This window comes from Siphateles boraxobius, unplaced genomic scaffold (assembly GCF_051911475.1).
Source record: "Siphateles boraxobius isolate OS27281-9 unplaced genomic scaffold, OSU_SipBor_1 1, whole genome shotgun sequence".
Taxonomy (NCBI): Eukaryota; Metazoa; Chordata; class Actinopteri; order Cypriniformes; family Leuciscidae; genus Siphateles; species Siphateles boraxobius.
The window spans coordinates 29,385,239-29,507,134 of NW_027508699.1; the positions used below are offsets into that span (position 1 = coordinate 29,385,239).

Here is a 121,896-nt window from a genome sequence, read left to right on the forward strand (position 1 = left end):
GTGAGGATGAGGGAACGGATGCTGACATGGTAGAGACCCCATGTACTTCAAAAAGTCTTGTGGCACTTGAGGTGGAGAATGAGATGCTGAGGGAAGAGAATGAAAAATTGAAAAAACAATTGGAGAAACAGAAGCAAATTTTTTCCTTCAGTCAAATTTCTAATAGTCCTGACAGAGTTCAATATTTTACTGGATTGCCTGATGTTGCCACTGTCCTGTTTTTGGAAGCGCTTCTTTCTAAATTTGAGCTAAAATATCATTCTGATTGGACTGTCCAAATTATGCCCTTAGTTGATCAATTGCTCCTGACCTTAACCTTAATGAAGCTTAGACTAAATTGCGGCCACATAGACCTTGCAACAAGGTTTAATTGTAGCACAGCCACAGTAACCAACATCTTCACCACCATCATTAGTGCCCTGTATGAGATTTTGTATGTCGGTTTGCTTGAGAACAACATCCCCTCCACAGGCAAGAATCAAACATCGCTGCCAGACTGCTTCCAGCCTTTCCCTAACTGTAGGATCGTGCTCGACTGCACAGAGGTTGCCGTCTCTAACACAGAGAGGCTTGATGCACAGTGCCATTTGTACAGCCAGTACAAAGGACGAACCACACTTAAGGCTTTAATAGGTGTTGCGCCTAATGGAGTTATTACCTTTGCCAGTGACCTGTACGGTGGGAGTGCCTCAGACAAGGCAATAACAGCTGACTGTGGACTTCTCCAACATTTACATCCTGGCGATATGGTTATGGCAGACAAGGGCTTCACAATTAGGGACATTTTGCCAGAAGGAGTTTCCCTGAACATCCCGTCTTTCCTCGTCAATGGACTATTTACGCAGGAGGAAGTGAACAACAACAGATTCATTTCAAAAGCTAGGATACATGTGGAGCGTTCAATTCAGCAACTGAAATTGTTTCACATTTTGGACCACATTCCATACCAGTTCAAACAAAATATAAACAAGATACTTAAAGTGTGTGTGTGTCTTACAAATTTACAAACACCCATTCTCCGTGAAATTGGATGAGTTAACTATTGTATATACATGAAATTCTGGGTGTAATTCATGTCTGTATATAAATAACTGTATTCATAGTTTTATTTTAATTATACATTTTTTTTTATTTTAAGGTGTCATTGTAAAAGTGTAATTATATATTGAAGTACTGAGTAATATTAATTAACTACATGTACTTACTATAGGGTTAGGGTAGGATTAGGGTTTGGTTGAGGGTTAGTTGCATATAATTATGCATCATTTACTGTTATTACTATGTAACTATGTAAGTACATGCAACAAATGTAACACACTGTAAAATAAAGTGTTACCTTTATAAGTTCTGTAGCATGAAGGGCCTACCAAACTATAATAATAAATATGTAAAAATGTGTGACATAATATAGATGTTAAATAATAATTAAAAATAAATATGTATAATAAATAAATTACCTGGTTTGTGTGAAATGTCACATTTTCATTTATTTGCAAATTTTACAGCACTTACAACTGTGAGAGAATGTATGGTAGGAAACAAAATGTTCACAGCCCATGTAGGGTCTTTGAGCACTGGTAAAAGGACAAGGTCAAGAGGAGTCCACACAAGCAGGTGACAGCTGTTAGCTCCGGTCAGGTGCAGATTTCCCTGGATCTGATGCCAGTAGTTGTGAGTTTGTTTTAGCGTCAGGGAACCAACCACTTCATCGAACTCCACGAAAAAGTCCCTACTCTCCGCTGCCTGCAGGATAGTCTTGGTTCTGGCTGACCACGGACACTTGACTTCAATCATGCAGTTTACAAACACGGTCCCATCCGGAGATCCACCAAGCAGGCCGCTATCAGACAGGAACAGTCCCCTCTCTTGTATAACAACACCAGTGCGCTCAGTGTATTCCTGCTTTGCCCTTGCCTCATGCAGGATTCCCCAATCACATGCCTTGGCGGGAGGGGTCAAATACCACTTAGTCTTAATAAGTGTATTCTTAGACACAGATGCCTTCATTTTAAATATTCACTTATTAACTACAACTTACTTTAGAATCCTTCTTTGAGGTTGTACTGGCCAAGCAGGGTTTTGAATAAGGAAGGAAGGTAAGACTTCCGCTTGATTGCTGCCAAGACCAAACCAAAGTTACTTGCTGTTATCCTTTTCTTGCGATATGCAAACCTGTTAAAAGAAACCAACCATGAGAAATATCAATTTTGCTCAACAATTGGCATTACAGTTTCATGTAAAATCAATCTGACATTCTGCAGCGCACTTTCTAAATTCTGAGCAAATTTACAGCCTTTAGCAGACACTTTTATCCATATCAGCTTACAATAAGTACATTTATCGAAAGCAACTAACATTCTCTTAGAGCAGGGGTGTATTTATTAATAAGCTTTCTTACCATAATGCATTCTTTGCCTGGCCAACTGTTGCTTCCTCAATCTGCTGCTTCTCCTGATCATTAAGAGCAAGCATTGACAGCACATATAGAGCCTTGTCCTCAGCTTGGACAAAACCTGGGCTGGTCACCAGCCCATCAAACATCTTGATTGGGAGAGTCTAGATTTAAAGTTAGGCAAAAGTTGTTTAGTCAGTGAGGTATCCACATACTTGTACATACACATACCACATACATACACATAGTGTATACAAAATACATTTGAAATGAAAGCAATGGTTTACATACATACATACGTGTAGTTTACCACATTTTTGTATAACATTGTACAAAATTATTGTGTTGAATGACAAAACCCTAACCAACTTGACATCAATTTAATGTAGTGTAGTTGTGATGTTTCTGCTAATTTTAAGGGAACATGAAAGTACTAAAGCAAAAAATCTTACCTGAGGCGTCTCTGGACTCAAAATCCACCCCATCCCTGTAAAACGCCCAAGTTGCAACAGGGATGCCTGAACCCATTCTTTGTCCTCCTGGGTGACAGGTCTTTTGATGCCAGCTGAAATAATGGTATAAAACTGGTTATAATGATGAAATGAATAAAATGAGTAATGATATTTCTCTCAATATAATAGCCTTTTATTATGATCATCATTTATTTATAGCACACAATCTAAGCATTAGAAATATCACAGTGTACATCTCAGCCTCACATGTCTTGCAATTTGTCAATTTCAATATGGTGATAAAGCTTATGATCATGATTTTTTAGCTGCACTACAACACACCGTGAGTGTATGTTAGAAGAGTTTCATAAATACGATTAATATTATTAGCAATAGCTTTAAACCACATTACGTAGTTAAGAAAATAATTAAAACCCCGCAACATCAACAAACTTATGACAAACCTCGTGTTGTGGATGGTGTCATCTCAGACACTCTCTTGGCTGCAATTTCGTCCCCCTTCGGAGTGTTAGCCTTCTTCCACACACATTCCACGTCGGTGCGGCACACATTTTTTTCTGCCCAAATCAACAAAGCTGCCATATGATGGCACTTGTCTCTGCCGATTGGGCACTCGCATGTGCTGTACCTGACTGCCTGACCCTCAACGTGCACCTGTATTGAAAACACTTTAACCCTCACCCTAAACACTTCTAAAACACATTGCTGCCAGCGCTGTTTATCATAACAATACTTCTGTAACTAACCCGGGCCTGTCAGATCATACTACTAAATTGAATAGCCTAAGTTCACTAAACCCTATAAAACCTGTCTGTCACATTTTTACGTTTTAATCTTCGTTTTTATAATAAAAAAAAATATATATTTTTTTGAAATACCTCATCCAGAACAAGGAATATCACCTTATGTCAACTAACTAGCTAGCTTAACGTTACAGCTAACTCACCTCAACCTCGTAAACCTTCTTTTTCATTGATGCCTGGACTCTACCCTTAATTATGCCACCTGAATGATGAGCTACACTAACCACTCTGTTGGAGTTAAAAGAGTTTAAACCCTTTTTGACCGCCAAGGGTGCATCACTAATGTAGGACGTGATCGTAAATAAATTAACAGGTTCCCCCATTGCTATTAGATCTGGACGAGCGGAGCGCTTGGACCCGGAAGAGGCTAAACGTCACGCGTGACGTCAGACTTAACAACCGAATAGGGGGGCGGACCGGGCGGCCATACCGGCTGCGCTTAACTGGAGAGGGGCAAAGAGCAAGGGGCGGGGCAGGCGCATGGTTTGAGGCTGACGCAGGGGGGCGCCCTCGCCGCGGGGGCAGGGCCAACTGCAGCGGTTGGCCAACATCCACATGAGCAGGCTTGAGTCGTTCTATAGCCACCCTTCTCAGGCCTGCCCCCCATATCCACCACAAAGTTCTTAGACCCTGCCGTCAGGACACGGAAGGGCCCATCGTAGGGGGGCCGCAGCGGAGTACAATGGCCATCGTGACGGATGAAGACATCTTGGCTGACGGTAAACCCTTGGGCACGTAGGACTGGGGGAGGCCATGGTGCGACGTTGGAATGGGAACAAAAGCGTCGGCAATGTCCCGAGACACAGCACGATGGGAGGCAACCGACCACGGGGCCGTGGCATCTGGAAGAAACTCCCCCGGGACGCGCAGAGGCTGGCCGTACACCAGCTCAGCCGATGAGGCTTGAAGATCCTCCTTGGGGGCAGAGCGAAGGCCGAGCATAACCCATGGGAGGCGGTCAGCCCAGTCGCTGCCCGTGAGGCTGGCCCTGAGCGCGGCCTTCATGTCCCGATGAAACTGCTCGCAAAGTCCGTTGCTCTGTGGATTATAGGCTGTGGTACGGTGAACCTTCACCCCCAGGACCTCGGCGACCGCATTCCAAAGCTCCGATGTAAACTGCGGACCCTGGTCCGAGGAGAGGTCGGACGGTGTGCCGAAACGGGCCACCCAAGCCATAATGAACGCCCGGGCCACCTCAGCAGATGTAGTGGAGGCCAGGGGCACCACTTCTGGCCACCTGGTGGTCCTGTCCACCATGGTGAGTAGGTAGGTGTAACCACGGCAGGGAGGAAGTGGGCCCACCAGGTCCACATTCACATCATCAAAACGCCTCTCTGGCACTTTGAAGGTTGCCAAAGGGGCCTTGGTATGACGAGTCACCTTTGCGCACTGGCACGCCACACAGGCAGCAGCCCAGACCCTCACATCCCTCCGCAGGCCCGGCCAGACGAACTTGGCCCCCACCAGCTTGGTTGAGGCCTTCACCCCTGGGTGAGAAAGGCCGTGTATAGCGTCAAACACCTTACGCCTCCAGCCAGCAGGTACCATGGGGCGCGGTTGGACAGTGGAGACGTCGGAGAGGAGTGTAGCGTTGGCCGTGTCAAACACCACATCCTCCATGAGCAGCGCCGTGGGAGCCGTCCTGTAGGCTTGCACCTCAGAGTCCGCGGTCTGATCCCCAGCCATAGCTGCATAGTCAAGGCCCAAGTGGACGGAACCAGTGACTGCCCGGGAGAGGCAGTCGGTGACAAAGTTGTCCTTGCCAGCCACGTGCTGAATATCAGTGGTATACTCGGATATGGCAGAGAGCTGACGCTGCTGGCGACCAGACCATGGCTCCGAAGACTTGGCCATAGCAAACGTCAGCGGCTTGTGGTCAACGAAAGCCTTGAACCGCCGGCCCTCAAACAGGAAACGGAAATGACGGGTGACGAGGAAAAGACCCAGGAGCTCCCTGTCGAAGCCGCTGTATTTCCTCTCGTTGTCCCGGAGCTTCCTGCTGAAAAAGGCCAGTGGCTGCCAGGCTCCGCCCACCCACTGTGCACACACAGCCCCCACGGCGTAGTCCGAGGCATCCGTAGTCAGAGCCTCTGGGGCGGTCGGAGACGGGTGCGCTAGCAGAGCAGCGTTGGCCAGCGCAGTTTTAGCAGCCTCAAAAGCACCACTCATCTCTGGGGACCAATCCAACACGTCCGCCGGCCGCCCACCCCGCAAGGCGTCATACAGTGGTCGCATGAGTTGGGCCGCATGGGGGAGGAAACGGTTGTAGAAGTTCACCATGCCCAGGAACTCCTGCAGGGACTTCACGGTGCGTGGGCGTGGGAAACTAGCGACGGCGTCCACCTTGGCTGGAAGGGGGACGGCCCCCAGTGGTGTAACGTGGTGGCCGAGGAATGTGATGGATGACCGGCCAAACTCGCATTTGGCCGGGTTGATGATGAGACCATGCCCACTGAGCCTGCCGAACAGCTGCCGGAGATTAGTCAGGTGGTCGTCTGCGCACGCACTGGCCACGAGAATGTCGTCCAAGTACACAAACAGAAACGGCATGTCTCTCAGCACAGAGTCCATGAGGCGCTGAAACGTTTGCGCTGCCCCCTTGAGGCCGAAAGGCATCCGTAGGAATTCGAAAAGGTCAAAGGGTGTGATGACCGCTGTCTTAGGAACATCCTGTGGGTGGACAGGCACCTGGTGGTAACCGCGCACCAGGTCCACCTTCGAGAATATGGTGGCGCCGGCTAGGTGGGCGGAGAAGTCCTGTATGTGCGGCACGGGGTATCAGTCGGGGGTGGTGGCGTTGTTCAGGCGACGGAAATCACCACAGGGACGCCAACTACCATCGGCCTTTGTCACCATGTGCAGGGGGGAAGCCCATGGGCTGTTGGAGCGGCGCACGATGCCGAGGTGCTCTATGGTGGTGAACTCCTCCCTGGCGATCGCAAGTTTGGCCGAGGCGAGGCGCCGAGCTCGTGCATAGACTGGGGGGCCCACCGTGGTGATGTAGTGCTCCACGCCATGCTTAGCCACCGCTGATGAGAACGTAGGCGTGGTGATGTCAGGGAACTCAGCGAGTAGGCGTTGATACAGGTCCCCGGTGGCAAGCGTGTTCGACAGACAAAGCGCCCCCATCGCACCCAGCATACAGGGGTACGAAGCAAAAGAGAGGGCGTCGATCAGGCGGCAGTTTGTAACATCCACCAACAGCCTGTAAGCGCAGAGGTAATCTGCCCCTAGGAGCGACGTAGACACGGAGGCAATGACAAAATCCCAGCCGAAACGTCGCCCGCCGAAACACACTTCCATATACCTTGTGTCATAGGTACGTATGGGAGTGCCATTGGCGGCATCTATCGGGGGGCCATGCCCGCCAGCCATAGTGTCCACTGGCTTCGCCGGCAGGATGCTTCGCTTAGCCCCCGAATCGACCAGCAGCCGCCGGCCCGACAAGGTGTCAGTGATGAATAACAGCTTGCAGTCACGGCCAGCGCCCATAGCTGCTAATGAGCGCCGGCCCTGGCTTTTCCCTGGGCTCCAAAACTGCAAGGCTGGCGACACTGTTTGGCCTTGGCCCCAAACCTTGAATGGTAATAACACCACCCGTCCTCACGCCGTCGGTGGGCCGTCACAGCAGCTGCGGTGTCAGGGTCGTCCACCGCAGGCGGAAGCGGGGCAGCCATACGCAGGGGGGGGCAGCAGTGCGTTGAAAAACTGTTGCCGGTTGGCGAGGAAAATCCTGTCTGCCTCCACAGCCAGCGCTCTGTAGTCTCTGGAGGAAGGAAGGGGGGAGCTGGCCAATGCGGTGCGCACGGGTGCCGGAAGCTGCCGTAGGAATATATGGGCGAAAAGGAACGCGGGATCCGCCGCGCCCAGCACCGCTAGCATCCTCTCCATTAACTCAGACGGCTTACTGTCGCCAAGGCCGTTCAGGGACAGCGGGCGATCTGCCTTCTCCAGCTCCGACAGTTCAAAGAGGTTCAACAGGAATGTTTTGAGCGCGTTGTATTTGCAGTCAGCCGGAGGAGCCTCTAATAGAGCCATAGCCCTGGCCGTTGTCTACGGCCACTACTACGTGGAAATACTTCGTAACGTCCTGTGTTATTCCTCTCAGCTGGAACTGTGCCTCCATGTGTTGAAACCACGGCCGTGGGTTGTGCTGCCAAAATTCCGGTAACTTGATGGTGGCCGCGTAGATAGCGCAGACATTAGCCGCGCCGCTAACAGCGCCACAGCAACAGCATTTTTGCCATCGTCGTTGTGTGACATAATTCAGCCGTATCCAACTCGCGTCGGGTCACCAATGTGGAGTGCAATAAATGAGGAGACTAGAGACGGAGATGCGTCGAGTCAGCTTTACTCTTCACTTGACTATATTCGAACTGTACAGCAGTTAGATCAACACACAACATCCGTTAAACCGGAAACACTAAAACCCAACATTTCCTTAAAGGTATAGACCCATGGTGAATGTCTCTTTCAGTCTTATTTTGTGGGTCACCACAGTTCCACTCTTTCCAATTCCACTGATTGCTGGCTTGTCTATTTAAGTGGTGGTTTGAATGTTGGTTTTAATGTAAAAAACATGGAATCAAAACCAAGGATGAGAAAGCCCAACTGGACAGAGGAACAGTGTTTACTGTTAGCGCATTTAGTGGATGAACACAAGGCCATCCTTAAAGGAAAATTTGGGCCGGGTGTCAATCTATAGTGTCTTATTAACTCACTGTCATCCATTGTCTGCAACTAATTTCTTCTCCCTATTCGTCTTTCTGCCATTTTCTCCTCTGCTAAAGAAACTCTTAAGCCTCTTAAAAGTCCTCGTCCGTACTCCTAACAATTTTGACCTTAAGACCTCTTTTAAGGGTTAAGATGCTTTCTGAATTACTTTTTTCTTTACTAGGATTTTTTCTTTAATTTTAAGAGTAAACGCCCACATTTCTAAGAATTTTCTTAGAATTTTGTCACTAGGAGCTACTCTTTGCATTAAGATTCTTTATGAATACGGGCCCAGGTCTTTTGTGGCTCTTCCTCAAGACATCCATCAAGCATCCACCCTTCTCTGATTCAAAAACCTCTTAAAAAAATGTTTTTCTCTGAACATTACTCTTCAGCTCACAATCTGTAAATTCTACCTTATTGAATGTTGTTTGAATCCCTCTTTGTTTGTATCTTTATCCTAACTTTGTAAGTGACCTCTTACTTTCTGCCCTTGGTATGTGTATTGTGCTTTGATGTTGATTTTGTTCTATTCCTTAACCCAGTGGTTCTCAAACTTTTTAGAGTGTTGTACCCCATGAGGCTTTTAACATCCTCCTGCCTCCTGTCCTTCTCTGCAGTCACACCTTTTTTTTAGTAAGGGGCAATATTTGCCCCCTTAAATTGATATTTGGGTGGATGACATGACATGCAATTCTACCTGCCCATGATGTCATATACTAATAATAAAAATGGGTATTTGTTAAAAATATAAAGCTTTATGTTGTTCCTCTGACAAGATATTATTACAGCACACCATAGCTGTAGTTGGTGTATAAAGCCAATAAGTTGGTGTATCTACTTCAATTTTTTATCTAAACATCAAAATTGTCATATGGTGTGACTGTCCGGGCTATGTGTGACCTTACTAATATGACAATATATCTCAGCAAAGTATAAATAATTGATAGATTTACAGGTTAAGTAACAAAATTGGGCATTTTTAATGGACACAGAAAGTGTTGATGTCTGTGTGTGATTTTAAAGCAAGTTTTGGCCAAATACATTTCGTCCGTAAAATGGGCGTCATATGGTGTGACACTGCAATCTATATTTGAACTGGGAATAATTCTGACATCATTATGATGAAGAGGTCCACACTCAACCACAAAGTTGCAGTGTTATCTCTGGAGTGGCTTGGAAGGTCAAGAGGTGAGTTCTGACTTTTTTAAATTTTTAATTAAAAAGCTCTGTATCTGATATGCTCATTAGTGGTCAATGTTTTGTGTCTTATGGTGTGACATTTACATAAAAATTAAACATTTCTTAACAAATTTTACTTATAAATTCTTAGAATTCTTGCTGCCATCTGAGAATTTACAAACTAAGTATAAGCTAGATGTTTTTAGTTAAACAAGAGATTAGCTCAACTGAACAAAACGTCATATGGTGTGACACTGTATCATAATGTGACCGTTTTTCCAAGTGACACTATATGATATATTTGTCACACAATATTACATACATCTTTTCTAATGATAAATAAATAAATATATATCCAAAACATATTGAATGAATTTAATGGTGAACATTAAATTACCCATACCCATTACCCATAAGAATGTATTCTTTTTCGATTTTATACTTATTTTAACCATGTTTGCCATGCTTTGCATATTAAAAGATGCAATTTTGTGTCTGTGTCAGGCAGAAATGTCAAGGAAAGACAGGACACAAAAATACAGGACCATGCAAGGAGAGAGGAGGTCCTGAGGGAAAGGAGGAAAAAGTAAAGATGTCATGCCAGTTCGCACAGAACAGACACCTTCTAGGGATTGGAATCTGTCCATACTGAGTTTCGCAACTGTTCATATCCAGATCTGTGTCAGATTTGATATCCGATTGGAGCAAAGATCTTTTACAGTGATGGTTGGTAATTGTTTTTCTTATCCAGCAACTATCATCAGTGGGTTTCCACAAGGGTCCATTTTGGGCCCTGTCTTGTTTTCATTATACAACCCCAAATCAGAAAAAGTTGGGACATTTTGTCAAGAATCTGTGATTTGTTCATTCTATATAACCTTTTATTAGCTGACAAAAGTACAAAGAAACGTTTTCCAATGTTTTCACTGACCAACATAATTGTATTTTGTAAATATGAACACATTTTGATTTTGATCGCTGCAACACACCCCAAAAAAGTTGGGACAGAGACCAAATAAAAGTGAAAAGATTATCCAAATTAGATTATCCAACTATTTTAAAACAGTACACAATGAGCAGGTGAATTGGTAATAGTTGAGGGTATCATGTTTGGGTGTAAAAGTGCTTAGTAAAGTGTAAAAGCAGAGACGTGTCATGGCTCATCACTTTGTGCCAAATATCTTGAGAGAATTGTCAAACAATTAAAAAATCACATTTCTCAATGCAAGATTGCAAAGCATTTATGCCTTTCATCATCTTCCAAAGATAATATTGTCACAAGATTCAGGGAATCCAGAGAAATCTCAGTCCGTGTTGGGTAAGACAGTAGACCTCTGTTGAATGTGTGTGACCTTTGAGCATTCAGATGGCATTGCACAAGATACCATCGTGCTAATCCGTTAAATACAGACATGTGCTCAGGAGTAATTTGGAAAACCGTTTTCACTGATACAGTCTGACTCTGCATTAAGAAATGCCACTTGAATCTCTGTTACGCAAGTAGAAAGCTTTACATCAGTTCTATGTGGAGATGCCGGCGAGTTCTCTGGGCCTGAGCTCATCTCAGAATGTCTAGAAGACAGTGGAAATGTGTGCTGTGGTCAGATGAGTCCATGTTTCAGCTTGTTTTTGGAAAAAAAAATGAACACCGAGTCTCAGTCCCAAAGACGAAAGGGACCAACCAGACTTTCACCAGCGAGAGGTGCAAAAGCAAACATTCCAGAAGCAAGACAATGCCAGGCCTCATTCTGCACGTGCTAAAACTGAGTGGTTTCTAGACACTCTGCACCATAGAAGGGATGTGCCTGCCTGTTTACTGCAGTCCAGATATGTCTCTTATGGAAAATGTATGACCCATCATGAAAAGGAGAATCAGGCAATGATGACCACAGACTGTTGAGCGGCTGTCTTGTATCAGACAAGATTGGGCAAATATTCCACTAACAAAACTCCAACAATTAGTATCCTCAACTCCCAAATTATTAAAAAGTGTAATCAAAAGGAAAGGTGAAGTGACACTGTGGTAAATGTCTCTGTCCCAACTTTTTTGGGGTGTGTTGCAGCCATCAAAATCAAAATTTGTTCATATTTACAAAATACAATTATTTTGGTCAGTGAAAACATTGGAAAACGTTTCTTTGTACTTTTGTCAGCTAATAAAAGGTTAAATAGAATGAACAAATCACAGTTTCTTGATTTTATTGCATTTTGCAAAATGTCCCAACTTTTTCTGATTTGGGGTTGTATTTGCTTCCCTTGGGAATGATTTTTAATTTTGTTTTTTAAATATGGTATTTCTTACCATCTATTTGCCTTTAAGACCTAATTGTAATGTTTCTTGTAGGTTTCTGGTTTTTTGTAGGTTGTTTGTTTGTTTTTATTTTTTATTATTGCTTTATGTACTTGGGATGTACACTGCCCTACAAAGGCAAAAGACCTTAACTCGCTAGAGTGTGGAACTGAGAAAAATTACTTTAAAGATTTTTAGTTGTCCCGCCAAATTAATTATAGGTAGGACACTGAAAATCGGGCAATTAGATGTTTAAGTAATGAAAATTATCTACATACAAAAATCTTGAGCTCAAACTTGACTTTTGATCTTGGAGTAATATTTGATGACCAGCTGACCTTCACAGACCACATTACAAAGACAGCTCGATCATGCAGGTTTGCAATGTATAACATCAGGAAGATCAGGCCTTGCCTAACTGAGCATGCAACACAACTTCTCGTCCAGGCCCTGGTTATTTCTAGGCTTGATTACTGCAATGCTCTTCTAGCTGGACTTCCATCATGTGTTACTAAACCTCTACAAATGATCCAGAATGCTGCAGCCCGCCTTGTCTTCAACGAGCCCAAAAGGGCTCACGTCACTCATCTGTTCATCTCACTGCATTGGCTACCACTCGCTGCTCGCATCAAATTCAAAGCTTTGACACTTACTTACAGATCTACCACAGACTCAGCTCCGTCCTACTTTCACTCCCGACTACAAGTCTACGTCCCTACCAGAAGCCTACGATCGGCCAAGGAGCGACGGCTCATGGTGCCATCACAGCGAGGCACTAAATCACTCTCCAGAACATTCTCATTCACGGTTCCATGCTGGTGGAATGATCTCCCCACCCTCGTCCGTAATGCAGAATCCCTGACAGCATTCAAAAGATAACTGAAAACTCATCTCTTCCGTGAGTACTTAAGATACATTTTTTTTTTATAAAAAAAATTATTCTCTTTTAAATCTTTCCTTCCCTTTTAAATCTTCCCTTGTCTGGCTTTTGCTACTCTGAGCAATGCCTGAACTTTGTATTTTGAGCACTTCTTGCGTCATTCTTCCCACTTCACAATGACTCGCTTGCTTTAATCCTCAGATGTAAGTCGCTTTGGATAAAAGCGTCTGCTAAATGACTAAATGTAAATGTAAATGTAAATGTAAATGTAAATGACCACTATTTTAAAGTTACTGTACTCTGCCTTTGTATTGTCAGCAAAAAGTGAGAAGTCATGTCAAGGCAAAAGCCAGTAACTTACACATTATCAATATTTGGTTCCTGGTCACCATTAACAAAATCATTATAGCAACACCTGTATAAAATCTAGTGATCGTGGCATTTATTTTGTATGATTTACAGCCATCTACTTATTGCTATCCTGTGCTTTGGTTGCATTCTGGTGGCCCTATATTAATAGCTTACATTAAACATGAAAAAATACTTCCATGGGATAAAGAGTATTTTCAAGTGGTACCGCGTGGCATAAGACTTGCTAAACATGCGAGCCGGAGACTGGTTTATAGCGGTGGATCTGAAAGACACATACTTTCACAGGCACTTGTCGCGCTCCTCGTCCGTTCACGAAAAGTAGCCTACGCAGTGCTTTCCCCCTTGAGACTCAGTAGGGAGCGCGTTCTGGACTACCTAGACGACTAATGCATTTATAGAACAACCTTCTGTGTTCCACGTCTTTTCAGTATGCGGTGGTTTCAGCTGTCTGCCCTATTATTGTGCTTGTGCACTTCGCTCGTCCCGCGGGTTTATTCCGGACGCTGTGATTGTATTTGTAACCTGCTTGTAAAAGCTGGTCTGATGTTGTATGCACCAGCACTTATAATTGCTTCCTTATGTTGTATGCACCAATATACCCTTGTTGCTTCATTATTATCACTCCCTGTGATATATTAGTCCTGCGTTGGCTCGACTGGGTTCAGGGAGGTGCTGAAGGCGCCGGCGAAGTTTTGGCACTCTGCCAGCTAGATGCATGATTGTTTCAACCAGGTCCGGTATCCGAACTGGGTGAGGCAGGGCTTTAGTTCTTTGTTGTAATCACCTGATTTGGCATGTGTTACATTTTTCTGTCATCTCTGCATTTATACTTCGCGATCGTTATCGCACATTTGTCGATGGAGCGGGTTCAGACAATACTAAATGTTCTGACCGCATTAGTGCAGGACAAAGCTCTGAGGACATCAGAAGACAGAGATTGATGGCAGCTGTACACAGCTCTACACAGGCTACATCGTAATTTAAATTTTAGTTGAGAGTAAAACAAAGGCAGACCACCGTATAATCTGGTAGGTAGCATTATTTGATAGAACGTCGGTGTTTCGACCCCCTGCCAAATTATTACTCCCCTCGTTGAAGTCAGTACCTGATTGCCTAATCCTAACCCAACCCCTAATCCTAACCCCTCCCCCACAACTAATCCTAAACCTACCAATGCTAGGGGAGAAATAATTTGGCGGGGGTCAAAATTCGGCACAACACCGACACCGTAACTTCATATTGACGTGCGGCTAAACAAAGGCAGAGTACCGTAACTCAAGCGTGAGCATTCCAAAACAAAGCCAAAGAGCCGTAACTCGTGTTACGGTGTTCTACCTTGGTTTCTCATGGGCTTTTGGAAGTTACGGTTAGCGGTTTGATCTTCAGATTTCGTTTCGCTGCGGTCCCGCAGAGCGGTGTCGTAGACATACAAATAATATCTCATGCCTTTATTCATGATTTGTGAATGTGTAACGGTGTTACTGCGATCCGAAATCATTTTTTTTTCTGAATTTTAATTTTAAATTGGCTATAGCTCCAAAAGTCGGTCACTTAGAAGTCTGAACCCAGTGTCATCTTGACATGCTAGGTTTGTCACGGATCACAGAGGAATCAGACAAGATGGTAAGTTATCAGTGTTTATTTTGCAGAAGGATTGCGGTCGGAGATAACAGGTGAGAAGAAGTAACATAGAAAGTTCAATGAAGCTTAGCTGTGGTTTTAAGTCTCTCTCTTTCTTTCCCTCTCTTGCAGGTGGCGTGGCGATGGCTGGTACGGATGGGTTGATCCAAGATGAGTGAAGCGACGGTAAGTAGAACGTAAGTGATCGGGAAGTCTGTGAGCCATGGAATGACGAGACCAGACAAGTGACTGCAGTGAAGGTGAGTGTTTTATAGTCCATATGGTTGATGGGACACAGGTGACGGTGATTAGTACTCAGGGGATAATGAACGGGGAAAAGTCTGGTTGGGTGAAAGGGAACGAGTGGGCGGAGATGGTGATCTGGATGATGTAACCCTGACAGTACCCCCCCCTCCCGAGGCGGCTCTTGACGCCTGAGACGGGCGCTGCCGGCGGCGAGGTCGACCACGACCCCTGGGAGCCGGACGATCCGGATGATCACTGTGGAACTGGGTGAGTAGCGTTGGATCCAAGATGTCATCTCGCAGGACCCAGGAACGTTCCTCTGGTCCGTAGTCCTCCCAGTCCACCAGGTACTCCAGCCGAGGACCTCGCCGCCGAGAATCCATGATAGAGCGGACTCGATAAATGGGCTCCTCTTCAACGGGAACGGGAGGAGGTACGTCAGTGGGAAGGTTATCTGAGGGAACAGGGGTGACAGGGTCAGTGAAGGGTTTAAGTAAGGAAACATGGAATGAAGGAGCAATCCTGAAATGAGGGGGAAGATTGAGCCTGTAGGTCACTTCGTTCAACTGCCTCTGGATGGTGAATGGTCCGATGAATCGAGGACTCAGCTTACGGCAAGGTAGACGGAGACGGATGTCTCGAGTCGACAACCACACCTTTTGACCTGGCTGATACTGAGGGGTGTCGAGTCGGTGACGGTCCGCTTGTTCCTTGTGTCTCCGTACTGCCTGCTGTAGATGCACATGAGCTGAGTCCCATACCCCCTCGCTCTGATGGAACCAGAAGTCGACAGCTGGAACCTCCGAGGGCTCACCCGACCAAGGAAAGAGTGGAGGCTGGTAACCAAGGATACACTGGAAGAGGGTGAGCCCGGTGGTGTTCTGCCGCAGAGAGTTTTGGGCATACTCAGCCCATGGGAGGTAACGGTTCCAGCTGTCCTGGTACTGATGGCAGTACGTCCGCAGGTAACGTCCAATCTCCTGAATCTTCCGCTCAGTCTGGCCGTTAGTCTGCGGATGGTAGCCTGAGGAAAGGCTGATGGTGACCCCGAGGAGTTTGAAGAAGGCTTGCCATACTCTTGAGATGAACTGAGGTCCCCGATCCGAGACGATATCCTCTGGGAGGCCGAAGTTCCTAAAGACGTTGTGGAATAGAGCTTCAGCTGCTTGTAACGCAGTGGGAAGACCAGGTAAGGGAATCAGCTTACAACCTTTAGAGAACCTGTCCACAACAACGAATACGCAGGTAAAGCCTTCTGAATTGGGTAGATCAGTCATGAAATCGACACCAATGTGTGACCATGGTCGCCTGGGAAGAGGTAACGGCACGAGCTTGCCTTCTGGGACTCTCCTCGGGGTGTTGGTGATGGCACAGACTGAACAACCGCGGATGAACCTGGAGACATCTCTGGAGATGGACGGCCACCAGTACCGTTGACTGAGGAGCGAGAGGATACGCTTGCTACCCGGATGTCCAGAGCCTGGAAGGGAGTGAGCGGAGTCCAGAAGGGGAGTACGTAGATGTGGAGGTACGAAAATACGCCCTTCTGGACCTCCCGGCGGAGCGGGTTGACGTGTCAGTTCCTGGGCGATCTGTTGGTCAACCTCCCAGACGATTGGACTGAGGATTACGGCTGGAGGGAGGATAGGTTCGGGATGAAGATCTTGAACAGAGGTGTGATGGAGTCGTGAAAGTGCATCAGCCTTGCAATTCTTACTCCCGGGAAGATATGACACCACAAAGTTGAAGCGTGTGAAGAATAGAGCCCAGCGGGCTTGTCTAGGGTTCAGTCTTTTAGCCTCCCTTAAGTACTCCAAGTTGCGATGATCGGTGATTACTGTGAATTGATGGTTAGCTCCCTCCAGCTAGTGCCTCCACTCCTCAAGGGCCAGTTTGATGGCCAGCAGCTCTCGGTTACCGACGTCATAGTTCCGCTCCGCCGGGGCTAATTTCTTGGAGAAGAAGGCGCATGGAAGGAGTTTGGGTGGCTCACCCTGCCGCTGAGAGAGAACTGCTCCTACTCCAGTAGATGAGGCATCTACCTCTACCACAAACGGAAGGTCCGGGTTTGGATGAATGAGGATGGGAGCAGTGATGAAAGTTTCCTTTAAAAGCTGGAAGGCCTGTACTGCGGAGGGAGATAGGGACAGAGACTTGGGCCGTCCCTTGAGGGAAGAAGTGAGGGGAGCACTGATATGACTGTAGTTCCGGATGAATCGTCTATAGAAGTTCGCGAATCCCAGGAATCGTTGCAGTTCCTTTACGGAGGAGGGTTGTGGCCAGTTCTGGATAGTTTCCACCTTCCTCTGGTCCATTTGGATGCCCTGTTGGTTGATGACATAACCCAGGAAGTGAACGGTAGAGGTGTGAAATTCGCACTTCTCCAGCTTCAGATATAACCTGTGTAATCAGCTTCTCGAGGACCTGGATGACATGTTGATGGTGCTCAGACATAGAAGAAGAGTATATGAGTATATCATCAATGTAGACGATTACAAAACGGTTGAGGAACTCTCGAAGGACTTCATTCATATGACCTTGGAAGACGGCAGGAGCGTTGGACAGTCCGAAAGGCATGACCTGATACTCGTAGTGGCCCGAGGTGGTCACAAAGGCAGTTTTCCACTCATCTCCATGCCGGATTCGGATCAGATTATACGCACTTCTAAGGTCCAGTTTGGAGAAAATGCGTGCACCACGCAGCTGTTCCAGGGCGGCAGGTACCAGAGGAAGGGGATAGCTGAATTTGACAGTCTGAGAGTTAAGATGACGGTAATCGATACAGGGCCGCAAGCCTCCGTCCTTTTTGGCCACAAAGAAGAAGCTCGAAGCGGCAGGGGAGGTAGATGGTCGAATAAACTGCTGATGTAAAGCTTCCTTCACATACTCCTCCATGGCCTTCTGTTCCGGGATGGACAGAGGATATATACGACCTTTGCGAAGGGTGGCTCCGGGTAGCAAGTCGATGGCGCAGTCCCATGGCCGGTGTGGAGGTAGTTTGGTTGCCAGTTCCTTACTGAATACGTCCTGGAACGCCTGGTACTCCACTGGGATTTCGCCTTGAACTTGGACTTCATGGCTTTCCACCGAAGTAGAACAGACAGGAACTCTAGTTTCCCCCGCGGGTGACTTGGAACGGGACGAAGAATGAACCTTCTGGATGGAACTGAGGCAGGATCTATGGCAATCTTCACCCCAACGGAGTACCTCTCCAGTTCCCCAGTGGAGTACCGGCTGATGTTGTACTAACCAGGGACGTCCCAGGATGATATCCGCGGTGGACTCCTCCAGCACCATAAGAGAAATTTCCTCAGAGTGTAAACAGCCGATACGAAGAGTTAGAGTGGGTGTATAATGGCGAATTCGACCACGACCTAATGGCTTGCCTTGTATGTTTTGGACGGGAAGATCTCGGCACAGACGGCGTCGCCGAATATTCAACTTTTGGAGAAACTGGGTGGATATGAAGTTCCCCGCAGACCCGGAGTCAATGAGGGCTTGCGCTGGGAGACAAACACAGGAGGTTAATACATGTACTCTGGTACGTGTGAGAGGCTCAATCTTCGGGGAGAGTTGAATGGCACTTACCGCCTGTCGCGGAGGTCGTACAGGGCAAGAACTGAGGAGATGCTTGTCGGAAGCACAGTATAGACAGAGGGAATGTTGAAATCTGCGCTGGCGTTCAGCTGTAGAAAGGTGGGTGGAGTCTACTTCCATTGGAACTGGTGCTGGAGGAGTGACTGAAGGCGCCGGAGGCGGAGAACTTACAGTGGGTACAAACCTATCACAAGCGGTGAGACGCTGGGCTGTACGGATTGTCTGCTGGATCAGATTCTCTAACCCCATGCTGTCCTCATACACCACCAACAGCTGGCGGACGTTGGAATTCAAACCATGACGAAAGGCGGTGATCAGGGCGGTTTCATTCCAGCCGCTAGCTGCGGCTAGTGTGCGGAACTGAAGCGTATACGAACTCACTGAAGAATTTCCTTGACGGAGGTTATAGAGTTGGTCGTGAATGGACAGTTCTGATATTGTTTGCCCAAAAACCTCTTTAAAGTGCTGTTTAAAACTTGAGAAGGATTTGACCACCGGGGCATCTGAATCCCACAATGACTGTGCCCATCGAAGTGCTTGACCAGATAACAGTGAGATAATGAAAGCCACCCGGGCGGTATAACAACGGAACTGATGCTCATTCATGGAGATATACAAGGATACCTGGAGAAGAAACCCACTGCAGTTCTCCGCCTCACCAGAGTAGGGCGCTGGCCGGGCCATGGGACTCGCAGAGGCAGTGAACGAAGCAGCGGGAGGTTGCGGAAGTGGAGGTGGTGGAAAGAGTGCCGCGGCGACCGGAGGATTAGCCGCTGAGGAATCCTCTTCTAAATCCGACTGATTCTGCATAATTACTCCTTTCTGTGGTCTGGTCTTCTGTCACGGATCACAGAGGAATCAGACAAGATGGTAAGTTATCAGTGTTTATTTTGCAGAAGGATTGCGGTCGGAGATAACAGGTGAGAAGAGGTAACATAGAAAGTTCAATGAAGCTTAGCTGTGGTTTTAAGTCTCTCTCTTTCTTTCCCTCTCTTGCAGGTGGCGTGGCGATGGCTGGTACGGATGGGTTGATCCAAGATGAGTGAAGCGACGGTAAGTAGAAGGTAAGTGATCGGGAAGTCTGTGAGCCATGGAATGACGAGACCAGACAAGTGACTGCAGTGAAGGTGAGTGTTTTATAGTCCATATGGTTGATGGGACACAGGTGACGGTGATTAGTACTCAGGGGATAATGAACGGGGAAAAGTCTGGTTGGGTGAAAGGGAACGAGTGGGCGGAGATGGTGATCTGGATGATGTAACCCTGACAGTGTTGAAGTGCGCATGCGCCAGCGTGCATGCAGCCTGTCGCAGTTGACCAGTTGTTCGTTGCCTTAATTATTAACTTTTAAACTTTTTTAAATTTACATGTGCAATTTGCGGTCTACAAGTAAATTAAACTTCACTTTCTCTCATTATACAATGTGAGAGAGTTTTGGAAATCCATGGAATTGTTGCGCAGCAACTTCATGGCCGCGTTGTTTACAATCGGATACAGCTGATCGCGCTGAAGTCTACCGCGGCGACTATGCCCACAGACATCCCCAGTGAGATCTGGAAGAAGACACACAGTGTTTGCAGAGGAGGAACGAAATGGTGTGGGTGAGAGGGATTCAGACAACAGAGAATTAGGAGAATGAGATTTAAACCGTGTCTCCCCTCTCTCATCATGGGCAATGTGAGATCACTGGCGAATAAGGCGTAAAAAAAAAAAAGTTTGGTTCCGGTTGGATGTCAGTTGAGGTCATGGGTCGGTAGGGACTGGTTCCTCTTTTTTTTTTTTTTTTTTTTTTTTTTTTTCAGTGGCAGCAAGGGATAGGAAGGAAATTATTATAATTTTCTTTTATTTACAGTAGCGATTGATAAGGTACTCTATTTTTTCATAACATAGCCTACCTGTACATGTACTCTACCACCTTGTGTGTCCCAGCATGTTACACACACACACACACGCTGATTTTAAATGTGTGCGCGGGGGCAAACGAGGTTGCCTTATTGTAAAGTGTTACCGATTAGTTATACACCGATTCAGACGTCTCGTGAGTTCAGTGTTGGAAAGATCAGTTGTTTTAACCATTCATTAAAACAAATCGGTTCAAATGAGTCATTAGTTCGCGAATAAGACGTGTCATTATCGGACATGTGCGCGTTGTGTGATTATCCCGGCGGTTAGGCAAGGCAAGGCAAGGCAAGTTTATTTATATAGCACATTTCATACACAATGGTAATTCAAAGTGCTTTACATAGAAGAAATTAAAATAATCAAAAGAAATCAGATTAATTAAAACAGTTTAGAATAAAAGATAAAATACAGAAATAACCAAATGAAATCAGAATAATTAAAACATAAAATAAAATACAGTGCAAACAGTCAGACGAACAGTTGCACAGTGCTCATTCAGTAAATGCACAGCTAAACAGATGTGTTTTGAGTCTGGATTTGAATGTGACAACTGTAGGAGCACATCTGATCTCTTCTGGAAGCTGGTTCCAGCTGCGGCTCGCATAGTAGCTAAAAGCAGACTCGCCATGCTTAGAGTGAACCCTTGGTATTTCTAGCCGATGTGATCCTAATGATCTGAGTGATCTGTTGTGTTTATATTCACTGAGCATATCTGCAATGTATTGAGGTCCTAGGCCATTGAATGATTTATATACCAGTAATAATACTTTAAAATCAATCCTAAATGTAACTGGCAGCCAGTGTAAAGACCTGAGGACTGGTGTGATGTGTTCATATTTTCTGGTTCTGCTCAGAATCCTAGCAGCAGCGTTCTATATGAGCTGCAACTGTCTTATGGTCTTTTTGGGAAGGCCAGTGAGAAGTCCATTACAATAATCCACCCCACTGGTGATGAAAGCATGCACAAGTTTTTCTAAGTCTTGACTGGAAACAAAGCATCTAACTCTTGCAATATTTTTCAGGTGATAGTTTGCTGATTTAGTTATTGCTTTGACGTGACTACTGAAACTAAGGTCTGACTCTAGAGACACACCCAGATTCCTGACTTGATTTTTAGTTGTTTGACCCCTAGACTGAAGGTATGCGTTCACCTTGAGAATTTCATCTTTGGTCCCAAACGCAATGACTTCAGTTTTGTCTTTGTTTAACTGAAGAAAGTTTTGGCACATCCAATTGTTTACTTCATCAATGCATTGGAACAGAGAGTTAATGGGGCTGTAATCGTTAGGCGATAGGGATAAGTAGAGCTGTGTGTCGTCTGCATAGCTATGGTAAGCGATTTGGTTCTTTCTCATTATTTGGCTCATTGGGAGCATGTACAGGTTGAATAGGAATGGCGCAAGAATTGAGCCTTGAGGGACTCCGCATGTCATGGATGTCCACTCAGACTTATGGTCTCCTATACTCACAAAATAACCTCTGCCTCCTAAGTATGACCTGAACCATTTTAGGACTATCCCAGAAAGCCCGACCCAGTTTTCCAGCCTGTCAAGAAGTATTTTGTGATCGACAGTGTCAAATGCAGCACTGAGGTCGAGTAGTACCAGCACTGATAATTTGCCTGTATCAGTATTTAAGCGAATATCATTTATTATCTTTATGAGCGCGGTCTCTGTACTGTGGTGCGGTCGGAAACCAGATTGAAAATGGTCAAAGTATCCATTCGAGCTTAAGAATTTGTTCAGCTGATTGAAGACAACTTTTTCAATGATCTTGCCTATGAAAGGAAGATTTGAGATCGGTCTATAGTTGTTTAATATGGTCTCATCCAGATTGCTTTTTCAGGAGGGGCTTGACAACAGCAGTTTTCAGGGAGGTCGGAAAACTCCCAGAGAGAAGTGAGGCACTTACCACTTCTAGGAGATCTGCTTCTAAGCTGTGTAACGCATTTTTGAAAAAAGATGTGGGAAGTGCGTCAAGGGCGCAGGTTGATGTTTTTAGGTGTTGTACGGTTTCTTCCAAAATTATGCCATCAATTTCTTCAAAAATAAGACATAGTGGCTACTTTCTCGTGCTGTTGTCTGATCTGCCTGACCCCAGCGCAACTCAAGGATGAGCTGATCACCTTTCTCATATTATTGATTTTCTCAGAGAAGAAAGAAGCAAACTCTCTGCACTTGCTGTCTGAGAGCATTTCACTGGGAATCTGGCTTGGGGGGTTTGTCAGTCTCTCTACAGTAGCAAAAAGAGTGCGTGTGTTGTTTATATTGCTGTTTATAATATTCGAGAAGAAAGTCTGTCTAGCTTTGCTTAGTTCCTTATTGAAAGCATGGATGCTGTCTTTGTAGATGTTATAATGGACTACAAGTTTTGTCTTCCGCCACATGCGCTCTGCTTTTCTGCATTGTCTTTTCATATTTTGCACTGCTATTGAGTTTCTCCAAGGTGCTTTTTGTCTGCCACTCTTCTTCCTGACTTTCACAGGAGCAATATCATCAATTACACTCTTAACTTTTGAGTTAAAAGAATCAAGGAGAAAATCAACAGAGTCAGCAGATATGCTTGGTGTTAAAGATATAGCCTTCATAAATAGTACACTAGTGTTCTCATTTAAGCATCTCTTCTTGACAGACACAGATCTAGCTTCAATGGCAGGAGAGATCAATATATCAAAGAAAATACAAAAATGATCAGACAGTGCTACATCCTTAATAACAATTGATGAAATGTTTAGACCCCTACTGATAAGTAAATCTAGAGTGTGTCCACGATTATGTGTGGGTCCATGTACATGCTGAGTCAGATCAAAAGTTTTTAAAACAGTTTTGATTTCTTTTGCCATATTGTTTTCTGCATTATCTATGTGAATGTTAAAATCTCCAGCAATGGCAAAGCAGTCAAACTCTGAGGAAATTGTTGATAACAGTTCTGTTAAGTTCTCAGCAAAAGCTGGAGAGTATTTTGGAGGCCTGTAAACAATGATAAGTAAAATGCGTGGAGCACCTTTTAACACAATACCCAGATATTCGAAAGACGGGTAATTCCCAAATGATATTTGCTTACATTGATAGACATCTTTATAAAGAGCAGCTAAACCTCCGCCTCTTCTAACAGCTCTGCAGACACTCATAAAAGTAAAGTTAGGAGGGGCTGTTTCATTGAGGACTGTTGCACTGCAACTTTCTTCTAGCCAAGTTTCATTTAGCAACATAAAATCCAGGTTGTATGTGGTTATTAAGTCGTTGACTAAAAGTGATTTATTTTTAAGTGAGCGAATATTTAAAAGTGCTAACTTAACAGTCTTACTTTTTGTCCCCACAGCAATCTTGGTATGTCGTGTAATAGGCGTGTAATAGGCACCAGATTATTAGGTTAGGACATCCCACAAGATTTGTGTCATCACAGAAAACATTTCATCACTGGATAGTTTTTTCGTTTATTTAAAGTGTGGTTTATATGTCAGCTGAATGTGTGGAACGCTTTTCAGAGAAGATAAGGCGACGTATTTTAGCACAATTCCCACCCAGCGGTAATTAGGGGAAAAAAAGAAATCTCTGAATGCTCTACAACTTTGGTCTTCCGACCTTGCCATCGTGTCGATTTATTTTCATTAATATGTGCGAGGGAGAGAGAGCAAGACAGTGCTTAGTTTTGAGACAGTGAAGCCTATACTTTCGCCTGGCCCCGCAGAGAGAGCGCGCGCACGCGACCAGGGCTCTCTCTCTATTTCTGCTCGTTCAGTTCATGCACCCTGTCACAAGCGCAGCAGTGCATCTACATGACAACAACGATGTGTGAACGCCCGTGGCTGCCTTGTTTGTTAGCATTGCTGGAGGACAACAGGCTATACAAATACAGTGCTGTACAAAAACATAAATTATAGTTCGCCTCAAAGTTTTTTATTTGTGTATTCATTTAATTTTTATTATTTCTTCCCCAAGCTCATAAAATAAATTTGTGTCGCACATTGACAGGGTCGGTCGGAAACCGGAACCAAACAAATTTTTTTTTATGCCTAAGATGAATGAACTAACAGCGTTAGCCAGGAGTCAGAGGGAGTTTCAGGAGTGTAGTTTAATGTGCTTCACGGAGACTTGGCTGCACTCGGATATTCCTGATCACAACGTCTCCATCGACTGCTTTCAGACTGTTCGAGCGGACAGGGACCGCACCGAGAGCGGTAAGTGCAAAGGTGGGGGTCTTGCCGTTCTTGTTAACAACAGATGGTGTAATCCCGGTCACATTACGGTTAAACAGCGTATATGTAGCCCGGACACTGAACTACTTTCTGTAGGACTTCGGCCATATTATTTGCCACGAGAAATTTCACATGCCATCGCCGTTGTTGTCTACATTCCGCAATCTGCAAACCTGACGTTGGCGTGTAACGTTATCTACTCTGCCATAGCTGAACTCCAGACTCACCACCCGAGTGCCCTCATAGTGATCTCGGATGATTTCAACCATGTGAATATGAATACCACACTAACAAATTTTACCCAGTATGTAAGATATCATACTAGAGAAGAGAACTTTGGACTTGCTGTATGCTAACGTTGAGGAGGCATACAACTCTTCCTCCCTCCCCCCCTGGGCAGGTCTGACCACAACCGGGTTTACATTAATCCTTGTTATGTACCTCTGGTGAAAAGACATCCGGTGACCACAAGGATGATGAGTAGATGGTCAGAGGAGGCCTATGGCCTATGAGACACACAGGGATGTTTTGAGGTGACAGATTGGGGTGCACTCTGTGAGCCACATGGAGAGGATATAGACGGGCTTACTGAGTATCACGTACCAGTGAAAACTGTACATTGTTACTCAAACAATAAACCATGGGTAACAAGGGACATCAAGGAAATCCTGAATGCCAAGAGGAGGGCGTTTAGAGATGGGAAAAAGGAGGAGATGAAGGCCATTCAGGGGGAGCTGAAGGTGAAGATCAGGGAGGCTAAGGAGAAGTATAGGAGGAAGCTGGAGTATAAACTCCAGCAGAACAACATGAGGGAGGTATGGAACGGCATGAGGAACATCACTGGCTTCAGAGTGACTGGCAGCAGAGGGGTTGAGGGCGGTTTGGACAGGGCCAATGAACAATCGGGTTTTCAACAGATTTGATAATGAGTCTCCTCTCAATTCACTTATTAACTCAACAGCAGTCACACCTTCAATCCAACTACTCTCCCCTCCTCCTCCTCCTCCGGGGAGATTATTATTACACCACCATCCTCTGGCCCTCAGATTAATAGCTCTCTTCAGCATGATGACTCCAACTCTCCCCCTTCCCCACCTCCAATTTCTGTGTGTCTAACTTTGGATCAAGTGAGAAGACAAATGAGGAGACTACACTCTAATAAGGCTGCTGGCCCTGATGGGGTGCGTCCTGGAGTGCTCAAAGCCTGTGCCTCCCTACTCAACTATGTGGAGTGCTTCAACTTGAGCCTGAGTCTCCAAAGGGTCCCTGTGCTATGGAAAACATCTTGCCTTATTCCTGTGCAAAAGACGCCTCGTCCAAGTAACTCCAAGGACTACAGACCCGTGGCACTGGCCTCCCACATGATGAAGACCCTGGAGAGACTGGTCCTGGACCAGCTGCGGCCTATAGTTAAATCTATACTGGAATCACTCCAGTTCGCGTACCAGCCTCGACTGGGAGTAGAGGATGCAATCATCTTCCTGCTCAATCGCATCTACGCCCACCTGGACAATCCGGCTAGCACTGTGAGGGTCGTGTATTTTGAATTCTCCAGTGCTTTCAACACCGTCCGGCCGGCCTTGCCGGGTGAGAAGCTGACAGCAATGAAGGTGGATGCCCCCTTTGTGTCCTGGATTGTTGACTACCTGACTGGGAGACCACAGTATGTATGCCTTCAACACTGTGTATCAGACATCATGATCAGCAATACCGGGGCCCCACAAGGGACTGTACTCTCTCCCTTCCCCTTCACTATTTACACCACCAACTTCAACTATCACACAGAATCCTGCCATCTACAGAAGTTTTCTGATGATTCTGTTGTGGTTGGATGTATCAGTAAGGGTGACGAGTGAGAATAGAGCTGTGGTGAGGGACTTTGTTACATGGTGTGATCAGAACCATCTGCAGCTCAATGTGACAAAGACCAAAGAACTTGTTGTGGATCTAAGGAGAACAAAGATACCAGTGACCCCTGTTTTAATCCCGGGGGACCCTGTGGAGGATTATAAATATCTGGGAGTGCACATAGACAATAAACTAAACTGGGCCAAGAACACTCAAGCACTTTACAAAAAAGGCCAAAGCCGTCAAAGGGCCAAAACATTGACATGACGATGCTGAGGATGTTTTACGAATCGGTGGTAGTTAGTGCTATCCTATATGCGGTCGCATGCTGGGTGTTACGTTCACCTAAAGCAAGGTGAAGCAACATAAAACTGGGGAGACCACACATGGAACTCAATTTAACAATTTACATTCAATTGACAAAACATACACAAGACAGTAACCATAAATCAAAAATAAAGAAAAATAATTCAATCTGGAACTGAAGAGGAAAGAGCCAACGTCCCAGTCCAACTCCGTCAGTCCTTTTGTAATCGCCATCTCCTGACAAAACGCAATCAGCCAGTAATCCAGCACACCTGATCACCGGAGATTCATCACACCTGTTCCTGACGCTCCTCCAGAACATAGAACGCCACCTGGTGGAGAAAATACTAAAGACCATAACATAAAGGCCCCTAAAAGGGAACTCTGCAAACTCCAAACTTAACATACTCAGCATTCGTAGGCTCACATACAAATGTCACTTACCCCTTTTCTTCTCATCACCTACCCCAACTCCAACTTTCAATGTTCTCAGACACCTTGAAAACACTAACAGACAAGACAAAGATCAAGGGCAAATAACATGCGGTAACATAGATGGTCTTATTCATCCACTGGGGAATGGGACAATGCGTCCGCCATTACACTCTCGCCCCCAAATATGGCGAATTTCCAAACTGTATGGCTGTAATAATATGGCCCAACGAATAAATCGTTGGTTAGGTGTTCGCAACGATTTCAAAAAAAAAAATCAGTGGATTGTGGTCCGAAAAAACCACCATCGAACCACCCCCCACATACACATCAAAATGTTGCAATGCCCACACCAAAGCCAATGTTTCCTTTTCGATAACGGAATAATTCGATTGATACGAATTAAACTTCTTCGAAAAATAACTAACTGGCCTGTCAACCTCATTATCGTCCTTTTGCAATAGAACAGCTCCTACACCTACTTGACTTGCGTCAACTTGGAGCTGAAACGCTCCATCCCACCGAGGAGCAACTAACACCGGAGCAGTACTGAGCAGAAGTTTTACATTTCTAAACGCACACTGACAGCGTGAAGACCATTCAAACTTATTTTTTGACTTCAACAACTCAGTCAGTGGGGCAACTACCGTCGAGAAATTTGCGCAAAAACTACGATAATATCCGATCATTCCCAAAAATCTCATCAGCTCCTTTTTAGTAGTAGGAGCGGGGAAATCATCAATAGCTCGCACCTTTTCCCGTACTGGACGCACCTCCCCTTGTCCCACCACTTTTCCCAAATAAGTTACCGTGGCTTTAACAAACTCACACTTTGCAAGATTTATTGTTAACTTGGCCTCAACGAGACGAACAAACAGGGCACGCAACCGGCAACACTGTTCCTCCCACGTCTGACTATATACCACGACGTCATCCAAGTAAACCGCACATCCTTCCAACCCTGAAACCACTCGATTCATCAGGCGCTGGAAGGTAGCTGGAGCGTTTCGCAGACCGAAACTCATAACCCTGTACGAGTATAACCCTGAAGGTATAACAAAAGCAGAGACTTCTTGTGCCCGAGGAGTCAAGGGAACTTGATAATACCCCTTTAAAAGGTCGATCTTCGTTACAAATTTAGCTGAACCCACGGAATCTATACAATCCTCCATCCGCGGAAGCGGAAAAGAGTCGGGCTTTGTGACGCCATTTAATTTTCTATAATCAGTACAAAATTGAAACGTCTTATCCGGTTTTACAACCAGAATACATGGTGACGCCCAACTGGAATAAGATGGTTTCGCAAGCTCAGCATTGATCAAGTACCTGACCTCAGCTTCCAAATACTGCTGCTTTTCAGGGTGTACCCGATAACTTCTCTGTCTAACTGGCAAAGAGTCTCCAACATCATTATCATGATAGATCAGGTCGGTACACGAAAGCGTATCAGAAAAAAGTACAGAAAACTCCCTTATCAACCTGATCAATTGATCGCGATTTACTTCGGGAAATTGTTCCAACATAACCTCCAACTTAGCCAGTTGTTCAGAATTACAAAGTCGGGGTTGAACGACACAATCAGACGTAAGACTATCGCCCTCAGTGCCATTTAACTTCGCTCTTGAGGAATCACTCACCTCTGAAACCACCGCCACCGATTTTACTTCAGCACCAAGGACAGCATTGTCACGTGTACGGCAGAAATAAGGTTTTAACAAATTCACGTGGCACAATTGTGTAGATTTTCTCCTATCTGGCGTCGAAACAATATAATTTTGGTCTGATACCCGCTTCATCACATTATAAGGCCCAGCAAATCTTGCCAAGAAAGACGATCCAATAACAGGAAGCAAGATTAAAACTTGATCTCCGGGACTAAATTCGCGACGCTCTGACCTACGATCAAACCAGGTCTTCATTCTCAATTTTGCTTTAACTAGATTTTCTCCGGCCAATTTCCCTGCCAGATATAACCTACGGCGAAATCCATTAACACAGGGGTGTCAAACTCAGTTCCTGGAGGGCTACAGCCCTGCAGAGTTTAGCTTCAACTCTAATTAAACACACCTGATCCAGCTAATCAAGTCCTTCAGGCTTATTTAAAAACTACAGGTATGTGTGTTGGAGCTGGTTGGAACTAAACTCTGCAGGGCTTTGGCCCTCCAGGAACTGAGTTTGACACCCCTGCATTAACATAATCCAGGAGATTTACAGACATTTCAGGTCCAGTCATGTTGTCCTTCAGAAGGGATAACGGGCCTCTTACCTTGTGACCAAACACCAAATCGTTAGGGCTAAAACCAAGGCTCTCTTGAACAACCTCGCGTGCGGCTAGCAGCAACCAAGGAAGCCCCTCCTCCCAGTCTTTATTCAGTTCGTTACAATACGCCCTCAACAATTGTTTTAGCGTTTGATGAAATCGCTCAAGAGCTCCCTGGCTTTCAGGATGATACGCACTACTTTTATGATGTTTCACACGCAGTTGCTGCAAAATCTGCTCAAACATACGAGAAGTAAAGTTGGTTCCCCTATCAGTTTGAATAAATTTAGGAATACCAAAAACTGAAATAAATTGGGACAGAACTTTTACCACAGACCTTGTGGAAATTGTTCGCAGGGGATAGGCAGCGGGATAGCGAGTCGTCTGACACCTGACAGTTAACAAGTAGTTAGAACCCGCTTTGGACGGTTTTAACGGCCCCACACAGTCAATGGTAAGATACTCAAAAGAATGGCTCACCGCAGGAATTGTAAACAACGGCGCCGGAGCCAAAACCTCATTCGGTTTACCCACCATTTGACAAGTGTGGCACGTCTTAATAAAACTCGCCACATCTCTTTTTAATCTAGGCCAGAAGAAATAGTGCATTACACTGTTGTATGTTTTCTTGACCCCTAAATGCCCAGCTATGTCCCCGTGAGCCGTTCTCAACACCAAATCACGCAACTCCTCCGGAACAACAATCTGATATATGGGTTCACCCAAAGCACGATCATTACAAGGCGTCCACTTGCGTACTAAAACGCCATCACTCAGGAAATAACCAGAAGCCATACTTTCAATTTCGGTAGTAGATTTAACCGACGCAAACTATGTTGTCAACCCGGCATCTTTTCCCTGAGCCAAAATTAGCTCATCACGGGAAATCAAAGGCGGCAACAAGGATAAATTACCCAAAGGATCGAAAGAAGAATTTTCTAATTTTTCGCTGATCTGGGACACATTCTTTTTAGTGTTCATAGCTCGAGTCACTGCACAGGAAACAAACACATCGGGAAACTCCTGGACACTCCTATCTGCCTCTAGAGATAAATTTGGATTAACCTTCACAATGGGAGGTACCACCCCACCCCAGGCACGATTTCCAGCCAAATTATTTCCTAAAATTACATCTACACCTTCCACAGGTAACGAAGGGCGCAACACAATTTCAACTTCCCCACGCACCAATTCCGAATCAAACTGAATCTTGTGTAACGGAGCAGAGAATATTTCCAACCCAATTCCCTGAATCAGAACACTATTTCCTGTACTAGACCCAGAAGAAAAATTCAACTATGATTCTAAAATAAAGGATTCAGAAGATCCTGTATCGCGCAGAATTCTTACGGGTACTTTGACTGAACAGTCAACTAGCGAAACATACCCCGTTTTAATAAATGGACCATAATCCGACTGGAACCCGCCAACCTTATCTGCGTTTTGATCTTTCCCTTCAACAGGGATTCCCCCAACCCATGATGTTTCACACGCAGTAAATGCTGACGCAAGCCCAACAGCTTTTGCACTGGCCTTATACTTGCCTTTCAGCACCGGGCATTCCTTTTTCCAGTGGCCCCTTTCCAGGCAATACCTGCAAGTAGAATTTGGATCTACATTTCTATTTGGCCTATACTCTGCTTTTAACGACTTCGGTCTATCTTGATTTTCAAGGTGATCTCCTTGGTAAACTGAATTTCTATGAATCAACACAAATTCATCTGATAAAACCGCAGCTTCTGCCGCGGTTTTCACCTTTTGCTCATTTAAGTACGTCACTATCCGCTCAGGAATAATATTCTTAAACTTCTCCAAGATTATCAAATCACAAAGACTCTCAAAAGAATCTATTCCTAAGGAAACGCACCAACGATTAAAGTGGTTCATGAGCTCTCGCGCCACCTCCACATGCGTTTGCCTTTCTCCCTTTTTCCATCCCCTAAACCTCCGACGATAAGCCTCAGGAACAAGTTCATAAGCTTTTAAAACTGCGTCTTTCACGACCTGATAATCTTTTCGCCCTGCTGCTGAGAGTGAAATAAATGCTTCCTGAGCTTTAGCCTCAAGAACGCTTTGCAACAAAAGAGTTCGTTCTGCATCATTCCAACCTCTATCATCAGCAACGCTTTCAAACAACGAGAAAAAAACTTCTAGATTTTTCTCATTAAATCTGGGCAGCAACTTGGTCATATTTGCAATATTTAATGTTCTATTTAAACCCAGTTGACCACCCGAGTCGCCAATACTCCCCATTCTCCCTTCAGCAAGCAATCTTAACCGTTCGGTTTCTTGAGTCAACTTAGCCTCCTGAATTTGTTTCTCATACTTAAATTTCTCAAATTCCCTATCACGCTCTCGTTCTTCAATTCTCAGTTTTTCCAATTCAAGCTGTCTATCCAGATCACGTTCCCTACTCTGCATGTTCAAAATGTGTAACTGTTGCTTAAAAGTAAAACCACTCTGTACTCCCGTCATAAGCGGCGTTGACGTACCGTCTGGTGAAATTACTTCTGATGGTGCATCTGCAGTTAAAATCATCCTCTCCACTAATTTCTCTTTTACCATATCCCGAAACTGTTTTACCTTCGTACCTTTTGTTACCACTACCTCAAAATTAAAATGTTCAACTACCTTGGCTAATTGATCTTTTGAAAGATCATTCAATTTCTCCCCCGTAGGAGCTACCAAAAATACCTGTAGTTGATCCATTTTAAACTTCACCTATTACCATTTCATCTCTTTTTCAAAGTCAAAATAAACTGGTTGTTCCCCTTTCCCTAAACTCCCAAACCGGAAAATGAAAATGCACAAAGACCAGGGCAAGGCAGATAGCACTACAATGCCTGGACAAATCAAGAGCCGTCCCGTATCTAACTAAGAAATCATCTAAATAACTCAACCCTAGTCTTCAGTACGCCCACCTGCAGCTCAATGGCTAATCCGTCTACCCGCGTCCGACGTACCAAAAACAACAAACTAAAATAAAAAATAAAAATAAAAAACAGCGTCACCGCTCTAACACGGGATTTCACGTGGCTCTGATGGTCTAACCAATCTCATTAATTCATCCCGGCAATTATAGTACAAATCCGTCTTACCTCTAGTCATGCACAACAGGACTCAACCCCGTCAAAATTCAGATACTTCGACTTCCAGACAAATTTTTTCCTCTTCAGCCCCAGCAATCATTTACCAAATAATAAAACCAATCAAATGTTCCATGGTGTTTTATCCCCAAGAATAATTTGAATCAACCTCATTCAATCACCTCCCAAATCACAATTTTGCCAAATAACCTTACCCGAAATTCTTCTCTGAGCCTCTCTCAGTTTAGTAGACGAGCCCCCATTATGTTACGTTCACCTAAAGCAAGGTGAAGCAACATAAAACTGGGGAGACCACACATGGAACTCAATTTAACAATTAACATTTAATTGACAAAACATACACAAGACAGTAACCATAAATCAAAAATAAAGAAAAATAATTCAATCTGGAACTGAAGAGGAAAGAGCCAACGTCCCAGTCCAACTCCGTCAGTCCTTTTGTAATTGCCATCTCCTGACAAAACGCAATCAGCCAGTAATCCAACACACCTGATCACCGGAGATTCACCACACCTGTTCCTGACGCTCCTCCAGAACATAGAACGCCATCTGGTGGAGAAAATACTAAAGACCATAACATGGGGTAGCAGACTGAGGGTGGCAGATGCGAATAAACTGAATAAATTGATCCGTAAAGCCGGTAATGTGGTGGGGCCTGAGTTTGACTCCTTATCGGTGGTGTCAGAGAGGAGGATGCTGTCCAAACTGAATTTCATCTTGGATAATGTCTTCCATCCACTCTATTATCTGCTACTCAAACACAGGAGCACTTTCAGTGCAAGACTTATTATCCCAAAATGCACCACTGAGCGCCACTGGAAGTCATTTCTGCCAGTGGCCATCAAGCTTTATAATTCTTCCCTCTAAGTGTTGGACATAGGAACCATTCATTAGTTTGAAATTATGATTTTGGTTGCGGCGCAACATTATCTGTTTAATCTGATCTGTTTTAAAATTAATGTGTAATAGTCTCGTTGTTATTTATTTCTTTGTTCACTGGATCATTAGATTTAATGAATATGTTCATTATAACATATCCAAATAACCGAAATGTTTTTTATAATTTGTACTTTTGTTTATTATGTGGGCAATTGTGACAAAGAATTTCCCCTTGGGGATTAATAAAGTATTACTGAACTGAACTAGAACTAATTTTTACACAGCAAAGCTCTTGTCTGTAAACCGGTCGCTAAGTCCGGTTAGACAGGAATGTGGAAAATAGGCGTTTTTAATGATTAACAATGTATAATAACAATTTATAATAAACAAACACCACTGTTTGTTTATCAGTTTGGACAGGGCTGTGCACAGGGGGTGGCCCGGTGGCTAGAGCCACTGCCCTTCTGCCCTCATCGACTGAGGTGCCCCTCTTCCCCGCCCCTACCGCTCCGCTCAAAGCATTCCGCTGATTACACTAATCTGCTCCAGGTTTTCCCGCTCGCTCCGCAGCATCACTCACAGTATATTTGTCTGCGCGGCGCTCTCTTGAAACTGATGACCCTTTCACACTGGCAGTTTAGTTCGGAACTGGGCATGCTTCGCATGAAAAATCGCTAATGTGAACGCTGTCATGTGGACCCGGGTGCCGAATCTGAGACTACCTGGAGGAGGTGGTCTGAGTTCGGTTGCTCCCGAACCGTGCTGCGGTTCCTGTGTATGTGAAAGCAACACGGACTCGGGTGCTCACTTGTTCAGGAAGTAAAGTATCCTGCGCATGCGTTTTAGACGATTATGATGTATTTAGTTAAATAAAACACACGTAAGGGATGAAGATTTACCTTGGATACGAGCAAGAGTGAGTCTACAGTGTATTCGCGCATATAGTGCGTGCAATCAGGGCAACAAATGAATGGAAATCCACTGTCTCCACAAAGAGTCCATTTGCAAGCAGCGGAAAGACAGCTTATGACACACACACACACAGTAAACCCGTGTTGTTTACTCAGCTATGCATAATAGCACCAAATTAATAAAAAACACAATATATTGACCCGCGTCTATCATGCGCCGTGTACGTTTGGAATGACGTAAGATGCACGCAAACGCACCAAAGTGTGGTAGAATCAAGCTGAGTGTGAAATCAGACCAACGCTGCGGGGGGCGCCGGGAACAATCGCGCTCGGCCTCGGACCCCAGCAAACGAGCCCAGTGTAAAAGCACCCTGAGAGTGAACACGACTGTTCACGAAAGCTGTCACATTAACATGTAGGCTATGCAAGACAGTGGTTGAATCTTTTTTTTGTATTTATGTCAGTAATGTTTTGCTCTTGGTCTTCTACTAGTGCTAACAACTTGTACAACATATCCACGTTCTTAGAATTAGCTGCTTGTCTAATCAAATTATTGTACTCTCGATCAGATCTAATAGAAATTACAAAATTTTCTGTTGTTGGCACACTTTGTAGACAAAGTGGTATGAATAACACCCCTGGTTAGAGGGGTGTACATTCTCCTGATAAAGTCTTGTTAAGGGTAGACGTGACTGAGTCGTCGTGAGCAGATGTAAGCACTCAGGAGAAGTTGGATGCGTTTGAACAGATGGGATCTTTATTTTTTCCCAATTAAAGGCCGATGAAGGGAATTAAAAATTAACAAGAAAAAAAAATTGACATGAGAGCCAAAAAAACAACAACAACAATCAAATGTTTACAGCTGTTCTGAAATTAACCTTAACACAAGTCACTTATATTTAGAGCATAGACAGACTTATGTCCTCTCACCCCTCACTCCCAGAAAGAATGAAGATACTAGGCTTTATAGGCCTAAAAGCACCCCTGGAATTGGCACATACCAACACAAGATTACAATACAGGGGTGGCTCAGATGGAAACACCATAAATGCTTAAAAACAGCCGAAATGCTAACTCTATAAAACTAGAAAATTACAGAATATTATTTCTATATTTCCAGTTAACAATTGGAAAGCCACAAGTCATATTAACAGCTAAAAATTAATAACTCAAACTCCGGGTCACTTACTATTGATCCGGGAGTCCTAGCAGCATTCAAACCCCACAACTGTGGCAAATCTGCCTTTACACAAACAAACCGGAGACGCCAGTAATACAGAGAGATGGTATGTCAAAGCTATGTTCCTCTTAAACTAAATAAACAGATACATACATAACGAAGACATGTGTTGTGTGATTATTGTAACTGGTTATGACTGTGAAGTAAATGGCTTGATTCTTATTTAAGACAGCAAGATATGTATTGATAGTAGTAGCTATAATATATAAATCACCGTAGTATTAGATGTTAAAAGTGTGCACAAAAACTACGGGATAACTATGGGGTTTTGTGATGAAAGGTTAGGTTAACCGCTGATTTGTAACAGTATGAAGATTAACAGAACACATTTACACGCTTGACAAACAAATACAGGCCACATTTGTCCTCAGTCTTTGTGCACTAGAATAGGTAGCGCATCGCTGCCGTGACGGTGCGCCCCGTCACACGGGATTGACGAACAAAAGACTGACTTCATCCTGAGTCAACTAACACCTGGACTATCTTTCCACTTATCTTCACCGGGACAGTAATATCAGAAGACACACAAGGTAAGTGCTTGCTAGAGCCAGGTAGGTAACAGAGTCTGGAATCAGACACTTTCTTCAGTGTACAATTGGGCCTAATGTGACCTTGCTGACCACAACCGTGACATTTAGGTACTCTAGGTGTCCCAGCAGGAGTGGGACTAATATTGGGGTTATTGGGGCTGTTAGATGGTCTAAATGCATGACTGCTTCCACCCGCAGACCTACCAGAGGCTGTTTTCTCTGTCTCTCTCTGGACTGTTTGGTAGGGTCTTCTCCAGTCCTGTTGTTGTGGACCCAAGTGTTAGCCTCTTCTGGATTGTCTGGCAGCCATGAAGGTCTCCACCAGATCTGATGCTTGCGCCGACGAACCCGGGGTGCGTTCTTTCACCCATACTTGAAGCTCAGGGTACAGCATGCCCAGGAACTGCTCCAGCACGATTTGGTCGCATACCTGGTCCCTGGTTCACGTCTCTGAAACTAGCCACTTCTCCATCAGGTCCTTTAGCCGGGCTTGAAGTTGTTTCCCCGTCTCACTCTCCTTGATAGACTTGGGAGCGGAAACGCTGGCGATAAGTCTCAGTGCTGATGTTGAACCTATTGAGAATGGCTTGCTTCACTTTCATGTAATCCTGACTGTCTTCAACACACATGGCTACATAGGCAGATCTGGCCTTACCATTCAACAAGGGCACAAGGTACAATGCCCAAGTCTCATGGGGCCACTGACTTGCTGCTGCGAGCCTTTCGAAGCTGGTCAAATAGTGCTCAATATCTTCATACTCTTCATACGCGGACATCCTAGGGGGTTTCCACCCCCGCTGGAGATTTAGAGGTGTGGTAAGGCCGAGGGCAGTGGAGTTGAGGGAGCTCTGCATCCCTGGTGCTGTGTGCTGATCTGTATGTGGATGAGGAGTTGGTACATCCAGAAATGGCATGTTGATTGGATCAAAGGCTGTGGAAGAGCGGGAGCTGGGCGGGTCCATCTGTTGCAGTCCGGCGAGTGGCTGCCTCGTCGCCTGGGTTAATGCTGTATCGCCTCTCACCAGTTGCTGTAGTTGCTTGAATTGGTGCTCCATACCTTTCCATCTCCGCTCTTGCCGAAGCGCCTCTGCCTCTATCTGGTCCTGCTGGTGCCGCTGAGACTCCACCATCGTTCTTACCATCCTCTCCAAGCGATCTGTCCTGTCTTCGACCACCGGAGTGGGATGCCTGGATGACTCTGTGGACTAAGGCCTGGTACCCATAGCTGAGCCATCTCTAGGGGGTGCCGTACCTCTGCCTTGATTGTACATCTTAACTCCCGAGTGCTGCTCGGACACCGTTTACCCGGAAACCGCAGCCACCAAATGTTAAGGGTAGACGTGACTGAGTCGTCGTGAGCAGATGTAAGCACTCCGGAGAAGTTGGATGCGTTTGAACAGATGGGATCTTTATTTCTTCCCAATTAAAGGCCAATGAAGGGAATTAAAAATTAACAAGAAAAAAAAATTGACATGAGAGCCAAAAAAAAAAAAAAAAAATCAAATGTTTACAGCTGTTCAGAAATTGACCTTAACACAAGTCAGTTATATTTAGAGCATAGACAGACTTATGTCCTCTCACCCCTCGCTCCCAGAAAGAATGAAGATACTAGGCTTTATAGGCCTAAAAGCACCCCTGGAATTGGCACATACCAACACAAGATTACAATACAGGGGTGGCTCAGATCAAAACACCATAAATGCTTAAAAACAGCCGAAATGCTAACTCTATAAAACTAGAAAATTACAGAATATTATTTCTATATTTCCAGTTAACAATTGGCAACACATTTGTGAAAACTTTCTCAGATCAGTTTGGGTCAGTTAACCCTTCCCTTAGTGTTTAACTTGGTCATTCTGATTTGTGAAACCTTCCAGAGGTCAGTTTGGGTCAGTTAACCCTTCCCTGAGTGTTTAACTCGGTCATTCTGATTTGTGAAACCTTCAAGAGGTCAGTTTGGGTCAGTTAACCCTTCCCTGAGTGTTTAACTTGGTCAAATCAGATTGACCTCACTCAAGGAAGTAAAGAAAGGAACTCAGGTTCGGTGGTGCATTGAAAAGACACAGTCGCTTAGTACAATGAACAAATTAGTGAGTTTATTTGGTTAAGAAATCCATTCGACTGGCATCGTTAAGCCCAATATAAATAATGGCACGTTTATTTAAACAGTAAAATTAGCATCATGTTAAGAACAAGGCATTCCTCCTGACACTGGATCCAAGCACAGAATCACATCAAATTCACAAAGAAAGAAATATACAGTTCCCACAAAAGCAAACAAAGAAAATAATTAATTTCCAAAAATAACAACCATTGCAAGGCGTACGTTACCTTGGGGGTGGCAGCCTAGCAAAAAAACAAATGTGCCCTCAACCACTTAAGTGTGCACAGCAAACAAAAATGGGAAGACGTGTTCCACCCTGGTGCTCCACACTCACGACAAATGTGTTCACCCAAGTGTCTAGCCTCCCCCTCGGCGCACTCAGCCTTGACTGGAACCAAAAAGAAACAAAGAAAAACTAGTGGGAACAGTACTATTACAAAGTCACCACAACATCCATTTAGACACAAATATAAGATGATTGACAGAATTAATTGGCGCGCAAGTAATCCGCCTTTCTCGTCCGCGTTGCGGTCCCTAAATACAAAGGCAGGCGGTGGTTAGACGGAAAATACACACTGTGATAGGTTTACACCGTGCAGCCAACGGCCCAATCACACTAGTCAACCAACCTTGATGTTGAAATAAACTAACCCAAACCAAGAAAAAACCAACCAAAACCAAAAAAAAGGCTACTAAAGTTAAACGGAAACGATATCCCATAGGTTATCACGTTGACTCCATCAATCAGAGTGTCAGGTAATAATAATTCGTTATAATTCGTTACATTTATATAGCGCTTTTCTGGGTACTCAAAGCTTTTAACATGGAAGGGGGAATCTCCTCTACCTCAACCAATGTGCAGCATCCACCTGAATGATGCGACTTCAGCCATAATGCGCCAGAACGCCCTCCACACACCAGCTGGTGGAGAGGAGACAGTGATGAAGCCAATCAGTAAATGGGGATAATTAGGAGGCCATGATGGATAGAGGCCAAGGGGCAGATTTGGCCGGGATACCGGGGTTACACCCCTACTCTTTTTCGAATGACATCCTGGGATTTTTAATGAGCACAGAGAGTCAGGACCTCGATTTAACGTCTCATCCGAAGGACGGTGCTCTTTGACAGTATAGTGTTCCCGTCACTATACTGGGGCGTTAGGACCCACATAGACCACAGGGAGATTACCCCCTGCTGGCTTCACTAACACCTCTTCCAGCAGCAACCTGGTTTTCTCAGGAGGTCTCCCATCCAAGTACTAACCAGGCGCAGCCCTGCTTAGCTTCAGTGGGAAACCAGTCTTGGGCTACAGGGTGATATGGCTGCTGGGTACATGTAAACAGTGAGAGATCTTGGTGCAGGTGCGACGCTAAGTTGTGGCTGGCGTGATGCTTAGTAAGAGCCGACATGTGCGCTCCATTATGAACAAAAAGAGCGAATAAAATATATAAGATGGCAAATAAGAGCAGTAATTTGCTGTCTGTTTGCATACGTGCATCAATCAGAGTGTCTGGTAGATTTAAACTGAGAGATCTTGAGGCAGGCGCGACGCTTAAGCCCCGTTCACACTACAAGCGACTTTGTCGCTGCATGTTGCCAGTGGCTGGCGATGAGGTCGCTAGTGGGCGTTCCCACTACTGGTTGCCCTTATGAATGACATCCAATGATGTGGAGAAGGATCATGTGTGCTCCGCTCCTATTGGTTATCGCTCCCAAAAGTAGCTCTTCTTTTGCATAAAGTTAAACAGATCTCAACTTTGTCGCGTCGCCAGACACGCACCATCAGGTCGCCAAAAGTCGCTGCCGCGCATATAGCCAGAAATCGCCCGCTCCCCATTGAAATGAATGGTATCGTGTTGCTTTGTCGCTTGTACTGTGAACGGGGCTTTATATGTGACATGACGCATGTTGGAGTGTCTGGTAGCTGGAAGGTAGGTGAAAAGCGTTTGGTTAAAGCTGCAGTCCATAACTTTTTTGGATTAAAAATGATCCAATATAAATTTTTGAGCAAGTACATAACCAGCCAGTGTTCAAAATGATCTGCTTGCCTTAGCTCGATTCAAAATGGTAAGCTTGTAATAATGTTTTTAATTCCAGTGGTACTGGTGGATTTCCGCAGGAAATTCAAACATGTCTTTGTGTGTGTGTTGACTACTGTATCTTCACTCCTTGACACACTAAGATGACAAAATAAGAAAAGACCGATTCAGACAGATATATGTTTTAATAAAGGCAAATGTAATAGGGAAATTAATGTTGGATGACTACTCTTTACAACATGGTTTAAATCATACTTATCTGACTGTTATCAGTTTGTAGCAGTAAATTAAGAGATGTCTTATCGATCACAAGTTCAGTATGGTGTACCACAAGGCTCAGTACTAGGACCGCTGCTGTTCACTCTATACATGCTACCCTTAGGAGATATCATTAGGAAGCATGGGATTAGTTTTCACTGTTATGCTGACGATACTCAGCTCTATATTTCTTCACGCCCTGAAGAAACTTACCAATTCACAAAATTAACGGAATGCATAGGTGATATAAAAAACTGGAAGACTAGTAATTTCCTACGACTTAATTCTGAAAAAAACAGAGATTCTAATTATTGGACAAAAAAGTCCTCACGTAATAAATAACCTAGAATACTGTCTAACACTTAATGGCTGCCCTGTCAATTCTTTGTCTTCAGTTAGGAACCTGGGTGTGCTCTTTGATACCAATCTTTAATTTGAAAGTCACGTGTCTAGTATCTGTAAAACCGTATTTCCATCTTAAAAATATATCTAAATTACGTCATATGCTCTCAATGAGAAATGCATAACAATTAGTTAATGTGTTCATGACATCAAGGCTGATTATTGTAATGCTATTATGGGTGGTTGCCCTGCACGCTTAATAAACAAACTACCGCTGGTCCAAAACGCAGCAGCTAGAGTTCTTACTAGAACCAGGAATTATGACCATATTAGCCCGGTTCTGTCAAAACTAAATTAGCTCCCTATTAACCATCGTATACATTTTTAAATATTGCTGATTACTTACAAAGCACTAAATGGTTTAGCCCCCCAGTACTTGAGCGAGCTCTTAACGCATTATAGTCCTTCACGTCTATTGCGATCTCAAAATTCCGGCCAGTTGATAATACCTAGAATATCTAAATCGACTGCTGGTGGTAGATCCTTTTCCTCTTTAGCACCTAAACTTTGGAACAGTCTTCCTAACATTGTCCGGGAAGCAGACACACTCTGTCAGTTTAAATCTATATTAAAAACACATCTCTTTAACCTGGTATACACATAGAACACTATACATTCCTATTATTCAAATCAGTTAAATGATTATTAGGCTGCATAAATTAGGTAAGCTGGAACTGGGAACACTTCCTATAACTCCTGATCTACTCGCTACATCATAAAAAGAATGGCATCTACGCTAATTTTAGTCTTTCTGTTTATTCTGAGGTTAAGTGTAATCAGCCGGACCCGGGCCGTATCCCGATCAGATGGTGGACTTGTGCCTGGACATGACCACAACACATTCCTGAAGTGTCAGCCAATATTGTGTCAACTAGACTCGCCCCTCGGAAGGCCATCAGCACTGATCCTCTTCAAACTTGTCTCCATACGCGCGTGATGACTCCGGTCTTCAAACAGATGAACTGCATAATATAATGTTAATAAATCCTCGACCATCACGAGCACAATAACCGTCGTCGCCCAAGCTTAACCTTCACTATTTAAACCAAACATAAACTTCAACCTTAATCGTTTAAGTTTTTTCTGTTTGTAAGTGTAATTATGACTCTGACTTAAGGTTTCAGTTTTTCCGATCTAATCTGACCTCTGACCTGTAATGCACCCTGAATCATAATCGTACACTGCTCGCTGTTGGCCAGAGGAGAACTGGCCCCCGACTGAGCCCAGTTTCTCCCAAGGTTTATTTCTCCATTCTGTCACCTGATGGAGTTTTGGTTCCTTACAACTGTCGCCTTTTTCGCCTTTGTCGCCATTGGCTTTTGGCTTGCTTAGTTGGGGACATTTCATTTTATATTTAACAATATTATTACAACATTATTTTCCTGTTATCTCTGTAAAGCTGCTTTGAAACAATCTGTATTGTAAAAAGCGCTATATAAATAAAGGTGACTTGACTCTTTACAACAATTACCTTTCCATTGAAGGCCAGCTGTATCCTCCTTTGGCATAGCCTTATTCATGGCTAGTGTTTACATATTTTGCAAATGATATTTCATTCTGTAACCTAACTTGTCCTACAGATTAGTGATGGGAGAAACAAAGCTTTTCAAAGCTTTGAATCAAATGAACAAATTGCTTTGCAAAATTATTCACTGTTTCGAAGCGTTCGGAACGCCACGTGCTGGTGAACTGCTGGTCAAAACAGTGTGATGAATCAGAAAAAGAGAAAAATGTATATCTCTTGTTTATGTTTTATCATTACTCCTTCATATCTTAAATATCAATTAATCAAATGTAATCAATCATATTTTAAGAAATCATATAGTTTGATGTGTTTATCATTATTATCATTTGAAATGTATGTTCAATGCTTTTCTCTTATTAATCTTGATGTCTCCATGTAGATGACTTAGGGTAACCTTTTATTCTTTCGGGAATATCTGAGCAGATTCGTAAAGGTTTCTAAACTTCACGAAGCATTGTTTCGAGTGTTTTCAAATGCGTTTGTCTTACCAAATGTATTATCATGTCTGTCAGCAATAACCTGTCACATTAAGTGGGCTGAATGAACATACAAACTCATTCTCTTCTAGTAGGCTAATAGGCTACTTAAAAATCTCACGTAAAAATCATCGCATTTTGAAGTTTAATCATCACATAGCAATTCCTGTTCCCTTTCGAGAGGTCTCTCCTATTGCGTAAGTAGCTTACGCGCCCGCGTGCGTCAGAGCCCGCCAAGATGGGCGTGGCCAAGAGCTATATATTGGGCGCCCCGTCATGAGAGTTCTTTAGATTTAATCTCCTTCAGCGAACACCTTCTTCGCTGGATCCTCCGGATTATTGAAAGCCTTCGCCGCCGTGGAAAAGCGTACCAGCGGGATTGCTACGAGGACGTCGGCACCTTCAGCCGCCTTCGAACGCCATCCTACTGAGCCATCCGGCGCGCTACAAGCAAGTATTTACATCTGTTCGCCCCACGACATTTGTAAAAGAGCAATTTTCTGAGGCGTTGTTCCAAATGCCATCATGCGGGTCGTGCAGAGACCTTCTCCCGGACGGGGATCGTCACATCATCTGCGCTCGCAGCCTGGGCCGGGACCACGCAGAAGCTGCTTTGACCAAGGGCAGATGCCCGGAATGTGACGACCTGGGTCTCTCCGCACTGCGGGCTCGCTTCGCCGCTTTCACCGCGAGCGAACCCATCGCCGACACCCCTCTGTTTGAGCCGCGTGTTAAGAAAAAGCGCCGCTCACAGAGGCTTCCTGAACCTGAGCTCAGTGACGTCACGCCGAGCCAGTGTCCGCGTGCTTCACTGCCGCTCGTGTCCTCCCCACCGCCGGTTCAGTTCACTCAGCCGGACCCACACCCCTCTAGCAGAGCGGTGGGCCTTGTGACTTTCGGCGCGTCCGAGGACGACGGGGGAGTAGATGACTCTTTGTCCATCGACGCTGCATCTGACGACTGGCCGGGCTCCACTTTCGACCCCGCCCCGTCGACGCTAACTAACACGAGTGGGGGATCCTCTATGGATACGGAGATTGTCCGCATCCTCTCTAAGGCCGTGGAGGACCTCGGGCTCGATTGGTCTTCTCCCGAAGAACCAACCCGAAGCCGACTGGACGAGTGGTTTCTGCAGGGGCGCCTGCAGGCCCCTCGGCAAAGGCCTTCCATTTTCTTCCCGGGAGTTCACGACGAACTCACCAAGTCATGGAAAGCCCCCCACTCTGCACGTCTGAAGCGTTCTTTTTCTTCGTCGACTCTCCTCTGGGGACGGCACGAAGGAAAGAGGCTACGAGGGAACGCCGCCCCTCGAGGAGGCCGTGGCCAATCATCTCTGCCCGCCCTCAACCACTGGATGGAAAGCCAAGACTTCCCACCCCTCGAAGCCCTGCCGCACTACTTCGGCTCTCGCTGGTCGCGCCTACGCCGCTGCAGGCCAAGCTGTGTCAGCGCTTCACTCAATGGCGGTACTTCAAGTGTTCCAAGCCAAGCTTCTCCGCTCCCTGGACGAGTCTGGCCCCGAACCCGAAGCCTTCAAGGACCTACGCAGCGCGACTGACATAGCCCTGCGAGCCACGAAGGCCACCGCCCAGTCTATTGGCCGCGCCATGGCTAATTTGACTGTTCTCAAGCGCCATTTGTGGCTGACTTTGACGGAGATGAAAGACGCGGATAAAGCCCCGTTTCTCGACGCGCCTATCTCCACCAGCGGGCTGTTTGGACCGGCAGTTAAAGGTTTCGCCGAACGCTTCACTGAGGCCCAGAACGCTTCACAAGCTATGCGCCATTTTCTGCCTAAACGCTCCAGCTCATCGCAGAGCAGACAGAGGCCGCCACAGCCGCAGCGGGCTAGAGCAGCCCGCACCGCCTCTCAGCCCGCGCCTCAGACTGACGCTCGACGCCGCTCGCGCTCCCACAACCGCAAGCCGCCTCCTGAGCGATGGGGTCCTCGGCCCAAGATCGTGCTGAACCCTGAGCCTCGAAAGCCTTCCTAGCCACAGGAATGAGAAGATAGAGTGGGTGTCTCGCAAAAGCCGGACCACTCTCTCTGCAAAATCTCAAACATTACCCAGTCCCCGTACAGGCGGCTGGAAATGTCTATACAGCAGTCAATGGGCCAGTCACAGAGCTCGCTCACCTGCAAACAAACGCCGTTTTTACGGCGACACACAGAAAACACAAAAAGAGTCTTTTTCTGCCTGTGTCACTAAGGGTTCACATGTCCACAAAGTGTGCATTCCCAGATACTGTCAAAACAGTGCCAAATTCATTCCCAGCTCAGGCTGCACGCCCCATGAATGTAGATCACGTGCCTACGGTCATGTACGGACCACTACACACAAGCACTGTTCACACAGTTATGAATTCATCCCCAGTAAAAGCGGGAAACATTATAAAAGTGACGCGTGTGCCTACCACTGTCTATGCACCCCCACTTATAAACACTGTCCCTACTCGCTCCAGTTCGCTCGTAGACCACCACGTTTTACGACTGTGGTCGAGACGAAAGTGAGAAAGGAGTGTTCGCATGTTCTACGCACCGAGGTGCGCAAATTAATAGAAAAGGGCGCTGTGGAAACTGTTTCCCCCTCTATGAGCGGGGCAGGTTTTTACAGCCGCTATTTTCTCGTCCCGAAAAAGGATGGCGGTCTCCGCCCCATCCTAGATCTCAGACACCTGAACAAAGCACTAAAGATTCGCTCGTTCAGAATGTTAACAACCAAACATATCCTCGCGCAAGTACGACCAGGAGATTGGTTTCTCTCAGTCGATCTGAAAGATGCTTACTTTCACATTCCAATAGCGCCTCATCACAGGACTTTTCTGAGATTCGCGTTCGAGGGACAGTCTTACCAGTACACAGTACTTCCGTTCGGCCTGTCCCTGGCTCCCCGTAAATTCACGAAATGTATGGATGCAGCACTTTCCCCCTTGAGACGAAGGGGAGTGCGAATACTGAATTATCTCGACGATTGGCTGGTCCTAGCACAATCAGAGAGTCAGTTAATAACACACAGATCTTGGATTATCAGCCATCTAGAATGCCTGGGTCTAAGAATCAATTTTGCAAAGAGTATACTATCTCCCAGCCAGAAGATTTCTTTCCTGGGAATAGTTGTAGACTCAATGCAAATGACAGCTCGTCTCTCATCAGAGCGCGCGCTCACCATCCGTCGCCTTGCAACATCATTCAGGGCGGGCGCGCGCGCCCCCGTCAAGCGGTTTCAGAGGATGCTGGGTCTCATGGCCTCAGCATCGGCCGTACTCCAGCTAGGATTGTTTCATATGCGTCCTCTCCAATGCTGGCTCAAGAGCCGCGTCCCTGCTCACGCGTTTTTTGATGATTAGGTTAATAGCTCGTTTAGAGAACCTTTTCATGATATGCTAATTTTTTGAGATAAGAATTTTGGGTTTTCATGAGCTGTATGCCAAAATCATCAGTATTAAAACAATAAAAGACCTGAAATAGTGTGCAATGAATCTAAAATATATGTTTAATTTTTATCATTACATTATGGAAAAAATGAACTTTATCACAATATGCTAATTTTTTGAGAAGGACCTGTATCTGTTTAATCTGCTTATTTTTAAACTACACATAATACATTGATTGAAAGAAGAAACTATGAAAGTTTAATTTTTATCATTACATTATGGAAAATAATGAACTTTATCACAATATGCTAATTTTTTTAGAAGGACCTGTATCTGTTTAATCTGCTTATTTTTAAACGACACATAATACATTGATTGAAAGAAGAAACTCAAACGTGTTTTTTAATGATAGTATTATTTTATACAGAATAAATGATTTATAATTCAGAGGAAAATAAAGTTAGTGTTGATTGATATTGATCCAATATATATAGCACATTCATTTTACTAAACATACAATCTTAATTTTATTTAAAGCAAACAATATATTTAAAAGATATGGGTTATATGCATATTTTGTCATTTAAAAATATATATCCAAGAATTGTAATGCAAAAAGACAAGGCCTTAAAGATTTCTTTATCCTTTAATGCAGGACAAATGAATGAAATGGTTAAACTCTTGTCACTGTAACAGACAGCCAGACACACACACACACACGGGCTGCGTTCCAGCAGAGAATGTCTAATAGACGGGCTCGATCTGGTTCCAGTCCAAAATTGACATGCCACTTCACTCGCTCACTTCCCTCCGTTTCATTCACTCGGATGTGCGTCATTGCTTACGTTGCACGAGTGCCCACTACTGGCGAAAACAAAAAAATGTTTAATGCAGCATCCAATTGTATAGGTGTGCCTGGGTTGTCTAATTAATATCATAGAGTTGTTTTTGGTGGTGGTGATTAGACGAGATCTGCGGTGATGTCACAATCGTGTTGCATTGTGGTATATGGAACTGCCATAAGTGTACATATATAGACTCGCTCCCTCGGTCAAAATCAAGGGTGTAATCCATCAGCCGGAAACTGAAGCCTCGCAGGAGCCGCCATTGTAGCAGAACTTCACCTGCTGTTCACCTGCATTCATTTTGGCGTCACTTTGACAGCGAATAACTTTACATCTGAGGTGTCCAAAGACTCCATTTGTCCATTATTTATTTCTAAAGAAACACGACAATGTATAAAAGGCTCCATTACTTTGTATCTTACGTTATGGCCCCGTAGAAGCCATTCTTGTAAAAATAGGCTAAAAATTGCGTCATAACCACGCGACTTTATGTCGCACAATAGAGACATTACCGTACAGACAGGAGGAGAAGCTCGCACAGTCTCGCAGGCAGTCTTTTACTGTCTAAAGTCAGCCCATGGCATAGATAGAGTCCATTAAAGCGACGCGACAAAATATTTAAACAACGTTTTTGAGGAATTGAAAATAATTCGATATGTGGCAAGTGAATACATATGAAGTAACATTTATCCACGAACTTTAAATTATTTATCTACTACTACACCTACGGGGGATGGGGAAATTAATTATCAGGAAATTATACAGGCAATGGAAGAAGAAAAAAAACATCTCAATGTCTATCGCGGTTAACGTTGTTCCTTTATTTTTTTACACATCTACGCTTGAAGATGAATGTGATCCCGTTCGGAAGCCATATGTACAAAATGCCTACATAACGTGAAATAAAGAAAAACGGGTTTGTTCAAGTGTTTGTGACCGTGATTTATTAGCCAAAAATACATGATTTTACACCTAGCTCACAATTCTTTATATATTGGAATATTATATGGTCATGTAATATTGAATGGATACGAAAATGACTCGAGGGGACATTATTATATGGTTCCTGGGCTCATACTAAGAAGTATTTTTTGGATGGGTTATTATTCTGTTTGATGTAGAAGGAAACGAAAAAGAAGGGAAAAATTATTTGCATATGTGCCTATATTTGAATCATTTTTAATAATTTTGGAAGATTGTGCTGTAGCCTACATGCATTTATTTATCTGTTATGTTTGATTGTATTATGTGTGTGTGTGTGTGTGTGTACTAGCCAAATATTTAAATCTAATGGATATATACATAAACATGTTCAAAATAAACTAAACTAACTAACTAAAATTACTAGAACTGCAGATAGGCTACTCAAACGATTACAATCCTAAAGTAGGCTATTTTAAAGTCGATTTTAGCCACTTCTTTTATCATGTCATATTGTAATTATATAGCGTAATATGTTATATTAAATTAATTATTATAACCACTTCCATGGGGCTGCTTTGACAGGGTCAACCACACACACCCACACTACTCTTAAAATGTTACTGTTATTAAACTGCACATATCTGTCTATATTGTTCATACTGCATACCCATGTGTTCTGCTCATAATGCTACTGTTAATACACTTCACATATTCTTGGCACAGCTACTAGAAGATTTACAACTGTCAGTCAGGTTGCTCACGTGACATCTACGTCATCAAGCTCAGTTTGAGCCTGCGCAGAACGCTTGGCTATCAGGAAGTGAGTGCCCATGTTTGGCTTCAACTCTCTCCGTTGAAATCAACGGGGTCGCTGTGTCCATTTCTTTTACTGTCTATGGTGTAGACAGGAGGAGAAGCTCGCAGGCAATCTTTTATTGTCTGAGGCAATCAGGGGGAAATCGAGGCATAAAGTCAAGGGAGAAGCCCGTAAAAGCAACGGGACAAAATATTCCAACAACGTTTTTGAGGAATTAGGTGATTCAGATTTGTCTTGGCACAGCTACTAGAAGATTTACAACTGTCAGACTGTCATCACCATAGACATGATATCTATGCGGTCATCACGCTCAGTTTGAGCCTGCTCAGTCGCTCAGCCATCAGGCAGGAAGTGCAATAATCGGGCTTCAGTCTTCTCCGTTGAAGTCAATGGGGTCGCTGTGTCCATTTCTTTTACTGTCAATGGTCAAAATCGAGGGAACAAGGCCTGTCCACATAGGGTGCTTCTCATTTCTTAATTGTGCATCCTCGTTTCCTTCCCTCGCTTCCCTTCCTAGCGTCTCAACTCCACCCCCTGTAGGTTGTGAGGGAAGGACGCAAGGAAAGAAAATGAGGACGGAGGAATCGAATGAAAGCTTTTTTTGTACATTGGAATACTTGATCACTCAAGCGTCACTTCACAGCGTCATCAGCAGCGCTCAAAGGATCTGCCCTTATGTTGTTGAAGTTTGTTTATTTAAGAAATTCATAATGAATAATAATAAAGCAAGATACCCTGTTGAAATATGTGAGATGTGTGGTTTATATAAACAGCAAGGGTAAAGAATAAATTCAAATTATTGTGAACGATGTGAAGGGGGAGGAGAATGTATACGTGTGTCACGTTTAGTCAATAAAACACTTCCGCATAAGATACACCTGTGTATCCTCGCTCATAACTCCTCTGAAAGCCTCCTCACTCCTCGATCCTCGACTCCTCGCGGTGCAATTAGAGAATTGAGATGTCCTTCAAGATGGCTGTGCTTGATTGGTTTCCGGGTCATAGGATGGAGGACAGAGGAGAGAGGAGACAGGAGGGATATTGAGAGGCACCCATAAACTTCCCTCGTCCACTTCAGGAAGTGAAACTGCACTTTAAAATGGTAGTAGGGATTCCCCCGAGGGCAAGTGCTTAGGGAAGTTTCCAAGTGCATGTCTAAAAGTGGACTGGAACGCAGCCACAGAGAGGCTGGGTGATGGGTAGGGGAAGGACAGACAGAGGGAGACAGAGAACATTTTAAACAAAAAATAACATCCTAACTTTGACAGAAAGTAGTCTTTGATAATGTTTCAATATACATAAAAATGCAGTGTTGAATAAAATGAAATTAGTGTACTTAAACACACTGTTTAAAAGAAAAAAACAAATTTATACATAGTTTAAAACACTAGATGGCACAATATACCTATTTTTAATAGACTCTTTCTGTTTACTTTTTTGACATTACTTTAATCCCTCACTATAGCAAAACCGTTTGAGATATTTAATATCCGTTTACAATTTGGCATCTTTAATGTATTTTCATCATGTTGAAAAAGTTTGGTGTGAAGAAAATAAACCACTTAGGAGGAGTAGCTAAAAAGTTTGAAATATCAAAAAATACACATTCAGACCACAATATTTTACTTCCTGTTGGTCGGAGCTAATGACTGTAAATAAGAAAGTTGTCCGGCTCGATGAGAACAATATATGTACCGAGTTTTGTAACTGTAGGTAAAACTTCCCGTCCCCCCCACTTTTGTCAAAAGGTGGCGCAACTAAGCCCCTCCACCATGCCCGTTTCTGAGACTTTGCACGTTTACTGGCTAATATCCTGCTAATATCGCTATGTGCGTGTCAAGTTTCATGTAATTTGAAGCATGTTAAGAGCCTCAAAAAGCAAAAGCAAATTAAATGTAAATTTGAGCTTTAATGCTAACACATTTTAAGTGTTTTCCCATTTTATATTTAAAATTTTTATAGCTTGAGTGCTAAATTGGCCAAAGCATGTGTGCTAAAAACACAAAGAGTACAATAACACAACCGGTTTGACACAACAGAACTTTACTTGAATTGAATCCAAGTTCATTGTCTATACAATATATATTTACAATGTCTGAAAGAGGGGAAATAAACAATAAAATACTAGATACAACTGAGGTATTAGCTAAAAGCATGTACATGTATTCAACTCGTAAATATCAATCATGATAAACAGTTTGAGAAGTGTCATCTGCTTTAAAAAACATCTTATATCACAACATGAGGTAGGAGAGCAACGTCTCATTTTCATGCAAGAGCAAAAAAACCTCTCATCACACTGTAGGATTGGCAACATATGCAATGATACACACAAACACTGCATTTCATATCTCAGAATTACAACCTAAATATCTTTGCTGTTTACAAAATTCATAAACAATCATTTCTATTACAGTGTGTTCTCCAAAAAAAGCATCACACCTGTTTTTTTTTGTTTGTTTTTTTGTATTATTGTCTCAGTTACACATTAGAAAAGGTGTGATCGATATAATAGGGACACATGCTGTGCTGGCAGGTAGTTTGTATACTACGGGTATTTTTACCAATATAAAAAATGTTCGGTTTATATAATTGTAATTTTCTTTTGTCTCTTTTTGCCATTATTCAGCTCAAGGGAGCCACATTATTCATTATCCCCTGTAAAATGGTATATTTTCCTTTAGAATGCAAAATACATGGTACCTTTACTGAAAAACTCTAGTATTAGTTTGCTTTAAGGTACAATTTAGCTAATTATATTATACCAGGCCTATACAGATCAGATATTCAACATTTCACACCTCTCAAATATGTACAACATTATCTGTATTCCTTTTCTTAATACTGCAAAAGCCAAAAACAGATTTGTTGTTTCTAGAGTCTAAAGAGTACTGTATTCTTATGCCCATAATTCAAATTTAACATGGCATTCTATATAGAAGACATACAGCGCCCCCTTGTGTACAAAATGCAATTTACACGTTACAAATGAAAAGGTATACTCTAAAAAGCTTCAGAAATACACTTTAATACCCAAAAACTATCAAAAACAGCATTGAAACTGGCTGCTACAGAGGTAGCTGTGGTGAAAATAAAAGAAACCTAATACTGGTTGTACAGAAATTGTAGTCGACACGCGACAAAACAAATGCTACAATCTCTCAAAAGAACTACAAATGAAATCAGAGCTATATATATATATATATATATATATATATATATATATATATATATAATAAAATAAAATAAAATAAAATCGCTCCTTTCAGTAAGCATGTCTCATTTGCCATTCACACACAGTCTCTCATATCAAAAGTCTCTGGTCTATGGCATCTAAATTAGGCTCTTGAGGACATTTTGTGTCTATTTACATAAAGACTACTTTTTTTAGACAATATGGTGGAACATTTGTTTGAAAGCTTGTATATGTGAGAGAGAATACAAAAGAGAAAAAAAAGAATGAATCACTCTTCACTTTAGCAATAATGAATCTTTTGTTTTAGCAAAACAATATAGTATCTAACAATACATGCATTACTTCACTCCCTTCTTTGTAAGAATTTCAAATTATGGGGAAGAGGAAAAGCTGAAAAGCGAACACCACCAAAATAACAACAGGTTGTCAGACTCAGTGGGCTCCAATGAAAGGGACTAAATGTCCCACTGAAGGGAGACACTAAAGTATCGGGCAGAGTACGTCACTGTTCCCAATCCCCGTTGGATGGAGTGTAGGGGTTCTTCTGAGCATCATGCATCCCACCCCCTCACCACCATACACACTTTATCAAAAAACACTCTTAAGGCCGAAGAAAAACAATTTTTAAACAGAGCTTGGCCTACACACAGCTTTTGCAAAATGTGATCAGAAACCTTGAAAGATTATTTATAAGAATTTTGTTAATATATTAATGACTACCGTATGTACAAAGTGTATATAAATCTTTATTAGTTAATACATTAAATAATTTCTGAATAATTTCTGAATAATTTCAAGAAAAGTTCAAAAATGGCAATGCACTCATTTACAATATAGTCTTGTTTTTAAATTCTTCATTGCTGGATATATTCACATAAATCAGGGTGTTTTCCTCTTTTTATGTCTAAAGGTGATAATATACAGGGCAACCCGTTGACAGCAACATTGCTCAAAAAGTTGCCCTGTGTATCATCACCTTAAGAGGTTTTGCACTGTACACATAATCAGGTTTAGAAAAACGCTGATTTTGGAACGGATGAATTGTGCACAGTGGAATGTTCTATATGAGATATGTACATCATGAAAAAAAGTCTTTATTGTTTCGGTCTAATATTGTTTACAAACTCACTTGGAACTGAAGAAAGAATGAAAAAACTGCCCTACTGGCAAAAACACTTCACTTTCTGTGTCCATCTAACAGTTGATGTATGGTGGCCATCAAAGGCAACTGCCCCATTCTATGGAGAAAAAGCGCACCTCCTCAACCCCCAGTGACGGAGCTAACCTGACAGCATTAATTCCTTAATGTCCCTCCCTTGGCCCCCTGTCTGTTTTCTTTGTCTCTGTCAGACCTGTTTGTTTAGTCATCCAGAATAATGAAGCGGGGGAATATGAAAAAAAAAAGAAAGTAAGTAAGTTCAGGCACCCAATCCTAAAACACCCAATACATAACAGCCAAATCATTTAACCTAGAATCCAGCATTCAAAAACTGTAGGTAATTTATCAGCGTAAAGAAATCAGCTCTGGTTTATGAGAGATTGTGACGTACTTCAATGCTTTACATCTTCAATTACACTACTAATGGATCCTTGAGGAAATTCATAAGAAATGTAAAAATTCAAAGTCAACTGTGTTTCCAATCAACTAAACCAATAAGTTCTTTGACACTACAGGAACTCTTTCAATGCTGAACAGGTGAACTGCACCAAACCCCGGAACCTCATTTTAAAAACTACAGATATTCCTTGTAGTTAAAGTTGTTCCAAATCTGTTTGAGTTTCTTTCTTCTGTTGAGCACAAAAGAAGATATTTTAAAGAATGGTGGTAACCAGAAAGTTGACGGCACCCATTGACTTCCATAGTAGGAAAAATATACTTTGGAAGTCAATGGCCACCGTCAACTGTCTGGTTACCAACATTCTTTAAAATATCTTCTTTTGTGTTCAGCAGAAGAAAGAAACTCAAACAGATTTGAAACAACATAAGGCTGAGTAAATTATGTTAACATTTCATTTTTTGGGTCTATCATCCCTTTAAATTTCCAAGTTTCATAGTGTTCTCCAGCAGGGGGCGAATGCAAGTCTCTGCTTACTGCATCACACAGGAATGAACTGAGTTGTTTGTCATATACCAGGCTGCAAAGGGTCAGCAGTGCAGACAGGAAACATATAATCAACACCAGACCGAAAAGACAAACGGCAGGCAGTTCAAGACGGAGGGAAAGAAAATGGAGGGGAGAAGGAAAGGATGAGGATTATGATCTAAAACCAGGGGGGCCTCTGTAAGGGGCGCCTCTGTTTCTGAATCACTTATATGAAACATAATGACTAGAAATTCGATATAATAATATTTTACTGATATGTTTGTGATATTAACAAAAACTTTTTCAGTAAGAAATAATGATACATAATGAAAATAAAAAAGTAAACATCCACGTCCTTTCTTGCTGCTGCTGCAGGGCATTGGCGTCTTGCTGTTTGGCATCCTGGGGCTCCCCGTGTGACAGGTAGTTTTTTACTGAGTGTCAGTTTTGTTTCCTGTATCCAAAGGGCTTGGACAGGAAAAGCACTCAAGCACTGTCCCAACAACACAGGAGGTAAAAAGTACTGAAAAGAAACACCTCCTCTGTCCCATCAGCCTCTCAGCAAGACTATAAATTATAACAAACATGTACATCCAAAAAAAAAAATGCTTGACGACTGGTCGAGGACAGGGCGATTTAGGGAAAAAAAAGGAGACACGAAAAGTCTTTTTAAATTAAACGAACATTAAGGGAACACAAAGGGAAATGTTTATGGGAGAGTTGCTCTTTTCTGCAGAGGTGTTGTGTTTGTCTGTCTCTGCAGGGAGTGGGCAAGCGTGTTCCTGGGCTACAGGCGTGGAAGTGTGCGAGAGACGGGCCGAGCAGGAGGAGTTTATCCGGAGGTTACCTCTTGGGCCGGTGAAACGGGGGAATGCTGGGATTGGGGGCTTGCGGAGGGGGTCGGGGGCTGAGCAGGGCTACTGCTGCGGCTTCCCTTGGTGCCAGACCGGGCCATCTGCAGCTGAAGCTTTGAGATCATGAGCTCCAGCTTCTCTCTGGCTTCTCGTTCTCTGCACAGCTCCTCCTGCAGTTCCTGCCGCTCCGCCTCAGCACACTCGAGACGACAGCGCAGCTCGCACAGCTGCAGACAGAACGAATGAGTTAGAAATAGGAATGCACAAAATATTTCATAAAACACAAAATTGAACCTGTGATTTCTGCACCGCATTTCAGCAGCAGAGAAAATCTATAGCGCCACGGCAAAATAACAATTGAATTGAATGTGATAGTAAAACGTCTGTTTACTGTGTCGCTCAATTGCATTCTCTTCACTTTACTATAAAACTATACTAAAGCAACAAGTATTAATGCCTCAGTGACTCATTTCGAGTCATTACTTTCAGAAAGTTGAGCAATTTCATATATAATACAGTGTTATTTCAGTATTATGTGCATACTTTTATAGTATTTATTCCTATTTTGAATTAGCTTTCATTTTTATTTTAGCTCAAGTTAAGTCATTATGTACTTTTTTAATATTTCTAATATAACTTCATTGTTTTTTCATTCTTTCAGTTTTTCACGAAAAATTTGTATTTTATTTTACTTAATTTCAGCTTTATTTAAATTACCAAAACGATTTTTAATAGTTTTGGTTTAAAATAACAGATCTGATGACACAGACTCCATTTACCCCTGTATTAAGCGACATTAAAGGGAACAGACGCATAACACACACAAACACTAAATCAATGGTTCCCAAAATGTGATACTCTAACACAATTCTGGAAATAAATAAAAGTGAAAATATTACAATATGCAAATGTTACATTTGTTTTTTTATTATAAATGTGCAGTAATATCAGCAGTACGGATAGGCTACTTGTGTGTTAGGTGGCCTGATTTGATTAGACCGGATATTTGCTCTAAAAAGCTTGAGAACCAATGCCCTAAATAATTGCTGAAATCAGACCCAGTGTGCAAGTCAGCCAGGCACTGGCTCTCCATCTCAGTGTGGGTGCGTACTGCGTATCTCTCTTCCCGTTACTGATCACTCCCACACACAGATAAGCTGTGCTGATACATGCAGCATATTGCATTGGGCACAGGAATAATTCACACTGGGTATAGTTTATCGTTGCATCACAGAGTCATTCTGGCGCACTCAGATAGGCTCTGCCCTCTTGCGTTTACCTGCGCGTTGTACTGCGCCTCCTGTTCTTTGGGTTGGCAAGCACAGGTCTGCTGCCGGAGCTGCTCCAGTCGGTGTTCCAGCTGTCTCTGCTCCTGCCGCACCTCCCCCAGTCTCTGAGCATGCTCAGTGTGCACCGCCTCCAGCTCGTTCTGCAGCTCCAGCTGCTCCGCAGACAACTCCCTCAGCCTGGCCGCCTCGCCCCCGCGCACTGCCTCCAGCTCCTACACACACACACGCACATCAAGACATGCATCAAACAATGCGTGACAAAGGTCAGGGTTTGTAGTGGACGAGTCGAGGGTGATAAAGCTCAACTGGAACATACTCCATTCTGCTCTGGCCTTCACCTTTACACTCACTATATAACAAGGTCCCTCTCTTTTCACAGGACCACAAAAGAGCTTCTCAGATACACAACTAGACCATCTCCCTGGTCCGATCAAACGTCTAGTGAGCTGCCTATTTGGAGGAGCATTTTTAGACATCATAGGCGCACACCTGACACGGTGGCTGCTCCATACAGAAGGAAGTAAAATCACGCTGCGTTTTAAGATCACCGTTTAGGCCAAAATCTAGGGCAGAATCGCATAAATCATTTTGCTGATGATCAATCCCAGATGCAATAGGACAAGCTTAATGATTCTCATCCAAAATGGCAGCAGGAAATAATTATGAATATGCATTGTATATGCACATATTTATGAATCAGTGTGTGTATACATATATAAAATGTATAGATAAAAATTGCATCAAAATTAAAAATGGACAATTTTATTGATTGTGTATTTGCCATTTATTATTTGTACTTATGAAACCTAAGGGCAGGGGGTTTCAAACTAGGGAATGCAAAGGTGCTTATAATAAGGTAGGATATAATTCATCTAAATTAAATGTTTTAATAAGATTAATTAAAAACACACATTTACTCAATTTGATATTACTACTTTCATTATTCCTTCTTAAGCATTATTCAGTTATTGTATTCTATTCTTAGCTCCAGTTTTTAACAATAAGAAATAGGTTTGTATAAGGTTCTATCTTATTTTCTTTATTATTGAACAGAAAAAGAGTCAACTTAATAAAAAATAAAAATTCCCAGGTAATATATATTTTTTTAGGCTTTAGTTGAGTGACCACATAAAAGCCACCATATTGTCATTTTAAAATCAGGCTAAATATTTTTTCCAAACAAAATATAAATTGATCTTACACATTAAATATATATGGTCACCTTTAATTTATATTTAATTAAACACATTATTAGAGTACTGTAAGCACATGTTAGAATCAGTCTCTATTGTAATCAACTCAGCAGTAGTCATGAGTACGAAGCCAATAAGTTACTTATGAGTTATAACGCATCCATAGACGATTGCTGCCTATGTCGACAGCAGACACAGAGGAAGCTCATTAGAGTTTGTCTATCTCAGGCAGGGATGTGTCTCACCATCTCCAGCTGCAGCTGTTTCTGAAGGGTGGAATTGAGCTTCTCTTGCTGCCGCCGGTACATCTGCACAATCTCCAGCATGATCCTGTCCTTGTCGTCCTCTATTCCGCTGTCTTTTCCCGCCGTGGGAATGGGGGCGTGCTGCTTGCCGCCAGAGCTAGTCTCCATGGCGACTGGTGGAGGAGGTTGGCGGCGCTCGTGCGCTTCACCCGCGTGGTGGGATTTGGCCTCCTCTGCGACAGAGAAAGGAGATGCGGGAAGATCTGAGGGAAAGAGAAGAAAGGGTTAACCACACTCACGCAATCACACACACACCTTATCTGTCGTGTGATGAAAGTCTCTGTGACTAATTCTCTGTGGGTGTCTCTTTTTGAAGGTCATCATAGAGGGGAAGGGCTGGACGCATCACACAGAAATGAGTGGAAAGTGGAGATTTTCTTGATTTTAATTTTTTTAGTGCTGCTAAGGTGCTACACAGGCTCGACATACAAATAACCTGAACCAGGCAAGCCGCAGCTGCCTAGCATGTATGTTTAGATGAGCAATACGGGAGTCCAGAGGGACTAGGAGAGAAAGAGTGTGTGTTAGAGATATGGCTCATTTAAATGTAGGACAGGCAGGCTTGCAGGTCTGGCACTGCAGAGCCGAATAACAGCCTCGCTCTGCTGCTAGCCTCTACTGTGACTAAGACCTGTCTGTCACACAGAAGAATGAGTCAGAGATTGAAGAGACATGGGGAGCAAGGATGAGAACGAGTACATGGAAAAAGAGAGACAGATTGAGGAAGAGATACAGAGGGCACACGTATAGAGAACGGATACATGGAAAAAAGCGAGACAGATTGATGAAAAAAAGGAGCCGGGATGGAGAAAACGTGTAAAGAAAAAAGACAGACAGATTGAGGAAGAGGGACAGGGGGAAGAAAGACAGACAGATGATGGAAAAGAGAAAGGGAGAGCCTGGATGGATGCAAAAAAAGAGGGAACAAGAGAGAGACAGATGAAGAAGGAAAGACTAGGATAGCTTGGATAGAGAACAGATACATGTAAGAAAAAGAAATAAGAGACAGAGGCAGGATGCCAAATGAGTGGATATAACAAAACAAATTCCGACTCAGGAAAGAAAGAAAAACAGATGAAGAAATAGAGATGAGGGAGCCTCGATGGAGAACAAATACATGAAAGAGAGAAGGATTGAGAAAGAAATGGGGAAGAAAGTGAAAGAGATAAAAGGAGAGAGACGGGAGACAGGTTGAGAACGAGAGATGGAGGAAGAGCGATAGAAAGATGAAGAGAGACTGGGAGCCTGAACAGAGAACGGGTACATGGAAGAAAGAGAAACAATTGAGGATAAGAGATGGGGGAAGAAATATAAACAGACTGAGAAGAGAGAGAAAAGAGGAGCCAGGATGGAGAACAGACACATAGAAGAAGGGGAGACAAAAAAAGAGAGAGAGAGAGAAAGCAGTAAGCACAGAGAGGTGAGTGGTGGGAAAGAGGGGGTTAAACAGGATCAAAAAATGTAGAAAAGGAAAAATGAGGCACAGAGAGAAAGGAAGAGAGAGAGAGACAGGCAGAAGGAGGACGTGAGGAAATATGGTGTGCTGCGGTGGAGACTGGAGACCCCTCCCCCAGTCCTCTACTCTAAAACGATCTGACACTCACAGGGACAGCGGCCTCTTTTCATTCTCTCTCTCTTCACTGGCAACAAAATGTGAGCTGTACTAATCATTAGCAAGACACTTTCAGCAGCTTCTCACCTTTTGAGTCAGTCAACCACATACATGTCCATAAACATCTCACCTCATCATTCTTGTACATTTTTGGCATGCATGTAGATTAATTTACTAGGATAACTAAACAGTGTGCGTGTACTGACCTGTGGTGGGCTGGCTGTCGTGGGTGAGTGCTCTCCTGCTGTAGTGTTGTTTAAGCAGGGCCCCCAGAACCTCATGGCTCACCTCTGCCTCCTTCCGCAGGGACACGTTAGGGGCCACCATCTTATCGTACGTGTACAGGTAGTAACTGCAAACATAACCCCTCAGATTAGAGCACATACAACACTGAAACTGAACACTCCGGCAATAACAGGAGAATTGTTGCTCTCAGAAAGCCATTCACATGTACAGCTGAGCATGTAATGATGCACTACAGAGCTAAATCACAATAATCAGATCAGACTGGAAATAAATTAGCATTTAAAAAAAATAGGATCCAGCTGAAGTGTGGCAATGCAATCCCTTTTTTCCAAGCCGACTCCAAGCCTTCAGGTCAAGTGTCTTATTCTTCAATGAGGTTTGCAAATATACATTTTAAATACATTTTTACATTGTCTGAAAAGATGGGTGGTGAAAATGCCATCACAATGCTAGGGCATTGTTGTTTGTTGCCAGTGAATTGTTATGAGGTTGCTAGGGTGTCTTGAGTGGTTACTAGGGGTGTTTCTTACAGGCCAAATCAAAAGAACCCAGGTTTCTATGATATTCTCATCCCTAGATTTAGACATCTATGTAATTTTGCCCATTTAATCATATGCACTTGCTTCTTCCTATTGAAATCCTAAAACAAGGCCCAGGAAAGGGAAATGCTGTGGAAAAAAAGGCCATACCTCGGGTGGACGATGGGGCAGTGTCCTGGTTCCTCTTTGATATCGGGAAAGAGTCGACTGAAAACCAGTGAAGACTGCGAATTGCCCTGTACACACAAAAACAAGTGCATATCAATATTAATGAAGCACTTTAAGGTCGTTTGAATATGAAATGGACTGTTTGAGCTGCATTAAAATACATGTCTTCACATTTGAGCATGAATAATGAAGAAGTTCTTTAAGGTCTCATTACACACAGATTATCAAGAGCATTTGCACAGGAGCAGCCGAACAGCAATAATTACACAAACATGTACAAACACACAGAGGGAAAATTGGTGAGGGCAGTGAGGATGCCTGAAGCAGAGTAAACAAAGAGAGCAGTACAAACATCTTGCTGTAATATCATGCATGCATGAGAGGAGCTCATCTATCAGTAGCCGCAGAGATTGACAGACAGAGCATTAATGAAGAGGATAAGAGAAAGACAGCATTTAGCGAAACAGCCCGGGTGGGTTTCTGACTTGTTAAAAGCTTGGTAAACTGTGCTGGGGGAAAGTGAGGCTCTTTTTACACATTATTTTGAAAAGGTGTCTCAGATGTTTCTCATGTTAAGGGATTTTGAAAGGATATATTTGCACTACTAGCACAAAGCTGTCAAAGGTGGAAAATCTCTTGGACTTCATGTACACTTGTATTTACCATTATCTGTTTTGAACGTTTTTAATGAAAGAAATGAATACTTTTATTCTGCAAGGATGCATTCAATTGATTAAAATTGAGAGTAAAGACATTAACCTTGTTATAAAAAAAAAAATCAAATAATTGCGTTTCTTTTAAACGTTTAATTAATCAATCATTCTTAAAAAAAGGGTTTATTGTTCAGCAGCAAATCAGCATATTAGAATGATTTCTAAAAGATCATGTGACACTAAAGACTAGAGTAATGATGCTGAAAATTCAGCTTTGCCATCACAGGAATAAATTACATTTAATTAAAATAGAAAGCAGTTCTTTTCAATTGTAATAATATTTGTTTTTACTTAAATAAATGCAGCCTTGGTAAGCATTAGAGACTTTTTAAAAAACCTTTAAAAATAACTTACCAACCCTGAACTTTCAAAAGTAAGTGCATGTTAATAATAAACAAGGCCGCCCTCTAAAAAAGGTTTGTATGAAACAGTTTGGAGCCTGTTTACGCCTGGCCCTGCCCACTTGTGATTAGAACAACCGGATTGAAAAGATGAAGGATGACTGTTGGGTCTCTGGTGTGTGTGCGTGTGTGTGCAGTTAGATATTTCTGAATGAAATGAATGACTGAGTGAGTCAACGACAGAACGAGAGGAAGGGGTGTGAATGAGGGAGTTGTCTAGGGGTGGGTAGGAAGGGTGAGGTCGGTTTTGAGGCCTGTAATGAGTATGAGTGAGCAAGATAGTGAGAGGCTGTGACTATATGATGAAGAGGGTGTGCGTGGATGAATGGGGGAGGCCGTTCTGTGCCTGCGTGTAAACAGAGGCAAGGAGGATACGGACCACTTGAAGAAGAATTAATTTGGAGATATGCGGAGGCTGTTTAGTTGTGTACAAATACAGTTTATTTCAGCTTAATAAGCTAAATTAAATTATTTTTGTCAGATTATAAGTGATTTAACTGTTCTTTCATACTAAGCAGAGTTAGAGATTTGAGACAGTCTCTATTCAAGAAGACATAATAGTTGCCCAGGAGCATTGCCAAGATGCCTGCGAGTAGCCTTGCATTAACGGAACTTTGGTGTAAAGCGATGCAGTTACATAGATACACAGTACCTTTTTCTCCAGGACGTTATCAGACAGCTTGCTGTTAGGTGGGCAGAGTGCAGGACTGGACTTCCTCCCGTGACTGTCGTCATCCACCACCTTCTGCGAGAAAACACAAACACATGCTTCATGAGCACAACCTTATTCACAAGAGTGTTTACAATTAGCTGCAAGCGTTCCGACACGGAATACATCTGATATCAGAGAGCTTGTGCACAAATCACCACACTCGATCTGTCCGTCACCTCCTCTGCTAAACGTTTCAACAAACACGCTGCAGGGCTTGCGCATATGTGTGTGCGTGTGTGTGTGTGCGCGCGAGTCACACCGCATGAATCAGGGGTAAGCTCAGTGCTGATGGTTATCAGACACAGTCAGAGACTAATATAGCTGACACAGAAGCGAAGAGACCTTACGCTCATCTGACATAACAGTTCTCTTCAGAAGATTCGTGTTTCTAATGTTTATAATCCATAGCATCCTCTATTTGGCAGAGCAAACCAGAAAGTGTAACGCACATTCTCGTCCCTCCATCACAGAGACACTAACAGTAGTGGTTGGATGGATGCCAGAGGAGCAAGAAACATGTTTTATCTGGAGTAAATTACAACTTCCTGCAGACTACGGGAACTATGGGATCTCCTGTTTCCTGGAGGCTGAATAATGAATGGTGATGTCGTCGCACAACATAAAGCAGCTGTACGTGGTGGGGTGACATGGCAACCCCACACATCGGCAATAAACGCAAAAAAAATGTGCGTGTAGGAGATAGGGCTGTTTTTCTTGAGAGAAGAGGACTGCAGCATGAGGGAGGGGTGGGCAGCTGCCGAGGGGGGCAGAAACAATGAGCACACTGCAGTGGTGAGCCTGTCTAACCTTGACAAGCGCACACACTGTGTCTACCGGCCCATCTCTCCACACTTCAAGGCCCAGCCAACACTCCCTCCTCACCCGTGACACATGCAATCACACAGTCCCCACTCTGTCTCCTTCACGTTTTCGGTTAACGTTGTGGGTTCTCATCTCTCAAGAGCATAGTATGCAATTCTAATGTTTAAACCTGGTTCAAAGTGCTATGTTTGGAATAGATTATTACTAGCATACTGCACAGTATATACTGTATAAAAATAGATAGTACAGTTGTAAGACAAAGAGTTCATAGAAGTTCCACGTCCTTTCAATAAATGAAATACTGTAGGGTCTTAGTGTCCTTTTTCATATTTTGATTTTTTATTCGGTTAATTAATCTGTATATAATATAAATATATATAATAAAATATATATAATTAATATTCATGAAGTGGGGATAAAGAAGAAAATAAATATAGACACCTTGCATTTGTAATCCACAATTGTGCAAAAATGTCTTGACAGTATAAATTATGAATAATCAGTCATAAAAAAAAGATAATAGGATATTACTTTTAATTCATTCATCATACTGAAAATAGAAGGTCAAATCAAGTGCATGACACTGGGAAAACAGTACGACACAGTACATTTTATATTAGGTCATATGGGGATTCAGCACATACTGAAAATTAGCATATTATGCAGTGTATACTTTCTATACTGCAGAACCAGCACAAGTAGTATGCTATTTTGAACCACCATAGAGACACCACACACACTGCTTTATATTAGAGTTTACAATCTGCTGTATCACATGCTAGATGCAGTGCAGCCTTGACGCAAGACCTTACAGCAAAACAAACACAAAAACGAGGATTTATCTAGCTGGCCTGCATCACATGGTGCGAGCAGTGATTGTGATAGTTGTGCGAAAGCTGTGGGCGCTGTTTACTGAGAGAGTTATTGCTCTGTTCCCCTCAAGGACATAAGAAAATTACACTGGAACAGGTGTCTCATGCTCTCAAGACGCAAAAACATGAGATACATGACATAAATCCACTATATAAAAATGACGTGAAATAAACAATGTGGTAAGAAAGCGTCTGCTGAGAAGGCCATTGTAAATGTACACAGTTTGTAAATGACAGTTTTCTCAAACGGTTATTTCTCGTTTAAGTCACTCAAGATCCCAAATCCTGCGGATCAGGTTGTTATGAGTTTCTCTCCGCGCTCTCTTCCAGGGACAGCAACAACTCAGCCATCTCTAATCTCTTTTTAATTAGTGTGTTAAAGTCTCACACACACAATCATATTCTGTAACACTATTTACTTGTGCATCGTTGACAAATGTAACTAACACAAATCCCTCACGTCTCGACTTGCAATCAGAACAACAACACACAAAAACCCAGAGGATGCAAAGCCTGTTTGTCACAAGCATATGTGATATGCAAAACTCTGCAAAAGTGTGTGTGAGAAAGACAGCTCACAACGGTGGGAGTTAGCATTCCTGCAGCTCGCTCATTTGAAACGTACCACCGCTGCTCCTAACCCATCAGAGAATGCATGTTCGTACGCACACACCCTTCGTTCTTCAGTATTAGGGTCTGCATTGTTTCCTTTTGGCCCCGGATCTCCCGTACGCCCACATCAGCTCGCTAACCTGAGCACCAAAACAACCTCCTAGATCTAACAGAACACTTTAAACCCTCATCAAATTCAAGTGCTTTCCCTCGAAATGGGCATAATGAGGTCACTGACACACAAACACAAATTCTACTTTGACTCTGACAATGAGGACTGTAACACTGTCAAGCCTGACCACATCACTGTTACCAACGATGGGGATCCCCTGACGAAAACAGCTACGAAAAAACAATGTATCGACTAAGGTTGACGAGAAAAAGTCATAAACACATGCCATGTCTTAGCAGTCCCCGCACGTTTTATCAGCTACGGTGTAGATGGGGAATTACAGCGTAGTATTACAAGCCGCACGGGCCGACGATGAATCTTATCTAGGCCAACCTCACACAGTCATAATACACGATGACCTTTCAGAGAGCGCGTGTGTAGGAATGCCACTTTATGCATATCTCTCCTGTTTTTGTGTGTACACGTGTGTATAAGCATTTCATTTGTGAATCTGTGAGTGACAGAGCATGAGTGGCTTTTTCATTTATAAGCACCTCACACACACACATAAGCACAATCCGTGTGAAAGGCGGCACACGAGGGTGATTGTGTGTCCATCTGTTGCAGCTCTGGCAGAGGGTATGTATAAAGCGAAAAAAGCAGCGCAAACGTGCAGTTTTCAGGCACAAACACACAGAGAGCTGCTGGGGCCCCTCACTGTACCCCCTCCATAGGTCTCCTATTCACACATCATTAGCACTAGAGGGGAAAAAAGGAGTGAGGACATGTGTGAGCCGGGTGCACGGTGAACAAATATAGGCCAAGTTGACTTAAGTAAGCAAATCATTTACAATTTGGAAACAATGGCTATGTTCAGAATGGAAGACTAGCATGTTGTTTTTTGCATACTATCAAAGTCTCTTTCGAGAAAAGTCTGTCCACTAAGCGGCCAATTTTGCAACACCTCCGGGCAGCTATTTTGGTCCTATCTATTTGAATGGGGAAATCCTGAAATCTTATAAACTGCTTGCCATACCTGGATTTAGAAGATAAATTTCAATCAGCAACAAAATCTGACATGAGTGTGAGTAAATATGACAGGTTTTTTATTTTGGGGCAAGCTATCACTTTAAGTCAGCAAGTGGAGTCCAGTTGTCTCAAAAGTAAATGTTTGTTTAGCATTTGTAATCCAAGTGCGTGTAAAAATATGTCATCAAATAATGAGTCATGAAAATCATTGTGGATGTTACTTCCATTTAATTTGTCATACTGGAAAAGTCTTGTGCATTGCATTGTGAGACTCGTCGTGCACTCTGTGCTATTCTGTGATGAGGCATCTTTTCCATGTGGGCTGGACAGTGGACAAATGTAGGCCAACTTGATGCGGGCTATAAGGAGATAAAACGGAGGAAGACAGACAGAACTAAAGAGAGATCTAAAACAGTGACAATTTCCCTGTTTTTCTTTAACAAGAATGTAAAATATTACATAGCACCAATCATCAATGAAACGTGTGAATATATGAGTATGTTGGACACTTAAATGTGATAAAAATCCCCAGTGATCATTCCGTGCGTCTTTTTCCTGAAACGCAAGCAGATGAGTTTAAATGTAAATTCATTCAAATGTGAATTGCCCTACTTAAATCAAATGTAACAACTAGCGCAAGAATTCAATTTACACAAATTCTTGATTAAGGTCCCATGTGTATTTAGAACAGACAGAATCACTCCAGAATAAATACAGCAACATTTCGGCAACATTATGTGGACTTAATGTAAATTTGGTTGTCACCTAGATCTTTTAGGAGTGAATTCGGTAATGAAAGCTGGCCTGGAAGTGCTCATGGGCAATATGGTTTTGGACATACTGTTTATAAAAGTAAACAGGCATTCCTGACATTACCTATGACGTCTATACTCACACACTGGAGTACTAAAATCCACGTTGTACAAAAAAACACTAAAAATATAGCTTGCAAGCAGCCATCACAGGGCCAAGCCATTCCAATGGTACTATTGGTTCAAAAAGTAGTTAAAATACTTTGATTTCAAAACTTCAAAAGAAACTTTAATCACCAAAATATTCTTACTTTGTGTTCTTATAAAGTATCCTTACTTCTTAATGCGAGATGCTGAATGTGAACAGCATGATGAGATCAATGGGTTCGAATAGTAGCAAAAAAATAAATACTTTGCTTTTTTTATATAATGTGCCACATGTTTTATTTAAGGAGTTCCTTCTCAGAAAGACACCATGTCTGAAACAGAAGCAACTTTTCCCCCAGTTAAGGCCACAGTACCTTTTGCGGTCTGTGCATACGGTGCCACACAGGATCCGAACCCACGACCGGAATGGTTCGGGGTTCGTGGCACATGGTTTAGCAGCTTGCGCCACTCAGAGGACGCTGACTTACCAAGCTGCCGAGGAGAGGCTTCAGTGTAAGAATGAGCACACAAAGGTATGCTAACCAATTAGTATGCTAAGATAACTAACATAAATGGTAAATGGACTGCATATAGCGCTTTCACAGACCCAATGGCCACCAACGCGCTTTACATATTTGCCTCACATTCACCCTGAGGCAAGTACATAAGACTACAAATACAGGCTAGGTCATATTTGGAGATGAATATCTCGGGAACGGTATCTAATATCAAAAATCCGTTCAGTGATTTATGTGCGGCTGGGTCCAAAGATTATGGACACAATTGAGCAAAATTTGTAGGAGGAGTAGTATTGCATTTGCATAAATATGACGGACAGTCACATTGTTGAAAAATGACATATGAGATATCGTCAGAATTGACATAAACCAAGGAACGTTAATGAAATAAAGCAATCAAATTTCAAACAATGTTTTCAAAAGTTATAGGCGTTTTTGCAACAACAAAAAAACGTATATCTTTGGAACACTAGGTGGCGCTCTGTTCAATCTTCTCATCTACCTTCGGACATGCTGTTGATGATCCCTACCAAATTTTGTAAAGATATGTCAAATAGTTTAAAAGATATTGCAATTTTTAACAAAATTCAAAATGGTGGACACGTGGTACATCCAATCCTAGCAAAATCGGTATCCACGGATTTGGCATGACACAAGGAATCCATAGATACCACATTTATTTATTTTCTGACAAACTGTTCAAAAGTTATTGGCCAAAATAGCCATTTTCCCGATATCATGACCTGTTGGTGGCGTGGTTCCCAAATTTAGCATGGCCCCTCAGATCATGGTTCTGATAAGCGTACCAATTTTCGTTTCGATTGATCAAACTTTGGCCGAGATACAGCCTCTGAACCAATTTTAGGTTGACCTCGTTAAGTTTGCAACACCATAACTTTTGAACAAAGATTAATCAAAAAAATCTGTTCAGTCATTTCTGTGCGGCTCAGTCCAAAGATCATCTGAGACAATTTCCGTAAGAAATGAATGAAATTTAAATGAGTAGCAGCAAAAAACCTGAATACAGTACTTTTCAAAATGGCCACTACTATAATAGTCGGAGTCTTAATGTAAGATATTGATTGAGAACCATGATGAGTGGAATCAGGTGTACTAAGTTTCATTTTTCTAGATCAAAGTGTTCAAAAGTTATAACAATTTCAATGTTGATTTTGAACTGGTGGTGGGGCTATAGAGTTGGTCCTAGAGACTCCAAAATTGGTACAATTACTTTTCATTACCATCACTACAAGTGTGCCTAATTTCTTCATTTTCTTATGTTCTGTTGATAGGGCTTCCATTGACTCCCATTCGGGAAAAATAGTAATAAGAAAACTAACAGATACAATCATAAACAAAAAAAACCCCTCAAATTTCCTCCCGAAAATCCCCCAAAAAGTCTGTTGGTGCCTAAGTGACTACTTCGTTTAAAGAAGCTGTCAATCACAGCTGTCAATCATGACGTCACATTCCCGTTTTTATAGCATCAAATAACTAACTAAGACCAAACTTATTTTAAAAACGAACACTTAAACTTACATCAGCGTGGAAAAAAACTAACTAAAATGACAGAAAACATATTTGGAAAAAATTAATGTGAAGTGTAATTTGTTTGTTTAGTTTCCATCGCGTTCATTAGACTTCATGGGGAGGCGGGCTTTATGACCTATAGGCCTACTGGGACCAGCTACTGGGGGCGATCGAGACACTTTGGCTTCATTTTTCAGTACTTGTGTGGCACGCTTGGACACAATAGGGGCTATCCCCTTCGGGGCTTGGGCCCTAACAACCCAGATATTCATAATCAAGCTAAAACACTTGCACAAAAACCCGAGCAAACTACGTGCCTCTAAATATCAAAACACACACACACACACACACACACACACACACACACACACACACACACACTCACAGGGATCAAACACACAGGCTCAGACGTGCTCATTCCTGAGAGGATTTGGCTGGCAGCCTAGGGCAAATTTTTTAAGAGAAGAGGGAGGGAGACGAACATTCCGTCTAGACGTGGTCATCAATAGTGCACAGTCTGCCTGTCTGTCTGTCTGTCTGTATGCCTGCCCTTCCCGTCAGCCATCTACACACATCCACTGTTTAATCTACAACATACGACCTGATAAGAGCCACACACACACACACACACACACAAGGGGGACCGAGTTATCCACTCGCATACTAGCATACGCAAAACTAACATACTGTGCCGGTGATCACAGATCGGCTTGGAGGGCTGAGAGCCGTAAACATACAAAGGTCTCTCCCCTCTCCTGCTCTCAGATTTCACTAATTCAAACAGAGCTCTGCCTGTTCCCTTTCCTACACACAGGCAGCTTTAAATAGCCCTATGAATGGGAGATCTGTATGCACGCGTGTTAGAACCGAATACTCTCAAGTGTGCGCCGGTGAAAAGCAGTAACCACATAAGCCTCCCATGGCGCAGCTACGCTAGGCTAACACGCACCCACACTTACTAACACACGCACAAAGACATTGGCAGACGCAGTCTCGATTGAGATGAGTCTCTGAGGAGTGTGTTCTTTGGGCTGTGGTACCCAACAGCTCATTTCAGAAGCAGCTGTCAGGTCTCAACCAGAGTCATCACACTCTGACGTTGGAAACGGCCCACGCTGCTCTCTGTAGGATGCAAGAGGGGCAGAATGTGACCTTCCTCTCTCGGCAGCCAATGAAAAATGCAATGAAAAATGCAGCCAATGAACACCAATGAAAAATGTACTGAAGTGCATGATGGATACTACTGGCCAAGATGGCTGACGCCTTTAAAAATGAATTTTGAAACCCAACTTCGAGAATTTTTTTTTTTTTTTAGCAGGCTGTTATAAAGTGTTAGAGCACAAGCATACTAAAAACCCTTTCAGACAAACCCTGTGAATTCATAAAACTACATTATTGTTAAAAACAGAAAAATCCGGATATTAGAACCAGTGCTCTGAACGTACGCAGTACCGGCACTTCTAAATTTTACTCTTAAGCGTACCTGCACTTTTTCTTGCATACCGCATGTAGCCGGTACTCTACCACTGACATAAAAGATTTTGTCCTACCGTCTGACCGTAACAGATTTTTCACTGCTGAAATTGAAAACCTAGAAACTAAAAAGAAGTGTGTCGAGTTTGAAAGTCGTTATTAGGGCTGGGCGATAAATCGATTTTATCGATTAACTCGAATGTGTAAGTTACGCCGATATTTTTGAATGAAAATCGGTTTTCTCTTTAACAACCGCCGACGCTCCCCTCTTGGTTCCCGTAGTTCCGACCGGGCTCAGCGCTTGCCATGATAGAGATACACAAACAACATGGCAAATGAACAAGACCGCAGCAGCAGAGGCACACCCGCCGAAAACATTTACAAGCTGAATCTGCAGGGCCGCCAACTCTCACGAGTTCACTGTGAGAGACGCAATTTTGTCACTTTTTACACGCTCTCACGCCACACATCCCTTTTCTCATGCAGAGAAAAATCGCGAAGCAAAGAAGACACTGACACCGACAGACAAGACCGAGCAGGTTACTATTGATATGAAACAGATTCTCAGCTCTCAGATTCTGTCAATTTTATTACGAAATTCAAACAATAAACACCGTTTTGGCGCTTGTAAATGTGACGTGAGAGAACGCTGACAGATCTCAGTTCAAGCGGCACGTGAACGGATCATCTGTTACTCTTTACTACCAACTTACCGAGATGTAACAAAATCGATCGATCAGTGTTTTTCAACCGCGGAAAGATGTCCATAAAACAGCTGGAGAACAACATATGCCACGTAACGCTACATTTACCTCAGGAATCCCTTTTAATGACCCATAGCACGCATGTGGACTTAAAATAATTGCTATAGAGAGGAGTATTTTGCTAAATATGATAACTATATTACACATTCATTGTATTTTTACCTATATCATTAAAATAGTATAACGTTGTTATTATAAAAAACGCATTATATTTAATTTGAGTTAGTTTTAACCTTTAGTAATACCAGCTGACAGGGCTCTCTGTTTACAGCATTAGGTGATTTTTTTTTTGAGAACAATTAACAACACATTAACGTATCTACCATACCTAATATTTATCCAAACGAATTTATATTGAATCAAGATCAGAATCAATTCACAAGAATTGAATTGAAATTGTGAAATTTGTGTTAAGCAATAATAAAAACACTAGCATACCAGTCATTGTGCCATGTAAACATTGTTTACATGGTTAATGAACTTAATAAAATTGTTTAGTTACCAAATAATTTGACAATCACAACACACTTATTGTGATGCAAGTTTTTTGTTTTTTTACACATCCCCAATTACAATCCACCCATTTTATTTTGTTACATTTTCAATGTTTTCAAAGACAGGGCCTGTCCTCTTGTCTTTTTGGCTTGTTTCTGATTGTAATTAAATCCAGATCAAATCCCATAAGGGAATATTAAAACAAAATAAAGTTAAAACTTGTTTTGAACAATTTCTTTGTCATCTGCAGATTGATTTTAAGTAGGGAGAGAAAAAAAAATCGATTTAAATCGTAAATCGGATTTTTTGTGAAAAAATCAGGGATTTTTTTTTTAGGCCATATCGCCCAGCCCTAGTCGTTATGTTAGCCTGGCTTCAGAAAGGTATTAAAAGAACGCGTGAACCAGAGCCAGACACGTCAATAGAGTTCCAAGTCCAACCAGAAACATCAGGCATGACTCATGAGCTTCAAACTAACGTTAACGTTGATGTGAGCGGAACAGCTAGCATTAATGAGGAGTCTGCAGCTACCAACCTTAACGTTACCTTAGTCAATGACACCCCCGGATTTCCACCAACTGCGAATTTACGTATGATCGCGCGATATAACAGGATGTAGTTTCTATAAACAGAACCACAACACTAGCAACAGTTTGTTTCCATCCAGAGGAGTAGAAGGGAAACAACTCTGTGCTGACCTGCTGATCTCCCTTTTTTGTGGAGATTATTGTGATTCTACCATGGGTAAGTACAATATTTATAATTATATAATCAACTCATAAAATGCTAAAGGTTTATTTTGGGTTCCTTTTTGAATGTATTGGGAAAGTAGTAGGCTGTGTAATTAAAGTTAACTACTGTTCTTGTTGGAAAAGGAAAAAATATATAAAACAAAATCTCCGCCCATTATGACGTTTTCAAGGTGTAGGGCAGGGAAATACGATCCACCGCGAGCACAGGGTATTTTATTTTGAAAATTACCAGATGTTTTATTTTGTTTCTGTGCTCGACTTCCTGCGGCGCTCTCCGGCATCAGGCAAAAATAGAAACTCTGCGTATCTGCTCCGGAGGGCTGCGGTCGCCGGAGCTGGGACGGAGTCGGAACGCAGCTGTTCCGCAGTCAGTGAAAATACAAACATTGACTTTAATGGAAACCTATTGACTCCGCCAAAAGTAAATAGTCTACTACCCACTGGATGAAGAAGGGTTGGCTCTGAACAGAACATATAATATTCATTTTATTTTATTTTTCGTGTTCATATTTATAAGGAAAAAACGGATGTGACAAGCTCCGCCAGCGGCACTAAAGTGCTTTAAAACTTTCACATAGACCTCGAACAGAAAGCACAAAGCCTTTCATTAAAGTCAATTTCGTTTTGTATTAATTATATCTTAATTTTAATCAATGTTTCATCTCCCAAATGCCCAAGATTTAATAAATAAGAAGTAAATATAACAGACAATAGATAATCTCGAAACGGAGGCGCCGGCGAGTGAACTGCTACTCGTCTCATAAATGAACCGAAACTTAGCATACAGACCTGAGAAATATATCTATTGAAATGTCTACTTTTAAACAGAACAAATCAAAACGAAAGACAAACTGCTCTCTGCTTATGTAGGCCTAATCCTTCTGAAATGTACATTTCTCTCTGGCGCGTTCAAAGATCGCGAGTCCGCATCCTAAACTTCATCTTTGCAGCCCACAATGACTGAAAACACTTGTTATTAATAAACAATTAAAATGTCTCCTTGCTATATTTGATGTATTCATATCATTGCTTTTGCCAGTTCATTGTGACAGCTTTTAGGTGCTTTATTGGCAGCGCCACCCTTACATGAATCACCTCACGCCGCATTTTTTTTAAATATTCATTTATCGGCCATTATAAATGCCAATACCGATAGTTATGAAAATACCTAATATCGGCTGAAAATATCGGCTCGCCGATATATCGGTTGGGCTCTATTGAAAATTCGACTTTGCCCCCACAGGAATAAATTACATTTTAAAATATATTAAAATAGAAAATTGTATTTAGAAATTACAATTCTATTTTAAAATGTAATATTTCTCAATATTACTGTTGTTACTATTTTTGATCAGCCTTTGTGACTTTAAGAGACTTCTTTCAAAAACAAACAATCCTTACCAACCCTAAACATATGAATGGTACTATGTAGTTTTCTGGCTTTTAGCCCATGCAGGGCCTGAATTTCGTTTTGGAAAATAGGGGGGAAATCCCCCTTTAGGTCATTCATATAGGGGGGATTTTTTAACTTGAGGGGGGAGGTTTTTTTTAGACAATTTAAAAAAAAAACGTTTAGCTAAATGTTTGCTCACTCATTGTATTTGTGTTTTTACAATGGGGTCATTTTTTTTTAGTTTACACAACAAAAGGAAGCTTGATTTCAATTTTTGAATTAAATTGAAAAAAGAAGCACAAATAAATACATGAAATAAAGAGAAAATTTTAGGTCTAACACTAGTATTCAGAAATGCTAGAAACGGAAAAAATAAAACGGAATAGTCTTTTAGTCCTGTATAATTTGAATACATAGGCTATTAATCCTGATTCCTTACAATTAATGCTATCTTTTGTTGTTTTATATACAATAATGACAGACACATTTTAGGCTACTCTCACTTTAAGAGCTACTGCACGGCTCCACGTTCACATGTTGCGTGTAAAGTGCAGTCCACGCCACTTTCTCCTCTTTTAAAAAGGGCTCCCTGTTGCTAAGCAATCATGAGCCATGTTCTCCATGAAGAGGAAGACGTTTCAGTAAAGGATAAACGCGCAAAAGACGTAACGTGAACGGCCCATACTGTTTTCATTATAGTGTCACATGCATTTTCTTTTTGTATTATTTTTTAAGACATAACCGATTGTGTTTGAGAGGATACTCCCCAAGACTGGAATTTAGACAATGTTTTGTGCTTTTGACCGTTAAAGCGCTATAATTCAAGAAAAATAACTCAGGTTTGTTACTCACGAGCTGTTTGTTATGCGGTTTAAAATCGCTTGAATGTTTAAATAGGTAAGACTTAAAAAGTCGCACAAATTATAAACAATAGTGACGATGCAATGGCCCGATTGTGCAAGTGACATTTCCATCAAATGTCCCGACTCCTGAAACGCGAGAGTCTAGAATCACCGCCTGCAGCTGCAGCGCGATTGGCTTGCCTTGTGCAACCTATTTTAAGAGACAGAGAAGACCCGGCATTGGCAGAATCACTCACGCTGTTTGTGAAATTGCGTCTCGCAGAATGTTTTAAAATGACTGATTTGATCTTATAATCTGTTAGATTAAATTTACTCATAGGCTTACATACTAGATTGACTGAATGTTTGCGGGAATTTCCCGCATTATAAACGCAAGACCTGCGGGAGTGATTAAAATGATGCGAAATACCTGCAATCCCGCACCAAAATTCGAGCCCTGCCATGTATGTTAGCCTTGAGGTTAATCTATCTGCTAGAGTAGTTCTAAACTGACAAAATTATATATAAGAATTTCTCTTCTCTTCACGCCAGCACAGGCAAGAAAAATGCATAAATCAAGGCTAATTCTAGTTATTAAGTCTAATTATTTGTTGATATTTTTCTGTCAGACACTACTCAACCAGTTGGTTATGGAAAATATGAAAGATGTCTGATATCTGATATATAATCAAAGCATCCAGTCAACACAAACATTATGTTAGATGTGTAAGAGGCAAAGAGGGAGCCGGTCTCTATAGGTGCATGTCATTAAACCGTGTGCATGGCACAGGAGATTCACCAACATGGCAGCTTGACACATAAAACTGGCAGTGCATTTCACTTCTGCCATCTTCAACAGCCCCAGAGAGAGAGAAAGACAGGCCGACAGTAAAAGAGAGAGACATGGTGAGGGAGAGAGCGAGCAACTGCCCACCCACAGAGAGCTGAGTCTCATACGCAGAATTTAAGCTGCAGACAGCGGACACGCACACACAATTTCACTCTACACAAGGCGGCTCATGCATTTTGCATGGCATAGCCTGTTAGGGGCCACAGTGACTGGCTTTGCATAGAGAAAAGGATTTGAAAGAGAGAGAGAGAGAGAGAGAGAGAAGAGCAGTGTCCTTCCCATTTCCCAACAAGAGGAAGCTGTCAGCACACATCCACACCGTTACCAGAGTACATAAACCCTCACACACTATCAATCATCAATCAAGCTCAATACATATCAGAAGATAAAGGAGAGGACAACAGGACAACATCACACGCAGGGTGCCAGACGTAATTTTTTGACAAAATAAACAAACATACCCTTACACACAAAATGGCACAGCTGACACCCCCAAACACCATCATACATTACCTTTATAGGTTAACCTCCAGGCACATACGTGGGTTAAAAGCCACAAAACTACGTTCAAATGAGTCAACAGGATTTTTTTGTTTTTGAAATATTTCTCTTATGCTTTATATTATCAAAAATACAGTAAAACCGCAAGGATCACATGATCCTTCAGAAATTATTCTAATAAACATTGACACAGATCGTAAAATGCTGATTTGCTGCTCAAGGAACATTTCTTATTATCATCAGTGTTGAAAACAGTGCCGCTGCTTAATATTATATAGAACAGCATTTATTTTGGAATAGAAATTGTCACTTTCGATTATGCTTTCCTGCTAAATACAATTATTTTTAGCTCTCAGATTTCATCAGAAAGATCTTCATTTGAGTTCCGAAGATGAACGAAAGTCTTACAGGCTTTGAACGACATGAGGGTGAGTAATTAATTATAGAATTTCATTGTTTGGGAGAACTATCCCTTTAAGGGGATGATAGGGTTGCCTTCAAATGTCTCTGCCATTAAAGGAATATTCCAGGTTCAATACAGGTAAAGTTAAGCTCAACTGACAGCACTTGACAAAATGGATACTATAAAAAAATATATATTTTAACTTGTCCTTGTCCTTACTTTGAGGCACTTACAGTGGAAGTAAATGGGCTAATCTGTAAACATTAAAATATTCTGTTTCAAATGTATAGCCCCACGATGAAAATAATATGCATGTAAACATGATTATAGTGTGATAAATCGCTTACTAATCTTTTCTGTGTAGTTAAACCCAACTTCTTTACCATGACAATGTAACACCTCAAACAACCGTAAAATTTATTTAAACCGCTTTACAGCTCAAATAATACACAAGTTGTAGCGTAAGAATCAATGTAAGCACATTAAAACAACTATTAACCTAATTACTTATTTTTTTAAATCCTCCTTCCACTAAACATTCTCTTCAAACTGATGCTCCATGACAGTGTAGAATAAAAACAAAAAATCATGACTATTAAATTTTCAAGCCAGCCATCACATTAAAGAGCTGATACATGCAGAGACAATAAATAAATGGGGACTGATGCATGTCAGACACGTGGGACTGCTTTCTGGGAGAGATCAATAGAGAGGATGTCTTGTATTAGAGATCAATAATTACTGGACAGATGGACAGTCAATCAAAGCAATGACATCTCGTTTGTTTTGCCTGTAACAGCGAGGCAAATGTGTGCTGCTCTCCAGTGAGACATGAACGTGCAGGCTGGAGCTGTTGTTCAGGTTGAGGAATCCCCCAGCTAGATCTAAGCTTGGAACAGACTGTCCTCATACAGCCAGGAGAGAAGAGCGAGTCTACGTTTAGAGCCTCCGCTGGGAGAGGAGGGAAGAGACGAGACGGGAATGTTCTCCTACGGCATCCTGGCCCTCAATTGCATTTTCTGATGGTTTGGCAAATACAGTCTCAAGTGGGAGGAGATTCAAAAGAGAGAGATTTACAGAACAGGTAGCTGTAGCTTGCCACTGCATTAATCACAACCGAGTGGTGTTGTGAGTGTGTCTTTGGAGCTGTCTGCAGAATGACACATCTTCCTTTGGGATGAGCTTGGCGTTAGGAAACAAAAGCACTGCAGTAATGGGAGGAAAATATGCAGTCTAATGAGATTGTGGTGAACCGGAGGTTGAGAACAGCAGTTTCACACTAAAAAAGTGCCTCACAAGCACAGGATAACTGCAGGAAGCATCTTCATGACCCATTTTATTTTCAGCTTTACTGATGAAGCAAGATAACCGTGGCCTCTGCATTGCATTCCATCAAAAGAGGGTCCGACCACAGTGTGAGCCCATAATCACAACACTCTCTGTGTTTTACAAGAGGACATTAAGATGAATCACTAGCCAGCAAAGTCAGATGGTTTTATCTCGAGCAGAGGGACACTGACTCCGCTTGTGTCCCAGTTAGGATGACGGACTCCTATTATGTCCCCGTTACATGAAGACTAACACTGCACTGATTTTTCAAAGAGGGGGTAGGAGAATATCATCAGATAAAGCTATAGTAGTAGTTCTATGGCAGTTAGACAGGTAGCAGAGGGAGAAAATATCATATTACAAATTATATCTATAAATTTCTCTAGCAGTCAGTAAGAATAAAAATATAACAAATTATTTAAATCAATAGTCTTAAGAGTCTTAAGATGTCAAGAGATGATGAAATATTTATGAAGATGTTAAGATGTTTATGAAGGCAACTTCCTTTTCAAGGGGACATTAGCCCCTTTCACACATACAGTCTTTACCGGTAATATACCAGTACAGATCATGTGTGAACAGGATCTTTTCAGAAATCAAAAGTGAAGTTGGGGTAAAAAAAGGGAATCAAAAGGTAAAGTGCTCTATGTGAACGCGGAATGAAGATTACCGGTATTTGCACGTATAAAGTCAGAACGTGCTGACGCAAGAAGTCTGCTTTGGGCCAATCATAAAGTTCTTATGGAGATGACGTTATTACTCACCACTGTTTACAGTAAGCTTTTTAATAGTTTTCTATTTAAATATGAACAAGATGATCATCTTTGACCGTTGCGCCACATCTGATCGCCTGATGCACCACGTCGTGCTCGAGACCCAGCCTTCTTTTCCATTCATCAGCGTTGTGGCTCTGCAGTTGGATACTATTATGGGCGTCCAGTGTTTTTAAGAGCAAAAACTCGTTCCGTTTGATCTGCCCTTTTATGCCTTTCACTCAGACGTCAAATTTTTTAAAAATTGAACAGATAGTGAAACTAAAGACCTTCTCCTCATGTGGCCGGATGAAGACAACGGCGTGGCGTTTCAAGATCACTTCCAATGACTGACATCACAGAATTTATCAGTATTTTGGAGCTGATGTGTAAATGGTCTCTTACCGGTAAAAAGCCGGAACACTGTTGCTTTTGTGAACAGCGATATGTGTGTCTTTACCTGTAAAATCATTCCTGGTAATTTTACAGTAATTTACCGGGATTGCTGTGTGAAAGGGGCAAATGACTCTGTTCAATGCAGAACTTAATGACTGACATGGAACACTCTACATAGGCAGGATCTCTAGGTACTACATAAATAGCACACAGATCCTCACACACGGGGTCAATAAAGGTGACTGAGGAATAGTGCAATACACTACTGAAAAAAAAAATACTACCTACACACAAATTAAGGGTAAAATAGTCAGTTTTCAGTTATTTTAAACTATTTTTCTATACTTTGTAGTAGCAAATGCATATCTATAGTTCAAACAATAGAGAATAGTGCTAACAATACCAATAGCATGATAAAAAGTATACCTTGACAGTGTTTCCCCTACAATGTATTCAGCAGCGGCGCAGCGCCGCCGCTGGATTTTCAGCGCCGCTGTAAAATCTTTCCATGATCAGTAATATCACGACATTCTCTTCATTCACGTACACACCTAAAACACTGAGACATGGCGACCGGCGGCGCTGCATGCGGTGGCTCTGAATCCACTTGTAAACAAGGAGGAAAGAGCCACATATGGAAATATTTTCGATTAGGCTAATGTCACGTTGCCATAAGGGGCCGTTCACATAGCGCGTTTTTTGCGCGTGCAAATTCATTATTTCAAATGCGGCCGGTGCGCTCTTTTTCCCAAGCGCGCCTCTGTTCATGGTTGCATAGCAACGACAGACGCCAAGGGAGAGCAAGCGCTTGTGGAAAGGAGAAAGCGGCACGAACTGCGCTCTCCATGAGGACGAGGAAGTATCACCTACTGCTCATAGTCCTGATAGTTAACGTTAAATCATATTTAATTTTTCAGATGAGTCTACTAAACTTGTTGGTGTCCTTCAGAAATCATTCTAATATGATATGTGATGCTCTTTTTCGTTTTTTTCAAAGATTCTTTGATTAATAAAAAGTTAAAAAGAACATCATGTAATAATATTTCACAATATTAGGCTACTGTTTTTTTTAATTAAATAAATGCAGGCTAGATGAGCATAAGACTTCTTGCAAAAACAAAAAATACCCCCACAATCATTCAATTACCAAAGAGCCTTAGAGATCTTCTATGTGAAGGCCAGAAAAATTAAGTGCTCACAGATTGGGTGTGGCCTTTCCCATTAACATAAAATTTTCAATAAATTGTAAATAATCTTTTTCTGGGTTGTGCAGTTTCATTTTTCCCCTAAACAATTTCTACCAAGCTGAAAATGAACACAAAAGAAAAACATGAATAATCCTGTCTAAAATTATAAAATTAAGGTTTCTGTTTGTGACTGCAGTTCAAGGTACGTGCTGCAATAATCATGCCTTGAATCAGTTGATGGTATGTCATATTTGTTTTTCTTAAAATGTCCATTTCTATCCACAAAACTTGCCAGAAGTCATGGTTTAAGGTTTTTTTACAAAAAAAAATCTTCCAGGGTGCATGCCCCAGGACCCCACCACGCGCGGCTTGGTAACAACCTCGGGCACGTAACAGCACCGCTGCTGGAAAAATTTCTAGGGGAAACACTGCTTGAATTAAATGTCAATGTTAAAAGTAATTTTGGTTAAAAATGTCTGCCAAAAGCATAAAGTATAACATTTTTCTTGCTTTATCAACCATCTTCAATAATTTTTTGCACTGAACTCATACCTATGCCCTTTCAATGAAAAATACATGTAATGCTGTTATAAGTGCTAATATCACACAAAATACTATCATATTAACCCCAGGCAGAGCTCTTGTCTTTTGCAAGCATGAGATTTCGCTAACTAATGCTCGCCATGGCAGTTGAACCACCTGGCTGAATAGTCAAGCATGTCTTGACAAATTTGGTTTAGCCGCGGTCTGCAGTCCGTCCTGGGGCTCTTCTGGCTCATCTCCAGGGACTTGGCGAAAGACCGGTACAACAATATTCCCAGCTTGAGCACAAAGAGCAGGGCCCCCAATCTGCCCACAGCATCCGAATGTTGAGCCAACAGGCAAGAGTATGTTGTCTTAACGGCCAACAGGAACTCTGGCTTTTATATAAATAGGACAGATTGCCAAATCACAGAGTGTGTGCTTTTTTGGGGGGCTTTAGGGTTAGCTAGTGATTTGTTTGTGCATGAGGAAAACAGTTGGAAATAACTGAACGGTGCTTGGAGTGCGTGAGCGCCTGAGCACATGGACTGCTTCGAAGCACTGTGGTGATATTGAGAAATGAACGCTTCACTATGAGTAGAGCAAAGGGTAAAGGTTGGTGAAGCCAGCCACTGCCAGCATGTCCTGAGCTGAACCTGATCTCTCTCTCCAAAAAATGTTTTCTCATTTCCCACACTATTATACATTCCTTTATCTACCTATCTCTCATCAAAGGAGCTTGGAGCTCGCTGCTTGGGGCCAATGGATGTGCACACACCTGTCCATTCTCTATGTTCATCCATTTAAGTAAATATGCATTTGTCAGCAGGTCTCTTCATATCCATTAATGAACACATTTGTATGCACTAGCGTTTTGGCATTCGTGTACGTGGGCGGGCAAACAGACTACTCTTTACACAACTAGTCTGACATTGTGTCCTGACCAGAATATTATATTTCTGCTGCCTCATGTAGGGAAGCCCCTCCTACAGTGAAATCTCATTGGTCCAAAATCATGCTTCACATAGCCATATGTTATTCAAACATCAAATAAGTTATGATTAGCAGTGATTTTGTCATTTTGCATTTTTATTCAAGACAGAAACACTAGACCCAACACTTTGTAAATCAGTCTCACTCTTCTTTAAATTGTCTCTGTCTCTCTCCTACACACACAGTTACTGTCTACTGAATTCATCCACTTCAGCTAGATCAATAGTCCTCCTCAATCACTCTCTCCCTCACTCCCATAAACACACACTCACTGGCCTCCGCTCCCCTTATGTAAACAGAGACTGATTAGGTCATTCGGCTGCTTATTTTGAGGGGCCGAGTTGCATCCACTGGAGTCTCTGATATTTACACTTGAGCAAACCCTGAGCTCAACATCCTCGATCAAACAGACAAAATCCTGAGCCTCTCCCACCTCTAACCTTTCATTACCCTTCAATCTCTCACCAAACACAGGCCACATGAAGATAAAGTTCCCGAGGTACAATATCATGTTCTTCAGATTGCTGAAAATGCCAGGCAGAAAATATAAGACAAAACCATCCACAGTGAAGCCCACCATAATATCAGCCTAGAGGTGCAATCACATTTACCATTTCTTGGCAAAATTTCATGAGTGAGATCTAGTCATTTCAGTAGGAATCTGTGCGATCAAGAGTTTCACATGAGGGTTAAAATTTTCCTCCAAAATTAGCCAAATTTGCAAACTAAGCCAAAGCAGCATCAACAGTTGTCACCAATCAACACACAAGTTGACAGTCTGAGTTATTTAAATAGTTAAAGATTCTAAGGCTTTAAAAAAAACAAATATCAAATCAAATTAGAGGATCAGAACTAACTGTTGTATAAATAATAGACGCGTGACGAAATGGAAACGGCAAAGCAAAAAGAAGGACTGTGGCTGACAGAGAGGAAAAAGAGAGAGAGAAGTCTGACAAGGAAGGTACGTCACAAACGATACATGTGGTTGAGGTGAAAGATGAGAGAACAAAACATTCAGACAGGAAAATGACAGCTTTTCTCTCGTAGATTTTAAAAGAAAGGAAAGAAAAACAAAAGTGGAAATAGGAGAGCACGAATCGTGGAGAATTGGCATCCTTGCTTGTGGTGCATGAATTCACTGATTTCACAATTACAAAAAGGAAGACAGAAAGACAAAAAGAAAGAGAACGAAAGAGAAAAACAACGAGAGAGAGAGAGAGAGAGAGAGAGAGAGAGAGAGAGAGAGAGAGAGAGAGAGAGAGAGAGAGAGAAAGAGAAAGGCAGCTGTCTGGTGTCTGCAGCGCAACCGCTGTTTTGGCCTCAATGGGAGATCAACAGGACTCCATCTGTCTGCCAGACACGTCTACAAGGTACACATCAATCCTCAAACCATCACAGCGGCCTGTCTATCACTGACATACAATCATACAAACAAACACAGACCCAAATGGGGGGGGGGGGGGGGGGTGACACTGTCCTTGATGAAGGGGAAGAGGGCTGGTTCTGAACTAGCTAAAGTGTCGTGTGCAGAAGTCTGGCGGTGAGGGTCTGATTGTCACCAACATCTACACAGCCACCTGTGGAAACTCTGAGTCACTTGTTCTGGCACTCCAACATCACAGATGTTTAGAGTGAGCATTTCACCCAGTAAACTGATGAGCCTGTCTGCCCTACTTCCCGTACACACACACAAAAACACACACACACAAACAAAAAAACACACACACACTTAACAGTTATTTCTTAATTTGGACACAAGCAGATGAGTGCGTATGTGTTGTTTCTCTTTACCGCCACGACTCATGTAAGCTCAACGTCTGAGTAATGACCTTTGACGCACGCACATATGTCTGTTTACAGTCTCTTCAAAAGACGTTTAACACAAAACTGTAAGCACCTGTTTTCTTGACGCCGTTTTAATCTTAATCAGTGTTGTAAATGTTAACTAAAACTATTACAAATAGTTTTCAGTAATGGTAATGAAGCCGAAATAAAATAAAATATAAATATTAGATGAAAAACCTAAAAATCCTTTTTTTTTTACATTACAAAAGCTCATAACAACATTTAATTAATGAAAACTGAAAATATAAAAATAAAAGCAGATTCAAAATATATTTATAAATAAATACTATAAATGATCATAAAATAACACTGTTACTTATAGACAAACACTTTGAGAGTGGGGGTAAGATCACTGAGGGTAAACCAGATTTGAGCAGGGGTTTCCAAACTGGGGTACGGGACCCTTGGGGGGCTGCAAGAGGGTCCCTTGATAACAAGTGAAAAAAATTGCCAATTATTTACTTGTATAATAGTTTCTTAAAACAATATAAATCAACAACACCATCATTTATAGAGGCTATGGCATCAAACAGTTTTTAAAAATTGAAAGATCCTTACGACTTAAAATAAAACTAATCGAGAAACGGGAAATTTAAGAAAAAGATAATTCACAGAAGAAGAAACAGAAGGATCAGGCAAAGCGTCAGGGCAGGTGCAAGACGCTGCCAGACAGCGACGTGTCGGGAGCTCGGCAGTTAACGGCTAAAGAGAAGGTGTCACTGACTGACTCGCATTTCTGGGAGTTTGATATCTCACCCTCAGCCGAGCGGAGTAGAAACGATCCCTGGGGGAGTTTAGTATGTGTGTGTGAATCAATTTCATTAGTGTGTGTTAAGCATAAGTGAGTTGAGTGTTACAGTGTAACTGGCTGTTTGTGTGTCAGGGTGAGGTCAGTCTGTGTAGCAGATGTGACTGTATGACTGACAGACTCAAGGTCTGTTTCGGTACATGAAGTATGTGGTGGGGGAGGGGGGCGGAAGGAGGAATGCGGTTTGGGTGCTAGACGACGAGACACCAGACAGTATTTCCGGCACACTTGCATAAGCACACAGGAGAAACCGGGGCTGTTCTTCCTCTCTTAGACAGAATAATCATTTGCTCACTTCAGAACTAAACTAAAAATAATTGTGTCTACTGGAACATTACCGCACTGCTAAACCATTAACCGCTACCACTTGCATTTGCAAAAACCTCTGACAGCAACCAGGGGGTCAATCTTTGTCTAACATGAGCACTAACAACAACAAAAAAGCTCTGGCTTGCGGCCTTGGTCAAGGGGGTCATGAGACATGGCTGGTCAATGGGAGTGAAACAATCCAGACCTTCTTTTTTTTTTTCCCCCCGCTGACTTTTCTATAGATTCTAGTGCACTTTGCTGAGTTTTGTTTCAACGGTTGCATCATGAAAGTGGAAGAATCTCTAGTGTTCTGGCTTTAAATTATGCAATCATGCAATGAGGGCATTTCCCAATACAACGACATCACTCCAATTTCCCCATTTAACAGATACATTTTTACAGATGTCACAAAGACAACTTTGTCCAACTTATTTTTGACGTGGAAGAAAAAGTAATTTCTTGTGAATGTGCGAGACTTCCGATTCATTAGCTGAAATTACTAAATAATTAAAAGAATAACAAATTACATTAAACAGTAAAATTACCTGACCTACAAACCAATTGGTTTAAGATTACGATATTAATAAATGAAAATAATATAAGTTCCAGTTTGCAGGGTCAGTATACTAAACTCTCACACAGTAAAGCTAAAATAAATGGAAGCAGCTCACACCAGAAGCCTTGCACATTCAAGGTAAAAAGGCCTGTGCCCGAAATAAAATGAAAGCTAAAATGACTAAAAAAGTCAAATAAAAAAATTATTAATGCCACTCCCGACAACAATCATTCTAGACTCTGCTGAGAAATGTAACAGTTAAAGATTTTCACATGACACTAGTTAGTGCATTACTTTGACAGCACTAAAAAACTAAAACTAACTTGAAACAGAAAAATCTGCAAAAACAAATGATAGAATGGAAAATTAAATTTAAAAAACTAACGGAAAATAAAATACATTTAAAAACTTTGTTACAATTAAATTTGTTAATTTAAAATTGTATATTTATGTTAAATTTTACATTGTTAATATTTTAATTATTTTTGTGGAAAGGGCTAATGTAGGAGCGAAATGTAGTTTTGCAGCTGTATTAAGGTTTTTGCTAATGCTTTGGAAATTATTTTTAGAATTTATTTAAAAAAATAAGAATAAATTAAAACCTGAGACAGGAAACCATGCACATTTAAGGTAAAAACACCTTAAATATAAATGGATGCAAATTTAAGATTGTGCTATCCCCATCCACCCCCCCAAAGATGATCCTCTTCTGACCTGGGAGGTAGATAACGTACTTCCTTTTCAGCCAGACCAACTGGAATTCCCTCCCTCATGCCATACGTCCCCACCGAGCGTCACCTGCCCCGTGCCACTCCATAAAACTGGGTCAACACTAGTTTATCAAAACAACTGCCTTGCCCAGACAATAGCAAACAGTCTGTCCTCTGCAGACTATCACACATTACCATCTGGTCAAACACGTGCAAATCCACTTGTGAACCTGAAGCAAAACTTGACCTTAGTGAACCAGCAAACATGGAAGAAAAGACAAAAGACACTTACTTTGTCCAGAGGCCTCTTTAGCTGGTAGTGAAACTTCTCCTTCATCTCATCCAGCAGCTGTTTGAGTTGGGGCTCCTCCGGCGTGCCCTCATGCTTGCGGCCCAGCTGTAGGTAGCAAGGCCACTTGGCCGAATCGAAACCCCAGTGGCAGGTCCTCTTGTCGGGGGACTTGTGCGAGTGCATTACAAAGTTCTGTGGGGAAAACAGCAGCTGGCATTCCATGCACTGAATGCAAGGAGCGTCTGGCTGGACGTAGAACTGGGGCACAAACAGGCCTTGGCACTTGCCCAAACACTGGTGTTCCACCTGGAAACTGGCCCCGCTCTCCTTCAGTAGGCCTTGGCCTGGCAGTTTGCTGTTGGGGTCAGCCGAGAGGGTGGCACCCGGTCGGAGCAGGGCGTTGCAGAGCCGTTGGGCATCAGTCAGGGTGATCAGGCCACAGGAAGGTGCGTTGAAAGGCAGGATGCCCAGCACCTTAAGGATGTGGAGTTGCTCGGCATCGCATCGGGAACAGTAAACATAAAGTTCGTCACAGACAGCGTTGATCTGTTGCAGAGAGAAGTCTCGCAGCACCGAATTGAGTACCTGGGGCAGACAAAGACGCTTTTCACCGCCTACAACAAAGCAGGAGATGGACTCTCCTTCGAGAAGAGAATGAGTGAGCTCAGTGGAGCTGTCACAGGGAACCAAGACCGGGCCGCCTCCAAGGACTGGGGGAGACGGTAGGGGAGCCATGCCAGCAGGAGAGACGCACTCATGAGACGATTTTGCTGAGAAGGCAGCAGGACCTCCCAGGGAGCTCTGGCTGCTCAGCGTGAACTGTGCCAGAGTGTGCTTGAGGCCAGCGCTAAGATCTAAAGCCTTGGAAGCCCCGACGATGTGGAATTCTCTTTCCTCAATGTCCATTTCCGAGCTGGCATGGTCCTCACGCTCCTTCTTCACCTTCGGGGGTTTGGAGACGCTCTCTAGGCTGCGCCGTTTCAAGTGCATCTCTGCCATTACCCTCTTTTTAATGGGTGCATCCTCCAGTCGCTCCCTGTAAAGCCGCTTCATGTTGCCTTTGAATGACGTCAGGTCTTTGAATGGGGTTTTCAGACTCGTCTGAGGGCTGGCCATGTCCGAACACAGATTATTGGTCTTGCTTGGGTGAGAATATTCGGCTGTTCTTCAAACACGACACCTTTGAGTTGGTCCTTCTTTTCTCACTGTGTTAAAGGTTGCAAATCCTTTTACGTCCAGCTACATGCATGATTGTGACAGAATAAATGGTTTGATGTGCTTCCTGTGAATGAAACAAAAATAATAAAGACTTGTGAATATCTAATTATAGCACCAAGTGGCTTTAAAAAACCGAAACCATTACGAATCAGAGTGTGACGCCACACAAATGCGCATTAAAAGGAATATGCTATCAGGGCAATAAAAAGCACCCAGAACAGTTTTAATGTTCGGCACATCGCTGAACTAGACGACAGAAACATTTTCACTTTATCAGGATAATCTAATTTGAGACTGATCGATCTAAGGCTAGTTTCTCTGTGTTTTAGTGCGCTGTTTTTCTCTACTGACATCATGCCGAATCCGTCAACGCGTTAAATGAGTCAATGCACTAATAACGGCAGATTAACACAGAGATAACCAACAGCAACCGTAACTACCAGTAAGCAGCCATTTAGTCCTGTCCAACCACAGCAGGCTTGAAATAAGCTTATCTACAGTAGATGTAATAACTGCAAACCACCACATCTGTGAGAAGATCAAATCACATACACACCAATAAAGAGGAAAAACTGACTGAATATTTTGATCGCAGAAGCAAAAGCCTAACTACTGACATTGACGGAAACGGAATTTCCGAGGATGAATATGAAGGCAAAACGAGAGATCACAAACCCCAAATCCAGCACAGGTTTAGGTTTCGGCTAAAACCAGAACGAAAAAAGGGGTTCAATTCCGTAGCTATTCACAACATGCGCCTGTTTCATGAAATATAAAACTACGCAGAAATACGATCAAATTTAACACGGAGCCAAAGCGCAAAAAATCAAGTTCCTCAAAATAACACATATTTTATGCCTGGTTTTGCTTTACCAGGTTTGTGTGATAGCTCGGATAGATTGACCCTGACCGCAGAAGTCGTTTCGTTTCCTCGAAAAAAATTTTTTTTCAGAAACACTGATAAAAAGCTGTCTATTTTTAACCCTGAACGAAAGTGTCACTCTTTTTACTCCCGCAAGGACACCGCGGCTCTGTCCTCGACTCTATCCGTCTCTCCCCTCACCTTCTCCGGGCACAGCTGTGCTGAACGCCCGCGGTGTGACATTCACCAACCCCGCGACCGGGAGACCCTGAACATGACTACAGAAAAACTGACCACATATATAATATATACCAAATATGTCCAAACATCATCCAAAACTCGGACTTTAAACCCATTATATGACTTTATACGGCAGTAAATCCAAGCCACTGAGACTGACACCTGACCCCCCCGAAAACGTTAATAGCTATCGCCCCAAATGTGTTTCTGTTTTTAAATAAGAAAAATATTATATATAATGTTGATCAGGTTGAGGATTTGAATCAAAGACATTTTCAGCACGACGATGCGTCTCTTCAATGTGAATATGAGCATGTTGAGCACTGAATATATGTCCCTATTATGGCACATCAAAACACACATCTCACAAATTCACACGTTAAATATAACCAAATAACCATTGCTCAGTAACAGCACCTGAACCGTTTTTACATCAGAAAAATTAGCTCATTCGTTCACACAACGTTAGCAGTGGGGCTAGAACATTTAAACCCTTTAGCACGCGCTAACAGAGCTAACGCTACAAATCCCGTTCCGAGCCCGAAATAAACATCACATCACAATTGAAAACCATACAAAACATGTAGAGATTCTTCTGGACCATTTAATAAACTAACAAAGTGTATAGGTGAGCCCGTTGTCGTCTTTTAAAGGGACTTGCCTCAGGATGATCGCTCCAGGTCCGCTGTCTCTCTCTCTCTCTCCCTCCCTCTAGTCTGTCTGACCGTCAACAACACGCGCACAGACTGAAACCCTTCAGACGCTCGAGCGTCACAGCGAGCGAGAGCGCGCACTAGCAGAACGGATGTCGCGCGGGCGTGTCTGTCTGTCTGCCTCTCTTCCCCAATGTCTTGTGAAGTTCAGACTTGCAAGATTTTTAGGTATAAACCGTGCGGCTGGGTAGTAGTAACTGACTACATTTTATTTTCTATTCATGATTTGCCTACATGTAATTCTCACAATAGAAGTAATTTTTTTTATATAATTCATTGATTATACGTGTTTGATGTATTTTAAATTATCCATCCTTTCTATAAAGGTCTATTGTTTATACGTTCAGAAGTTCTTCCAGGTTTGTGGAATTGCACACACAGACTATAGTCTGTAATCATGAGCTTCTCAATGAAAACTGAGAGCCACACAACATTTATTTACTGGATCTAGTACAGAAATCAGTTCACTTTTAAGAAGAGTTATGCATGTCTAATCAACTCCTGACATACACATTCATTAGCCTACTATTTGAATTATTACTCAATGAGCCATTTATGTATTGATGTCTATAGAGACTTTTGTCTTTTGAACACATTAAAATAATAATTTGCAGGCTATTATGCAATACAGGGATTCCCTAACGTTTTTTGTCAGCTGAACTTTTTATTCTGTAAGCTTTTTGAAGTATAAACCCTTAAAATGTATTTTAATAAGTTAGGTCAATAATAAAATTAAGTCAACAATAATAGTCTAATACTAAAATTAAGTTCACAGTATTTGTCTTGTTTTTATTTTAAAATTATGTATTAAAATTTGTATTATTTAATTACTTTATAGCTTTTCATTAAACTCACAAACCTCAGTCTGGGAAACCCTAATGTAATATTTAATGTACTTCATGTTGCTGATAACAAAGAATGGAATATATTGTCTTTCTCTTTGTATTTTTATATCAATATGGTACAATATTATCCTATTCAAATCAATGTGATAATCGAGTTAGGTTAAATGTAATCTAAAAAGTAATCAAAAAGTAATCAGAATACATTACCTAAAATTAGTAATCTAGATTACATAACAAACTACATTTTTGTCATGTTCTGGGTATAGAATACGAATGCTACGTGTTCAAAGTTCGTCTATGCATGCAGCATCTATGGTCATTTGTGTTACATGTGACAAATTAATGGAATTTTTTTTTTGTTAAAACCAGGTTTCGAAATAAGGGAGTTTTATTGTCAGCAGGGACATTCTAGCTATATATATATAATGGGGTAACTGCGTGCTGCATTTGAATCACTTTGGTGACAGGAAGAAAATGGAAATTAAAATGTCATTACAGCCACTTCCCTATGCTATGATCATGATTTATGTTGAAAGGCTACATGAGCAGATGTCTGTAAATGTTTCACAAATAATGGCTCATCTCAAATGTTCTCTATGAATGAAATTCCTTCGATCACATTTTTTTTTTGTATACGCCTAAGCAATGAATTGTCAAAAGTATAAAACATGTACTATAATAGTCTGTAGTTTTTTTATTATTAGTTATGCATAATTATCGGGGGGTTTTATTAGTTCTTATTTTTTTGTTTTCAGTTTTCATTTTAATTTGTGTTTTTTTTTGTATTTTTATGTGCTTTTGTTATTTTTATTATTTTTGTAATATTACTATTTATGTTTTAATTATTCATCTTAGTTTCAGTTATAGTTCGGTTTTAGTTTTTATGTATTTTGTTATTTTAGTTATAGTTGCCAAGACAACATTTCAAGTTTTTCATCTAATAGTTATATTTTATTTTATTTGAGCTATAACATAAATCTTTTTAATAGTTTAGTTTTTTTACTGTAGTTTTTAGTTTTAGTTTTAGTTTTTTGTTAACCATAATAACCCTTACCTCTAGGGCACTTAAAATGAAATTATACTGTGGAGGAAAGGTTATACTTCAAGAGATTTTTCATCTTTATCATTATCGGATATTATGTTTGAACTGACCTAATTATAAACCAGCCAGACATGTTTATGGACATTAGTTTGAGTAACTGTAACACTAGTACAAATGTTGTGGAGGCTTTTGCCAAGGACATTAAGTAATAGCACTAGAACATTCTCTGTGGCTGAGTAATGGCCTGGAGCCAATCCAGCAGTTTGCTTGGTCCATGGGGCTTCCACTATCCAGCAGGCTTCTTTTTTTTCAATGAACCCATGATGGGGTGCTGGGATCACCTTTGCTTCGATATCCATCTCTGTGTGAGCCATTTGTTAGGTGTCATTTAAATGTTAAATGAGATAGGCAGAGCTGAGGGCCTGAATTCAGCAGTGCATTCACAAACACCAGCTGCATTAACACTTTTAAAGGCTTCTCCACCACACTGACCCAGGTCATGTTCAGGCAAGACGGGGTTGTGAAGATTTGAATAGTTTTGATGTGCTTAGAGGTGTGTTTTTGTTTAGACTGAAAGAGCAAAGGGTTACATTGACACCTGCATTAGAAAATCTAACAATCTTAAAAAAAAGTTTTTTTGTTTTGTTTTTTGTTTTTTTGCATTTGCCAGAATATGCAAAACACCAAAAGGTTAGCAGTAGATTTTAATGTAGCCTTTTCTTATAATTATAATAATTTGGGTAACTGACATGAAATTTTAGCAATGCCAACAATACCTCATCAAGTACCACAGGACCTTCAAATTATTTTATCATTATTATATAACACTGTTTAAAAACAGTGTGTCACATTGGTGTTTAAATAATAACGTTTTATTTCAAATGTTTTTCCACAACACACTTTTATCCAACTGTAATTTGAACATGATTTGCTGGTTGGGTATAAAATAAACATTTTATGAGATCAATGTCACCAGCCTGCATACGGTTTGATGCCCCAGTGATCAAGGCCCATTTCAGTGGCGTTTTAACCATTCGCTGCAGATAGCAAGGTCAGCAGATGTATTGTGAAAGCAGGTGCGCCCACACACACACAGTGTGCTGTGCCTGAACTCCAAACACTAGCGCATTGATTTTTTTTTTCCAGAGGGTAATAACATCATCCCGGTATTGTGAGGAGTAATTTAAACTTAATATGGGTAATTACTCTCCAATAGCTGATAGTTCATTTAAAGCTTGACATAATACTGTTTGCGTGCAGGAGAATGAAGGATAAAGAATGCCAGGAAAATGGATTAAGCGCTGACGGGCCACACAGTTAGTCAGACAGCTGTCTTCATTACAGACTATGGGACTAAGCCCTAAGCACCCCCCTGAGGACGTAGCTTCAGAGAAAATCTATATAGAAATGCATCATCAGACAGCAAGACAAACAAATGCTTATCAGTAGCAGTACTGTTACAAGTGACTCGTGCAGACTCGTGCTACCTGCTCTGAAAAGGTGTTTCGGCTTGTTGTTTAAACACAATCTAAAGGAAATGCACCTGGCTCGCTCCCTAAAAAACGATTCAGAATGGCAGATGTATTTTGTGCAAATACAAAGAATTTTAAGGAGCAGAGTTGGTGCTTCAAACAAAAATGGAATCACGCATTTAATATGCAATAGAATGCAGAGCGTGCAATGAAAGCTAATACTCATAATCACACTGTAAGAAATAGTTTGTGAAAATAGTAAAAAAAAAAAAAAAAAAAAAAGTAATACTTGCAGTTTCTACGTGGTTATTTGTGAAATGTATTAGCAATTTCTAAATGAGAATTGGTTCCCATTTTATATTAGGTGTCTTTAACTACTATGGCCTACATTTAAATTAATCATTTGATGCACTTATTGTGTACATACTTTTTATTTACATTGGACTTGCATTTAAAAAAATACCTGCATGTAATTACAATATAATTACACTGTTAACCCACCCTTAAACCTATACCACCAAACCTGTCCCTAACCATTCCCATATCTCACCTCAATAGCAGCAAAAGTGTCTTGAACACAATAAGTACATTGAACCTAACAATTACTATTTTCTGATAGAAGTACAGTAGTTAAAGACACCTAATATAGTGTTAGGTGTAACCCCCCCCCCCCCCCCCCCCAGTGTATCATCACTAATCAAACACGGTCATACATCTCTACTTTAGAGGGCAACTCTGCTTTCTTCCACAGGGAATTGTGTACCCTGCTCTCCCAAGAAAGAGGACACTGAGACAATGTCACAGAGTACAGTCTGATGCAAAACATTCACATTCATCGGTCCTCACGGATTTACAGTCACGGCCAAAGTCATACAAGGTCTGTGTTTCCACCGGCACTGTGAAAGCCAGACGTGTGAGGCGAGGTCTTCAACCATCTGGCCAACAAGGTGCAGCTCCGCACAGACATGTTATAGGCCTACATATATTTAAATATCAGGAAGTGGATTTAATTTCTAACAAATTTTAAAGTCAGATTATGTATGCATGGAGGCCACCGGTTCACATTGCTGTATTAAATTTTAATATCATGTTTACACATATCAGATAGAAAGAATTTTCTTTGATGCTGACAGTTCGAGCACAAAGGAAATTACAGCAATGAAATTGTTTGAATAATGTAGAACTAGACATTTTTTTTTGAGCTTCGTTTAGTCTACAAAAGCGTTTTATGCGACTTGCGAGATTGGTAGACGTTAGCTATGAAACAAGATATACTGTATACATAATGAACAAGCTCAAGATGACAAAACTTTCACTTTAATCTTTACTATATTGCTAGCTATTCTGATGACTATTCACAACGCTGAGGTTAAAAGGGCAAAGGAGAGCTTTTTTTCTATTATTATTTTATGGATGTTTCACCAAATAATAATATATGCATATTGTTTTAAAGATGTTTTGAAACAATGTTTTGTAGGCCTAATGGTTAGCGAGTCCGACTGGTAACCCAAAGGTTACTGGTTCGATACTAGTACCAGTAGAAAATGACTGAAGTGCCCCTGAACAAGATACCTAAACCCTTACTGCATTTATGCAATCCTTTTGGACAGGAAATTCATAACAAGTAACAAGAGTCAGGTCAAGGAGGGAATTTTGTCCAATCACAACAAAACAAATTGCTTTCACACTTGAGAGAGAATGAGTTTCCTTAAATACTTTAATTATGTGTGAACAAAAAGGGGTACAGTTCATTCCAGTCAATTGATAGTGTTTTTTAATGTGCATAATAATACACAAAACATACAAAGAAAAAAAAACAGGTCCACTTCAGCCCCCTGATGCTTCTTTAAAGCATATTAGCACATAGTTTACTTTTTTCTGGGAATGCATAGAGGGCTTTAAGCAATTCAATCATTTCTAACACCAGGTTGCTAATGAGCTCGTCACAGCTCGAAACCAGTGTGAACATCTGTGAAAACATAAGCAAGTTGATACATGCATGGCGAGGAATGAGAGAGGGCAATGCTCTGTGCGAGTAGTCTGTGTTAAATGTCATCATTTGGTCATTTCAAAACGCACCACCCAAAAAACTGGGCGCCACTGATGGGGCCGTGAAGGGCTCCAGGACCCCTTAGTACATCATGTATCTGATCTAACTAGAAATCACTCAAAGGGACAAAATCAACCAAAAAAACAAAACAAACCTTCATAGTGACTGAGTGCTGAGAAACTATGATCACTTGTCCATTGAGACTCAAGTTTGTTTAATATAAAAAAAATACATAAACGGAATATCTTAACCAGAAAGGCAATCACATTTAACACAAAAAGCAAGATATAAAAGAAAAAGAGCGAGAAATACTTTATACATAACATACTTTTACCTCGTCCTTAAGGAAACCACTGACAGGAACATGTTCGTTTTAGTGTCTTATTTTGCTCCTGTGTTGAAGACAGCTGTTGTATTTCATGTCTAATTTCTCCCTCCTTCAGTATCTATACAGAAAACTTCTCCATTCACAGTTTGAGTATTTACAACAGTGTTCATTAGTGTTCCCTGCTCTGTTCAAAAGCTTAATACCACTTCAATCAAAAGCGAGGCCACATGCCCAATCATCTTAAAACTTCCGGAAAAATCTGATTCAATAAATTGTGCACATTTTATATAGATGACAGTATTCTTAAATAATAATAAAAAAAAAAACAATAAAAAGTATTTTTCTTCCTTACACTATATTTTTTTCTGAGGAAAGGCAGAACAGATAATCAGAAAAAAAATGTTTTCAAGAATATCCCATGTGGTATAGAGTTTAAAAATGGTTTACTATATTTCTTAATGGATTCTCTTTAATATATACAAATAAAAGGTGAATCAGAAATTAGGAGGTCCTGCGTACCATAAGTCATTATTTTCCTTTAGTTTGCAGTGTCCGGTAACTTAAAACTGACATTCCAACTATGTTGGTCAACACGTAAAGGCACTGACAAGTTTCATTTCATCAGTGCTGATTTACATGACACAAAAATAATCAAGATTTGTTTGTTTTTTTAACTTAAGGACTAGTGGTTATAAATGGCAGAAAGTGAAAGAGGTTTGGCAACGTTAATGCTCCACCTGGTCCCAACAAAATGAAGTCAGGTTGTTGTTTCCTTTCTTGTGATTGTTTGTGACCATGCAAATAAAGGCAGCGATGATATGCCCGTAACAGAAACAGAAAGGCCATTCACACACACTCCTCCGCCGACATCAGCAGAGGGTTGATGTATTCAAAGCCTTCAAACTCAGACTGGTCGATCTTCTTTACAGCATCACTGGGAGGGAGACAAAGAGATAATCAATCAGTCTTAACTGCTAGAGCACATTTAACTCACTACGGCTTTCAAATAGAGAGCAGGCTGTAAAATATTTTCCTGGAAAACAGCGGCGTGTGTTCACAGTTCACAGAACTATAATGTGTCATCAAACATCGTAAATTTGATATTACTTCCTGATGAAACCTGCATTTTTGTGGTAAAGATCTGAAGCAGATTAATGGCGCCTCAGGTCTGATTCAGAAAGCTTGAGGCGTGACACAGACAGATACACATGAACAGACACTCACTCATCGTCAGGCGTGAGCTGAATGGGTTCATTGGTGAACTGGGCATCAAAGTTGTCCAGCCCAAACTCGCCAGAGATGTTGGGCTTGAAGGGTGGGACCACTTGCTTCTGCTCCATCTGAAATACAGTTAACATGAGTCAAATAACAACTATGACTGTGTCATAAAGCAGTCTCACATATGTATACGTATATTATATATACACACACACACGCACAAAGTGTCTTCAATGGTGTCTTGAGAGAAAAAAAGGTCCCATGGCTTGTTCAGTACTGCTCTTATTTTTGCCTTAATGTTACAAACCTAACAGTGGGGTCTGCCACAAGGCCAAGATCTGCTCCCCCTGCAGGCTCCCATAGGCACTGCAGCCTGTCTGAGAAGAAAGTGTAATCTAATCCCTTTAAACTATCTGACCAACACTTCTCTCCTGCGTGTGTGTGTTCACCCAGACCAAACACGGACAAAAGGTCAGCGTGTTCATCTGAGTGTCGTCTGCTGGTTTCACATCATTTAAACCTGCCTCACACATGATACAGTTCACTGCCACAAACCTTAGACCAGAAAAAATCAATGACTTGACACCTGATCACCTCTATTATATCACTGGCCCTACACGTGATGGTTTTTATCACGATACAAACATGAACCACCAAAAAATGTGATTGTATCAGTTTATCATTGTATCCCTTTAGGTTATTATATTTCATATATATATATATATATATATATATATATATATATATATATATATATATAAATAAATAGAAATATTTTTTATTTTTTATTTTACAGTGCAGTTGTATTCCAATAACAATATATGTTTCATCTTATGGATAATATTAATAATGATAATAATAATAAATGTAAAATTCGTATTATTATAATATTAAAAATTCTCGTATGGGGGAACATGCCCCCAGACCCTGCTAGAGATTCACGCAAATAGTCTCCCAAAATCCTGTTGTAAACACTGTATGTATATATAAGGAGTCTGACAAAAGCAGGTATGTTCCACATGGAGATCCGACCATCAGGCCACCATTTAGTCCATCAGGGATTACATGAAGAAAGAGAAAATACTGAGACAGACTAAATCCAGAAGAACTGTGGCAACGTCTCCAAGATGCTTGAAGAAACCGACCTGCAAAGCTACCTGAAAAACTATGTGAAAGTGTTCCTAGACCAAAAGCAGTTTTAAACGCAAAGGATGGTCACACCAAATATTGATTTGATGAAGTTAATATAAGTTTTTTGATAAAGTCTATTTATGACATTGTTTTTGAAAGCACAAGTGCCTAAAACTTCTCACAGTACCATAGCTTTGCAGGCAGGTTTCTTCAGGCGTCTTGGACAAATTTTTAGGTGAACTGTACTTTTAAAAGCTAACGTTCCTGAAATGCTATTTGAAGTGGTAATAGCGCTCGCGTCAAATTACATGAATGAGTAATCAAATGGATAGTTTCTCAAGGTCATAAACAACACTAAATAGTTGTTCAGGCTCCAGTAAGTCTTCTGTTTAGTTTCACTACCGTCAGGCTACAGCAAATGACTCATGCTTCCGCTGCGGTCTCAAAGTCAAAACATCCAATAACTCAGATAAAGGAAACAGATAGAAGTGACTCACAAGATCCCAGTCTACATTTCGGAAAAAAGGATGGCCCATTATGTCTGCAAAGCCTGTCTGAGGATGACATCCGAGACGTTCCTTTGGCTCCTACAAAAAGAGTGGAAAAATATTTTAAAGAGAAAAACAGTAGAACAGAAAGACAAAAAACAGATAAAGAAAGTAGAGAGATGTAGAGTGAAAGAAAAAGGTAACACCGAGGTGAGGAAATAAAGAAGAGAAACAATGATTATGATAGCACTATAACAGGTCCATGTGACAAAGACATTAACATTGATCTGTCTGGTCTGCTTTACCTTGTTAAGGAATCCCTTTAGCACACTAGCGGCTTTAACCGATAATGATCTGGGAATTCTGATCTGCTTCTCCAAAATTACTGCGAAAGAGGAACAGAAGAAAACATGAGATATACCGAGAGACATATAAAACATTTTCTGAAACACTCATGCGTCTGTCATGTACCTTGGAAAAGATAATCTTCTGTGTTTTGGTCAGGGTTATCAGAACTGCCAACTATATCAAAGGGTGACCTCCCAGCCATCATCTCAAACATCAGGACGCCCAGTGCCCACCAGTCCACACTAAAACCTGAAAAGAAAAGGCACACACAGAGTTGCACACACATCATCCTGAGGCTTTGAAATGGGCAGCTTAGGACTGACGAAAACTCAAATGGCGGAAAGTCATGAGGTAGACATTAATAGCAATAAATGGGTAAAGCAGTGTGTGCTACCACACATAGTTGCCAACCAAAAGACTTGGTTGTGTGTGAATTGTGCTTACCGTAGTCTTCTCCTCTTAGAATCTCAGGTGCAATGTAATTGGGGGTTCCACAGAAAGTGCTGGTTGTGTCTCCTGGTCTCAGTCCCTCCTGCATACAAAATGAATATTGAAGTCAATGAAACATTCAGGCACACAATATGACTAACGATGAATTTTTGCTGACCAATGCCGAAATCTTAGAGGAGCGTGGCCAATGTAAAGCCCATAAATGTATATATCACAATATTTAAAGATAAACAAAGTCTGAATGCAATGCACTTTATATTTATTTGTCATAAAATGTAATGAAATAATTGGAAATAATCTGAAAAAAAAATGAAAATGATTTTGTATAATAAACAGATTTAATCTTTAAATATCAACTTCTTAATTAGGTACTAATTTTATAAAAAAAAAAGCATGTGCAATGCATGCGTGTGTGTTCATCCATGTTTCTTTAATAATAACTTCAAACAGTCCCGCCCACTGAAAGCTGCAGAGATTTTAATACAGACAGAAATACGACACATTTATAGGACAAAAAAGGTCTCTGCGGCAAAAGTGTCTTTTGGCACAGCAGTGCACCAGTTTTAATAAAAGGATAAGTTTCAGTCCAGTAACTTTTTTTATATCCATTTAAAAACGGCTGTTGTAAAAATCTTTCTTTTTCACCATTACCACAAACAAGCTGCGTAGCTGCTTGAATCAGAGTGCAGGAGCCCTAGGTTACATAGAAACGCAAGTGGTTTGCCATTGATGGGACAATCTACATCATTGCCTCTTTAGCCCCGCCCAATTTACGCATGTCATGTAGTAGTAAATACAACACAAACACAGGATTACTCCAGCAACAAAACCATAGAAATGCCACTTGTAAAGCATATGTAATACACATTAATGTTTCACATTGATGGCAAATGTTTCAACTATGTAACGAGATATATTTAAACATCAAAACTTTTCAAAACAATTCCACAAGTGTAATGGATGTTGAAAATTATTTTAATATCCAAAACTGTTACCCAATCATAGCAGTGTTTGAAAAAAAGGGTCAAAAACAGGATAGAGAATAGCTTATTTCTTCTAAATTGGGATGTTGTTTAACGTAAAAATCTTGATATTATAATAAGTGGACTTCATAGAAAAGTATAAAATTGAAAAAAAAACAAAGTTCATGAGTCCTTTAATTGCTGTTCTGACATTTGCGAACAGCACTGAACACGCACTTTGGCCGCGTTACAAGTTGAAATAATATTATTCTAAACTAGGCTGTACAACAAAGGAATTGTAATTTGCTGCTTTTTCTTCAGAAAGCTGATCTCTAGTGGTGATGCATCTTATCTTTTAACAATAATTTGTTGGTAAAGGGTGAGAGACCTGGAAAACCACATGATTTTGTCAAAGAGCCAGGTTAGGCTTACGAGCCATAAGTTTCCGGCCGCTGTGCTAGTGTGTTGCGGGTGATTGCCAGGGCAATAAAGATGGCCATTTACTGGTTCCAGTTTTTAAAAAATTTATTAGAAAACCCCACCCTCAACTCAATTCTCAAAGAACATATTCAAACTTTAAATTTGAACAGAGACCTGTCACTGTTTTTACTGTTCTTGCTGTTCCTATGCATTTTATAATTGTACATGTTTGCTGTTATATTTCTTGTTTGATCTGAGTGGGCGTGGCCTTAAAGAAAGCTCAAACTACATAGGAGTGCTCATTTTAGCTATTTATGGAAATTTTTGTGCAAATGTATGTTTGTTTTATCCATCCTATTTATTGTATTTATTGAATCATTTTGAATCTTGTTCTTAATCATCTTGTGTATGTATTTATAAATCATATGGTGAGGCAAGTGTTAATTTTAAGAAAATGGTATGTTCCAGTTATTAAGCGTGAAAATGTGTGTGTATTTTAAGGCAGCCATCATTAGTGGAAGGGAGGATTGAAGGTCGGATCATGGTTTTAGAGATTTGGCAAGGATTTGGAAGCACTGTCTGAGCGCATTGAAACTCTGCCCTCAGATCCTGTTTTTATTTCTCTTAACAATATTTATTTGCACATCTGCTTTAATAAACACTAGGGATGCACCATTCCGATACTGCCATTTTTGCCGGATCGGGTATCGATCAGAAGAGGCCGATCCAAATCCGATATTGTGCGTATACTATTCTGTGTTATTGTTAAGCCCCACAAAAACATTATAGCACCATAAAGTTTTCATTATATAGCATAATGTGAGATAGAAATGAACATTAAGTCATTAAATTCAAGATAACGTAAACCTTTCCCTCCGCTGCCAATCATTCTTCATCCAGCATTCAAGCAGTGCGTCGCGTTCGGTTACGACAGTCAACTTGATGAAACTCTCTCCAAGATGATTCAATGTTACTATTATTATACTTAATCTGTAGATCTGTCTATGGTTTCGCATAAAACAACTTTATCTTGCTGGACTTTATTGCTGTAACTTAATCATGTTACTTTCTACCGGGTGTCTGTTAGATCATAACACTAGAGTAGAGCCAGAGCACTATAATTGTTCTTCACGCGCACAGTAACTGAAATTTAAAACTGTTAAAAGAAAAGGCTCAAACTATTGCATAGATAGATACTGTATAATACACTACGCATCAATATGTCTTTCGTTTGTGCTTTGAATTTTTCAATGCGGACTAGTCGCGCTGCGCATCATGCTGCGCTCGGGATGCGCAAATTGCTTTGTGCCGCACTGTACTGCAGCCTTTCATATCATAATACAGTGACGCAATGAAAGATTATCAATGGCCTTTCTTGTTCTGTTCTGTCTATCATATGTTGCAGCCTCATTAAACAGATGTGCTATACATTTAAAACATGTCCCAATTGTATAGTAGCCTACATAAAATAATTTATCTTTTTGATTTTTGTGATCTTGTTTTTCATAAATGTGTTTTACAACAATACAAAGTGCAATGAATAAAGTTTTACCAGATTTAGTGTTACACTTATTGTCTCTTATTCGTTTTTTTCACTAAATGTTCAGATTTTATACAATTATTTTCTAGACTAAACTTTACTGCTGAATTATCCACTAATCTAGTTTATAATAGCATTTTTGTCATAGATTATGATCATATATTTTTTGGATTTGTTTGTCTTTATAATGAATTTGTCTGTCATGTTTGATTGTGTGTAACACACAAAAGAGTGATTATCAGTTCAACACACAGAGAGTTATATAAATTATACTTGATTTAAAAAAAACTGCACTGGTATTGGCATCGGTCGATACTCAGAATTTTTGGTATCGGATCGGATCGATTCTGAAAAAAGTGGTATTGGTGCATCCCTAATAAACACCTTTTTGGATTACAAAATCCCTTCTGTGCTTACATCATGGTGTGATTCTCATGGTGAGCGGGTCTCTATCACACTTACCTTACACATGCCGTAATCAGTGAGTTTGATGTGTCCCTCTGACTCCAGCAGAACATTGTCCAGTTTCAGGTCCCTGTAAATAATGCCACGCTCATGGAGGTAGTTCAAGGCAAGACTGATCTCTGCTGAGTAAAACCTGCCAGTGGAAAGAACCAAAGAAACAGTTAGTGACCTAACTTGAGTTTCTGTTCCTGTGGTGTGTCTTTCAGACTAATGTCAGTTCCAGCCACGACAGGCTGTTCATTAATACTGAACTGTGTTACACACTAGACAGCTCACATCCTCATACCTGGCATGCTCTTCCGGAAGTTTTCTCTGTCGCTGCATGTGGAACATGAGATCCCCTCCATTCACATACTCAATTACAAAGAATAGCCTGTGAAAGGATAGCATTAAATAATCATTAGCCTTCACCAGACAAACAAAACTGTTCACACTAAACTGAAGGGCTAAACAATAAGAATGGCCAGAGGACCAATAAAAGACCGGTTTGGGGTGAAAGTTGATTGAACATTTTCAGGACTTTATTTCTTTTATTTTTCATCATTCAAAATAAGTCCTTTTGTAAAAACCACTGCCAAATGAGTCAGTAAGATGCCAAGTTTGGGGTTGTGAAAGTAGTCTCTTATGCTCACCAAGGCTGAATTATTAGATCAAAAATACTGCAAAAACTTCTATTATGAAATTGAATCTAAAATTAAACTCTCAAAACATATATCCTTCTGACCCCAAACCTTGAAAAGACAGTGTATATGGTGTCTTGTTTTTATTATTATAAATTGAATTATATAATATAATTATATAAATATAATGTGTATTATTATATAATTAATTATCTATTAATTGTTTACTAATCAGTGTTTATTGCATAAAGCGGTCAAATAAAATCAATCTTTTTGTCAAAGAAAAAAAAATTAAATACAAAAACGGTGGAGTCAATGAAAAATTGCCAGGCAAGTGGGGGAAAAAAAATCCCTTACTGTTGCGCCCTAAACTGTTAGTAATGTATTTATTGACTGGGAAACATATGAGATAATCATGGATAATATGATTTAATATATAATTTGTGGAGTCCCGATGATCTAAAAGTGCAAGTGCAGACAGACCTGCTCTCTGTCTGGAAGCAGGAGTGAAGTCCCACTAAGAAGGGATGGTTGGAAGCCTGCTCAAAAACATGCTTTTCTGTTTGAACCCAGTCAATATCCTGAAAAACAAGCAGCACACACACACACACACACAAAATCAATCTCCCATTGAAAAGCAGAGCATTCTTTCTGTCAGTAGGGGAAACATTTGGAAGGACATTCAGAACTGTATTGAGTAAAAGCTCCTCACAAGGCTAAAAACTGATAAAGATTTAAAAGACGGGGGCACCAGGTCTTCCCAAGGAGCTGCTCCTGGATGTGAGGAGACTCACAATGGACAGATACAGAGTAAAAAGCTAGGACGTTTCATTGACAGCCTGGTAAAAATACCACTGACCGAGAGACACGCTTAAAGAAGCACTGCAGGGCCAGTAGAGCTCAGCTGCTATTATTGACCATTAACTGCTGCTATCAATTCATCACACAAAGCTAAAGTGCATCTAATCAACGTATAATGCCCACTTCATCAACATCTAGTCATCTGTATGCGTGTACATCAACACATCCTGAAAAGATTAGAGCCAGAGGAAGCTCTTTGCTTGTTTTATTCTGTAAAGTCAAGACTCAAATAACTTGAATCTTTCAGCGAGTTGTGAAGTGTCAAGAGCGGTTTCAAACTAGAGCAGAGTTTGTTTGTTAGGTGTGACAGTAGTTTCATAATGGTAGTCTGGGATGTGTGGTGTATTAGAACTTGGTATGGTTCACAACGGTTGTGTATGCAATCTGATATACTGTATTGTTCCAAATATAAGACGACCCTGATGTAAGACGACCCCCCCTTTTCAAGATGTGTCTTTTGGGAAAAGGCTTTTTGAAGACCACATCTTATTTTTTAAATACCTTATTTGAAAATAATTTTCATGTTTCATATAAAAAAAAAAAAAATTGTATTTAAAATAAATACTGGTAAAATGTACCAACATCAATCACATTCAGAAATAAACACTTAACTTAAAAAAACCTGAAGATCTCATTTGGTAGATTTCACCAAAACTTTTTTATGTACAGTGACAAATGCTGACATGTCAAAAAAACAAAGGTTTTTGATCTGCATTACCCATCTCATCCAGGGGGGATATGAATGTTTTTTGTTAGGCAAATCACATAGCGCTGAAAAGACAGCAGTTGCTCCTTGAAATTGGAGAGCAAACGCTAATCCATTACGCCGCATCAAAGTGGCCGCTTTCTAGGATATTGACAGGAAAGCGCGTCAGTACGTAGCCGAAATAAGAAATGATGGGCCTCGATAGTGGGTAAGTTCAGCTTTTAGGCGACATCCAGTGCCTTCAGCTGAATGACAGCTCTGGTAATGGGCAGCCCCTCATTTCTTTTTTCGGCTACGTACGACACACTTGCCTGTCAGTTTCTTCGAACTGGCCACTTTTACCATGATATTCTTTCTTTGACTTAGCATTTTTAAGACTGTCTTTTTGGGCTTGTCTTCTTTACATTACACTCTGACACACTGTAAATTTTGGCTGCTTAATGTTTGATGACTGGTGCGTTTATCACTCCTGGGCGGCCGTGGAACACTCGTTTTACTCATATTTGGTGCTCCCAATTGTTGCGGGTGTATTATTGACATGTAAATGTTTAGACCCCGAATAAAAGATGACCCAAATGTTTCAGATATATTTCCAAGAAAAAAAAGATTGTCTTATATTCGGAACAATACGGTAATTCATATAATGACATATCAGTGGCATGGCATCTTTGCCTGTTCCCGGTGTATGAAATGTGAAATGTCACCTCATCATCGTTCACAAGCTCCTTCTTCACCACCTTCATGGCGTAGATGCGCTCAGTCTTTTTGAGACGGACCAGCAGAACCTTGGCGTAGCTGCCCCTGCCAATCACTCGGAGCAGGTCAAAGTCTATAAGCCCCAAACTGGACACAGACTTCCCGGACTCCCGACTGCCCACAGCCTAAGGGATGGATGAGATGCATCTTAATTATTTATATTTATATATAAATTCTTCTGGTTTACATTTCTTAATGCTCTTCTCTGTCCTTTCCCTTTGTTTATCATATGATTTCCCATGACTGCGACAAAGCTACAGGAATGCGAGCCCTTAATCAGATGCTAATGACCCTGGTAGAAGGTTACTTTATTCCCTCCACTAAAGGAAATCAATAGAGCCTGAATGGACCTTGTTGTGTACACCCCCATCTCCTTCTCTGAGTGACAACTCCAGCCTGATCATCGGTCTGAGAGTGAACAACTGAAAGCTCATCTAATCAAACACACAATACATAATGGTCCCATTTACACTTATGTACACATGTACTAACATTCATTTTAACCACTTTAATCAACAAGTGGAAAGTGTGATCTGATTGTTCAAACCACATTTATTTTTCATATTTGACAAACACAAGTGATTGGCTAAAGACTAAAGACAAAAGACCCCCCCCCCCCCCCCATTCAATATGACTATTCAACAATAATACAATCATTACAAATTTGGGAAGATAGTTGGCGTGTGTTGGGTGTTCAAATGCACGTTTTAAGCGACCCAAACTCACAGTACTTGTAGAGATGGAGTTTGTGAGAAGCAGCATTTATTACTTGTGAATGGAACAAGAGATGGATGTTAACACCAGGAGTAACCAAGGCCAAACAGTGTCTTACCTCATGCTCCTCTCCCTCGTGATTGATACTTTCCGTTGAGTTCTTTTTGTCTAGAACTGGAAAAAAAACAATGAGAAACGGGGAGTCATCATCACTCATTATTATACTTACACAAATCTGATTCACAAGCCTCTAAACCAAATCAGGCACTTTGATAAATAAAGCACTTTGAATAACAGAGGGATTTAAATTTATCTGACCAGCACTGTAACTAAGCCAAGAGCCTGTTCATGTCATTGATCCAACAAACAAGCTTAATCTTGTGAGAAGACTCACGCCTGTAAGCTGCTCAATGCATTAGTCTGTTTCAGTGGAAGCACACGCCTAATTACTGAGGGAAAACATCAGCTTAGCCCATCCAGTCATTTAAAACCCCTCAAGATGAAAATCAGTGGCATCATTGAGCCATTATAGATCTTAGTGAATCAATTTAATGACTTAATGAATGCAATAACTCAGAAGAACATTGTTTAACACCTCTGGATTACAAGATACTTTTTAGTAAGTGATGTTGTCAACAACAAAACACAGGGCAAGTTTATCAGCTTGACTTTGGATTTTTGTTAATGGATCTGTGAGCAGAATGTTTATATTCATGACCTCTTGTTCCAGGTAGTTATGGAAATAAGGGACATTTTTCAGTTCAGTTTCAGAAAAGTATACCTTGAATATTTATGTTCTGACCAGAAAAAATATATATATTTGAAAAGTCTGGGCAAGGCACAAGAGGTTGATTATTTTGTGACCTGAAGTAGATCAATTAAAACTCAGATGGAAAGCCTCAAAAGACAATTATTTTTAGAAAATTTATTGTTAGTTGAGTTTAATTGAAATTCAAAAGTGCATTCTTTCCTGAAAATTGATTTTATCCTCTGCTATTCAAGAACAAAGAGATAAGGAAAATGCAATAGACATGACGCATGTGTGTAGTGTATGACAAATAAAGATGAGAGCCTACTGTACCTTGATCAGCGTGCTCTGATGGACTGGACCCGGGATCGATTCTTCCAATCATTGGGTCCTAGAAAAATGGTAAGAAGATTAAAGCTAGAGATAGATTGAGATTCATAGTGTTATTAGAAGTAATAACATGCCTAATATATAAGTCTACACACAATCTGATGTGGATGACCTTCCTTCACAAAGCTTCCCATCCTTTGCATGTCCATTTAGTAAATATTTTAGCTTTTTTGACTAATATTTTGGCTTATTTTATCTACCAATAAGAACGTAGTACTCTCAGCTCCATTTTATATTAAATCCATTTTTAGATTTAAATGTATTCCACAGAAAATATGAAAGGATGCAGATTACTAATGACTCACCTGTATTACCTGTCTACCACACTCCACTGTCACCAATTTATGGCATTTCTTATGAACCAGCAGTTTACAGTTTATGCACTTGTATCCCTGCCTGCCCAGGCCCCATATACGATCTGTGCAGATGGCACAATGAGCACGCTGTACAGAACAGAAGGAACATTAAACCATACTGAACACAAAAAGTCACATGCATAATATTGAGACAAATTGTGTAGCGTAATAGGTGCCAGAAATAACAAAAAGAACATTTTTGTACCCTATTAAAGCGCTTGGCCTGAAACGCATGTCCACTGGCATAGTAAAGTTTCCTCCAGCGTCGAGCTCCACGACGGTAAATGGATTCTGAGTGCAACATTTGAGTCGTTATTTAAATCTGCTATTAACCAGTTTATACTCAATCATTATAACCCAAAATGTATGTTTTCCAGCACTATAAAGTGCAAAAAAACATAACAAACATTATGACCTAAATGACCCTATTTAGGTCATATAACAAGATGCACATACTGTCTTCTCCAGGACAGGGCATGCCAGGCTTCTCAGGTATACATGGAAACACTGTGGAGAGAGAGATAGACTGTAAAAAAAACACTGACAAACAGCTCCAGTGACCTCTCTGTGACCTCTCCTCATCTGACAGTGGATAAGGACTTTGGGGTCAAAAAACAGAGTTTGTCCTGGCCTTTGTGGAGAGCTGGGTATTGACGGACAGTTGGTTGGAGCCTTTTTCTGAAAGCCCTTGGGGCCAGACGTCTCCTCCTCAGCATGACTAATTTACTCACCCAGCAGGTAGAACAATCTATCTCTGTCAATCACAACCTGAATCCTATCTCTCCTGTCCACTAATGATCCCATGACCTGTATGATGCCGTAGGGTGTTATAAATAAATAAATACATGTACCCAAGTCAGAAATTCAAAATGTGAAGCTTCGTCTGAGCTCATTAGCCCGGGGGCTCAAAGGATATGGGTGTTATGACTAACTGTGTATGATGTGAAGTCTCAACAACCTGAATGCAAAAAAAAATCAGAAGATTTTAGACCAATGAGATTTGAGACTCGAGATTCGAGCGGTGAGCGAATAAGGTATCTACATATACATATCTATGGTTTGGATAGTTTTGTGAAGTGTTTTGATAGTTTAATGAACCATCCAATTTTAGTAGTTCTGTCAAAATACCCATCTAAATGCCTGTCTCGGCAAATATTCTTTTGTCTATGTCATAAGTGAACAGCTGAGAAAGAAGATGTTTGTCAGTTTATTCAGTTTGTGCATTCTGTCTTAAGTGACAGCACACACCTAATATTCCTACTGTTGTCTGTGTCATTAATATTAATAAAACAACAAAATACAGCTTTAACAAAGATGGAACTATATTTAATTTCTACAGTGCACAAAAAGTGTTATGTTACATTTAGGTTTAATGATTCATTTCTGTACCTGAATACCAGAGATGGGGGACTCGAGTCACATGACTTGACTTGAGTCGCAAATTTAAGGAATTGAGACTTGCTTGACTAAATTAAGAAAATTACTTGACTTTGACTTAAGATCCAATGACTCGAGACTTGACCTGAATGACTCGAAAATGACTTTATATAAATTTTTATATAAATCATCGCAACATCAATTGATGAACAAAATGAAAGCAACGGAACCATTGACGCCAGTCATCAGATTCTGCGCGATTGCGAGATGCTGCTCAAGCCCAGAAAAAACATAGGCTACATCGCGGTGAGCATGCTAGATACAAAAACATCTCCCAGCATTGTTTCTTTTTGGATATAAACACTAGAACTTGACCATATTCACACAAGAAGATTTGCTGTATGCATAATATTTGGCAATGGATATCGGACACGACCATCACAACCTCGAACTTCATTCAACACGTCTAAAAGTAAGCTATGGCTTGTTTAACCTGTTTGTTATAGTTAATTTGACTAACGTTAAATCTAGAGGGAATAGTGGTAAAAACAGTATGCCTCTTTATACAAAATGATGTTTTCAAATGTAGCTTAAGGCTGTCAATAGATTAAAATGATAATTAATGATGGCATATGTTTTGTATAACGTGCATAAATTCACACAGACATTTGCCACAGTTTCTTTCAAATCATGCTTTAAAGCCAAATTTGTCACTGTTTCCAATGACAAAAAACAACAAACTGTTAATGATGCTTTGTCGTGTTTTATGTGTCTCTTGAAGCAGGGTCAGATGTTATCAGGGGGTTGGGGGCAAAATGCCAGCAGAATTAATATGCACCCAAATTCAAGATGTGGTGGAAAAAATGCCCCTAGTATGAGTTATTTTTACATTTATAGCATGATATTAAAAAATATTTCCAAAATATTGGCACGATTGCAAATGTGATAATGATTTTATACAACAGTTCGTTAAACAAAGAGTCAATATTGTGATTTGACATTTTAGACGTAATATTCTCTGTTTTGGCTCTATTTAATTTTGATTTGATTCGGAAATCAATTTAAGTGGAAAGTTAATGTTTGCCGGCGATATTCCATAAAAAAAATATATAAGCAAAGTTAAGCATATGACATTTACTATAAAACCAATATAATTAATGCATCACCGCTTGTAAATTTACCTTCAAATGTTTTATCTTCAACATTTTTCTTTGTTATTATAATAATAATTCCAAATTTTGATAATCATAAATGCATGCTATAATAAATTATATGAATATAATTAATATTATAATTTAAATGTATAAGAAAGGTTATGAGGGAAAAATAAATAAGGTTGAGGCCAATATAAACTCTTTCTGTTTGGTATTGTAAATTGACTTTCGACTTGACTTGACCCTTTGCAGGTCTCGACTTGACTTTCTTGAAGTGAACCACTGACTTGACTTGACTTGGTTGCGTGTACTGCGACTTAGACTTGCTTAAGATTTGATGGTAGGGACTTGAGATTACTTGTGACTTGGACATGTGTGACTTTCTCCCACCTCTGCTGAATACTACTGTTAGACTTTGTAACTTTGTTATTTAGTGTTCATCTCTGCTTGCAATTTGTGTATTTGTTCTTATTTTATTACTGACTGTTCACACATTATTTAAAACAAGTGAACAGTCAGTAATCAAATAAGAACAAATAATGTGTGAACTTTATCAGTTAGGCTAGTAGTTTTTGATGTAGCATCGAAGAACTTCAAATGAGCTTTAAGTAATAAATGAAAAGCAAAGTTCAATTAATCAATTATTAAAGTATTATGAAATCAATTAATTATATCCTTTTTGATTCTTTTTTTAAGGCGGGGGGGGGGGGGGGGGTGTTCACATTACATTGTGTCAAGACATGGTGTAAGACTTAATCAGTCATAATTCTTTCAAGAATCTAGACAACTACACAGAAAAGCATATACAAAAGCATATACACTACTGCCCACCCACATCAAAAGCCAAACCCCAGCATACCGTGAATAATGAGCTCTGAGTCTTTGTTGAGTTCATAGAGACGCAAGGCCTCCTCCAGCTCCAGCTGAGAAGAAACGGTGCACGGATCCCCTGCAATGACAAGGACAGTGAACACTCACTGGAAAACTCTTTACCAAAGACATCAGTATAAGCAGCATGAGCATACCTAACACAACAAAGAGGAACAGAGAGAGTGAGGGAAAATTATAGCAGGAAACAAACGAGTCCCTGTTAGCATGCTATGATTATAACAATGTTTGCAGTGCATAAAGCAAAAATCTATTCGTTTTTCACCATAAACTAGTAACAGGGCCTGTGGCGTCGTCCGAAGTTGACGTCGATTCTGTTTGTCATCTAAAGAGCAGCCTGTGGCACAGACTGTCTCGGCTTGCGTAGACACACAGCCCTCAGTCAGACATCACAGCAGAGGCAATGAGTGACGCTGGGCATCAGTGCCAAGCCTTGTGCAGACAGAAGGGATTAACTCTTCACCATGACGGCCCTCTCAGATCAGCTATGCTAATGAGCAGTGAGACTCTGGGCTCAGCGTGGAATGGTGAAGATTTTGGTATTTTAAATGAACGTTCTTCCATCTCCATTTCCCATCTCGCATGACTAATGCAGAAGTTAATCATCACACACAGTCAATCTTTCCAGCATAAAACCTGCTCCCTGCTGTGCGCTGCATTCAGATTCACTTTATCCTCATGTAAAATCCATCCATTTTATTTCTGCCAGTGGAGTCCAGGGTAATTCTGAGACTCTAATGCAATCTGCCAAAAGTGGGTTCACTTGTAATATATAAAGTGCTGGTGCAAATTATCTAGGAAATTCAGCCGAATGGCAGGGGGAAACTTGTTGCTACGGTGACAGTTAGAGGGACAGAATGAGATTACACCTAGTATAATCATCTGTATCAGAGGATTTGATCTCAAGCACACATCAATAAACCAGGTTTAGTCCTAGACATTTTGTGATTACTCAAACCACTAAATCTGCATTAATTTGATCAAAAACAGTTCAAAATAACACATCCTGAAAAAATAGAGAAAAAAGTGATTGTGAAATATTTTTCAATTTATTACAATTAAAAAATATATTTTCTATTTTAAAATATTTTAAAACCCTCTTCATCAAACCATTTCATGCTGAAGAGCTGGTCATTGTCCATGGAGTCTATGATTTATCAACATGGAGTGAATTTTTTCAAAGTTGCCAAAAAAAAAAAAAGAAGCAGCAAATTACGCGCGTTTCCATCAACTTGCTCAAATGGATGATGGTGGTATTGGTAACCTAGTAACCAACCGTAAATAAAACACCATCAGCGGAAACAGCTGATTAGTCACATGGGTTTAATGTTCGCCACGTCAGAATTTATTCGGCAAATGATTTCCATCTCAGATTATTTTGCATTAACTCTTTTTCACAAGTCAAAAACCACCTCAAGCAAACATAAGAATTTCTTGCAAAGGTATTTTTTTCACTGAAATTTGGCGTTTCCATCACTCGTTTCTGATGCGATCCTCCAAAATGTGCATTATAAAAACAGGGTGATGGATCATAGCTAGCTAGCATAGTTTATATGTGTAACATTAAGCAACAAATAACTATCAAAAAACAGCTAATTCCACAAACCCAAAAACGTAAGAAAAAAAAACTAATTTAACATTGAGTGAAATAAAGGTAATGGTAAAAAATTGTAATTAAACGAATTATTAATTATTAATTTGAATTAAAACTGAATGTAAATGCACTGATTGGTTTAGCAAGTATTGCTTTTAGTCAAGAAATCAAAGAGCCTCAATGAAATCTGATTACAAGAGATCACAGGGGAGGCATTTTAATACCTTGTGCAAACGCCAATCTGTCACGGCTGACTGCTTGTGATCGGATCACCTGGGACAGAAGCTAATACCAGCTGTAAATAGGGCCAGAGAGACAAACACAAACGAAATGGCAAACCTTCTTCATCAATCCATTTCATGGTGAAGAGCTGGTCATTGTCCATTGCGCACATGTCCCGCACCTCACTGCACAGCCCCTCATAGGAGATGGAGGGCTCGAAATGTGTGATCATGATGTCCCTAAAACAGAAAAAGGTGACATTCAGTAATGGTTTATTCATTAACAGTTTATTCCTAGAATATAATCTATTTTATTAAAAGGTTGTGCCCGTTTTTATACAATGTAATAGAGCTGCACGTTTCTGGATACATTGAGAATCAAGTGTTTTTGTTTAAAATAGAGATCACGATTCTCCCACAATACTAAATAGATAGCTAAACAAAGTAACATGTAATTTACCACAGGGTCTGACAAAGTGTTAATTGCTACAGTCTATTAATTAACATTTAATTAAAACATTTTTTTTAATTATTTCTTTTTAAAAACTGGTTTGGATTAACGATTGAATGACTCATTTAACAGCGTTTCTAAACAAATCTCATGAATGAACGGTTCAATGACAAATACATTCGCCACCTACTACATAATGATGTAATTGATACAATCTTTATTTGAAGAGTCAAGTTACTCTGAAAGGTGATTTTAGGCTACTCTACTTTGATCACTACAATAGACATCATTGTTTATATCCGAACTATAAACTTTTACCCCAGTACTTCTGTGATCATTTTAATTATTGTAACACATAAATAATCATACTGTGTGGTTGAAAAGAGTGTCAAGTTGTTTCATCCCTAATACATGAAAACAGTTCTCTCTGAGTCAGCGGCAGCGCCAACTAGGGCTATGTGATATTGATCAAAAATGTTAGATACTTTCTGGGATTTTGTCAATAACGATGATCAGGCGATATTTAGCCAAGTGTGTTATTGTGCTGGTATCTTGGCAGGTTTAGGACTGCTGATTCCCAAAGTTTTAGTTATTCTTCATATTTTGTGCAGCTAGTTCTCAGCAGTGAGAATAAGTTTAAAATATGACCTTTTATCTGCTTTTTTACCGTTATAAGGGCCATTTTTTTCATACCTGATAAAATGTAGTCTATGCATCATTTATTATGTCAAATTAATTAATTATATTTATCCAGTAAATTCAATTAAAATAATAAGACACTATAGGGCTGTTACCAATCAAATTAAATCAGTTTCAACAAAATCTATCTTTACAATGCAGAGGAAACACAGATGCTACTTAGATGCATTTACACAGACTGTTTAATATCATGCCTAGGATTATAGACAGTAAAAAATAGATAGCTGACGCTCTTCACTTCCTTCCAAAATTAAGCCAAAACATCCCAGAAACATTAATTGCTGATTAGGGATGAGTCACGATTTTCAAATATTCGATTAGTTGATTTTATTATAGAATATCAAATAGGTTGTGCGATTATTGTCTTTAAAAAAATCCCCATGTTTTCGATTCTGATGCAGTGAAACGTTCATGTAACCAGAGGGAGGTGATGCCAATAATGCATCTAAAAGCTGTCAATCAACTCTCAGACAACAGAAGAAGATACACGTTGTCTCACACCAGAGCATGTGAGTGGAGTGGTAATATTTCCTCCAGAGCGAGAGCCCATTTGTGAAGATTACGCGCCGCTCGCTCAGAACTCCCTTTGTGACATGCTGGTTAGAAAATATGTGAAATAATATATTTCCCTTTTCATATAATCAACATAGATAAAATTTAAAAAATAACATTATATTATTAAACATAAATATGAAAGGTATGTTTAAGTTTATTAACTCATATTTAAATTTAAATGTCATACCGCTCCGCTTTGCTCTCATGCTGTGGTGTGCAGCCTATGCATGCATGTGTGCGTGCATGTGGTGGAGTAGTATGATTTTTGAATAATAATCGAATAGTACCCAGCGATCTTCGAATATTATTTTTGCTTGAAATGCCCATCCCTATTTGCTGATTATGCCATCATGACGTTAGACCCTGTTTTTATAGCATAAAATAACTAAAGCCAGACTTATTGGAAAAACAAAAATTTTAAAATATGTCGGTGAGATATGACTGAGCAAAAATGACAGAAACCATCTTTGGAAAAAAATTATTTGAAGTGTAATTGAATTTTTTTTAGCATCCCTCATGTCCCATTAGATTACATGAGGGCAGGATTATGACCCATACTGCAGTGAGCAACAAGTGAGCGATAAAACACTTTTGCTTCACTTTTCAGGACGTGTGCGACACACTTGCCTCGGATACTCAGTAACAACAAAACAGGAGAACCAATATGGCTGCTACTGTAAATACTGTTAAAAGTTCAAACCTACATGTTTGAACCAGAGTCGGACACTGAAGAAAAAGAGACTCGGGCAGAAGTAATAACTTTAAGAATGCACCAGGACATTTCTGAATGGTTAGTTGATTAATTTATACAGGGCCTGAATTTCGTTTTGGAAAATAGGGGGGAAATCCCCCTTTAGGTCATTCTTATGGGGGGGATTTTTTAAATTTGAGGGGGGAGGTTTTTTTTAGACAATTTAAAAAAAAAATACGTTTAGCTAAATGTTTGCTCACTCACTGTATTTGTGTTTTTACAATGGGGTCTTTTTTTTTTAGTTTGCACAACAAAAGGAAGCTTAATTTCAATATTTGAATTAAATTGAAAAAAGTAGCACAAATAAATACATGAAATAAAGAGAAAAGTTTAGGTCTAACACTAGTATTCAGAAATGCTAGAAACGGAAAAAAGTAATCAAATGTAAAATAACACGGAATAGTCTTTTAGTCCTGTATAATTTGAATACATAGGGTATTAATCCTGATTCCTTACAATTAATGCTATCTTTTGTTGTTTTATATACAATAATGACAGACACATTTTAGGCTACTCTCACTTTAAGAGCTACTGCACGGATCAACGTTCACATGTTGCGTGTAAAGCGCAGTCCGCGCCACTTTCTCCTCTTTTAAAAAGGGCTCCCTGTTGCTAAGCAATCATGAGCCATGTTCTCCATGAAGAGGAAGACGTTTCAGTAAAGGATAAACGCGCAAAAGACGTAACGTGAACGGCCCATACTGTTTTCATTATAGTGTCACATGCATTTTCTTTTTGTATTATTTTTTAAGACATAACCGATTGTGTTTGAGAGGATACTCCCCAAGACTGGAATTTAGACAATGTTTTGTGCTTTTGACCGTTAAAGCGCTATAATTCAAGAAAAAATAACTCAGTTTTGTTACTCACAAGCTGTTTGTTATGTGGGTTAAAATTTCCATAAAATGTCCCGACTCCTGAAACGCGAAAGTCTAGAATCACCGCCTGCAGCTGCAGCGCGATTGGCTTGCCTTGTGTAACCTATTTTAAGAGACAGAGAAGACCCGGCATTGGCAGAATCACTCACGCTGTTTGTGAAATTGCGTCTCGCAGAAAGTTTTAAAATGACTGATTTGATCTTATTATCTGTTAGGTTAAATTTACTCATAGGCTTACATACTAGATTGACTGAATGTTTGCGGGAATTTCCCGCATTATAAACGCAAGACCTGCGGGAGTGATTAAAATGATGCGCAATACCCGCAATCCCGCACCGAAATTCGAGCCCTGTTATATAATAATTGTAGAGTTGTAGTGTGTACTAGTTTTATCAGCCATTTTGCAACAATTCATAAACACAAACTAAATACTGTAATTGTTCGCTATGTGCTATAAACAGACAATACGTGTAGAATATATACTGCATGAGGATAGAACAGGAATCATTTTGCTTAGTTACTAGGGGTGGGAATTGGCAAAGTGACGATTCGAAAGTATTGCGATATTTGGGCCACGATTCAATATTACTGCGATTCTCAATATATTGCGATACAGCAAGTATTCCGATTCGATTCTGCGATATTGCGATTTATGTCCCCTATATTATTCAAAGGCATTACAAAAAATGAGGAAAATAAGACCGCTCAACTCACTTTAAATGTCACATTTAATTCTGTAAACATTATCTTCTACACATTAACTGAAGTGCAAAAACTTAGGAGGGTAGTACGAAAACTTGTTCTTGAACATTCAGGACATAGGACCTTATTACAGGACAGGACGTAATTATTCTCTGAATAGGAGACCTCTCACATGAATGGTGAGCTCTAGACTTGCTATGATAGTCGGTGTTACACGGTGTCGCAACAACGGTTCCAACACTTGCCCACCGCAACAACAAAAAAGTTTAAAGCGTTAAAAATATTTAACGCAATTACGCAGTATCCTTTAAATCCTGCCTGTATCTCACGCACACATACACACACACACGACGCACGTCTGTATCGAGTTCTCTTTCGGGCTTGAACAAACCATAACACACACAAATTATGCCAAAATGTTTGTTTTGTTGAGTGTCCTCATAAGAGCAGTCTTAAATGATTTAAATAAAGCCTTAAATGAACGTAGAGATTTGTGAGAAAATTGGACGCGTGTCAGATCGCGTCACTGTCTCACATTGCACTGCATTAACGAATGTACAGCTTATGTAGCCTATGCTCAACGGCTCTCCGAATTCTCTCATTCGTTTTCATTCACTCCTTCAAGTGAACAGTATTAGTGGACTAACCTAGGGAATAGGCCTAACTTAGTGAATGAGGGTTTAAGGGGCGATTTATAATAAAAGATCGATACTTGGCGCCCGTGTATCGATACAGTATTGCCACAGAAATATCGCGATACTATGCTGTATCGATTTTTTCCCCCACCCCTATTAGTTACAAACCAGTCTTATGTAAAATGGTTAACAAACATATTTACACATTCCCTGAAAAACAAAAAAACAAACTCCTCAGATGCTGGGACTAAATGGACAACAACTGAACTTTCAGATTTTTTTTATCAGATAGCATCCTTGTGCTACCACTAGCTGCTTTAGTAAGGAGATGGTGGACTGTGTGCTGCTCACTTAGGGGAGAATCGAAGCTAATAAGCAGTACCTAACCCAATGTGACGTCACACTGGGTTGTAGACATGAACAAAACAAAAAGGGAGTGGGAGGATTTTACCATTATAGGGTGTTTGTGTACACACTGCAGACACAAAATTATTCTCAAAAATCCCTTTAAAGCGGATCATAAATTTGGAAGCCGCTCTGTATCCTTAAGTTTGGTAATTATAAAAATCAGCCTTTTTTTAAAAGACCAAAATACGAATACTGTGTAGCAGGAGTATCATACAGTGAGTTTGTGGGAAGCTGTGTGTTCAATTACTAGCACATTCCCATAGTAGGAGGCACCCAGCAGCTTATTTCCCTTTGTTTTCTACTGGTTAATTATTGACAGCAGGGGAGTCCTCTTCTTGTCTACGAGCCAGCGCGCTGACCCACAATTGACTAGTGGGAGTACACAAACCACCTTATGACAAAGGAAATCACAAGGCTGATTTGATCTGATCTAGGACCATTATGATGAAGCTAGCAACTGTAAGAGATTTAAAGGGCAGCTCAGTGCTTCCTGTGATGCATATCTCTGACAATGAAAGCTCTGTGTCAGTGAACTATGTTTTAGTTAATATGTACAGAGAGATAAACTACCTCTCTTACGGTTGCTTCTTGCAAATTATATAAAATTATTTTGGCACATAATTGACAATAAGAGGAAGATGGATCTGTACCCCACTCTCTTAGTATGAGCAGATGCACCCTCAGCATCACTAATAGGTAGTGAAGCCGCATTACTTCATAGGACATACATGGATCAGCTCACACACTCCCTTTACAACAGCATGATGAAAACACTCATTCCTGCTGTCAAATACGACTTACAAGAACCTAAACACAGTTTGGTGAACCTGGAGGAGTAAACAAGCTCACAGATACTAAAATGAAGAGGAAAAATACACAAGGAAATAAGACCAAACAGCAGTGCATTAAAGGGATAGTCACCCAAAAATGAAACAAAAATGTCAAAATTTACTGTCATTCCAAACATGTATGACTAGCTTTCTTCTGTGGAAGAAAGAAAAAGATAATAGAAGAAAATATTTTGAGAAATGTTTTGTTTGTGTGTGTGTGTGTGTGTGTGTGTGTGTGTGTGTGTGTGTGTGTGTGTGTGTGTGTGTGTGTGTGTGTGTGTGTGTGTGTGTGTGTGTGGTGTTTTTTATTGGTCACGAAAAATGTTTGGTTCTGCAATATATTCTGCAAAATATCTTCTGTTTGTGCTATTTGCTGCAACTATATCTGCGAGCAAACCTTCTGACGAATTGTAATACATTCAAATATTAATCTCGACTATATTGTTTGTAAACTAGATTAGGTCAAATAAACCATACAAGTTGACATTCTGTTGATTTGTGCTTAAATAATATTTATTTTTTATGTCTACTATAATTTTTGAACAAAATAACTATTAGTTTAACCATCATCGTACAGCCCTACTGCAGAAGAAAGTAAGTCATACAGGAACGACCTAAGGACGATCAAATAATTAAAAAATATTTTTGGGGGGGTAAAGTATATAAAGTCAGATGACCATGACAAACAGTCAGAGCACTGACCATGAGCTAAGCAGGACTCTTATATGATGCCCAAATGCACAAAGTAAGATCTTTACTGTATTCAACATCCATCAAAAACTGTTTTCAGATTAGAGTTTCAATATAGGTCAAATCTTCTAAAAGACTTGTTTATTACAGTCATACAATATATCACAGAAAAAAAAAACATGGATGACTGCCAGAAAGAGAGCCATAAGTGGATCAAAGACGGAAGATAGGGCAGAGAAAGAGGAGGAGAAGGATAAAGCCTGTGAATTTCATCTTCGCCAGGCTTCAGAGGTTTTTAAACAGAACATAAAAGGTGCAGAGAGTAACATGTCCTTCACTCTATTTAAGACTGTGCTGCTTTCAGGCAGAAACCTGTCATAAAGGCCTCCACACACCAAAAGAAAACCCCTCTAATTGGGTCTATCATGGCCACAATAGTAGTTAAAGGGGCATTCGGCAACTCTAGCTATTTCTTCGCTGATTTTCACTTTTGTTGTTGCATGTTTTGTCAACGAGCTCCCCCTACAGCTGTGGGGCGTATATTTCACAACAATGTCGTAAAAAAACTACTTGCAGCACCCTCCTCCCCCTTTCTACCGCTGCTAATGTGCATTTGTTAATATTGGAGCCAACTTTATCGTGTGGAGCTATGTCTACCGAGGTGGGTAATACATCATAAACATTGAGGGCGGCGTGTGTTTATGTCGAATTGCCGTAAAGCAGTTTGTGTTTCTCGCTTGTTCTCGCTTGTCACGAGATACCTATTTCCAATACCGGGACATTAGTCCCCATGTTGCAAAGTTCGTTTTCCGCCTAGGAACATTGGGGGGAGCGGGGGAAAGTCAGCATTTTCACCGGGATAGTCTATTAAACCATCCAAATGATTTCTAAACGGTTTTATTAAGTTCGATTAGTTGCCGAATAAGGGGATTGAAACTGGTTCAAAGATTGGCCAAAATTACCTGCTGAATAACAATAGAAACCAGAGGGAACACACATGAAGCGACAAATGGTGGGTTTCAAAATTATCCGCACCCTGGAATCAGAAACTGGGCTTTCAAAAACAAATGATCGCACTCTGGGATGATTGAGTTCTTTGAAGATTTTCACATACCTGAGGCCAGTTCATAGAGACTAATGACGGTGGACCAGTCAGTTCCATACAACAATGGAAATAATAACTATTATCAACAAATTCAGTTGGAGCAGAAACCGATTGAATCATCATGACAGCTGCACACACACAATAGCTCTCTTGGGGAATGTGAATAGGAATCAGTCTCCAACAGGTCTGGCAAAAGATACTTGCTGTACAAGTTTTTCAAGTGCATGACAAGCGCATGCGTCATCAAGAATGGAACACAGCTCTGACTGAAAATCATTCATACAATGAGTGTATTTATTCACATAAAAGTAAAATATTTCAATAGCAACCCAAGAATTGCTTCCCTAAACAGCAAGAGGAATAACTAACATTTACATGTTTTTTTTTACCTCCCATTTTACTAACAATTCACTGTCCTCACTTAGAAATTAACTTAAACCGAATATTCAGTGAATAATCTGATGATCTACATTTTATGTGCATGACACATAATACACTCTTTGCATATATAGTTTAATTTTAACTTTTAATTTTATCATAATATCTGTGACTTTACCTTTAGCTCCCTTATACCCTACCGTCATTTAGAACCACCTAAATGTGACAGATCGCCAATGTTGTAAAACAGGTAGACATATCCAGCTCCATGACAGGGGAAGCTCTCAGATGAAAACAACAATTCATAAGCCGTCATTAGATTAACTGACAAACAGTACAAAAACACCTAATATGAAAAGGAAAAAGCTGTAGATAAAGAAATTACTACACAGCTGTTTTGTTGGAGTCGGAACTTCTTTATTGGAACTTCATCAAGAGTTTTGTTTTGGGCTTAGCTAATACTACCAGCTAAGTTAGCTGGCTAATCATTTATTTGTGTATATCCCGAAACTGCACTGTTAAGAGCTCAATATAAGAGTATAAGTCTATCGAAACACCTAAAAAGACAGCACAGAGTCTCACTGTCTACTTACCCTCTGTAGTAGGCTTTTACCCGGACCTGGTGCGGGTTTTCTCCAGGGTGGGACATTGTGCTGTCCCGCAGTGTAGGCATTATGAGCTCTCCGTACTCCGGCTAGAGAGCTAACTTAGCTAACGAGGCTAGCCCGCTGTCGTGACCAGAAAAAACAACCCGAGTTAAAAAACTGGACTTATTACTTGGACCAAAATAGTGTTGACCCCAGTGGTACAATCGGCCTGTCTGAAATATAACTAGTAAAGTTCTGACAAAAATTAGTCTGACAAGACTACAAGAACTTCTGTGTCTTTCTTACGGGAAAACACTCCCTTCTCTCGCACTCCGCGAAGGCCTCGAGACGGAATGATCCAAACAGCGGAATGTGGAGGGGAGATGATGGGTTCCAACAAACACATTACACATTAGACACTGCTAGTATCAAAAATATTGTTTATCTAGATAGTTTCAAGAATGCGCAAATATTGAATATCTGCGAGGTAATTAATGTTTTAGTATTGTCTAGTAATATGTTTAATGGATCGATCGGTTGGATGGGAGCGTCTGGTAGCATTCCGATTATACCACACAAAGTTCGAAGAGGGTGGAGAAGAGCATCCAAGGATGTCAGCAGCAGCATCCTTTTTGCGTGTCTAGAAATTAGTAGGGATGAGATTTATTAAGAATTTATAGATTCTGTCTGGTTCCGATTCCTTTGAACTATTTATTTACTAGTTTGAGATATAACTATTTGGAAAATAAGAAATGCAATTTTTTATTTCAGATTTTAATAAATCAACATATAAGAATATATAACAAATATAATATAATATAACAAATCAGAAAAGGTAATACAATTTTTTTAATAATAATAATAATGCTTTTAAAATTATTACTGCATACTTAGTTGCGGGATGAGAGAAGTCCTTTAAATTAGTAATTTGGCAGGCTACATACTAGTAGTAATATTTAATTATAAGAGGCATGGAAGTTCGATAAATGGACAACAATATAAATAAAAACTACAATTAAATTCTTGCACTGAATTAGCAGACTGTGGTTTGAATCAGATAGACAGAAGATGAAAACACTTTCTTGTCTGTCCCAAGTACCACTACAAGGGGAATATTTTTTCCACAATTTGCAGCACTGAATTTTTCAATCTTTACTCTAACTGACTCAGAGAAACTTCACTATATGCTTGGAAAGGATGAGCTGCAAAATACCTTACACACCATA

At 41.0% G+C, this 121,896-nt stretch overlaps 3 protein-coding genes, 1 long non-coding RNA gene and 1 pseudogene across 4 annotated transcripts in view; 1 reads left to right on the top strand and 4 right to left on the bottom strand.

The window, feature by feature from the left end:
• Positions 1-1,034, top strand: part of LOC143740820 (uncharacterized) — a 2,173-nt gene extending 1,139 nt beyond the window's left edge. Inside the window, exon 2 of the mRNA XM_077233311.1 lies at positions 1-1,034. This exon is cut by the window's left edge and continues 170 nt beyond it. Within this exon, the coding sequence (XP_077089426.1) occupies positions 1-1,034 (1,034 nt within the window).
• Positions 1,035-2,473: 1,439 nt separating this feature from the next.
• LOC143740821 (uncharacterized) lies at positions 2,474-3,583 on the bottom strand. Its single transcript, XR_013204907.1, has 3 exons — positions 3,309-3,583; positions 2,845-2,957; positions 2,474-2,556 (listed from the first exon to the last, which is right to left on the bottom strand). It is a non-coding gene; the product is annotated as an uncharacterized LOC143740821 (long non-coding RNA).
• Positions 3,584-39,498: 35,915 nt separating this feature from the next.
• LOC143742283 (5S ribosomal RNA) lies at positions 39,499-39,615 on the bottom strand (annotated as a pseudogene).
• A 14,862-nt stretch (positions 39,616-54,477) lies between these two features.
• skila (SKI-like proto-oncogene a) lies at positions 54,478-88,910 on the bottom strand. The gene is made up of 8 exons (XM_077232190.1): positions 88,806-88,910; positions 85,825-87,106; positions 62,199-62,291; positions 60,415-60,500; positions 59,686-59,831; positions 57,808-58,070; positions 56,360-56,581; positions 54,478-55,307 (listed from the first exon to the last, which is right to left on the bottom strand). The coding sequence occupies exons 2-8, from the start codon at positions 86,938-86,940 to the stop codon at positions 55,059-55,061; spliced, it is 2,175 nt and encodes a 724-aa protein (XP_077088305.1). The 5' UTR covers positions 86,941-87,106; positions 88,806-88,910; the 3' UTR covers positions 54,478-55,058.
• Positions 88,911-93,915: 5,005 nt separating this feature from the next.
• On the bottom strand, positions 93,916-121,254 carry prkci (protein kinase C, iota). The gene is made up of 18 exons (XM_077232194.1): positions 120,677-121,254; positions 112,120-112,241; positions 110,158-110,247; positions 107,224-107,274; positions 106,973-107,058; positions 106,717-106,854; positions 106,355-106,412; positions 105,392-105,447; positions 104,508-104,684; positions 102,720-102,817; positions 101,903-101,989; positions 101,614-101,749; positions 98,224-98,311; positions 97,903-98,028; positions 97,737-97,816; positions 97,441-97,530; positions 95,819-95,934; positions 93,916-95,528 (listed from the first exon to the last, which is right to left on the bottom strand). The coding sequence occupies exons 1-18, from the start codon at positions 120,754-120,756 to the stop codon at positions 95,441-95,443; spliced, it is 1,767 nt and encodes a 588-aa protein (XP_077088309.1). The 5' UTR covers positions 120,757-121,254; the 3' UTR covers positions 93,916-95,440.
• Between the last annotated feature and the right edge of the window lie 642 nt (positions 121,255-121,896).

Excerpts from the sequence above, each read along its gene's own strand:
- skila (XM_077232190.1), bottom strand. The coding sequence starts at position 86,940 with ATGGCCAGCCCTCAGACGAGTCTGAAAACCCCATTCAAAGACCTGACG. Across the intron at positions 58,071-59,685 it reads CGACAGCCAGCCCACCACAG|ATCTTCCCGCATCTCCTTTC; the intron begins GTCAGTACACGC and ends TCTTTCCCTCAG. Across the intron at positions 55,308-56,359 it reads AGGCGCAGTACAACGCGCAG|CTGTGCGAGCTGCGCTGTCG; the intron begins GTAAACGCAAGA and ends TTCTGTCTGCAG.
- prkci (XM_077232194.1), bottom strand. The coding sequence starts at position 120,756 with ATGCCTACACTGCGGGACAGCACAATGTCCCACCCTGGAGAAAACCCG. Across the intron at positions 102,818-104,507 it reads AGCTTGTGAACGATGATGAG|GATATTGACTGGGTTCAAAC; the intron begins GTGACATTTCAC and ends CTTGTTTTTCAG. Across the intron at positions 98,312-101,613 it reads CTGATTACGGCATGTGTAAG|GAGGGACTGAGACCAGGAGA; the intron begins GTAAGTGTGATA and ends TTTTGTATGCAG.